A 121896-nucleotide genomic window follows, 5' to 3' on the forward strand; every position below is an offset into this window, starting at 1 on the left:
GAGCAAACACAGAGCAAATTTCACTCAGATCAGGCAGTTCATTTAGAGGTGGTAATGATGGCTATAATTCTCCACCTGAGCATCCATGTCCATATCTTCAGCCCGTGTTAGAGGTTTTTGAAATGAAGAATGATACGTATCGTTTGAAATGTTCTCCCTGTTTCCCACTCTGCACAAACATACAAAAATTCACTGTCCAACCTGAGAAAGCGTGTTGAGCTACATTACATTTGTTTCATTCCAGATGAACATTTCAAACTAAGTTGTCTGTGCTTGGAGTAACTTAGTTTATGTTTTTATTCCATGGTATAGTTTTTAGAGATTTAAAGTAATGGTTTCTAAATAAGCATAATGTAACGAAATGTACTCCTATGTATTCTTTACTGCCATCATGCTTTGTGAAAATACAATGTTTGGAGATTTTTTAAGAAGTACTTTGAATACTTAAGTATTTTTAAAAGCAAGTACTTCAGTATTTTAACTCAAGTAATAATTTGACTGAACAACTTTCACTTGTATTGGAGTAATATTTAACCAGGAGTATCTATACTTTGAATTAAGTAACGAAGCTGTGTACTTTGTCCACCACTGTAAACAATACCACAGCAGAATTGGTAAATGCAGTGAATTTATCAATAGTTATATAAACAAATAATTCAGCAACGTTAGCAAACATCAAAGAGCATCATGTTGTAATGAATAAACATAATAATAGCTAGCTTACACTGAAAGCACAGTGCACAGTTATCAATAAACGTCCTGTTCTGTTCGTCATCTCAACGTTGACGTTTTATTCAGCAGTAATAACACTGATATTGTAAACATAAACCCATAAAACGTTTTGTTATGACTCCTTTCAGCTTCAGGCTAATATTAGCTGTTTTGCTGATATAGCTGAGGGCCAGCTGAGAGCCATTAGAGCTAAGTGTCCATCGTTTTAACTGAAGCCGGTGTATAAATTAACATTAGCTGCTGCTAGTGATGGCTAGCCGGGCGCCCTGCCTCGTTAGCTGGTTACACACCGACGGATGCTCAAGATGCGTTCGTGTTCCATAGCAACGCGCTGCAACGATGGCAGCACTCTGTTAGCTTACCTGTTGTTGTTGTTCACCAAATATCAGGAGTCCAGAGCAGCATAAACCGACTGTTCGCTTCAGTATCCCGGATATGCCACAGTGAATCGGCCCTCTTCTTCTCCACTGAACAACTGTAACGTTACTACAGATGCTCGCCTGGACGGAGCTGATGCTGCCTTCGCGGGCTGTCGGAAATGTCACGATCAGGCAGTGACAGGTTGATTCTCATGCACCTTAATCTGTTACGTTTAAAGAGGCGGAGAAGTATGGAAGCTTGGGTTAATATACCGTGGTGGACAGTAACAGAGTACATTTACTTACTATAACAATACTCTCTGTAAATATACATGTAAATATACACTGCAACAATTCTCCAAGCAGAATTCCATATTTCTATTTTGTGTATTATTTAACTACTATTTTTTAATGTAAAAACTACCTCTGCAACTCACCACTGCACTTTTATCATATTATTTTAGCCTGTACATATTAGTCATGCCTATTTGTTGTTCTTTTGTATTTATAGCTGATGTTATTGTTATTATTTTTTATTTGTATGCCTTATTCTTATGCCTTTTACAAAGAGAGCACAGTTTACCTAAGTCAAATCCCTTGTGTTCAAGCATACCTGGCCAATAAAGCTGATTCTGATTCTGATTCTTACTTGAGTACATCACTTACAGTTTTTTACGACTGAACAAACAATAAAATCAAAAGTATTACACAATTACACTTGAGGAGCAAAACATCGGCCCAGATCTCCACCACTGTAAGCACAATGTCAGCCTCACACTTTTTGCAAAACAATACACACAGTGATTTGCAAAACACTAAACACACTTGTATACATTAGACACAGAAGTATATCATGATGTCAATTCCTTCAATTCCAAAGCACTGACTGTCATATTACCACACCTATGAGCCAATTGGTTAAACACAGCCATCAGGTGCGAAAACACGATTGCTTAATTGTAGACACACCAATCAGGTTTAAGCATTATAGCAATGCAGCAGGTGAGTTCCCCTGCAACTGGATACAGTATTTTACAGTTTTTTGCGACTGAATAAACACTAAAATCAAAAGTAGTACACAATTATCAAAACCTTACACTCAAGGAGCAAAACATCAGCCCAGATCTGCACCACTATAAGCACAATGTCAGCCTCAGACTTTTTGCTAAACAATATACACAGTGATTTGAAAAACAGGTTTAGGGACTATAAAAATGTAGCAGGTGAGTTCACCTGCAACTGGATAAAGTATTTCAAGTTTGTCTGATATTCGCTGAGCTTAAAGTGTTATGCATGTGTAGTAGCATGAAAACTGGGACATGGTTTGTTGTGATTCTCCATGTTGACATGTTGACTGATTTGAGTATTTAAAGAGAAATAAATGATATTTGTGGTTGTGTGAACTCTGTGTAGTGTTTTGACAAAATGTGCCCTGTTTTCAAAAATGTGTATCAGCAATCAAAAAAACTGTAAGTACATTTTTTGAGTATCTGTAATTTGGGGGGGACGACGACAATTAAGACAATTATTGTACTTTTTACTCCACTACATTTCTATCAGTGCTCTAGTTACTCAGTACTTTTGCTTTGAAGTCAGCTCGTGAATTTCCTTCTCTTTTCTGAAATCTGATCCCTAAGACAGTAAAATGTGTTCTGTTTGTCTGAGTGGTTTAGTCATACCTGTGTATCGTGCGTCTCCACGGTTGAACATGGAGCAAACACAGAGCATGTTTCACTCAGATCAGGCAGTTCATTTAGAGGTGGTAATGTTGGCTATAATTCTCCACCTGAGCATCCATGGTCATATCTTCAGCCCGTGTTAGAGGTTTTTGAAATGAAGAATGATACGTATCGTTTAAAATGTTCTCCCTGTTTCCCAATCTGCTCAAACATACAAAAATTCACTGTCCAACCTGAGAAAGTGTGTTGAGCTTCATAACATTTTTTTCATTCCAGATGAACATTTCAAACTAAGTTGTCTGTGCTTGGAGTAACTCAGTTTCTGTTTTTATTCCATGGTATAGTTTTTAGAGATTTCAAGTAATGGTTTCTAAATAAACATAATGTAACCAAATGTACTCCTATGTATTCTTGACTGTCATCATGCTTTGTGAAAATACAACATTTTGAGATATTTTTAAAAAGTACTTTGAGTACTACTTAAGTATTTTTAAAAGCAAGTACTTCAGTACTTTCACTCAAGTAATAATTTGACAGAGCAACTTTTACTTGTATTGGAGTAATATTTGACCAGGAGGATCTATACATTGACTAATGAAGCTGTGTACTTTGTCCACCACTGGTGTCAACATACAGTACATGTGATTGTACGGTGAACTACAGCGTTTGCAGGTTGCATGTGGTAGTCTTATGTTTTGAATAATTCTGTTTGCAGATCGGGATAACGTTACTACTTTTTCAAAATAGGATTTTCCGATCTTATTTCTAAGTCCACTTACCAGATTTTGAGGAGCTGTCAACCACTTTCATTACATTTCTCAACTCAGATTTTATGGCGCGACATTTTCTTTAAAGATTAAAAACAGGTACACGACTATACTGAGGAATACTATGACTTTGATTAAAAGGTCAGGGGAAAAGCAAGGTCGACCATGAAAGAATTTAAAAGTTACTAAGTTTCTGTTGTTACAAAATTGTAGTTACTGAGGTCAAGAATAAACGTTCACTGAATTCTTCATATTATTTCTTGTATAATCTTTGAGATTGAATATTCATGATTAGAGAATTGCGTTACAGAAAAAAAAAGCATCCAGATAACTCATCTCAGGCTGTAGCTATTTTTGCTTTAGTGCAAAATAAAATTATAACCCATGTGAAATAAACAGACACCATTTTTACCCAGAAACTAAATAGACACACACATGAATTTAGGGTTAATTATTGTAACCATAACAATAAGGTGGATCTCTCTTTATTTTGACCATCACTTCAATCATAATTGTTCTTTTTATCACAGGCAATAGTTATAATAGTGCACTTTTTATATTTAAATCATGATACAGACATTTCTTTTTTAAACACCTTATTCTACTGACCCTTATGAATGGAGAATAGTTTACAATCTTAGCCAGAGTTGGGTCAATGAAAGTGATGTGGTGATGAGAAAGATGAGAAGTGACAGTGATGGTGAGCAATCATAAAGTGTGTACGGATGGTGAGGCAAACAACTTTGTACAGTTTCTCTCGTGATGATGGGCCACACGACAGGTGAAGAGGCAGACAGACAGGTCAAAGGGACAAGGCATTTAAAGCAAGAGATGGAGCGAAATTAGCAAGCATTCAGTGTGTTGTGAGAGAAATCACGTGCCTGTTAGGGTTTGAATATGTTAATTTAAGTAGATATTTCCTGGGTCAGCTGAAATCTCCCTATGTAGTCAGCTCAAATGCAGGTGCTGCAAAGTTTTCTGCTCAGTCACACTCGACTGTCATCACACACGCACTCCAGTTATCAGAGATAAACATCACAAAAAGATGTGAGATAAACAAAGAGCACTGGAGCAACTAGTCAGAACTGCTATCAAAGTTTAGTATGGAAAAAAAAGTGTTAACTAACGGTGCTAATGAGAAATTAAATCTAACTTTTTTTTTTTAAATTAGCTCTGGATATATATTTTTGGCATAAAATATAATTCATAAAAATGTACATAACAAAATAAAGTGACCAAAAAAATACATAAATAAATCCATTTACAAATAAAGTAAATAAATAACATAAACTGTCAATAAATAAACAAATATAAATACATAAATTAAATAAATAGATGGATAGATTTATGGACAAATAAATAGAAAAGGTATAAATGAACAGAACAGTAGCATAAATCTCACTTAACACATTCTGCACTTTTGTTGCATATTGTGCTGTATGGAAGACTGGTGATGAACATTGACTAGTATGACAGAGTGCTGGAGTATTACAACATGACCGTCCCAAGCTGCTACGTCCGCTTGCAGAATGGTGCGACTCTCTGTGGTGAGCGAGGGTGCAGCGATGGACTACTTGGCTCGTTTGGGAACACTGACGTGAGGAGCACAGGGCAGGGGGGGGGTAAGGAGACTCTTTTGCTTGCTTCCCATTTATGAAGTCCTGTTTAACAAGGAATTGACATCGCACACCGGTATAGATGAAGTCCAGCGTTGTGAGTAGTCCATAGATGAACTTCCTTTTCTTTTTTTTGTTCCGAGTCAGTTTGTGAATACTATGGCATTAGGAGACAAGAGATAGGTGGCTTCTATTTGATCACTCTTCTCATTCAATCAGGGCACAAACAGCTGTGATGAGGTTCATGGAACTATTCATAGTGTTTTTTTTTTCATATAGTAATGTTCATATTTCTGTTCAAACCAAAAATACTTTTCTTCAGAGCAACAGAGGTCCAATGCAAAAATCATATGTGCATGGTTCCATATCGTCTCTGATTGAAAAGAAAATACAAAAAGAATCAAAACTAGAGCGATCGGTCAGCTTCCCCCTCCTCCTCAACACTGGCAGAGTGTTTTCAGTCTGTCTTCACTGCTATCTCTGTGCTACTGACACCCTCCAAAGAAACATGTAAACACAAACAAAAATGAAATAAAAAAATATTTTTTTCACATTCACTTACTTAGCTTACTTTGTTGGTTTTCTTTACCTCAGGAGAAGACACTGCCGGAGTTCCAGGACGCAGTTTCCCCTCCCTCTTGTTCTGCTCCTCCCTAACAAGGGAGCTAACTCTTATGGTGCATCTATATTTCTCTCAGTATGGACTCGTATTTGCATGTTGCTTGATAATGATATGAGCGCACTGGTTAATTTTAAGAGACTCTTTTTGGTGTTGGATACTGTATTATGATGATATGGTAGACTAGCCTATCTGATCATGTCAGCATCCTGTAGCAGGCTGATTTGCTAACTGGCATGCACATTAGCACTTCAAAATTCCTAGTTTGTTTTATCTTTGAAGCTGTATCTATGACGGATACCAAACTGCTCATTCACATATTATTGTTTTCATTAAAGGGTGATTCCCTAACACTTCCTTCTCATTCAAGGGTAGGAATCCTGGTGATCCGAAAGATCAAAAGTATGTGGAGTTGGGGGGAAAAAAAGCATGAGAGGGGGAAAAGGCTCAACCCTTGCTGTGGTCAAGCACCTTCACAACTTAGCCAAGGAAGAAAAGGAGTAGCTCATGGCTTGCAGGGATACTTGGAGATGGAGTTACACTGTCGTCTGTCTGGTGTAGTTCAGGCATCCTACTGCGTAGTCTCACTCTCTATCCTAAGGTTGGGACTGGGTTCCGTTTGAAGACAGCAGTCGGGTTCTCTCTTTCGCTGAGCCTCTGCGTTGCAGAACTCCCCCGCTGCCTCCGATTCCTCCGCCATCTGCGCGGTCTCCCCACTCACACCTGTCGCCCCCACCCTCGGAACGCCTCGAGTTTTGGCGGGTAGGGGTCCCATGGGGCCGGCCGTTCTTCTCATCTGGAAAGGGATCTGGAGACGGGACAGGAAAGTCACTTTTAACGTAAACATGCAGCAATTTTTAAGGCACTCTTCTTTTTTTGTCCACAAGTGAGGTGTTTAATTTACAAGACATTGTTCTCCTTAAGCTCGAGCAGCTATCAGTATTCTGATCCTTTTATCTTTAAGGGGCATTCTTAGAAAAGAAAAATAAGCTTTATACAGAAAACAACCGCAACAAACCAGATGTTAGTTATGTACAGCTGAAATATGCAACATATACAAATAGTAGAAGTTTCCAGCACTAGGAAAGGAGTAGGAGTCACAAGGTTTAGAAGATATGATAAATCAAAGACATTGGTAGAAAAATAAAAACATGATGAACACCAAGGAACACTCTAAAGAAAAAGGAAGTACATACCTAAAGGACGAGTCAAAGTGAGAGAAAAAACATTTTTCTGTCTGTTGTGTGTACAAGTATGAGGAAGCAATCTCACCAGACAGGGCTTGCACCATGGGTTGATCATGAGAGCTGAGAAGCTGAGCTTGAATCGTTTCCACCACTCGTCTGAACCTGCGACTTGGACCTGGAGACATGTCATTTGATAAGTATTGTCCCACTAAAATGATGCCCATGCCAAATGTTACTTGTGTTTAATGCTACATTGTTCATTAAGTGAGGCGACACATTTGGAGCTCCCCCTACTGACTGGCTGCAGTGGTTGCCATACAGCCCTTCTTCTCCATGTTAACAGATGAAAAAACAAAACAACTTCAAAATCAAAATACATGACAATCATTTTTGTTTGATTTATTCCATGCTACAAAAAGGAGTTTAACATCATGGCTGACAACTCTGTTGACAGATGAGGCTTCTATAGTGCTCCTTGCACCAAATCAGCGAAGCAGAGAAAGCACTTCAAGAGAAAACGTAGCGAACAACAAACAAAAGTCAATGAACTTTGCATAACTGTGAGTGTCTACTTTAAATCTATACAAGAAGCTGTGCTTCTGTGGAATGTACCAACATGAGGGATCTTCCCTGTTTTATCAGTATGCTAAATGTGAGTTTGATTAGAAGGGGCAAGTCAGTCTTGACATAAAACAGGGTTCCCACTCTTTTCCAGAGATCATTTTCCAGGGCATTTTCAGTGAAGTTTTGAACTCTCTCAGCGATTTCATAAAGTTTAAACTGTCTTCCTGCGTGGCGATGTCTATTGTGATCAGAGATGTCTACAGCGTGCAGTTTCTGTGCAGCTGTGTTGCTCTTTTTTTTACGTTTGTATTCACTATCATAAGTTTGCACTCCTACTAGCTATTCAGACTATTTTTTGTCCTATTTTTCTGTGTTTTGATTAAGCACTCTCTCTTTTCATTACATATGCTGAACCTCTCATATGTATCAATGTTCTGCATCTAAACAGAATACGCTTTTAAATGACAGACTTGTGTTTCAATCAAGAAAGGTTTGATAAACAAACAAACAAACAAACAAACAAACAAGTAAACAGATCGACTCTCTTATTGGTCAATGAAGTAGAAGACTATAGCTTACCTCAGTTTTAAGATTGAAAGCATGGTGAAATGGCTACCCTAGCTCTGTCCAATGGTCTGTGCTTTGGGAAAGTTCCTATCCCCTAGTATTTGACTTTCATTTAGGTAAACTTGTATCTATGTTTAAATTCATGAAGCTTCATTCCAGTCCCAGTTGCAGGGGTTGAATGTGGTCTTCACTTGCCTGATATGAGAGTGAACGTCACGCTGTAGATCCCTGTCTCCCTCCTGCCCTCCCTCTCGCTCCTCTCCCTGTCCCGCTCCCTCTCGCCTTCGGAAAAAGCAATGTCCACCTGGAACTTGACGGGCTTCTGGAAGACGGAGGGACCGCCTGAGGACTTGTACTCTGCTCGAAAGCTGGTCTGGGAGAGGACGCTGTGACTGAGCGACGGGATCTGCGTGGTAGGGAGAAAGAGAAGAAGCAGAGAGACCGACAGACTTACGAGGCGGGAGAGGTTCAGGGGCAAACGTGAGTATAGGGAGACAAAGGGTGAGGGTGAGGAGAAGAGAGAAAGAGTGAGCCATTGGTGAAAGCAAAAGTGATCCATCACTCGTGCCACAAGTGAGCAAGATTTGAAACGAAGAAAAAACAGAAATAATGAGAGTAATGAAGTGCGTAAAGTATGAAAGTGTGTGACAGTATTACAGCGTTTTCAGAGAGAGCCATGCTTTTCACAAACAAGGTTTGACAGAGAGAGACGTGAAGGACAGATCGCATCAGATACTCACAGACAGGAAGGCGTGGACTATGTCAGCTTTGACAGAACTCAGAGGTTTGTCTCTGATCACCACAAAGATCTGCTCCTCTTTCTCCAAGCCGATGAAGTTCCCAAACCACGACTTCTTAGCCAGCCTATTAGCCCGACATAAAACATCACACAGAATCAACAGAGAGCTTCCCCGTTGTGAAAACAAGTGACGCCAAAAAAAAACTGGTCTCAAGGACTTACTCAGGGCTGGACTCTGGTGTTAGACTGGACATGTCTTCTGAAGTAGGAACTGAAAAAGATAAGTCACTCTTAACAAAAATTAAGATTGTGAAAAGTTTATTCAAAGGCTAGGGGGAAAGTCTGGTCATCAAATTCACATGGCAGAAAATTCTCTCCAATGTCACACTAAGGCTGGAAGCTTAAATGTCACACTGTCAAACATCTGACAGAACGTGAACATTTTCCTGCTTTTCATTTGATCAAAGCTAGCATTTGGAAAGGTGTTAAACCACATTTCAAGGGTTAAACATGTTTGATAAACAATTTACTCTTAGATACAGCTAACGTTAGCATTTCACAAATGCCTAGCTAACCATTTAATGTACCAGACTTTCGTTATGAATTGTGTTTTCAGTTGCTAATCAATCACAAAATGATGAAATGACAACAAATTATGTTATAATGGTAAACTTATAATGCAGCATTGTATTATTATTAGTAAGGCTGTCAACGGTAATGCGTCAATTGCAATGCAATTAAGGTTCATCATTAACTCATTTAAAAAAATGTCCTGCTATTTTGTCCCTTTCAGCCACCGTAGTTAATCTGCTGCAGTGTCTTCCTGCTTCTGCTTGCTGCCACGATGGAAAACGATGACTCCACTTCACTTTTGAATCAGCACATTTCACTTAAAGTCTCAGACGGCTCAGTTAACAAGTCAAAAGTAGTATGCAGCTTGTTCTTTCTGGATTAAAATATCAATGAAGTGCTTTGTGTTTGAGCTACCACCTACAAGCTCGGCATAAATGTATGGTTAATCAGACTGCTGTCAGCAAGCAACATCGTCACAATCTCTACAGACCTGTGGATGAAACCAAATCTAAAAAGATCACCACAGTGCTTGCTAAATGAGTGGCAGCTGACAACAGGCCCATCAACACTGTGGGAGACTCACGTCCATTGGGCCTCCTCAGGTTGGCAGGTATTGCTTTACTTCTTATATGGACGTGAAAGCTCTTTTGAAATGCAAAATACTGGTATTTTAAGTGTGATCCAAAAAGCAGTTAATAACAATCAACTATTGAAATTCAGTGATTCATCAAAGTTTTAAAAAGGATTAGTCGGACAGCCCTAATTGTCATCATTATTATTTCAACAGCATTCAATCAAACAACTCACACTTGACGTGTTTATTGGAGCAGATGCAGGTGGATGCTGAGGAGATGGTTGAACTGAGTACTGAGCGTTGTACTGGTGCAGTGCAGCGATGGCAAAATTGGGAGGACATGTTTGTGTAGGGATTGAGGGGACTGACGCATATTAAGTGAGTTAATAATGCAGCTCAATTTGCCTCCCTGAACTAACTTGCTTCCTTAGACCGGACAAATCTTCATTAACTAAGGCAGAACCTTTGGCCAATTAACTTGAAGCACTTTGTTGCACTGTCGAACTAAGTTGTTCCATACCTGTGCAGAGTCTGGTGCATCTAAGGCTCCTACATTTGAGTCAAATCTCACCTTGCAGTTTGCGGCGATGGAAACGCGGCGATCCCAGCAGGTTGTTTTTGAAAGAATTGAGCCGAGTCCTCCAGTGGGCGGAGCTGCTGGCTGCCATGCCGCTTCCCCCTCCTGGGCTTGAAGGCGGGGTCAGCGACAGCGAGCCCACCCCTCCCCCTCCCTCCGCCCGCGAAGAGGATGAGGACGAGGAAGAGGAGGGCGGGGTGGAGGAAGGGTGGTGAGGGTGGTGAACAGGGGTGCCCAAGGGCGTGGGCAATGGAGAGCCCTGGGGGGTGACCTGTGGCACAGAGTGGGCAGAGTTTGGGTAGAAGCTCTTAGTCACTGACTTTAGGACAGAGGACGAGGGGAAGAAAAAACGGGGGATGGGTGACAGGAGCGGAGAAGGGGAGGGTGAGCGGGAGGATGGGTTGTGCAGAGGCAGGGATTTGATGGGCTGCAGGTGGGGTCGCTCGGTGGGTCCCTTGGTGGGCAGGGTCTGGGTCTTTGGGTTGGGAGGAGCTTTGGGCTTGTCGTGAGCCCGTGCAGAGCGAGGAGTGGTGGTGCTTCCCTGTTTGGGCTCCTTTGTGAGGGGGGTAGCGGTGGCAGAGGTGACGTCTGATTGGCTGAAAGTGAAGACTGGGCTCTGATAGGACTGTGGGGGGGGGGGGGGGGGGGGAGTGGGTTTGTGGGGTGGGAGAGATGGATAACAAGAAAGAGAGGGGATGGAACATGGAGAAAGGATGGAAATGAATATCATGCTTCATGACAAGAAAGAGTGCATCCTGTGAGAAGTGAAAGTGTCAAATGCAAACATATATAGAAGCTTCATTCAGGCCTTTGAGTCTTTTAATTCCGCTCATATGTGAGTGAGGGTTTAGTGACAGTGTGGCAGTGAGAGGGTTAAAAATGCAGTAACAAACAACAGTGGAAGTGACAGAGTTACTGTGCAAAACTAATAACAGAGAAGGTGAATTAATTTCTTCTTTTACAGTATTAGAAGAGTTTTAATTTAAATGTCCTAGGTCTAGTAATGTTTGTGCACACAACTAGCTCATGCAAGGTGAGGAGGAGACAGGGCATGAAGACAGAAGAAGAATCCTGGCTTGTTGGGAGATTTAATCTGAGGTGCAGCGATGATGTGTAAAAATGACTGAGGACTTGATAAATGGAGTATTCAGGGGTTTGTGAGGTGTGGCAGAGAATCTCTTACAGCAGTTTGACGCAGGAGTGGGCAAAAAAATTGTAGCAACAACCAGAACCATGTACCACATTATGTTGATATGAAAATACTGTCATTAAAAAGAGATTATAAACAACAGACTTCTTGTAGAGAATTATTTAAAATCAAACATGTCTCAAATATGAGCTGCTGTCACAAAGCCTTCAGAAGATACATGGCTTCAATACACACACACAATCTACATTCTGTATCACCAGGGTCTTAAGAGTGCCATGGTTCGTAATTTTTCAAGTCTTTTTTTTGGTGAAAGAACTTGCATAAAAGATAAACATGCACCATTCATGCACAGAGGGATTTGTGCCTGGTGCTCTTTCAACTTAAGGAAGGTGGCTACAAAAAGTTATCGTAAGACAACAAGAGGCTTTCCAATTGGTGTTTAACAAATTAAGAAGATCTTCCAAAGTTAAAGACACTTTCAGAGGACAGTGCGTCGTGCTGAGCTGCATTAGACAGATTGTTAAACACAGAGAAAATGAAAGACTGACATCTACTTTAGTTTCAGCGATGCATTAGAAGGAGGTTAAAATAAACTAAAGGGGTGATTATAGTCAATCAAAGCGTGCCTAGAGGGTTCATATGACCAACTACCTACCGTTAGCGAACCTATCCTTCTACAGTGGCACTCCTGGTTTACAAGGGAGTTCAACAATACAATACATTGTTTTAAAAAATGTATTTAAAAATGCAGGCTTTCATAATGTTCAAAGGTAGTAAAGAATCTATAGCAGCAACACCTAATGCCTGTACGATTGGTTTAAGACTGGCCAACAGGCCCTTACCCTAGGACTGCTGAGAGGACTGGAGGAGAGACCAGTTGATGCTCCACTGACAGAGCGAGACCTTAGGGAAAAAGAGGCATATAAAGTGAGTGAATGTAGTACTGGTGGACTCTGTATAACAAATAACAGCACGTATTAAATACAGTACCTCTGGCTGTGTGCAGCTGTGTCCAGGGCCCTGCGAGGCGGGGTAGGAGACCCCTGTTCAGTAACACTCAGCACCTCAAGACTTTTCCTCTCGGGGCGACAGCGGCCGTGACGTGTCAGCATTGGAGAGTCGACTCGCTTTCGAGGAGGGTCTGCTGAAGGGCAAATTGGAACAGTTAAAACAACAAGCAATTTTATCCTTTTCATAGAAAAACATCATAATATTTACTTTTTTTTTCATTTTTTAAATTTATATTCTGCTATTGTTATTATTATTACTATTATAACATACATATACATGTTTGTTTGTTCTTTGTTTTTCTTGTTTTTTACCTTTATTTGTCTTTTTCCTGTCTGTTTTATAACCTTTCGGGTGTCGGGTGGTTTGGGGGATGTTGGGGATGTACATATTTGTGTTTGTACGTGTACATATCTGTTCAAAACTAAGAAAAAACTATAAATAAATGTATTAAAAAAAGAAAAAAAAGAAAAACATAATTTGTGCAACTGCCACACGGATGTCAGACTGCTATGAACCAGATGGTTGTTTTAGTTAACATGTTCACTATCACCAGCCCACTCTCTGATCTCACTCTGTCAATGTGCATTCAGTTTCTCTTCTGCTGTTCTGAAAAGTACGATGATGTTGAAAAGGCTTTTTCCACAGGCTCTACACTCTCTGCACCATCTGTGATTGTGGTAAGTGTGTCTTCATAAGCACAGGCAGAATCAATGCCCCTCAACGTTTTATCCCAGGGACAATTCTTGTAACAATGTTTGTGTTTAACATCTTAGAAGACATAAAATATGTCTTCCATACTGAATCATCTTTTGCTACTGATTGTGGCGATCACAGCAGCTGCTTTTTAAGCTATGGGCTATCAGTGGGAGATAATTTGAAAACCTGGAGAACATTCAAAACGTCACATCAAATGATCCTGCATTCATCAGCAAAGGGAACGAGTACCTGTCTGTTTGGCACCAGGCTCACAGACCATTTTACAACTGCCTCTTGGGTACTGAGTAAAGCAGCTCCCTCCCCTGTGTGGGTCCCTCCTGCCCCCTAATGACTGACCTACGTCATTGCGCGGAGGCAAGTCCTCATCCTCATAGCTTGGGTATCGCTCTTTTCTGTCCAGCAGAAGGTAGTAGATCATCTTCTCCTGGTTTTCTCTGAAACAAACAAGAAAGAAAGAGACTCTTGAAAAGAATGAAATTTAACAGTCCCACCCGAAAAAACACAAAACCGGCTAAACCAGCACTAACATAGATTCAAAGCACAAAAAAGTCTTTAATGTGAACTCCAAAAGCTTGTTTTTTTTTTTACTTTTCAGCAGACAAAAAGTGCCTAACTCCTCCATCTCTTTGATATTTTTGTGGTAAGATAATTTTCTTGTGGGAAGATAAAAGCCCATCATCATAGGCATTTTCCTTTGGAAGATGTAGTCCCAGAATTTTTGACAGCTTCAGTCTATCTACTATCTTGGGTGGTTTAACCCTGGAGATGCAGGTTTTACATGTGGGGTTCAGTTTCTTGTATTTGTCCAGTGCACTGTACCATAGTTCTGTCGGGTAGAAGTGTGTATAATGCATATTGCTGCACTGCCTTACAGTATGTTGCACAACTGTTTCCATTTTCCAAGTCAATCAGCATGCAGTCAGGCACAGAGAAACATCATTATGTTTAGGGTTAGGAAAAAAAAAACATCAACCTACTCTTCACATTGCAGATCACGTGTGAGCTTGCCGCGGTCTCGGAAACATCCCAGGGAGTGCATGCTGTCCAACACATCTGGGTCCAGCTCAGTCAGGGACGAGATTCGCCTCACACACACTCGCCTGGGAGGAGGCTGCTCAGGACACGGCTCATTACGGCCACCCCTGGGAGACATACACACACACACACACACACACACACACACACACACACACACACACAAAACACACAGGTATAATAACACAAAATGAAACATGTAATACTTATGATCAAATATGAAGCAATAACATTGTGAATGAGTTTTTAATCCAGTAGTCATGTTTGTAAGAATGGATGTATACTCACTGATACCAGGCATGTTTCTGGATGGCCTCCAGCTGTAAGGAAGGGACAGGGCAGATGGGGCCATTAGTTTCTACAGTCTGTTAACAGCCAGATGGCCACAGAGCTACACTGTGCAAACACCACATACTTCTTTACATACACAAGACACCTCACCGCTTCTCATTAATGTATATTAGAATTATAATCTGAAGCTGTGTATGTTTTTGGTTTGGAGGAAATCACAGAAAATGTTGCTGAACCACTCAGAGGAAAAAAAACCTAGAACCAGATTTTAAGGAAGAAACACTTGACACCTGGCAAACACGCCTTCTGATTGTTCTTAGAACAAAAAACTAACATCCTCCAGCATGATGTCACCTCAAGACCAACAATGGATGACTCAAAGTATCATCAAAACTCTATATTTTTTCAACCACTATCCATTTTCAGAACATAATCCAGTTCAAGAAGAAGTATAAAGCAATTATTTTCATGAGGTACAAGGAGGAAGACAAGTGTTCATAATCACGAGGGGTTTCATTTTAATTGTCGGTGTCAATATGAAGATTTGACTTGTTGGAGTGCACTAGTATAATGCCAGATAATAGTGAATGAAGGGGTAGGATTAGATAAGCTTTAACTTCTTCCTACTCTTTTTCGCACATGTAAAGTAAAATGTTTCAGTGCTTGCTAATATTGATTTTGTTTCATTTGTATAACTATTTCTTTTTTTTCTTGTATGTTTGTATAACTATTTCTTCTTTTCTACTGGTATGCTTTTTTTTTCTATTTTACTTTTACATGTTCGAAATAAATAAATCAAATCAAATCAAATCAAATCAAATCAAACACTATCAAAGACACACATTTTAATTAATTATTTAAAATAGCATATTTGATACATAATTGTAAAAAAAAATATCTAAAAATAAAAGTTACATTTCTATTGACACCATGTAAATGTTTTTCTCCGATGTCACATGACCCCTGAGGTGATTGTGATCGGTTAACAAAAAGCATCAGCTGCAGCAGGTTGAATCACAGCAGCACATGAGACACAGCAAAATGTGCATACAGGTAGGCTCATTTTCTGCAGACCAGCTCAGGCTCTGAGCCAGTAGGAAACTCACGGATGCACACAGACTCACCTGTGCATCTGATTCTTAACTAGCCCCATCACTGCTACTGTCTTTACATGGAGATTACTTGTATAGATAATAATAAAATCATATCACGGTTGTTTCCCTGCTGGGTTCTTTTGTGTTTGTTTGTTTATGTGTGCTCTAATGTCCAATTTGGTTTGGTCTATTAGTGTGTGCACACATCATTTAACCACCTTTGGGAGTGGTGGGGGTCGCAAGTCTCTGACTTAGTTATTTTTTGGAGTCCCAGGCTTAAAAGTTTGGGAAACCCTGTTTTATGGTTGGACAAGCTACTACTGTTCAGTGGCAAGGAAGAACCATTATCACGTAAAATAACATGACAATACAATAATAACGGTTTGGAGGTAGTGGAGAGTTTAATGTCAAATGTCAAAGCTTAATAAATGTTATCAACCAGAGTTTTTTAGTGACACGTTTTGAAGCTGTTTGTTTTTATATTTGAAGTTTTGATAATAAGAATACATAAAAGCTCAAAATAAACAATTAAACAATTCAAATTAAATTTGGATATCATTCACATTCTTCAGCAAGCAATGCATGTCAGGAGAAGAGACCACTAACTTCTGTGTGTTTTAAGGTTAGGATTTCTTAAGTGAACTGAGCAAGAAGCCACATTATTGACAGAAGTTACACTACATTTATGGAGTTCTTTACGCAGCTGTTTAGAAACAGATTCATGTTGTTTTGTATCGCAGTGGTACTAAGTTGTAGTTGTTTTTGACTAACAATCAAGAATAGCAATAGGTATTGTGAAAAACTTTCCAAATGTGAGTCTGTATGACATGACGTGACACGATACAACACCACGACATGCTACAACATGACAATACACCTCCTTCTCCCCTGAGGGGAATTTGTCTTGGGCTGTACGCATTTAACAAACAATAATCCACATGAACATCTAAAGGAAAATAAGGTGAGCTGATCCTGATTTGGTATGGATTTTAGGACGGCTGCCAACATAAGGAGCCATTTAAACCCCCCTGTGTATGAGCCAAGAGTAAGCACAGTCTCGTACCGAGAGCCTTTTTTCAGGGTCAACTTCAATCATGCCCTTGAGCAGGGACTGGCAGTCCGGGGGTATGAAGTGTGGCATGTGGAATACACCGCTTTTCACCTTCTCCAGGAGCTGGCGCAAGTTATCATGGTCAAAAGGTAGGGCCCCCTGTAGGTAAAAGAGAGAGACATGGGAGAAAGTGGGAAAAGGAAAACAGATGATATCAAATAAACTTGTCACATAGGGAGAGGAGCGAGTAAGAAGTGGAGAAGACTTTCGGAGGAGAGGTGAAACGTCTTCCAGATATTCCACAGAGTCCAGTTGCCTTTTCTGGTCAAGCTTCAAATAACAATGACCTGGATGACTGAGAACCTTCACAGACAAACTGTAGAGGACTTACCACAAGTAAAGCAAAAAGGATGACCCCACAGCTCCACACATCTGCTCTCCGCCCATCATATTTCTCCCCCTGCACAAAAATCACAATCAGTTAACCCAGCATCTCATTGAATTTTTCTCGATGACTATAAACTTTCTCTCAGGAGACTGTAATGAATTACAAAGCATTGAAACCATCTTTTTAGTAGTATAGCTGGATCATCTTCTTTCTGTATGCAGTGAAGAATCACTCTTTCAAAATATCAACCTTGTCAAAGACAATCCAAATGACAGGCTTCATATTTCATTAGACTTTTTTACGACGTTGTAACAATTAGCTTGTAGGTTTATAACTATGTATTAGCCACTCAATGAATAATTGATTAAAATCATTTGTTCATTTATTTTATAGGTACTGTGCACAAGCAGAAGACTCACCCGTATGACTTCAGGGCAAGCGTAATGTGGTGATCTAAAAAGAGAGCGACATTAATTTTCTTAAAAATCCAGAAAAATAAGCAGTAATATTTGTTACTTTTCATATATACACATATATGAATGCTGATGTGGTGAGTTAGGTTTTCTTTGCATCTCCTGTAATATGTTCAGTAATGTGCATTAACTTACATTGCAAGTCTCTGAAATAAAAAATATGAGCCATTTTTATGTTTTCATAATTCATGAAAGCTGATACTCACCCACAGCTGGTCTCTAACAGACTGTCTCCCACCTGTAGGGAGGCCATGCCAAAGTCAGCAATACGGATGTTGTTTTTTTCATCCAGGAGCAAGTTCTCTGGCTTCAGGTCTCTGTGACTGAGCAAAAAAACAACAAATACAATTACTCTTTTGCTAGTAAAGCAGCTTAACTGTGTCTGCAAGTGTATAAAAGAGGCTCTGATATTGGTTCGTGCATCAGAATTATACACTGACAAAAGCAACAGGAACGTCTGCCTCAGATTGGGATTGATGCTTTATTGTTCAAAGGAAAAGGCAGTGAATTAATAATGGAGCCAAAGTCCTACAGAGAGCTCAAGTTAGCAGATAAACCCAAAACTTTGACCTATACCTGACCCACATTCAAATTTAAAACTGCTGCTCTCTGCAAAATACCAACCAGATGGAATGACTGTGGCAGAAATCCAAAGCAGAGATGATCTGCCTGAAGAACTTTCTGGCCTCTTTCGGGGTCAACCGGCCTTTCTTTACCAGGTAGTCAAACAACTCTCCTCCTGACACATGCTCCAACACCAGGTACCTGTCCGCAAAAGGGGACAACAGTGTGATTTTAAAACCAGAGAGCTTGTGGAGAGAAATACAAAAAACAATAAATCTCACCCCAGAAACACTCAAACTGTTAGAAATAATCAATGTATGATGTAGGTTTCAATGTATCATTTTTATGTACTCTCTTCCTGTCTGTCAACTCCCACAGCTGCTTTATAACAGCCTGAAAGCATTTTGGGGAGTATTCTTTCCTCAAGGTAGATCAAAAACTTTTCAGAATAATTGCAGTAGATGAAAGTAAAGTAAGAATTAAGAGTGATGAGAGTAGTTTAATATAGTTCACAGAGTAGTATTTATACCCATCCCACTCCAGAGTTGAGTACAAAAGGCATGCAGCCTTCACTGGGAACATTTCTGAGGCTCTTTTGATTGCAGAAGGAACTTACAGATATTTGTTATTCTCGTAAACATCATGCAGCTTCAACACATGCGGATGCTCGATCAGTTTGAGAATAGCAATCTCCCTCTCAACCTAGTTAGAAAAAAACAGGAAGAAAGGAAAAGAGACAGAAAGAGATGAAGATACTACAGCAAAGCACAAAAGCCAATGCCTAATGCACGTGTTACATATAGACAATATGGAGCAGTTTTAAGATAGCAGAAGACACCTTGCTATTGACAAAATTAGCATCAGTATAGTCATTATTTGCAACAATTCACAGTGTCACACTGATACTGTACCTTCATCAGGACTGACTCAGACAGCTTCTCTCTGTTGACTATTTTAATCGCTACCTTCTGACCCGTAATGCAGTGGACCCCGAGCTTGACCAGTCCTGCAAGGCATAGTTCATCAGATAGACATTAGACATAAAAAAAGGCATCAACAGAAAAAAACTTAGGGGAACATTGAAAGCGAAAAAAACATTTTAGACTCAAAAACAGTTCAAAATACTCACCCGTCTGACCCTTCCCCAGTGTTTTCTCCAGTCGGTAGGGCCCAACATACTGAGCTGACTGACTTAGAGACAGTTCCTTACTCATACTGCTCTTACTGGAGGCTAAGACACTACAACTACTACTACTGCACTGTTTATTGCAATAACTGTAATATTCTACAGCTTATACAGAAGTTACGGAGGCATACAGGACGGTGATGAACACAGACGAGGAGATATTTTTAATTTCTTTCAGTGATGACACTGCTACTCTGGAGAGATGTCAAACTGGTGTGGGTACAAAACATCTGGATGATAAATGGACATTTTTCATCTACACATGGCTAAATATTTTGTTCTAAAGCACATTAAACATGTTTATACTTAACAAAACAGCTTGCTAGTGGGAGATTAAAGCAGAAACACAGATATGACAGTAATTTAATAGGCTGTTTTAAGCGTTAAATACTGACAACTACCATTTAGATATAAACATGGCAAGGTGGTCAACCCTTACTTTTGTACATGAGCTTATTTGCTTAACTTGCACGACGTTAACTGTATATGACGGTTATTATGAGAATTATCGCATACTAACGTTGACGTTGTGAATATTCGCCTTTAAAAACGAGTTTATTCACGAAATATATGTCATTGCCGGTTGAGTATAGCTACAAAAACGTTGTATACGTCAAGTGGGCGTTAGGAATGAAAATAAAATCAATGTATTTCTCTCTGTCAGGCCTGTTTTACAGGTGCAACAACATGCTATTGTAGCCTCGCCGCCGCTCTCCCACACAGCAGCGAGGCTAGCTGTAGCTTCAACGCCTGGACCAACGGCCGCGCTCGCGCCGCCTGTCAAAAGAACCGACACCTCCTGAAGTTTCCGGACATCACCAAACGGTAAGATTTATTATCACACTGCCGCCGCATTCTCACAATATCTCCTTGCAAAACAACCATCCTTTGGTGTAGCGTAGTCCTCCCCCTCCCTGCCTCTCCCCGTCGCTCCCTCTCTACATCCCTGCTGCTGCAAGTAGCGGATCACAGCATCTTCTCCTCTCTCCTTTGGCGTGTCCTCCTCCCTCACTCAGGTAAAAAAAACACACACACACAGAAGCCCGCAGATTAACCCGCACTATTATCGACTGCCTTATTCCCCTCCTCAATTCTGATTATAGTTCACGCAGGGTTAAGGCCCCCTGTATTATACTCCCTTCGGTTTTTCTTGCCGTAAATCGATATTTTCTCTCTCCTCTTCCTTCCTTCGTCTCACTCGCATCAGCATCCGGGTCCCACTCTCTCCCTATCCTCTCCCCTTTCCTCCTCCCCCTCCCTCCCTCCCTCCTCTGCCTCCTCCTCCCCCCGAGCATCTTCTTCAAAATAAGCTTATCTCTGCATTCACCTCAGTTCCGGACACAGTGCTGGTCCCTCCGTGATCTGCTGCGGACACACCTCCATCACTGTTGACCTTACTGTGGCAGCAGACCAGGGGCGATTCTAGGATCAGATGTTAAGGGGTGCTAAGCCGGGCAAGATAAATTTCACTGTTTTGGACATTTTAATGCAATTTCATTCCCACATTTGTGAAAGAAAAGTACAACACTTTTTGGGGAAAGTCTGTGACTAAACCATCAAATCTGATAAAGATGATTTAAATGCTGAGCCACAGCAAAAGAGAAATGGATTGGAATCATAAAAGATATATATGGTAACCCTAATTTCTGGGGAAAGCCAACTCATTTTGATACAGAAGCTCCTCAATATATACATAAACAGTATGTATGTTTCTGGAGTAAACCAGCCCCCCTATAGTGAGTACCAAAAATACCAAAAATTGATATTTGAGTAAATTTTTGGACTTTCATTTGAAATTCAATGCACAACATGTAAAACACATGAACATAAATTGACTTTTTCGATGTTTTTCTCTGCTTTTTCCCTACTTGTCTGTATTATATTATTTGCTGCTGTATTTTTGTTGTTAAAATATTAAGTTTCAACCAAGTTCTGTATGGTTTTGAAACTTTTCTAGCTTGTTAAAAGGGACATACAGTAAAAAATAATGTATATATATATATCTTGAATTTTAGAGGTGCTGGGATTCAATTTAGGGGTGCTTCATCACCCCAAAAAATGGTCTAGAAACGCCTCGGCAGCAGACATTGGTAAACATGGCTGGGGGCAGCGACATTCCTGTGATGGAATGTTAAGGTGCTTGGTCTCCCATCAGACCCTTAGATAAACACTATTGGTGGTGCCATACAGGTGGTGTTTTTTATTTGATATGATATGCGATATTTAACTTGAAGTGCCTTGTAGTTGTACCTGGTGGGACAAAGCCTTCTCAGTAGCCACCCCCACCCTCTGGAACTCACTCCCCTCCCATATCCAAAACTGCTCTGACCCTCCAACATTCCAATCTCTTTTAAAAACTCACCTTTTTAAGTTAGCTTTTAATTTGTGATTGTACTGTTGTTTTGTTTGATCTGTGTTATTTGTTTTTTTTGCTTGTATAGATTTTAACAATTGTACAGTGTCTTTTAGTTTTTGAAAAGCGCTATGTAAATAAAATGTATTATTATTATTATTATTATTATTATTATTAAAAGTTGTATTAAACTAATTAATGTGCAGGTAGCCAGTGGTGGACAGTAACAGAGTACATTTACTTGAGTACTGTACTTAAGTTAAGTACAGTTTTTCAGTATCTGTACTTTACTTGAGTATTATTTTTGGGGGGAACTTATTACTTTTATTCCACTACATTTGAAAGACAAATATTATACTTTTTACTCCACTACATTTCTATCAGTGCTCTAGTTACTCACTACTTTTGCTTTGAAGTCAGCTCATGAATTTCCTTCTCTTTTCTGAAATCTGTACAGTAAAATGTGTTTGTGTAGTTCTGTTTGTCTCAGTGGTGTAGCCGTACCTGTATATACGGAGAGAAGTCAGACGAAATTTCATTGTACTTGTACAACAACAATAAAGCTGATTCTGATTCTGATTCTGATATCTGAGCAAACACAGAGCAAATTTCACTCAGATCAGGCAGTTCATTTAGAGGTGGTAATGATGGCTGAAATTCTCCATCTGAGCACCCATGGCCATATCTTCAGCCCGTGTTAGAGGTTTTTGAAATGAAGAATGATACGTAATGTTTGAAATGTTCTCCCTGTTTCCCACTCTGCCCAAACATACAAACATTCACTGTCCAACCTGAGAAAGCGTGTTGAGCTATACGTAACATTTGTTTCATTCCAGATGAACATTTCAAACTAAGTTGTCTGTGCTTGGAGTAACTTAGTTTCTGTTTTTATTCCATGGTATAGTTTTTAGAAATGTCAAGTAATGTTTTCTAAATAAACATAATGTAACAGAATGTACTCCTATGTATTCTTGACTGCACTTGTGTATTTTGAAAATACGTTTTGACATATTTTAAAAAGAACTTTGAATACTTAGGTCTTTTTAAAAGCAAGTACTCCAGTACTTTAACTCAAGTAATAATCTGACAGAGCAACTTTCAATTGTATTGGAGTAACATTTGACATGATGTATCTATACTTTGACTTAAGTAATGAAGCTGTGTACTTTGTCCACCGCTGCAGGTAGCACATCGTTTCCTCAATGAGAAAAAAACTCCTCACCTGTGTTAAAAAGTGTGCCTATTTCTTCAAAAATTCACTTGTGTACAAATTTTAAAAACTCAAACTTAACTTTACTAACTAAAAATATTCATCATTCTACTATTATTTTACACAGAAAACCTGTATCTATGGTATAAAATAAGCCTTGAACCTGATGTCCCAAATTCTAAAACTATATGCCTGGTCATGGACGGGATTTCTGTAAAAATCAACTACTTGACAGTGAGTGCAACAGATTCCAGTTTTCTATGCATTAAACATGCAATGTGTTGTATTTATTTGAACTACGTAGAAAACCCTTTCTAACTGTCAAAAATACATTTAATTATTCACTTTTTATAACTTCTTTCAATTTATCATTTTATATTTATTTTAATATTCTATTGTTTTATTGATTTTTAACTATTTCATTTTTATTATCTTATTACAAATTTTTCTTGCACTTATAGTGCTTATATTTATCTTAGACTTTTATCTTTACCTTTTTTATGATTAAGTCATGATTTATCTTTTATTTACTTATTTCTTAACTATTTCTGTGTTGTTAATTTATACATTTTATTGCAATTGGTGTGCATTCGTCTATACTTAGTCTTAACTTCTATATCCATTTCTGCTGTTATGTTTAGTCATGATATATATATATATATTTTTTGTTTGTTTGTTTTTCTCTTCAATCGCTGTAAAGTGCTTTGAATTTGCATTTGATTTGTATACAACACCACCAGTATTTGTATAAATGACAGTTTGAAGGAGCCTCGCTATTTTTTAGGTGCTTAGAATTCTATCTTTGGACGTAAATTTTCTTTTGGAGTCCTTGAAGATTTATAAGTTGCTTCTGCCTTGCAGTTGGGTAACTTATTTAAGTCCTAATTTTAAATACAGGCATAAAACATCTAGATTATACTTTAATGTTAGTCGGTATAATAGATATTGTTAGTGGAGAGAGATAGAGTAGATACATGCTATTTGTTTGTGTACTTGTGTGCACTTATACTTCATGCCACCCCTGCATAAGACAGTGCCCTAGCTCGGCCACCCCAGTCAAAATAGTCAAGACACACCCCTGAGAACAAGATGCATTCACAGACTTAATACATGCAACATGTTATGTATTGACATACAAAAATGTATAGATATTGGAGAGAAAAAAAAAGAACAAGGGACAAATTAAATTTGGTGTCTATTGTATAATTCAAAGGAGCTCTACTGTGGTTATAGCTGGAACAGGAAAAGACACCTTAATCCATTAACATCATACTATATAAGGTTTGTGCTTTAATAAGTACTTCTTTAATGTATTATGTATACTTTTTCATTATTACTCTAATATTCTTTAATAGTGGAGTATAAAACAGATTGTGTTGTGCCCATGCATATTAAGAAACTTACTTCTTAGCTATACTTCACTGAATGCTGCAATAGCTGATATTAAACAGCTTCTTCATTAAAGTAAAATCACTTCTTCTGAATGTTTGTAAGGTAGTTTAACTGAAGTACTCTTACAGAAACTCACAGATGTAATTAATTAATTAATTAACAATTGATGGCTTGATTCTAATTGGCTCCTTCCATTCCAAGGTTCTGATATCACGTAAACTGGCTGTCATATTTTCTTGATTCACAGTGATGCTCACTGACTGCGTCAGTACTGAAATCCTTCTTATGTATTGTATTGCATTACAACTTTATGTTTTTTTGTGGTCTACAAAAGTCTTATAAGACACAATGTCCCAAGAGGTGACAAGTCACAGCCTTCTTTTATTTTGTTATTAATTAGAAAATCATGAGAAGGGGGGTAAAGCACATAATTCCTCAACCGCCGTAGAGATAAAGACACTTGCGCTAAAAATATATTTTTTGATGGGCACACCTCTTGAGTGACCCATCACACCTCCTTATCTGGAGAGAGAACTGAAAAGAAAAGTGTTGGCTGCTGATTTACATGAATCATGCAGAGATGATAATTTTATTTTTAAAGTAGGACATTTGAATGTATCATCTGTAAAGTGCCTTAAAAAATCTCTAAAATCTCAATTTGAAATGTTGTGTGTGGGTGGATAATTCCCCAAAGCCCATCTTCATCTGCGCCTAGCTGGCTGATTTGCACGCAGCCAGAAGGATTTGTCTCCAAACACAGAGCAGAAATAGAACGGGAGTACTCATCCCACTGTTTTCTGGTTCAATCTGATGGGGCAGACGTGGTCTTTTTGAGACATAAGAAAGTAGCCATTAATCAGAATGATACAACCTGCAGCAGAAAATCGATACAGCCTATCTTCCTTGATGAAAGACATCTCACAGTTTAAAATATTTAAACAGACACACTAAAAGACTTGTGTTTTTTTTGTTTCCCTACACACAGCATTTGAAACAAAGAAATTAAGAAACAAATGAGTCACTCAGGGGGAAGAAAAGTGGGACAAAACTTCTCAGACTAGAGCTTTGAGGTTTTAAGGAAACAACTATGTTTTCTTGTTATTATAAGCATGCAAAGGTTCTGTACACCAAATATTTTCTGCCACAATTAGAACTAACTTTAGTCATATTCCTGTCTCTGCAGAGCCCCCTGGACTACCTTCTCAGCTCATAACGCCAGGATGCAATCAGGAGGTTAATCTGAACAGGTGCTTTATTCACTCCAGTTCCTGCGTCCACACTCAGACTTCAGAAAGTGAAAGTGACATTAGACTGCTGTGTGCAGGAACTAATGTGCGGATTAAGCAAAGATTAACAAGCTCTTCTTAAATCCATTAAGAGTAACTTTTCCTCGTTGAAGCGTACGCTAGGCCAGATGACACGTCCATGTAATTACATAAGATCACAAACAAACGATCCTGATACTGTAACAAACATACAAAGCTGTTTATCATGTGTGGTTACTGTCTTCTGTTTATTTTGTGATGTTTTTTGTAAATACAACTTTTTACAGTCTAAAAAGTGAATAAAGAAGTTACACATTCAGACAGTATCAGAAGCTTGGTGTCATCAACCCTCTTCAGTCTTTCACATGGTTCAATCTGAAGCAATAAAGGAGGGAGGGAATGCTGAGAAATTGGAGGACTTTGATAGAGTAGGCTGAAATAAAATAAACAAAAAAAGAAAGAAAAAGTTAGAAAAATGTACAGGAAAAAATCAAACAGAGAAAATGTGATCTGATTCAGATATATGAAGTAAAACAAAACCCAATTAAGGCATCAGAGGACTATTAAGCAAACGAAAGATCATTTTAACAGAATTATTTAAGATAACAGATAGAATATAACATACAAAACGTATATAACTTTAGTTTTTTTTTACTTTATAACTTAAAAATCTCTATTTAATTTGTTACTTTGTATTTCAGGCACTGTGTGAATAATACTGCCTCAAATATTTTTTAGATCAAATATTTTCTGCTTGCAATGTTGATATTTTTTCATAAACCAGTAAAGAATGTGCAAAAAAGAAATATCTCATGAAAGAGAGATAAAAAAAAATTCTGTGTGTGACTACAGGGCTTGTATTATATGATGTTGGATTCTGAAAACAGTAAAAAAAATGTATTATAATCTTTGCGGACTTACATTTTACTTGGATGTGTTTTCTTGTGTATTATGACCCCTCTGACAGAGTTTTTACACAGGCCTGGAAGGCATCTATCAGATCTCTGCAGCCCTCCTCTCCTTTTTCTCTGACACTTAAACACAGAAACCAGATGTTAAAAAAAGAAACACGTTCTTGTAGTTATAGCTAGTTTATGCATACAACAGGGTTTCAAATAAACATTTCAAAATGTAATCTAAATATAGCAAACTGTAAATAGATGAACACATTGGACTTTGTATCACCTGAAAGGCAGGACAGACAAAGTATCTCTACACTCAGTCTGCGTTTGCATCAAAGGGATTATAACAGTGTCTCCTTGTAATAATGTGTTTGGTTTCATCTCAAAGCCTTGCAGCTGCTTCTATCTCCATTTGGTGAAGAAGAGTGTGTAATCTGCACAGCGGGTCCACTCACACTAATCACAGCTGCACGTGGACACACACACCAAATGTCTGAACGTAACATGAAGCAGGAAAATGCTGCCCCTCTCTCACTGCAATAGGTCATACATGTGGATGCCTATTTTAAACCTCAGGTCTATTTGTGCTCCTCAAAACATAAGAAGCCCAATGTAAATGTCACACCACTGTGAACAAGTTTTCTGACTCAATGATTGTCCCACAGGCGCTTCAAAGTTAATATGCATGCAGAGGACTTAATATTGGATAGATAATGTAAAGTGAATTACTGAAGCTATCTCCAGGGTTACACAATGGGACTTTTTACAGGCAGTTAGACTCACCAGAGCCTTGTCACTGCCTAGAGAACCTATCATGTTACATGTAAATCTTTTAAGTATGTGTTATTGTACTAATCAGCATTGTATTACATTCCATCAGGACTCACCACTTGTCGACGTCCTCCTTGATGACCTGGCACGGTGCTGGCACAGCTTCATTAGAGTCTGGCATTTTGACAGAGCAGAGCTGAGTTTGTGGAGAGGAGCTGCTGCACTGGCTTAAGTCAAGTACAGTTACAGATTAGTTACAGAGATGGAGGGACAGACAGTAAAGGAGGGAAGGAGAGAAGGTGGGGAGGCATGACGCTGGCTGAGTGTCATGAGCTGGAAGGTAAAATGTATGTAGATTAATAAGGAAGAGTTTGTTTGAAATTCATACTTTGTGAGTTTTGTGTTTCAATCCTTCCCGTACTTGAACCTTTCATATCTGTTGTTCTTACTCATTAATTAAAAACCACCCTTATTGGGTATTCTTAGATTCTTTCACTCCTTTCCTTTGTTTTACAGACTTTTCAATGAATATGCAGTTAGCTGACCTTTTGAGTCACACACTCTGCATTACAAAGGCCTCATAATACATCTAAATGGTCACTACAGGGGAGAGCATTTTCCTGAGAGGAGACTATGGAGCCTGACTTTGTTTTTCACTGCTGGATTAAAAGGTTGAGCTGAGAGATGAAGCATTTGTTGTACCCTAAAACATTTGTGTTTGCATTTTGTGCAAGTAATACTTACTGATACTAATACCGAAAATGAATAAAGCCCAGAAACACAGAATGAATGACTCTGAACTCTACAGAAACACATATTTGTTGTATAGTGTCTAAACATGAACTCAGCCTGTAAAAATGGTTTAGAAAATATTTTTCTTCACCTAAGTTTACACCAATGACAGACTACAGTTATAATTAATACAAAGTAGTGCATGCTTAAGGAAATGGAATTGATAGAAAGCTTAAATATAAAGTGTTGTGTTCACTTGAGGCTTAAATAATGCTAATTTAAAGAAAGTCATGAGAGCAAATCAGACATATAATGTTTGTTCTGATTTTGCCCTAAATTCTGTGAAAATTGCAGAAAAAAACATTAGTAAATGTTTTAAACTATATTACTATACTTTTCATTCACTCTAATCCCATCTAATGACAATTTCCTAGTTTTGCAACCTGATTAATATTTAAAGAACAATTATTTTTCAAAACTTTTAATTAAGGCAGCAATTAAATGATTTATTGCATTTTTAAACAATTAGGTTATTTTAAGTGAACTTAAGAGTTGGATAGTACGGAAGCCCTAAAAGGACATGATTAAATACATTTTATTTTTTCGAGATCACAACTTATTTTTCTCATTATCTCAAGATTACAAACTTTGTTTTCTCTAGATAACGAGAAGAATAAGATGAGCAAACAGAAAATAAAATGTATTTAATCATGTTATTTTAGGGCATCCGTAGTAAACATAAAAGGAGCACATTTATACATATGGTAACCAAGTGACATCCGGAAGTAGGAAAGGCCTGTTACCAGTTTCCTTTAATTTTTTTACAAACATTGTTTGGAAAATTTTGCCCCAGTAAAGAATTAAAAGACATTTTGTTATTAATGATAGAGACTTAATGTCCTTACTAAGAATTCTGCTTTTAAAAGCCAAAAAAACAATTACAACGTCCTGGTTGAATCCGCTTCCTCCCAGCATTTTGCAATGGAGAGGCAGAGTTAAAGCTGTCCTTATAATGGAGAAGAAAGGTTACAGCTGAAGACAAACAGATTTCTGAGTACATGGTTACCAGTGATACAGGCGATGCCTGAGCTCGAGTCATCTCTTGAATTTTATTTATTTATTTAATTTGATTTATTGATTTCAGTTCAGTTTTACCCTAAATACACTTGTGCAATTGTGTACATTATAACCAATGAATGTATATTGTGAAATAAGATATGAATGTAGTGACAACGATTTTAGTTATAGGAAATTGTCTCATTAATGATATGTAATGATTAAGTGTAAAAGGAATACATCTCCTGTATGTTAGCTTGTTGTGCGTCAATTGTAAAAAAATATAAATAAAAAGTTCTAAAAAAAAAAAGACATTTTGTTATGAGACATTTAACTTACAGGTTGAAGATCAAAAACACAAAAGAATAGCTTTATTCTCTGGATAAAATCAGATAAATTATCCCATTATCACGAGAGAAATAAGTTGAGATCTCAAGCTTTGTTTTCTCGAATTAACGATTCAATTTTGTCGTGACCTCGAGAAAACTGAGAAAATAAAATGTATCTAATCGTGTCATTTTAGGGCTTCTGTAGGATAGATATCAAATGTCTACATTTGAGTACGGAATATTAAGTACAAGCAAATTAAATATTGAATTCTTTGTCAACTTGTGCATTAGTCTTGATGAGACCTTAAGGTTCTAAAGATAAAATGTTATGGTCATTGCTGAAGAATTCTCACAGAATGTATCTTCACCACTAGAGGGCAACAGACGATCATTCACACACAATGATGAATTACTGGACAAATTGTTCATCTAAAGGGTGCATCATGGTTGCCTATAAATAAAAGGAGGAATCACGTAATTTCAGCAAATTCAGCAAAATAAATAGCTGAGATTCAAGTTCCCCGGTTGCAAAAACGGTATACACAGTACATTAATACATTGTCTTTGATTATGTTTTTAATTTCAGATCGTGAATGGTTAATACGGTGGTAAACCAAATTACAGTATGTCTTAAAATTGAGGTCAGGTCCAGTGTCAAACCAAAGATGTGAATAAGACGAAGAGAAGAGCATCTCCCTGATTCCTCCTCTTTTATAAAGAGCATAAAATCCAGTGTGCCATCTGCTGGTACACAGACTAAGTGCATACAGAATCCCTAAGACATGTTCTCGAAATACTATAACTGTACCAAAAAAGTGTCCAACAGCTGTTGGTATATTTAATAAATTTGCATATTTAAAGGGAGAAAATTCTCCATATTGGTATGACCTGTAAAGGCAAACCTCTAGTATGTCTGAGGCAGGAAATGGCACTGCCTTTCACACTGCCTTGCACACTGATATGCATTTGCAAAGCGCTTACAGTGGCCTGTATGTATCTGGTCATTACTGGAAATAATTTTGCACTCGAATGCATCTCAGCCAATCACAGCGCTCAGTACAAACAGCTGACTTCTTTTTTTGTTCGTGTAAAATGTAGCTTAAATTAATAAGAAGCCTATCAATGAGGGGAAAAAATCTGGGAAAGCTTGCAGGGCCGGTGAATGGAGGTCACCGCAAACACTAAGTGAGTCTCGGTGGTGAGACAGAGAGGGGGAGAGGGAGGACGGACAGCGGCCAGCCGCCTTCAAAAATGGCGTCTCCGGAGGAAAATGAGAAAAAATATTAAAACGCGGCCTGCTTTCTTTACACTTCCTACATCGGTTGTTATCCTTTTTTTACCTTCTCTCACAGCAATTTCGTATGCAGGCAAACCCGTCGTCGCTTTAACTTGAATAGCTAAAGAAAGAGGATAAATTCGGAGCATATAGGGAAATAAAAGCATCACTGTTTTATTTTTGATGCGACGTTACTGACAGCTAGCATCTGCTGCTAGCCCACAGCTCTGCTCCGGAGGGGGGTGGGAACGATTTGCATGCAAAGGGAGGAAGAAAAAACAGATTTCGGAATTGGGGATTTCTTTGCTCGTCCAAGGAGAATGGTTGTTACCAACGTGGCCCGTCGTTTGCAATCTTTTCTGTTGCTAGCAGCGTATAGCAAAGACTAGCCCGAAGAAAGGGGAGGAGAGACGGTGAAAAGGACGCATTCAAATCAAATGTTATCAGCAATTCGTCCATCAGCGGCCAAATCCGAGGCATCTTCATCATGACCGGGACTGATTGTGGACTAAATCGGCATTCGGGGGAATGATAAACGTGAAAGGAACAGGAAAAGGAGAAAGACTGGCTTTTTTTGGAGGTGGTTGGATTATAACCCCGTAGACCCCCCTCTTTTTTCATCCAGCTTTCTCCTCCTCCCCTCCATTTCTCTTTCAATATGCTGTTTTCCACTCCTGAGGACTTGCTTATGAAACCGGGGAAAATAGCCTGAAACCGAGAACTGGAAAGACTGGGTTTTTTTTTTACCCATAATCTGCCCGTTGCTTTCGTCCTCATCGCACACATTGTACTGCACCTAAATGGATAGGAATTACCCGGGAACAGGGTTTGGTGATTTGGGCGCAGGAGCAGGATGGAGTTACGAGAGATCGGCAAAAGCAAGGTATGCATTGGATTCAGACAATGTGCATGCATCACTGGCACTTTGCAGGACACGATGTGGCCCATGTAAACAAATTGTCGCCAGTGGGTTCATTTATAGTGCCATGCCTTGCCATTATGTGTAGTGCATTGTCATCCAAACAGTTGCATAGTAATAATATTATAAACAGGAATGGAGCAGTGTGTGTGCGTGTCGTGGGGGTGGGCGGGGTGGAGAAAGGAAAGGTTGGGGATATGAATTGTGTGATTGACAGACGTGGGGTTTAGGTGGACATGGCGGGTTGGAGGTGGGGGTATGTCTGGAGCATCCATAGGAATTATTGTTCCCTGAGTGCAGGCCTGGACACAGACCCCGATAGATAAATCCACTGAATTGAAAGGAGCTGCAAAGAGTGCAGACGCAGCAAACCCCTCACAGCAGCCCCCCTGACAGACATCAACAAGAAGGACTGACAAACACTAACCTGGATGATGCATATAATGACACATTTAGTTTAAAGGAAAAAAAGAAAAAAAAATCTTCATCATGCCATCCTCTTCCAATAGAAGTTTCTTGTGTATTTCGCCAAAGCGTGATCTAGATTAGTTGAAGAGTGATTTTGAGGATAATTTGCATAATGAAATGTAATTATTACCACTCAATATTGCAATACACAATTTGCCTGAGAGTATAAATGTATGCTCAGGTGAAATCACAGCATGATGAAATTGAAGGACCTAACAAGAACAAGAAAGCCCTGTGTATTAGCTTCAGCTTAGCATGCAAGCTAGCGCTGTGTTGCATGGAAGTGAGTCACGGCCTGTGCACTAAAGCATCAATGCCTACAATTAGCCGCAAATGTTTCATTTATTACCACCTAGACCAACCAGAATGGACCCTTGAAAGACATAATGTTCATTTGGGAAGTCATATTTAGCTAAACAACCCTGATATTAGATGCTGGTGGTTGCACGCAGCCTTAGCATGCATTTGCGTCGACTTGCACCATCCAGCTGTTAGCTACATCAGTATAATCACTGTTAGCAGACTATTTGACTCGTTTTTCTTTGGTATAACTTGGAAAACTTGTCTGTTTTTCATTTAGTATTAATATGTACATTGGTTTCACGTGGTGTGGACACACTTCTAGAAACAACTGGGCTCGGAGTTCAGGCCTAGTCTCTGCATTTCTCCCATAGCTGGCGTGCATTGCTGCTAAGCGGTACTAGCAGCAGCAGCAGCTATGGAGAAGTGCTCCCATGTTATCTGGCCAGCCACGCATTTCATCTGTCTTTGGTATTGTAAAGTTCTACCGCTGAAAAATACTACGAGATGGATTATGAGCAAATTTAGTTAGAAAATATTTACTAGTAAAGGTTGGACTCTAATTGGTATTCCACAATTTTGCTTGACACTTTTCCTGCTTTGACAGATTTGCATTCATTGTAATCAACATCAATTTAGTGTGGTGACAGTACAGTAAATCTGTCACTGACACTTGCTCTGACTCATCTTCCTTCTTATCAGTTTCAGATAAAACCAGACTCACTAGGGATTTTGATTTTGACATGAGGAAGTTTTGCAAACAAATTAGCACACCTGTGTATTTTTAATTAAAATAAAGTTTTCTTTGGGGGTGGGGGCAGGGGGGTGTATTTCAAGTAACTCAAGCCGAGACAGATTTTTTATTCCCAAGGGTCACAGATTAAGTATATGCTAATGGACTCTGAAATTAATGACACTTCACAGTTCCCTTCTCCCCTTTTTCCTCTGTAGTCTTGTATACGGCAGTTCCAGATCATCCCACCCGGAGTCTGAGCTCCTTCACAGACAAGCCTACGCCACCCCACACCCTCTGCAGGGCTATGCCACCAATCACCACCCAGGGAGCTCTGGCCAAGGCGGGGCTTGGGGAGCAGCTGGACGAGGTTTGGGTGAGATAAATGTCATACCTTACGTGTCATCGCCAAAAGGGGCCCTTAAATGAATTATTGTGTCTTTCCTTGCAGGCCCTGGTAGATTTTTGTCAATGAAAAGTTGCACATTGTAGCTGAATTGAGATGGAGCCTTAGATATTATCGCAGAATACACCATTATTTGTCACCTAGCTTTAACTAAGGTTGTTTTCAAACAGGTTTGGGTAGGCTCTAGTTAAACTTAGAACTACTGACACTTCCTCATTGATGACAGAAGAGAGTGTTGGGATTTAAATGTTTTTTCAGTTGAAAGTTTTTGATTCTGAATGAAATTTCATTTCCAAATCTGCATCAAACAGTAACTATTTTCATTCTTTGTCAGTTAATCAATACTTGTGTTTCTGTCTTTTCCCTGTTCGTAGGTTTGTCGGGGCTCTTTGACACTGGCCTGCACCATGCCAGCCCCTCTGCCCCAGATGCCTCCGTTATGAATCTGATCTCAGCCCTAGAGTCCCGGGGTCCCCAGCCTCCGCCCTCTGCTTCCTCCCTGCTCTCCCAGTTCCGCACACCATCCTGGCAGACAGGTGGGGCTGTGTTAGATCTTCCCTCATATGTTGACATTCAAACAGGCCCCACAGTCAATATGACATTTAAAGACCCTGCCAATGTTTGGCTGGATTATAATTTTGACAGAGTTGCTGTTCAGGCATTACACATTTCAGCATTAAAACAAAATAAAATGTATGTTCAATCTTTTATTTTTAGTTATATGGTTAGTAAAATCGTTTTTGAATGTTGAGTAACTTTGCAATTTGTTTTCCTTTTCCTCACAGCGATGCACACGCCTGCTCCACCTGAGCTATTCATCTCCGGGGCCCTTCCTGGCTCTGGCTCCTTCCCCTCATCCTCAGCTCTCTCAGCCTATCAGCATCCGGCATCCTTCTCCAGCCGCTCTTTTCCCTGCCACCTCCCTTACCCTCCAGGACACCCCCACATTTAGCCCAACATCCAATGGCCTACTCTCCCCACATGATCCTTTACTTCACATTAAGGCCCCTCCCAGTCGAGCCTTGGTTTTGATAGACTCCTGTCCCTCGCAGGGTGCTGCCGCAGCTGCCTATAGGGGTAGCCAGGATCCAACGAGTGCCACATCAGCCCAGGCCTCCTCTGCCAGGCACCTGCAGTCGCACCAGTTCAACCTGCTATCGTCGCAGCTCCAGGACCAGTCATCACAGCTGTACAATGCATCAGTTTTTTCTTCAGCACAGACCCAACCACAGTCCCAGTCCCAGTCCAATTCGGCTCAGGAAAGGGCGGTACCTCGGCAGGACAGCGTCATCAAGCACTACCAGCGGCCCACGCCTGCTCAATCTCAGCTCTCGTCCTCTGCTGCCCACCTCCCTTCAGCACTACCTCAGCTGTGGAGGAGCCGGGGTACCACAGATTGCCACCCACCACAGGCACGCTGGTCTTTCTTGCAGCCCACTGGGGGACCAGAGCCCCTCATCTGACCACACACCCTCATCTCGACTGAACATTATCGGCCAATCATCCAGCCTCCCTATTCTTCCTCCTCCTCCTCCTCCTCTTCTTCCTCAGCTGGGAAAGGTACCAAAAGCAGCTCCAGCAGTGGCTATTCTTCTGCCAGCTCAGCTTCATCCTCAAGAACTCCTCACACCCCCCCTTCTGCTTCCTCTACCTCTTCCTCCTCCTCCTCCTCATCCGCCGCTTCTGGGGCTCATCCCTCCAACTCAATTCCAACTTCCAGCTCCAGCTCAGCCCCCTCCAGACAGCAGCCCCCTACTCAGCCTGCACCTCCTCCAGCCCCTCAGCAGCAGCAGCCCCCTGCGACCTCCTCCTCAGCTCCCCAGCGCTCCCCAAATCCTGTCCTCTCAGGCTACGGTTCTCCTGTGCCTCCTGTAAAGACTCCCACTTCTGCTCTTACTGGTCAAACCCCTCCCCAGCAACAGACACAGTCATTATTCCCCCAACCAGCCCACCTCCCATCTGGCTCAGTCCTACGGAGGCTTCAGCTCACCACAAGCCCAGGATCTGAGCTCTGGTACTGGAGGGAAAGGCTATGGAAGTCTAGGCAGGAGTCAGTCTTACTCCACTGATATCTATGGTTCTGACTCTGCTTATGGATCACTTCCATCTTCTCTGGGAGGGAGCAGGAAGCCCATCACTTGGCTATGGAGCCCCTGGCCACTCCCCTGCCCTTTTAAGGTCAAGTGGTTCATCAGGAAGTGGAGCATCAGGGGGTGGAAGCAGTGGCGGCACAGGAAGTGGAAACTCTGGCTCAGGAGGAACAGGAAATAGCATGACCAATGAGAGAGGTGGAGGTGGTAGTGGTGGAGGGTCTTATCATATCCCTGACTCTAGCCCCTCTCCATCTGGCAACTCAGGCATCATCCGTCCAGGGTTGCACTCCCCAGTGCCCACCTGTCCCACACAATCTCCAGGCGGTGCAGGCTCTAATAAATACATCTCATCAGTCCTGTCCCCAACGTTGCCTCCCCGCAAGGTTACCCAGATACCCGGAACCCCAGCTCCCAAACTCAGCCGTATCACTCCTCTTCCTCCAAATCAAAGGCAGACACTTCCATGCTCGGAGTGGGTTCCCAGAGATCACAAGAGGAAGTAGATGATGACGATGAATTCTTGATTCAGCATCTGCTGCAGGCCCAAGCAAGTCCTGGACCCCAAGCTGCTCATCACCATCCTCAGCAACAACAACCCCAACAGGCATCTCAACAATCCCAGCCTCAGCCCCAGTCAGTGCCTCCTACCACTGATTCAAGTAAAGGGCTGGCCTATGACATGGGTAAGACCTCCGAGGAGAGATACCCCCAGAGTGTCATACGTACCCACAGTGCCACGTCGTCTGCTGGAGTTGGCAATGCAGGGTCTGGAGGGTCGATTTCAGGGCTCGAGAACCAGCTGGAGATGTCGCTAAAGAAACAGCAACAACATCAACACCATCACCAACAACAGCAGCAGCAGCAACAGCAGCAGCAAAGGAATGAGCGGTCTGTTGGAAGCAGCAGGAGCAGTGGAGGGAGAGGCAGTGCCGAGCAAGTGCACCCTCACCTCCATCACCATGACAACCTAGGATCGGTAGTCCATTATGGGCGGGGTGACCCGTACAGCCAACACTCTCTTGCTGCCCAGCACTCGTCACACAGTCAGCTCGTGTCCTCACACTCACAGTTACCGTCCGTCAGCCAAATGGAGCTCCAGAAGAAGCAACAGGAACGCGCTGAAATTCCTTATCCAAGGAAAACCCCAGAAGTACAGCAACAACATTCTCAGTCTCAAGCTGCTGCCTCCCTCATGGACTCACCCACTGATCAATCGCGTCAGCCCCCGCACCTGCTCCAATCGGTGTTGTCCCACACCACCCGGAACAAGCTGGATCCCCATCAACAGCATCAACAACAGCACCACAAGATGGACTCCCATCGGCAACACCAACCCCATCTCAAAATGGACTCCCACCAACCACTTCAGCAGCACCAGAAGATGGATTCTCATCAGCATCAGCAGCATCACAAGATCGATTCTCATTCTCAACACCAACAGCACCATAAAATGGACTCGCATCCCCAGCAACAGCACTCCATTAGCCAACAAGCTGTGATGGAGAGTGCTGGTGGGACACTTGGCTCGAGTAAACATCAGGCTCCGTCACAGTCCCAAACAACCCAACTCCAGCTCCAACTCCAATCCCAGGCCTTGGAGGTCGCAGCAGCCCACTACAACCATGGCCCACCTCCACATCAGCATGAGCAGAGCCAGGTCAAACAAAGCTCAGTGGTGTCTTCTTTGGATATGCTGGAGCGCTCCCTTTCTCAGACATCCAGTACTGACGTATCTGTTTCAGAAGATCGACGCGGTGGTGCAGGCAGTGGGGGGAGGAGCGGTGGTAGTGGGGAACGGCATCGGCAGCAGGAGCAGCAGCAGCAGCAGAGGCAGCACCCGTCTCACCACCACTCGCAGCACTCTGCCTCTGAACTCCACTCCTTCCTCTCTGAGCCAGACATCGGCTTATCCACTCCATCTCACATGCACCATCTTTCTCAGCACCACTCGCAGCAGCAACAGCATCCTAACTCTCAACACCAACAAAGCCACTCCCACCACCCTCACACACAACCCCACCCTCACCACATACCCCCACAATCTGCCCAATCAGCCCACTCTCAGCCTCAGCCTGACCCACAGCAGCCCCTCCCCAGCCAGCTCACCCCCCAACAGAGCCAGATGGACCAGCAGCGCTCAGAGCAGCACCAGTTTGACACTGTCAGCCCAGTTGAGAAGGCGGACCAGAGTCAGCAAAGTAATCGCTTTGTGCCCCTTACTTCCATCTGCTTCCCAGACTCCCTCCTGCAGGATGAGGATCGCTCTTTTTTCCCAGGAATGGAGGACATGTTTTGTGCTGAGGATTACAAGTCAAGCTGTGCAGGAGGTGCAGGACCAGGGCAGGAGGAGATGAATGAAAGCCACACTGGGCAAGAGGGAATGGATTCAATGAAAGCTGGACAGAATGCAGGTGGAGCAGGGGGAAGTAGCGGGGCCAGCTACGATATGATGGGTCACCATGGTGGAGATCAGGGGTATGAACCATACTGTCATGGTTTGGAAGAACCCAGCAACAACACCATGACTCTGGATCTGGACTCCCTTAAAACCCATGAGCTCCCTTCCACCGTAAACACTGAGCAACTGGGATTGATACAGTCCCAGGGCCCAGCCATGGGAATGGGCCCCAATGCCGCTGGTCCCAACAACCCTGGAGCCAAGCTTTCCTCTGGGCCTGGAGGACCTAGCGCAGGAGCAGGTTCTGGAGGCCTCCAGTCTCCCATTTTCTGCTCATCTCGTCCCAAAAAGCTCCTCAAGTCTAGCTCTTTCCACCTTTTGAAGGAGCGCCGGGACCCCAACACACTGCCTAAAAAAAGTTATGCTCAAGAATATGAGTTTGAAGACGATGAGGATAAAGCTGACCAGCCAGCAGACATCCGTTTGAATAGCCGGAGACTCCCAGACCTGTTGCCGGACTTGGTTTCCAGCTGCAGAAAGGGTGGAGCAGGAACAGGGTCACTCAGTCCTTTAATGGGTGACATTGACTTCTACCACTCCTCTGGATACTCCTCTATGGGTTCACACTCTCTTATGCCTCAGGAAGCACCCAAGAAGAGGGGTCGAAAGCCCACTAGGCCCAAGAGAGATGGTCCCCCAAGGCCAAGAGGTAGGCCACGCATCCGCCCAATGCCAGAGCCCTTCACACCCAGAGGCATGATGGGAGAGATGGGCGGAACGGCAGTAGGAGGAGGGTTCAATGTGGAGGGACGTGGCAGGGGAAGGGGCCGCGGAAGCCGAGGAAGAGGAGGAGGAAGGAGAGAGGATATGTACATGGAAATGAGCGGGAAAGAGCAGGAGCAGATGCACCACCACCAACTCCAGCAGCAGCAGCAGCAGCAGCAGCAGCTTCATCACCAGCCCCAGCAGCAACTGCACGAGCCGATACCACCTCTGAAGGTCAGTCGCTTTCAAACTAGAAAGGCTTGACCGTGGCACCGGTCTGTTGTTGGAAAATATAAGCTCAAGCACTAGTTATTGAAGCTAATGTTGTGATTTGGAAAGACTTTGGTGTAACATTCAACATGGTTAACATATTTCCTCTTGTCTTAAAAAAATGATATTTTACATTCTTCAGCTAATCAGACATATGTGTTATTGTGTGATTGTCTTAATTTGAGTTAGTTTGTTTAATTGCTCTATTTAGAAATTGCCAATAATTTAAAATCAGTTTCCTCTCCTGGTCTCCCTAAGTTAGTGATGCAGAGTTTCTCTACATTCAGGTCCTTAAATCTAACTTTTTTCTTCATTCTTATTCAGATCAAGTTACCGATCGGTACCCTGTCCTCCTCCGATGCACTGCTGAGGACGGACTCTTTGTCTGGCACAGACCCTGCTTTGTCAGACGGTTCAGTGGGCTCTGCTCCCTCACTTGGTTTAAGTCCTGGACCCCCATGCAGCACTGAAGGCTCCAGAAACCAGGACAAGAACAAGCATAAGAGCCACATGATGAGTGAGGGTGTGGATGAAGAGGGACTAGAGGAAAGGGTAAGAGATCCAGGATTATTTCTCTGCTATATTTAGCATAGAGCAAAAAAAAAATCCAATCAAGCTGAATGCTGTAGTGGTTGTAACTGAGCAGAGTTGAAGTCTCTTCCTCTTTTGTACCTTCCAGGGTGATGAGAAGGATTCTGAATCAAAGGCTGGCTTTGTTGCGTCATTCCTGGACTTCCTCAAGACAGGGAAGAGACCTCCAGGTTTGGACATCTCGCCTGGAATGGAACATGACAACGGTGAAACATCACCTTGTAAATCAGGTGGTCTTCGCCCTCTTTCTCCTGCACCCGCTCCTCCACCACCTCCACCTCCATTTGGCGAAAGCGAAGGAAACGGGGGTCTGGCTCTGGGTAACTGCCCCAGCCCCAAACGCCTGGAAGACGAGCTTAAGAGGAACCTGGAGACGCTGCCCTCGTTCTCCTCTGACGAGGAGGACTCAGTCGGGAAGAACCAGGACCTCCAGAAGAGCATCTCCTCCGCCATTTCTGCTCTTTACGACACTCCTCAGCTCCCCTCTAACATCCAGCCCACACTTCCTCCTCCTCAACCTCCCCAAAATCAGCCCAACCAGTCCCCACTTACTCCTACAATGCCTCCTACCCTTAGCCCGCAGCCTACATTGCACACGCCACACGCCCTGCCCCTATCCAACGAGCCTGATGTGCTCCAGCCGGAAGATGGGGACATGGAGGGCAATAAAGAGGAGGAGAATGAGGAGGAGCATAGCAGGGGATGGAGAGAGTGATATGCCTGAGGAGAGAGAGCCACAGCTGGAAACACTGGGTGCCCATGATATTGATGGTAAGACTGCTAGCTAAATTCTTATTCAACTCATGTCCCATTTTCTTGCATATTGATTTTTTTCTGCCACTCTTCTTAAGGATATTTATATTTTTCCCCTTTGGTAGAGCTTTTACTGGACATTTTCAGCCCAATAAATGTTAGAGATTATGTTAATAGATTAATTTCATTAAATTATTTTGGGTATTTTACATCGCAGTAAACCAATCTCAAAATAACTCTGATCTTCTTCCCTCTCCTTCCAGCTTCCCTTCCAGAGATTCCCCCAGCACCAGAAACTCCTGAACCTCCCTCCGCCCCTCCATCACCTTCCTCATCCTCGTCTCCTTCCCACTCTCCCCTCCCTCCCCTCTCCCTCCCCTCACCCCCGCCTCCACCAGAAGAACAACAAGAAATCTCCCAGCCTCCGAGCCCTGTTGCTCCGACACCTCCCTCCCCTCCACCTCCCCAACCCACTACTCTCCCTCAGCCTGCCCCTGCTTCTCCCCCCCATCCACATCCTCCCTCTGCTCCTGCTCCAACCTCTCCTCCGCCCCCATCTTCGGTTCAGAAGGAGTCCCCGACGCCGTCTCCGGAGTCGCCAGCCTCTCCGGAAGAGCCCCCGCCTCCCAAGATCACCTCCCTGCACCTCGCCCAGAAGCAGGAAGACGCCGCTATTGTTGGGGAGAGTGAGGAAGACGAGAGCGAGAGCGGAGGGGAGGGCATCTTCAGAGAGAGGGATGAGTTTGTGGTGCGGGTGGAGGACATTCGAACTCTCAAGGTATTTGTGATAGTGTTTTGTGTGTACAATTTGCACCTGAAGAATCCCACAGTACTTTACAAGGCCAACATTTGAAACAAGTTTCTTGCTTCCTGTTTAATTTAACATTCCACGTCATGTGATGATGGGTAGGTGTTGCAACCATCTAAAAATAGAGCAATCTAAGTTTTTTAAAGCCAAGGACAAAATCATTAATGGCTACTTTCCATTAGACAAACTGAGCTGGAGGTTGAATCTTTCAGTGCCTGCAAATGTACAGACATTTTAATCTCTTCTGTGTGTTTGTGCACAGCTGGCCCTGCAGACGGGCCGTGAGCCTCCGCCCATCTGGAGGGTGCAGAAAGCCCTCCTGCAGAAGTTCAGCCCAGAGATCAAAGATGGACAGAGACAGTTCTGCGCCACGAGCAATGTGAGTTCACCCTCACGCCTGGTGTGCTCTAACCACACCTGCATCCTGTCATGTTGAACTGGACACTTTAAAAAAACAGAACAATAAAGAACTGAAGTACATTTGGACCTGATAGTCACAAGTATCAATACCTAAAGTTTAGCTGTTTTAAAATTCAGTCCTTTCTGTTTCTTTCTCAGTATCTTGGCTACTTTGGAGATGCTAAGAGGCGGTACCAGCGAATCTACGTCAAGTTTCTGGAGAATGTGAACAAGAAGGACTATGTCAGAGTCTGCTCTCGGAGACCATGGCGCAGAGCCACACCTGCTCTCAGGTAAGATAAATACATAAGAAAGGATGAATTAAGCTGTAAGTGAGAGATTAGCAGATTCACTTTCCAACCCATACATTTCTGTTGATGAGCGGCGTCCCATATACAGAGGCTGTAGTCCTCGTTGCAGAGGTCACTGGTTTGAATCCCGAGCACAACCCTTTGCTGCATTTCTTCCCCCACTCCCTCCTCCACGTCTCTACAGCTGTCTAATAAATAAAGGGAAAGAAGCCCTAAAATTAGCTTAAAACATTGTTTTTTTTAATTATGAAGAGCCTTATGATTCTACAATTTCATTTAGCAGACGCTTTTGTCCAAAGCAACGTACAACACAAGCAAGAATTTAGACTGGAGGGAAAAACCTTAGTAAGTGAGACAAAGTGCTTCAAGTTGATTGGCCACAGGTTCTTCCATCTAGTGCCAGAAGAAGTGCCAGGTTTAAATAATTATTTTTTTTAAAGATAATGTAGCCACAGTTAATCACAACAAATAATTAAAGTCAACAATATCGTTCAACATTCAACAGCATTCAATATTCAGTGCTAAATATTCAATAAGAGCTGGGTTTTAGACCTTCTGATTCATTCTACCCCTGAGGAAAAAGAGGAGAAGGGTAAGGTTAAGTGTTCCCTGAACAGTTGAGTCTTCAGACATCTCTTAAAAGTAGAAAGGGACTCTGCGGATCGTAAAGAGTTAGGTAATTCATTCCACCAGTTGGGAACAACAGAGGAGAAGAGTGTAAAGATTTGGAAGGAAATTTATTCTGTATAAAATCTGAGGACTTTTTTCTTATGATACAATTTCTCCAGTGTACAGATTATATAACCTGAAACAATTCCTTCATGTGTCGTAGCGCCAGTCCCTCCCAAGAATGGCATCCCCTCCTTCCAGCCAGGCACCTGCCAAAGTAGTTGAGAAAGAGGAGAGAGTGGCTCCACCAGTCCAGCGTGAACAGAGGGAGAAAACAAGAACATCCACCGCAGCAGCAACAAAAGAACAACGGGAGAAGAAGGAGGCTCCGGCTGCTGTTCCCAAAACTAAGGACCGGGAGAAAGATAGGGAGCACGAGAAGGAGAGGGAGAAGAGAGTGCAGCCACAACAGGAGAAGGTGGAGAAACGTTCTGCAGCTGCAGAGCGAGGGAGAGCGAAGGAGGAGAAGAGGCGGTGGAGAGGAAGGAGAAGGAGAAGGCTGAGCGCCCGCCTAAGTCAAAGCCGACTAAAGTAAAGGCGGAGCCTCCACCCAAGAAGAGGAAGAAGTGGCTAAAGGAAATACCTTCATCGTCGGACTCTGACTCATCTGAAGAGGCAGCCAGTGAGAATGAAAGTAAGACACGGTTTGGATTCTTTCTGTTGGCGGTTTTAGACATCAATTTTCTGACCTCATTGAAAGATCACTTTTCAAAACTCATAGTGATTCACAAGGCAGGAAATAAAAAGACAGGTTATAAATAAACTTGGCTTAGTAGAAAATCAATAGTAATTCATTTAGAGCACAGAAGAATGATCAGTATACGCTATAAACAAGAAATAGAGTACACTAGAAGAGTCAAGTTTAAAGAAAACACTGGAAAGAGGGGATTTCAAAGAGGGTTTATTTTTCTTTTTTATTAGACTCAGCCAACACAACACAAAACAACAAGGCAGCCATTAGATTCAGAAGCAGATCTCATGCATAATTATTTCATAAGAAAAAAGTCCATAATCCGAAAGAGACAATGAATACATGAAAATGAATGAAATAAAAAAGGGACTATAAATAAAATAATATTTTGAAAATGAATAAATGAATAAATACATGCAAAATGAATAAGATTTAGATAGATAACAAATAGATACAATAAACTTTGAACAAAAATAAATACATAGAATAAAATAATAATGTTCTGCTCACATTAAGTAATATAAAACTTATTTATGTCATCTTTTATGCCTTGAGTTAATCTTTTTTTATAGTTGTGAACTCTAAATAGATAATTTGAATGTCAACAAGCCTTTTACTGCTAGTATGGAGGTTGTATAAGAACCTTGGATCAATGAAAAAACTCTGGTGTTCTTCCACTCAGTGCCAGTGAAAGGCGGAGTGAATAACCGTGCCATGAGGGAGATGTTCAGGAGCTACGTGGAGATGCTAGTCAGCACAGCACTGGACCCTGACATGATCCAAGCTCTGGAGGACACAGATGGTGAGATCTACACACGTCTCCTTATTTACATCCTCACTGTTTCATACAAAACTTCAAAAACTGCTGACATGTTGACTGTCCTGTTAGCATGCTGACTGCAGCTCTAATGTTCACTATGTGTTTTCTTAGGGAGGTTAAATAAAAAAATAAACATCAGCATCACAGACACAAGAAACAGCTGCCAAATGTCAAGCCATCTAGCTTGACAAACTGCCCTAAACAGTAGCAGGGAGAATTCTGCAGCATGCACATTCTGATGAATCTCTGAGTGCTTTCTGAAATCTGAATAAACAAGGTGTGACAGGTTGAAGGAAAGCACCTGGAATGCTTATAAATGAGCAGAGAGCATGAGCTGCTTTGAAACTGCCCTTGGTATTAAAATGATTGGCATCCACATGAGTGATGACTAATGAAGTTCCTTTACCTTGATTGGCCACCAGATGAGCTTTACCTCCCGCCGATGAGGAAGATTGACAGCATCCTCAGCGAACAGAAGAGGAGGCTGTTGAGGAGAGTTGGCATGAGCTCCCAGCAGGTAATCTGTCCCTGATATACTGTTTCTTTCTCTCTGCATCAGGACTGAAGGAACACCCTGGATTCTAGTTTCTGTTTGACATTTCTGTTTGTTTTGAGGTGTATTTGAGATGCAGGAAACAATTGTAGACCTCTGCTCATTGACTCAGTGGTTCTCTATGAGATGAGTCAAATATAATGTACGGAATGCTTGAGCTAGGGAGTAGACTCAGTAGAGTAATTGGATAGACTGTATACAGACATTAAATTAAATAGCAGTTTTTCATCATAACAGATTTCTGATATTGCCTATTTTAGATTTTTTTTCAAAATGTTCTGCCTCTCTCATTGTTTTCTTTTTTTACAGGAGGTCCTGCATGCATACCCTCAGATTATTGTGGACCCCCTTGACTCAGGAGTGGTGAGGGTGCGGTTAAGCGGGGACGCTTACAACCGAAAGACCCTCAACAGAGTGAAAAAGACCCTGCCTAAACCACAGGTACGTTTTAAGCAAGCTGCAACCTCCAGTCAAAAAATAGTGGGCCCATGTGGAAGTGTTATAAACTGCAATTCATCGCACGTCCGCTTGAGGCTGGCTGCAGAAACACCGGAAAACCACATACACACCCATTCAAAAAAGACGATCTTTGCAACATAAATAAACATGTTTACAGCCTGGTTCAAAAAACGGCTTTGGTCTGAATAGCTTATTTCTCTATCGGCCCACACTGTAGGAGGGTGAATATTTTTTTAACGCTACAGTTCAGAAGATATTTAGATTTCGAGTATTGCCCAAATGAGGACATGACTGACTTGACTGACAGACGAGTACACATAACTGTTGGCTAGGAGGCTCAAACTCCGCCTCACACTAGCTCCACAGAAGTTATGTTGTGTTCAGCATTTCCACTATGGCTCCCGCCGACAATTGGCTTCAAAACAGCGCTCAGGAACAGATGGATGATGTCACAGATACTACGTCCATTATTTAAACAGTCTATGGTTTAGAGAAGCTCAGGGGGGATTTGATTGGCAGGACCTTACCTACTCAGGAATACACTTTTTACATCATACTCTTTAATTGATTCACCATAAAGATGCAATGAGACTTCAGTGGATCAACCATTCTGGCCTGTTAGTTGATCTCGTGGTTTTATAATATCCAGAAGGAATCACCTAAGTCAGTCATTTCTTAAGAATCTTCACATTGAAGGCTGGGTGGGACTGATCACTGACATACTGGGTGGCAACGATATTAAAACAGTGCCAGCATCCCGTCTTTGCACCTGCTGAATTTCACTTTCACTTTTTTACTTGGAAGTGAAAGAGTAATTTCCACGGTCGCTTTGTTTTTTTCTTTTTTTTCTTTTTTTTTTTTTGATTGAAGTGAAAAAATTCAATGGAACTTAATCTGGTTTCTTGTAATCAGCTACACCTGACTTCAGTCCAACTTGCAGTACTGGAGTTGTTTATTGATGTTTAGCCTTTTGTTGTTTCTATCATTGTTTTCCTTCAGCACCATCAAGCATACTTAATCTAATATATTCCATGAATACTTAATTTAGATTTTCAAAAGCTTTTGAAGGCTTGGTACATAGCATTGATATAGTGTTTTCCATGATGAAGGAAACATTCAATCTTACATTATGTATTTTGGATGCAGCTTCTAGCACCATAATCCAGTGAACATGTACTAAATCAATAAATACAGAGGGAATAAATGGCAAGACAAATTCAGATTTTTTTTTTTTTTTGTTTTAGGACCTTAAACTGTCAGCTGATTCATATCGGATCTACAGCCTGTACCACTCCCTGCATCACTATAAGTACCACACCTTCCTACAGTGCAAAAAGGAGGTAAGACAACATTTCTAATTAAGCCTAATGTGACACTAATTTTTTTGTCAGTTTTGAGCTGCTGTTATTGCGTTTGATAACTGTCCAGTCAAGGAAACTTTGACAATGAGTTACATTGAGTAAGTGTAAGATTCAGAGGCTTCTAAAGAGTGACAAAATGTTAAAAAATATGTAAAATGTGGAGCCGGAATAAACACTCTGCAGCTTTGGTTTAGTAAAGCAGGGTTTCTTACCAGATACAGCCAGCTTGTATACTCTGTCTTTTGGCTAAGAACCTGCTTTGGATCTTCTTCTTCACAATCATCTTGTGTTTCCGTCCCTCTCTTCCAGACCAACACCATCGAGCAGGCGGCCGAGGATCCGGGCCAGGAGGAAGTGGTGCAGCAGTGCATGGCCAACCAGAGCTGGCTGGACACACTCTTCGGCTCCTTCATCGAGCTGCTCACGCTCAGCACCAAAGTCTGAGCCGGATGGGAAAAAAAAAAAAGAGAGACAACAAATTTAAAGCAAGAGGATTTAAAAAAGAAAAAGAAAATCCAAAAATGGAAAAAGATGGATCCCTCTGTACAGCCCCCCTACCTGATCTTCAGATCTCTGAGATCTGAGGATGAATTTTTAAGGCCCTTGACGAACACAAAGGGGTCTGTTCATGTGACCTCGGACACTGGCCTCTGTTCTTTTTCTTGTTGTTGATCAATGACTAAAGAGTCGTCGTACTTTGTGAGGAGGGGGGACCCCACCCTACTGGATCAGGGGTCGCTGGCGGGTCAAGAGGGAATAGAAAAAAGTTGTCGAAAAGGGAGCGAAGGACAAAGATGAGGAGCCGAAAATGCCAAGTCAACAGAGGATACATCTTGTTAACCGTGTGTCATAAAGACGGTAGTTCAAAGAGAAACTATTACCACTTAGTTTTTACATAAATTATTTTTTGAAGACTAACATCAGCTGTCGGCTTTTGAAAAGAGTGGAAGAGGGTGAGAATGCTTTTTAAACTGCGTGTAGAGTGTGCCGTGAGCAGCGTGAACATGGACTTGTCCAGGATAGAAATGTGATAATAAACGCTCTCTCTCTCTCTCTCTCTCTCTCTCTCATCCTGTGCTATGTGAAGGGCAGCTCCAGTCCGCTGTGTGATAATATATAAACACATTTTTATTATTTATATGAGGAGGTTTTTAACTTAACTCTCACAAGCGCTGGGATTGCTGCCCAAACATTTGAAATACCTTTAATTTTCTACAGCTTCAGTATACCGTCGTAACCCACATATCCAAGCCGTCTTCCCCTCTATACAAAACAGAACACATGCTGAGACAGAAATACTGGGTGTAGTACAGTGGGTGTAAATAATAAAAATAGGAAGAAAAGAAAAAAAGAAGAGGAGGAGCAGATCTATTTGAAACTTAACATTGTCGTGCTTCAGTTCAATCATCAGTCATGCAGGTGCAAAGAAAAGAAGTAAACTATCCATTTCCCATGTGGGAAGAAGGAGTATAAATAAGTAATATTTAAAGAGGAAATAGTTCATTTCATTTTTATCATTTTGATGTTGTGATACTATGACTTATTTTGAAAACAATCTAATTTTCCATAAAAGGAAAAAAAAGGCGTGTAAATATTGTACAGTTCTTGATGAAATTCTTTGTCCTTCTGTACATTAACTCTCCTGTATTTGAGAAACAAATAAAATCTGCAACGAACAAATGCTGTTTCATTTCCCTACAGTGTGTTTGTGAGAACATTCTTACTTTCAGACCCTTTCTGTGGAGGTGTTTGTTTTAGAGGTAAATCTAGAATTGAAGTCATCCTCCAAACCAAATGTGTTTGATAATTGAATTCAACTCACTGCATTGTTGTAGCATCAGAGATGTTATGTGTTAAGATAGTTGTACTGACAAGCATGCTTTGTGACAGAACTGTGATCAATTATGCAAGATAGATACTTTGGATGTGCAAACTTCAGACCTCTAAACTTTACACACTAAAAATGACTTCTGTACGCTGGCCCTGAAGGACAAATACATTTACAAAAGATGAAACACTTTTACAAAGTTGGAGACAAATTTACATTTTGGAAAACATTTATACATTTATAAACAAAATTACATCAGCAAAACACTTACCAAGAACAAAACAAATTTACATTTAATAAACAAATTTACAAAAAAAGATGAACCACTTTTACAAAGTTGGAGACAATTTTACAAACAACGGAACACTTACCATTTCTGAAACAAATTAACATTTCATTTTTAAGGGAAAGGACTGTACCAAATATCGGAAGTGATTGAGTGAGAGGTCATTTAGTTTGTTTTGATGGAGAGGAATCCAAACAGAGCAACATGGTTTACATATTAGGATATCCTCGGGTCTCAGAGAGAGGTGTCAGACACTCAGATGAAAAAGCATCATGTCTCTGTAAAAGCTCCATCATATCTCCGCAAAACCTTCATCATGTGTCAGAATCCAGATGAATGTTAATTTGTTTCAGAAATGTTAAGTGTTCGTCGTTTGTAAAATGTCTCCAACTTATTAAGTGTTTCATCTTTTGTAAATTTGTTTTCTTAAACTGTAAATTTGTTTTGTTCTTGGTAAAAATGTTTTGCTGATGTAATTTTGTTTTATAAATGTATAAATGTTATCCAAAATGTAAATTTGTCTCCAACTATATAGAAGTGTTTCATCTTTTGTAAATTTGTTTTTGTCCTTCAGGGCCACCATACAGAAGTCCATTTTTAGTGTGTAAAGTTTAGAGGTCTGAAGTTTGCACATCTAAAGTATCTATCTTACATACTTGATCATGGTTCTGTCACAAAGCATGCTTGCCAGTACACTGTCTAAAACTCCAATAACATCTCTGATGCTACAACAATGCAATGGGTTGAATTCAATTATCAAAACACATTTGGTTTGGAGGATGACTTCAATTCTAGATTTACCTCTAAAACGAACCACGTCTCCACAGAAAGGGTCTGAAATGTTTTCCAAAATGTAAATTGTCTTCAACTTTGTAAAGTATTTCATCTTTTGTAAATTTGTTTTGTCCTTCAGGGCCACCTTACTTTTGCCATCAAGTAGTGGATAACTTAATTTAAAAAAATAGAAAATTTAAAAACAAATGACAAAAATTCTATTTCACTGTTACAAACTAAAAATAATGGGGTTTTTTTTACGTACTGGATCAATTTCGGCTAATTGTTTTGAGAAAACATCAATTAAAAAACATAACCACGCTTGTGTGTGTGCAGTGGCGGAGCCAGACAGTTTTGACCTGGGTGGCCAAACTGGGGCACTGACTGTTAAGGGGTGGCCAGGTGTGGAAAACATTAGGGGCTTACCCCAAACCTAGGAGGGTTACTTCCAATAATCATATCAACTTTAACTTATTTTTATAAAATTATTGAAAAATTTTACATTTTTGTAGATTTCTAATGTTAAGATTAGAAATGTAACTTGACAGAGTGTCAACATTTAAATCTGCTGAACTGAACTCTTTAAGGACTCAAATGAAGATGATTGTCCAAAATCAAAGCGTCAACAAAAACAATATTTAAATGCACAGAAACTACTGTCTCTGCAGCTTGTTGAAACACAACACAATAGCTGATTTCGATATAAGTAATGCCTCTGACATGTCAAATAACCAATCATGTTTAAAAATTTCAGGGTGGCCACTGGGGTAGCCAATCAGTTTTTGGATGTGGCCCTGGCCACCCCCTGGCTCCGCCCCTGTGTGTGTGACCCCCTCCTCGCGGGCCCGGCCCGTATGAAACTCGCTGACGTCAAATCTGGAAACGAAACTGAGACTCGGAGTTTCCCGAGAACACCTCTCCAGTTTGATAGTATCCGGACTTTGACGGTATTTAAGGAATTGGCAGCACGATACAAGTGACATATTGTTACACAGCTGGTCAGCTTTCTAGGCACATCTTTCCCCCCAGCATTGATCTCGTCTTATTTGGAACTGTTGAACCTTTTAAAAACGACAGTGCGTGAACTCAACATCGGCTGCACCGGCTGATAGCTTCTTACAGGTAAGAGACTGTTTTTGCAGGAAATTGTCGGCACAATTTTCGCAAATTTGAATGTATTGCGAAACTATTAAGCCCGTCAACAAATATTCATGAGGCCCGTATATTTAACACACAGACATGGTGTGTGTTGCGCTTTTGTTGTTCTTCTTCAATGAATTATAATTCAATGGAAACGCATTAACACAACGCAACAGTTCAGACAGACATTACATTTATGCAATGAATATAAAATACCTGGCATTTTGCACCGAAGGTATTATTCTGATAGAGTACTCTCCCATTCATTCTTTCCTACACCCCCCTTTATCAGTGCAAGTCCTTTAAGGTCGTGTTGTTTTCTGTGCGCTCATATTAGAATGGTTTTGGTAATAACATCTGCGACCCGGACTTCATACTCGCCAGCTTCCTCTGTGATGAAATTCAGAAATTGAATATTAAAAATAAGAAAGATTGATCCTCTCATGTAAAATGAATGGCTACATTACAGTCTAAGAACAGTATGTAAATAAATGAAATACATGTTAACACAACCAACTACTGTTATTTCTATCAATAAAAAATGTTATATTTGTGAGAGACTTGAATATAATGGACATTTGGAAGAAAGTGTGCTCATTCATTTATAGGCTAAATATAAATTGCTATTTTTTCATATCGGTCTTTAATCCAGCTCCATTATAGCAGGTAAAAACTGACAGCTTGGAATATTACTGTCAGATACTGTTCCCCCTCTGTTCCGTAGGAAAGGAGGCTCTCACATCATTCAAATTCATAATACTGACTTCTTTTCCCACAACAGATAAGTCCTGTGATTTTCAGGCTGATGTTACTAAATTTGACCATTTAAAACAGGGCTGTCAGGATGTGCTTTACCTGCTATAATGGAGCTGGCTTTAAGACAGATATGATAAAATAGCAATTTATATTTAGCCTATAAATGAAGGAGCACACTTTCTTCCAAATGTCCATTATATTCAAAATGAAAAGTCTCTCACAAATATAACATTTTTTATTGATAGAAATAACAGTAGTTGGTTGTGTTAATAAATACATAGAAACACAAACATATGTGCTGGTGTCCCAGTTTAAAAATATAACTAGACAGTCATGAAACTTGGATTTCCCTTCTACAATACAACATCTTCAGATAAAACTCCTGACTTCATACTCGCCAGCTTCCTCTGTGATGAAATTCAGAAATTGAATATTAAAAATAAGACAGAGTGATGCCCTCATGTAAAATTAATGGCTACATTACAGTCTAAGAACAGTATGTAAATACATTAAATACATGTTAATGGACGGTTCACATAAGCACTCAAAGGTTGAGTTTTGGTCTCTGATTTTTTGCTGATATAAACATGTTAACAATTTCTAAACACATGTGGTTGTAAAGTAACTAAATGGTGCCCCCTACTGGAGACCTGGAAACCATAACAGTTATAGAAAACCCATACACATGAGTCTGGTGCAGGTATTTAAATGAAAAGTCCTTGTCATAATGATGTAGGCCTGCTCCCTCTCCCTTGGATTATTGCTGTTTTTTTTATACTTCTGAGTTTATTTCAGTGTTCTCTGGGTAATGAAAGCTACATTATTACAATTACAAATGTCATCCTAAATATAAAAAGAGAAACAAGATAAGCACCCTGGTCAATGAAAGGGCTGAGTTCAGAATAAAACAGCAAATGTGACATTTTCTTTTGTCCTGCAGAAATGTCTTACTCTAAACCTCTGCTCATCCCATGGCTGCGGGAGAGGATCAACAGTGAAAGGTATCCCGGTGTCCAATGGACTAACCCGGAGCAAACAGAGTTCTCTATCCCCTGGAAACATGCGTTGAGACAGGACTCCTCTGACACTGATATTCTTATCTTTAAGGTAATAGTGGATATTAAAGTAGAGTGGAAAGTATGTCTCATGAGAGGTGTCTGCACACTTAAGATACAATAAAGAATCATTTGATCTGCTCACTGTGTTTGTCTTTCACCGTTTCTTCCCTGCAGGCCTGGGCAGAGGTGAGTGGAAACGGCCGAGCTCAGGGAGACGCCTCAGTGTGGAAGAGGAACTTCCGCAGCGCCCTTCGAGCCAAGAAATTCAAACTGGTTTCTGACAACAAGAATGACGCAGCGCACCCCCATAAAGTTTTTGGCTGGCCGAACAAGTCAGCACCAGGAGGTGAGGATCATCCAGGGCGACCATAGACACACATCTTTTGGTCTTTAAGTGTAATGAACAACAGGTAGGTAAAGACAGGCAGTGCGATGAAACGCACAAAAACAAAATAAACTAAGAGATTGGATATGTGTGATTCTCTGGTGCCTAGCATAAGTGCGCAAAAGCTACACATCAGATTGTTTTCTGGATTCTTCTCTTGCACTTCACTGCAAATTCGCCTGTTTGTCTTTGCAATTGTCGCAAGCTTCGGAGAGGCTTTAATTGTTGTTCATGTAGTCGTGCTGTTGAGGGTTACAAATGAAAGAAATACAGGAATCAGTTAGTACAGTAAATGCACCATGATAAGTGCTGATTAATGCTCACATACACATGATGTGTACTTTACATATCTGATCAACTTCTTACCTGAGGAGACTCATCACATCTCTGTATTTTTCTAACTTTCTATGGTTAAGATTTGTGAAGCTTCTATGCTAATGTAGAGCGTGTCTGTCAGAACTAGTTTTTAAGAAGATTATCAGATTAAAGAAATGTTTCTGATGAGAGTCTTAATGATGAAAAGAGGGTAAGCAGCAGATTGTAAGTGAGCACTTTTTTTTCTTCTGTGTCAAAGGTAACTCTTCTGCTGGATCCCAGGAACAGGATGACCCTGATTTACTTGAGGAGTGCCCCCTTCCCATACAAGAAGTAAGCTCAAAAAGCTTAAAAATAAATTGTGATAGACCTTTTTTTTTGTAAGAATATGAACTCATAGAGATATGTGTCTGTAATATTTCAGAGCCAGGTTGTCCCATGCTTAGATGACTTTATCTTTCGTCAAAACGAAAATGCGCTTTCTGGTAAGAAGCCCTGCATCGCTGTGAATTTATACATTTGATAGAAGAGAATTGTATTTGTTCTTTTTTTTCTGATCAAATATTTGCCAGCAGACTCCGCTGGGCACAACGATATTCTCCAGGAGTGTCTACAGGCATTGAAAATTGACCCTGAAACAGGTAGACTAATTTCTTCTTCCTCAGTGCTGCAATACGAGCAGAAAACAAGAACCTACTTTCTCAAAACACTTCCTCCAACTTTTCCACAGAGGGCTTTGAGCCTCCTCCCGAGCAACAGCAGCTACAGATCCCGGCTGTGATTGGTGCACAAGCGTTTCCTGGGCAACAGCAGTATCCAGTAACGTTTGAGGGTGCAGTAGTGGAAGCTGGGTTTCCAGAGCAACCAGCATGTCCAATGGAGGGAGCCGTGGGAGGGTCATCTGACAGGGCGGAGCAGTTTCTGCAGACTATTATCCAGACCACGGATGGAAACAGTTTCAGTAAGTTGATGAATGACACTGAAAACACGAATGTTGAACAAAGAATCAAAAATCATATCAAAATGTTGAATGGAGTCTGTTTTATATGGGCTGTACAACATGTAAGAATAAATCAAAGCAGGATTAAAGAGGTATATCGTTAAAAGAAGATTTTCACACTTTTCCTCTTTCTGAATCCTCAGGGACACAGTTCAGGATATTGGTGTACTACAGAGGAGTGAAAGTGTCTGAACAGCTGGTTAACAATGAAGCTGGATTTCGCCTCGTCTACAGGTGATGTTAGATTATAGGTACCATGCAAGAAAACCTGCCTGAGAAATGTTTATTACATCTGTGATTTAGCAATGTATGCTTCAGCATTCATGTGAAAGAATGGATACAAAGATTTATACTTCTCAAATGTCTGAACTGAAATGAATTAGATAATTACTAATTCATTGTTATTAACCAAATGGCCTAGCTTAGTGTAAAGGTCGGAAACATGGGGAAATTAGTAAACCCACCTTTTGTGTTCTAACATAGGCTTCCAAGTCCCTCAAAAGCAGGGGTTCCCAAAGTGGTGGTAGGGACCCCCTGGAGGGTCGCAAAACACAAATGGGGGGTCGTGAGATGTATTTCAGAATATTTATTTTTTGAATGATCTAAAAATAGTACATTTTACCCATGATTGTAAAAAAATATAGACAAAAATAGTAGCTAAACTTGTAATAAAACCACAAAAATAGAAAATGTAATGAGTTTTCTGCCTTTCTTTGTTGCCAGACGACTCCTAAGTTTAGGGTTAGTGAACAGTTAATTATCAAAAGCATCAGTAGCAGTAGGTTAATTCATAATGGCACAGGAAACACAATCACATGCTCATATAGGTAGACTAATTTTCTGCAGACCAGCTAAATGAAGCCACATTAAATCACTTTGAGGGGACATTGGGGGTCGCGAGTCTTTGGCACCTATATTTTGGGGGTCTTGGGCTGACATGTTTGGGAATTCCTGCTCTAAAGCTCCTACTACCAAGTTTAGTGTTAAATATCTCATCATTTGTAGCTAAACTTTATGCTAAGCATAGATATTAAAGTAGTGTCAAGTCTCATCAGAAAGTCAATTATGTGAGCTAGGAGATGGTTAGCTTGGCTCATCATTAAAACTTGAAATAGAAAAGGCAGTGTTAAAAGTGTTAAATATATTAGAGTATACTTGTTAGCCCTTGCTAACCTTTCTGAAAACATGGAATGTTTTGTTTCTTTAATCTTTGTTTTTTTTCTGAAAGAAGTGCTTAGCTAAGCTAACCATCTCCTGGCTTTGTCCAGATATTTACTGTATAGATGTGAGAGTACTATCAATATCCTCATTAACACTAAGCCAGAAGGTCATTTGTATTTGTTTCTTTATTTAGAAGCATGTAGCTTGAGGTAGTTTATCCCTCCTGTTATGTTGTGGGTCAAAATGACCCTTTTTAAAGTCTATTTTAGGTAATATATGCCTTCCAAACCAGCTAAATGCAGCATAAAAACCTGGGCAGCATGTGACAGAAGAGGTGTCTCGTGTTAATTTATCAACTTCACTTCATAAAAAAGAATAAAATTCAAAATGTGAAATAAAATAAACAAAATGTCATGTAAAACTATTCTATTTATATTTATATTTAGGGCTTTCCAATGTATATTAAAAAAAAGTTTTAACATTAATTTTAATGAAAAACGAGTGAGTTATCCTCATTGAACCATGATCTGTTAGAATTAAAGAACACCAATGGACCAAATCTCGATTTAAATGGTTAGTAATGGAGATAACAATTAGATTAAAAACAAATGTGCATTGGGATTTTTTGGGGTTCTGACACTTTTGGATAATTGAATATGCCCCGGGTAAAGTTGGCCCAGGAACATTATAGCTGCTCCAGAGAAACGAACATAACAGCAGGGTTAAAGATAAGATAAGTTATGAGCTAGAAACAGCTTCCCTTACTCTTTTTAAAGGTATCAATATCTACTTACTAGCCATCTTAAGGCGCATTGATTAATACATTCTCTATTGTTTGTTTAATCCTGTATTTATAGCTTAGCACTGTACTTAGCCAAGCAAACATCTCCTTGCTGGAACCACATGCTAACCACAGAGATGAGATTGGTATAAATATTAATGAGATTCACTTCTTTAATTTTCTAAATTTGAAATGATTTTTTCCATATTACTTTAAATCTAATGAATGAAATGTCATCACATCAGGCCTGAACTCAACGGGACAGTTTTTGATCCAGAGACAGGCCTCTCCATCGTCTCTCTGCCAAGTCCTGGAGCCATGCTTGACCAAACCCAAACCAGACTGACCCAGCAAATCCTGAACAAACTGGGCGATGGTCTGGATGTGGGGGTGTCAGGCCCTGTGGTTTACAGCCAGAGACAAGGGGAAATCAAAGCTTTTTGGAGCCTCTCCAAGCATGACAGCAGCAGACAGATCCAAGAGATTTCTAAACTGCAACCTGTTCCGCTGTTTCAGTTCAAGGACTTTGTGCAAGGTGGGTGAGAGAAAAATCATTTAGCATATTATATAGCATACCTTAGCATACATGTGCTGTTGGGTTGATGTCGTGATAAATCATCCTTTCTCCCCAGGTATATTGGACTTCATTGAACGTAGTGACTCTCCTCCCTGCTCCCTCTTCTTCTGCCTTGGGGAGAAGTGGCCTGACCCAGAAGGCAGGCCTTGGGTGAAGAAACTCATTACAGTGGAGGTGAAAAACCTTGAAATTATTTAAATGCTGCCAGTGGTGTATTCCCTGATAACTTTAAGCAGTATTTCACTTTGGCAGAGGTTTATTTTTTTGCTGCACCTACCCCCATCAAATGTCATGACTATTCAAACCCCCGAAACAGCCCACTCAAGAGAGCCGTAGACAGAAGCACATTTCAAGAGGAAATTTTCTCTCTGTATTGATTCATTTAACTGACAGAGAAGGCAGGAATACCAGTGATGACAGCTGATCCCTGTGGCATTGAAGGTCTTGAAACAGGAGTTCATGCTGCAAAGTAAAAGCTTGCACAAAAAGTTGCAGTAGATAGTCTGACATGTCTCATTTCCTGCAGCTTGAATTGTACGGCTGCTATTAAATTCTGTCATCATGCTTTTGTCACAGCACCTCATTTTTTTTTTTCTTTCTTCTTAGGTTGTCCTAACCTCGATGGAGTTGCTGAAGAACCTGGCTGTTGAGGGCGGCTCCTCCTCCTTGCGGTCTGTGGAGCTGCAGATGTCGCTCGAAGAGATGATGGAACTGTCGTAACACACTGGGTCATCGTTTACCCATTCCGCATCCTCAAACTATAACCACAAGATAAGACTATCATTATGGTTCTGGGTTTGCTGGTTCTGCAAACACAGGAATCATACTTAAGTTGCAACTTGCACCATGTTTTTAACATAATTATGGGCTCTTAAATTTAATGAAACAGTTATTTTTCTACAAAATAATGGGACCAACCAGGGTGATGTAACACACATTTTATGCCATTAGAGGCTTTATTAGTGCCAACGTACCATGCTGCCTACTGCAGCAGAGACAAGCAGCTACATAAAAGAAGAGCTGTCACTCAACTCAAGAGGTAAACAGAAAAACAGCATTACCTTGAAACTGCAGACAAATGCTATTCAGAGGTTGTCAGTCATCATGGCCATCGTTTTATTGTATGTTTCCTTACAGCTATCATGCAGTGTGAAGAAATAAAGTTGGTACTAAGTTATTCAAATTTCTCTTTGTGTTTACATTTATTATCTGATAAACTAACTGCTAAAAATATACTCTTCAAAATTGAAAGCAGGGTGTCTACAGTGAGATGCAGATCTTGCAAATGTTTATTGAAAGCCGTCCTCTGTGTTTGTTCATATATAACCGGTGAGTGTGTATCAGATGCAGCCTGTACAAAGTTTACAATGAAGCAGCGCTACCGAAGACATCATGGTACACATAATACCCCTACAAACAACACAGTTTCAAGACATGATTAAAATAATAAAAGATATTTTGCTGACAGCTGACTTAACTCTCAATTCAAACTAGTGACTGAAACACTGCTGTTTAAGTATTGTCTGAATTTGAAAAATCGAGTCAAATGCAGATCTCTTTTTTTACATCATAAGTGTTTTGTTTTTTTTAGCTTTCACATGACTGACTGAGTTTAGGATCTCTGTTCTAACATCATAACATTTTCAACTCTACACATCAGATACGAGGGGAAATCAGTGAGCATTTGCCACGTTTGAGCTCTTCTCTCCTTCCTTTTCTTCTCCATCATTGTCTGACCCAGGCTCCCCATCCTCAGTGATGGAGTTTTCTCTGAGCCCCAACATTGGGACCAGCTTCCCTTCTGAGTTCACTCCCATTGGCTGGATTATCTGCTCCCTGCAGATTAAGTAAAACACATGGACAACATATTTTTCAGTAATTGCATTGCTCTTTTTAAGCGTATTTGATCTTTTTATGCCCTACTGGACCCTCTGAGATAACACAGATGAAAAAATGTTCTGGTTCAATGATCATTCCATAAACATGTTTCTTAAAGTGCTGTATCATGAAGCACTATGCCATATCATGCTAGCGGGGAACTACTCAGTGTTTGGCAAGAGATGTGGATGACTATGATATTAAATACAAGTGTAGTGCAAACACACAAAAGAACAGAGCCAGCAGCCTTTTTGTTGCTTCATTTAAATGAGAACAAGTTTGAGGAATAGGGTCAATCAGAACCTAATTTATTTCCACAGCATGTCTGGAAATCTGTCTTTAATATTTTCCTCAAGGAATATATTTTCTTAGACCAGCTGAGAAAGAAGTTAAATGCCTTTTCAGAGTTCTATTTTAAACACGATCGGGGAAAGGTCATTAAGAGACTGTTCCACTCACCTGGACAGTTTATTAAAAAGTATGATCAGCCTCTTTGCCTCCTCCTCCTTCTCCTCCTCCGTCATGCCCTCTATGGGGTCTGGCTGCTGTGCCTCCACCCGCCCTGTCACCGGGTTCACACGATCTTTGACCTGAAGATACTCCTCTGTGTCCGAGTCCGAGTCGCTTGAGTACTGGGCGTCAGAACGGAGGGTCATGGATGTCTGGCCTCCCAACAAACCCCTAGTAGCCAGCAGGCCTGCTGCATTACCATAGCCTGTGTACTTCACAAACCGTCTCACTGAGAGAAGACGCAAGGAGGGGAGAGAGATAAACGCCACGTTAGATGTATACCTTTTAAATGTATACCTTCTTATCTTTATGCCTAAAAGTTGTGATGATGTGAAGTGTTACCATTTTCCTTGCAAAGGACAAAAATGAGGTCAGCAGCACAATGTTTGAGGTCTGTGTCCAGATGAGTCATGAGGCGGATCAGGCGACTCTTCACGGTGGAGCCTTCCTCTGGCCTGTGCGATACGTCTCTCAGAGGAGGCAAGATCTAAAAAATAATGCAGCAAACATTTGATGTCATCCAACACGGAGGGAAATTTAACAAGAGTTCTGTCAGGATTTTACGTATTGGGGGTTATTACATGTCTCCTGACGTAATGCCGTGTTTCTCTGTGGGCCCTGCAGCTCTCTGTCAGCAGGTTGAGGACTGGTGTTAGCTTCTCCTTCATCTTATCACGCTGAAAATATTGGAAAATAAAAAGACTCTCTTAGAGTTTTTCACTAAAAGAAAACAGTCTGTTATTTAGTGGTTTCTCTGCAGGGTAAGCTCTCTTTTACCGACTCCAGGCGTCTCTCCATGAACAGCAGCAGGATGTGAACACAGTCCATGTTGACGCCCTTACTCTGCTGGGAGTCCGCCTGCAGAGGAGCCCCCAGCAGCACATCCAGACACTGCAGAGGTAGCGCTGACAGCAGGTTGACTGTGTGACTAAGAGGCAAACAGATCAGAGAAGAAGCGTATTCTCACTTCATATGTTCATAAAAAAATGCTTTTAATTTTCTGTTTTACAAATATAACTACAAAAAGCTACAAATCTCTATTTAAAGTTCACTAAAATGAACTTTTTTGCCATCATTTAGAAGACTTTTTGAATAAAACTTTCTTTTATAATCAAGAGCAGGCAGTAAAGAATCCTTTTATTTAGCTTATTTATACCCTGGCAGCACATGCCACATAATCAAAAGCAGTACCATAGTATTCAGATCATTTTCTATGGGGCTGTTCATGTCTATTTGAAATCATTATTGCCGCTTTGATATTTTTTCCATCCATCCTCGCTCTGTACATGCTCACCCCTGCAGTTCATCTGTGTCATCGGACAGCGTGCACTTCCTCATCAGGCATAGACGCAGGATCGCCACCAGGTGACGGTAGAGAGCTGCATCTTCCTGAGGGGGAAAAGACACCAACACATCTCATGTCATTTTATACAGTGCAGGCTGAACTGGTCTGACACAAGAGAAACATCTTCAAAGTACAGCTAAGCAACAAAAGAAGTTAAGGATGTATTTTTTATTTCCTCAATCATCACACCTAAAGGCTGACAGCTTCATTCACCAACCCGTGGTCACTCACCTCACTCGGCTCCTGCCTGTGCGTGCTGTAGGTGATGTTGAAGAGGATTTTAAGGATCTCTATGACACGCTGAGAAGCCTCCAGTGAGATGGGTGCTGCTGCAGCTGCTACCTCTGGACCCACCACACACTCATACTGGTCCTTCCACTGAGCCTCCAAGCTGCTCTCCAGGGCTGCAGTGAGGATGGACACACCTCCCTCCTGTTAGAACACAACATGCGTGAGAGCAAGAATGAAGCCAGTTCAAAGGTGTGGAGAAGGAACCTTGGTTGATAATTATCTAATAATCAAGAGGAAACACAGCTGATCAGAAATGTCTACACATCAGTAATTTGCATTTACTGCAGGAGCTTCATAGTGAGTGAGGCTGAGTGACCTGTTGAAGTTGAGTCCTGAGCTCTGGCCGAAGAGCAGTTGTGAGGAACATGAGACGTAGCTCATAAAACTGAACACTGGAGGGAGATGAAGAGCTTGCACTGGAGGACACACGCTCTGTGAGGCCACACATGAGCCTGATGGAAAACAAAAACATGTTAGCAGATATAAAAGTGTGTTGATTTGTGTAAAAACTAGAGAAAGGTTATGATAAATCAGAACAACTGAATTTCCACTGAAATGAGCCTGTCACAATTTCTCAACTTCAATTCACTTTTTTCATAACTACCTTCTACCTTATTCTAAAAAGAGGAAGCCTTAACTTGACCAACATAATCTTGTATCTGTGTGCATGTTTCTGTCTCCACTGTGGGGAATCCCACCTGAGGGCACTGAACCTCTCCTGAGCCCAGGTGCTGTTGTACACGACGTTACACAACACCTTCATGGCCTCTTTCCTCTCCATCTCCTCTCCTGACCCCTCCCCCTCCTCCTCCTCATCTTCGTCTCCGTCCATCTTGCTCTCCCTGCGGTCCTTCTTCCCACGCTCAAGCACTTTGTTGTGGTCGCTGGCTTGGTGCAATTCATTAATGCTGGGCCTGTGACTCCCACACCAGCTGATGGTGTCCAGGTCTCCGCTGTTAGCAATGCTGATGTCGCTCTTGGCGTCGTCATCAAAGGCAGAGCACTCTTCGGCTTCATTGTCTTCTCCGTCCTCGGCAGTGCGACTCTGCAGCACTCTGGCCTTAGCGAGAGAAGTGATGATGTTATCATAGAAATCAGAGTCAGGGTCGCTGCTTTCGTCACTTGCATCATTCGAGGTCAGCCCGGCTACTCTAGCCAAAGTGATGAGGGCACCATCGGTCACCAGGGGGCCAAGAACCTTTTTGTCCCTGGAGAGGATCCTCAGGGAGCGAAGACATAATCTCAACACATGACATTTCATTTGTGATCTTATGAACCTCACAAGGACAACAGCTAAATTCTAGAGGAGAAAAGAGAAAAAGATTTAGCTTATGATACTCTTCTAAAGAAGCAACCTCAGGGCAAGCAGAGTGTGACAGCGTTGGTACCTGTCTGAGGACAAGGTCTCCATTCTCCTGTTTGTACTCGTCACAGTCTGAGTCAGAATCAAAGGTGTCCCTCACTTTATTCTTCCTGAACTGAGAAGAGCAAAGAAGAAATAAGATCACATGTTTTATACTGAAATGCAGTTTTAGAGTGCAAGCATTTAAAACCAACAGTTCTACTTGAGTCTCATTTGAATATTATCATATCAACTGTAGCAGCACAGTACCTCTTCTAGTTTTCTTTTCTGTTCAAGATGGACAGCATGATTTCGGTGAACAGGGCAGAAGAAGAAAAAGAAAGTCAAATCAGGATCTTTTTCTATCTCTATGGTGATTGAGGAGACATATTACACAATGTTCATCGAGTTTTCACAAAGCTGCTTAGAGCAGAGTTACTGAGGGACTGAGAACAGAGGCTGGGTCAACCTTGTCAAAGTGATATCATGTTCCTGAGTTAGAGGTGTGATATTTAACAACAGAGAAAAGTATGGAAGAAGACTGAGCAGGACCAAAGTTTTTGTAAATAAACTAAAACTAACAGTCTTGAACTTACATTAACATTCATAAATGGAATTTTGGATCAAAAGAAAAAAAAAAAAATCACAAAAAATCACAAAAAAATCACAAAAAATAACAAAAAATTAACCAAATTATTAAATGTAAATACAAATATTAGATTTAACAATCAATGTAGGTTGCACTTCAGCAGGTGAGTACTTATTTATCAAGTGTACTTGTTCAAGTGTGCACTTCAAGTGTGTCCTTGTCAGTGTAGTATACCTTTGTTAAAGTGTGCACCGAATCAGTTTTTCAATGAAGTATGTCCTTGTTTAAGTTTGCACTTCATCAAGTGTGTACTTGTTCGAGTGTGAAGCCAGCCAGTGGAGTATGTACATATTCAAAAGGGTAATTAATCAAGTATGTATTTGTCCAAGAGAACACCTTCGAGTGTGTACTTGTCAATCAAGTATGCAATTATTCCCGTATGAACTTCATCAAGTGTGTACTTCTTCAGTGTTCCTCTCAGAAAGTGTGTACTCGTCAATCAAGTATGTACCTGTTGAAGTGTGAACTAAATAACATGATATTTCACAATGTAAGTTAGAAACATATCAATGAAGGGAAATTCTGATTAGGGAGGCATATCTCCATGCAGGTAGGTAGGCAGATAGCCTTAGGTCAAAACACGTTTTAAGGTTTGTTTGTGTTCAATGTCTTTCCAACATTACTGGCAGTATTGAACTCACTATGAGCTTTCAGGTGTCCTTAAGAGTGCCTGAAACTTCTTCAACACAAAAACTCAAGTTTAGGCTCCCATGTTTAAGCTACTTTTCAGCCATGGGATGCTTGTGAATAAGACCCCAGATCTGCTGTGCAATGACAGCGATAACAGAGCTATGTGTTGAAAGGATTATTATGCAGTGTGTTACAGTGTCTCAATAACCCTGCTCAATCTGTCTGAGCATGCAAGAAGAGAGATTACTAATCACAGACACTCTGTGTTGCAGAGGTGAGGAGGGGGGGAGAGAACATGGATGAGTGGAGTTAATGGATAAGATGAGGTTAGGTACAAGAAACCCAGGTAACAGGTGTAGCATTGACCGACTTACTTTCCTCCGCTCCCTCTCCTCGGCATCAAAGAAGAAGCACTGTGCGTACTGAGAGAGAGAGAGGAAGACAAAGTGAGGGGCTGAAATTGTCATAAACAGCATGACACAGCATGTGTGAGCTTCAGTATTGTGTTACCTCTTTGTTGAACTCCTGCAGCTGTGACTGAACACCATTCTCATCCCCCTGCTTGATACAGTGGATAATCCCCTCCAGGTCCACCACCATGCTTACTGCACACAGACACACAGGGAGGGGAATAATCATACAGGCCCGTAATAAAATAGTTGTTATACAACGATAATGATAGGGATGGTGATGACACCAGTTTAAATATATAAAGACAAAAAATACAGTAAGTACAGTAAATGCTTGGAATATGGGAATAAAAGCCCATTAATAAATGCGTCAATGACTTTTAGTATTTTTCTGCCTCTTTGTCTACCTCACGACCACGTCAGTTTCTACTATGAGGGCTTAATCTGCAGCTTTGCACGATGACTCAGTTCTGAGATGAATTATAAACGCACACACTGAAAAGATTGCACACATATTTAAAGAGTTGAACTGCATGTATATGTGTAAACTTACCTGGTTGTAAACTGCAGGTGTATAAAAAGATCAAACCTCCCAAACCTGAGTGCTTCAATTGAGTTGGTCCTCCAGTGTTTTAGTCCAAATTTGCACAATAACCTCTGCTCTGTCTTTAAATATGATGAACTCACTTGCTTCCTAGTTACTTTTAATGCACTCAGCGTATCTCCCTGTTGCACTCTTCATCTGTCTCTCCCGCTCTGTCGCTCCCTTTCTCTATTTAATCCCAAAGAGGTGCAGGACTCATGGAGTGGTTATGGTTATAATCCACTAATGGACTCAAAGCTTATATCTCTGTGCTGACCCTTTAACCTACAGGTTTTCTAGACATGTGCAACACATCTCTATCTCACTCTCTCTCTCTTCCTCTTCGCTTGAATCTGACACACTCTCTTCATGAAATCTGTTAATGGCTTGAGAATCACTGACTGATGTAACAGCCATTAAAATTTTAGTTCTTTCACAAATCTCAGGCTGTTGCATAACCACGCTGGAGCTTTGGATGGCTAAGATGAACTTAAAAACACAGCAGAAAGAGGCATGTGCACGGTCATCTTAGATGTATTTCTGTTCCAGCTGTTAGTTTACAACAACATGTGTTATAAAAATACAACAGCACAGGAATGTGATGTTCTGCAGGCAGATTTTTGATGTGGCATGTGAGTAGCACCACATGATGGAGCTATTTCACAGTTGAGTCAATCTCATTAAATTAAAAACCCTCAAGGTTATTCATGTATTGCACAATATGTGTCGGAAAAGTTTCCATTGAATGATGATATTAAATTGAAATCTATTCCTAAACTACAGATGCTTCTAAATGCATCAAATCAGTTGTAGCTGAAATCAATGTGGATTTAAAGAATGCAGCAAATGTATAAATCAGGTTTTCTTCAGTACAACTGATGTTTTTGTTTTCAACTTAGCCAGCCTACTTTTAACTGTTGTACACACTGTGCTATAAAGATAAGGCCGGAGTTTACACACTTGTTGCAAAGTGTCTTGAGTGCCCCACAAGACGTAAAGTGTGAGAAGATGATGTGCGAGTGAATGGCAGGCTTTCCTGGCAGGATGCTCACTCTTGTGCCCAGTGGGTAGAGGAAACACGGCCGGGAGGCTGAAGCGGCCGGCTGGTGGTCGAAGGCTTACAACAACAGGATGCACACTGCGTCAGGGATAGTGGGAGAAAAAGTCTTCTCATGGAAGTGAACCTGTAAGCCTTCAAGATAAATTAAGACACTTGAGATGGAGGATATCAACAAGTCAGAACTACAAGACACTAATGACCCACAGTGACCTTTAAAAGCAGCGGAAAAAAACAAGTAACATCCCTGATGAATCAATCCAGGACTATCCGCTTTAATCATCCTGATATAGACACGTCATGACTTGCTGTCGTAAAATCTAGGATGCAACATATAACACGCAGCCTAATCTCAACTGGCCTCTGTGTGATTTTAAGTGCAACTAGGAAGAATTGATTTTGGACAAGGTAACAAGAAGAATGAATCTCTGTGTTTCTGTAACAGCAGTAAAAGTGGAATAATAGTTTGATTATTCCATGTTAGGATTAAAATCTGTATTTTATGACTTTGTGCTCAACACGTATCATTAACTTACAAAGAAGCAGTGAGGATAGGATGCTCTGACCCGGTCATCTAGGCAGCACAATTTGGCCCTTGTCAAAGTCGCTCACATCCCTTGTGCGTGCCAATTTTTCCTGCTTCTAACACAAAGTGTTCACTCGCTGCCAAACGTATCCCCCCCGCCCCTCGCCAAACCCCACTGACAGGTGCTGTGGAGTTGTTTTCACAGTTAGCAAACAAAAAAAATTGTTATTATTATTAATTATTAGTTTCCATTATGAAATCAAATCTTATGAAGACATTACTTTGGAAACAAGGAATGGTGTCTCAGAAAAGCAAGATATATTCATTCATTAAGAACAACTCCTCCAATTACAAAGTTTTCTATGCTCTTTGCTCTACTGTTATTTATGATATTGTTCTATCATAGCTTCCACTATGTGAATGTGCACTGAATGGTTTAGGCCCAAAATACATTGCTGATCTGCTGCTACTTTATGAACCACCTTGGTCTCTGAGGTCATCAAGTACTGATCTGCTTTCAGTCCCTAGAGTCAGAACGAAACATGGTGAAGCAGAGTTCAGTCATTATGCACCACATATCTGGAACAAACTCCCTGAAAGCTGCAGGTCTGCTCCAACTCTCACCTCTTTTAAATCAAAGATTAAGACTTTTTTAATTGCCACTGCCTTCCTAATTTTATTTTTAACATATTTCTAATTTTCCTTTTCTTTTCTGTTTTATTATATTTGTCATTTTAATTGTGTTCTTTTATGCTTTTCTGAATGTCTCCAATGCTTTTAATGTTTTAATGTAAAGAACATTGAGTTGCCCTCGTGTATGAAATGTGCTATACAAATAAAGTTGCCTTGCCTTGCCTAAAGTTGCAGTTGCTATCAAGGGTAAATCAATATATTTCATGCAGCACATTTGGATATGCTTTACGCAGGCTAAATCAATAAGCAATATGGCAATAAATAAATGAGAGATAAAACCACAGTGAAATCAATAAGGATAAATCTCAACAGAATACAGTTAATAATACAGTGAGGGTACACATGACAGTGTGAAGCTGTAAGAAACTGAGAGATTGAGAGAAACAATCACATTGACCCATCATGATGTAATTCTACACACAACTTAAAAGTGTGTCATAGATACATGATAAATGTTTGAATGCTTGTGAGTATTGAATAGGGGTATAAGTTAATTGAATTTAATGTACTTAGAAATGTTTTTTTATGCACCACTGATTCTAATTCTGTAACACTTCTGTCTGTTTCTTCTATGTGAAGCTCTTTGGGCTGCAAGCTTTTATGCATGAAAAGTGCTTTACAATAAAAGCTGGATTGGATGGAGTGAAATGCATGTCATTTGCAGTAACAACAAAAAATCAAAGACATAACACAAAAAAATTATTTGAAAGTGAGTACTCCTCCGTGTCTGAATTTAGTTATTATGTGTATTCTCCCTTTAAAATTACTTCAGAAACTTAACTGATTGGGGCGCCATTTGCCTAGCTGTCTTAGTGCGTGCCCCATATACAGAGGCTACAGCCCTCCTCGCAGAGGTTGGTGGTTTGATTCCAGCCTCGACTATTTGCTGCATGTCCTCCCCCACTCTCTGCTCCCCACATGTCCTGTCTCTCTTCAGCTGTCCTGTCCATTAACCCTCCTGTTATGTTCGTTTCTCAGGAACAGCAATAATGTTCATGGGTCAATTTGACCGGGGCCATGATCAATTATCCAAAAGTGTCAGAACCCTAAAAAAAATTCCAAAACACATTTTTTTAAATCCAATTTTTAACTCCATTACTAACCATTTAAATCGAGATTTAGTCTATTGGTGTTTTTTTTAAATTCTCACAGTTCAATGAGGATAACTCACTAATTTTTCATTAAAATCCATGTTAAAACTTTTTAATGTACATTGGAAAGCCCTAAATATAAATACAATAGTTTTATATGACAAAGATTTTTTTTTCTTTTATTCTTTTATTTTTATGAAGTAATGTTGATAAATTAACAAGACACCTCGTCTGTCACATGCTGTCCAGATTTTTATGCTGCATTTAGCTGGTTTTGAAGGCATATATTGCCTAAAATAGACTTTTAAAAGGGTCATTTTGACCCGCAACATAACAGGACGGTTAAGCTTGAGCTTTATACATGTTTTTTATAAAAGAAAACTTAACCAATGAATTCACTATCAAACTATTAAAGGGTTATTTCCCCTTGATTTCCATACCCATTGACTGGTCTTCTCTGTTTACCAGGAGGCGTTTTTTTCCTGTTGTAGTAATGACGAAAGCTGGCTTTGTTTCACCAAGTGGCTGCATCTTCTTGGCACCTAATATTTGGCTGCTGTCATGTGAGTTGTAAGATTTTGGTAGGAGATTACTCATATAACACTCTTCGGCTTTATGAGAAATCGTGAGATTGCTTTCTCATTCCTCTGAAAACGCTCTCCTGTGCACGCGCGCTTGTCGTGACTCAGTGCACTATAGTCTGACTACACCACCTGCCCAGATGGTTCACAGGAAAAGTAAACAATAGACTCCAGAGGGGAAGCTGTGATTCAGAGAGCAGGAGAGAGGCTGGGAGAATATAAATGCAAGGGTTAAAAACATTAAATGTTACACTTTCTCCCCAGGGAATTCCTGTATGTCTTAAAGATTAAACATTATGATACTTTCCTCGGCATGTTTTTATTTGGAATGTTTCAAACCTAAACAGTTTAAAGTTTTTTTGATACAAAGAACGCAACTTCCTGAATGCAACTCTTTAAACTAAGTTTTCTAATTTTGGTTTACTATCTTTCAGGGAATCTGTCCACTATCTTTTGGAACACTGTATGTGGGAGGGGGGGGTTGCGTGAAGGACACTTCAGGAATAAACACGCTGATGGCCAAAGTGACTCAAGGGAAAAAGGCACAGGAAAAATGAGGCGATAAAGAAAAGCCTGAAGGAGAATCGGGGTTATTTTGGGCTCTGTGAACTTCCTGCAGGTGATAGGGATGAAAGAATGATTTCTGGAACAATTGCTCAGCAGCGAGTGGAGTGAGGGAGCTGAGGGATGGAGGAGGATGTGGACGAGGGGGGGTTTGAGGGGTGTGCAAAAAGTTAACTTAACAATCAACGTAAACTTTGCAAAGGGTATGAGGTCACTTTGAGTGAACGTACAATGCTGTTAAAAGGTTGTTTATGCTGGAATCATAGCTTCAGTAAATAAACAATAAAACTGCCAACTTAACTGATTAATCACGAGCGTGGGAGTTGGCTCTGCCAGTATGACTATGTTACGGACACACCCCTTCACACTGCCACTACACTATAAAGGACCAGAGGTGGAGAGGGATGTCAGACTTGAGCATCCAACCATCAACAAGAGACTACGAATGGTCCACTCAAAAAGCCACAGCACATTTTCTGGTTTTCTTTGCGGTAAGTTACATCCTGGATTCATGTTTATGATGTTTTGACACATCTTTTAACAATATTTGTCATTTTTAATTGACCTTCCTTGTCTGTTATTGGGTGCTAAAGGCTTGTATACTCGTGTGAAGACTTTTATAGGCGATTTATACGGAGTGGTTCTGGTTAGGAGTGTACATTTTCCTCAGCATCACTAATGGGTTTTTCTGCCACAGGCCTGTGCGGTATGGAGATAGCTGTTCTGCTGCTGCTGACTGTGCCTTTGACTGCTGGCTCACCACTTAGACTACTTCACAGGTCAGTGATAACATCTGTAAATGTGCAGCTAATGATGGATGTGAAACGCTTATCTAACTATAAAATGTGTCATTCATGCTATTCGCACAGATAATATAAAAAATAATCCATCTCAAAAGAGATGAAAAAATACATTTACAACACAGATTCTAAAGAGTATTTATGAGTTTGATCTTTCTGTCTTTGCTTTGTAATCTTTACAATAAAATTAATAATTCAAAAGATTCAGGAACGTATCAAACTCTATTCTTATTCTACTTTATTAAGGTTATCACAGAATCCTTAACTTTTTGGAAACTATTGGAAATTGACTGAAACAAAAAAAAACTTAATACAAGTTCATCTGTATGAATTAAATATACATATTAAAGTTCCTAATTTCTCTCTCATAGGGCAGACGCAAATATTGTCCTTGAAGCGGACACTGTCCAGGCTTCAGCAGTTGAAATCTCAGAGACAACACAGGAGCACTTCGCTCAGGCACTGAAGATCATCCCATTTCATTCAGAGGACAAACATGTGGACCTGGAAGCACTGAAACACAGGTGAGAGCAACCACATTAACAACCAGTTAGTGCTTCAAATGTTTAAAACAGTACCCTGCTTGTAAGATGTCACATTACAAAGTGAAGTCAATGTGTTTGTTATCTTTCAAAACTCAACATTTCTCATTTTGTTATCTCCTCTTTCTCCATTTTACCTCAACAGAATGGCAGTAAAACTGCGTCCAAGGCGGGCACCTCAGCGTGGCTGCCAGTTTGGGACGTGCCAGCTTCACAACCTGGCCAACACTTTGTACAACATCAGCAAGACAAAAGATAAAGATGAGTCGAAGAGGGCCAACGACCCGCAGGGATTCGGCAGATAGGGACATGAGGAAAGAAAACAGTTGTGGACTAAAGAGGAGGACGGTTCTCAAAAAAAAAAATATATATACAAGCAAAAATCTCTTTATGTTCTGACTGACTGGTACTTATCATGGATTTACGCTCTGTAAGCACCAGAATGTGGATTCCATATTTATTCATATTACTTTTTTATAATATTAAATCCTCAATATTTATATGCATTGTTAAATAAATATTTTATACCAACAAGTGTATGGCGTTGCAGTTTATGCATAAATGTGTCAAAGCCTGGGGGGAAACCATGAAAACAGATTCCTATTGGTTGAATATGTGGCCATTGTGGATCATTAACTTTGTTTTTTAAGGGCATTTATTCCTTTCTCCATTTAAACTAGATTAAATAGTTAATATTTTTGCATGGAAATAATAAGGTTTTAATTGTCCTTGATGGTGTTCCAACACTTGCACTGGATTCCAGGTCTTAAAGTGGGATATTTTTAGCCAATGGGGCACGTGCAAATTACTCCATGTACAAGCTTGTGTGTCTTCAGTTGTCTGTCTGCTACAGTGGTGTCAAAATAAGTGTACCATCAGTGGCTGAGCATTTCTCTCCATAAAAGGGGGGTCATTACATGGCTGTAGGAAGTAGGGGTGCTGAGGGTGCTGCAGCACCCACTGTTGGAAAAGGCATCACACAATTTTTTCTGGATGCATAAATAAGTTGAACAAATACATTAATTAACACAATAAATCATTTTTTTTATTGTATTATTTTCTGAAAATGTAATGCCTAAGGAAGATTTGAGAAATAATTATAGCAATTTTAAATAATTATTCCTTTTAAAATAACCTGATGCATGGGCCCTGTGTGTGTGCATGCTTAAAAACTAAACATATTTGGATAAGTTCTGTTCCATGCGCTTTACTGCCCTTTGGGTCTGTTTTACCAGGTTTGGCTTGTATGCTCTGTGCTGTACAACGGGGTATGGAAGTTGCAATTCGTTAATTTATAATGAAAAGTTCTCTTGAAAGCTTGTATTCAAACCAGATAAATAAAAATAAAATTAATGTGTGTTATAGCCTATCAGTTGCATAAGTAACCTAAATGCAAAAAGAAAAAAAAATTGCACCTCTTACTACAGCACCCCCAACTTAAAGCCACTTCCCACGGCTCTGGGTCATTATGTGAGAGGGGTATAGTCAGTGGCTCAGCTCCCACACCAGGTATGCAGTCTTTGTGGTTTTTACCTGGCCCCTCCTTTATTTCCATGCTCTGCAGGTTGTCTCTCTCCTGTACAAACCACACCCTCACCTGTTTAGCGTGTCTGCTCTGCACCCACTGTCCTGAAATGGCATTTCCCTATTATTTTTTGGGCACATTCTGTTACACCAATCTTAGGAAATGAGCTTCATCCGTGGAAAATGGTAAGGAAGAAACCCTGAAGCCTTTCCCTCCGTTATCTGTGACTGAGGCGAACAGAGAGGAAGACAACAATGAGAGACCCAGGAGGAGAAGGAGGAGGCAGCGGAGACAAAATCAGTAAATCTGAGAAGGACCAAGTAAGTAAGGTTTCTATTTCTATTACATCACTTCTTGTATTGTTGGAGAATCCTAGATGGGAGGACCACAGTGGGGGAAATGTAAAAAAAAAGGGAGTCTGTGAAGGGGAAAGTTGAGATGAAAGTTCAGTGAAGAGCTGCAGGACAAACATTTCCTTCTCTTTGGACTGCAGCTCGTATCATGTGTTCGTGAGGTAATATGATACTTACAGTTTAGGGTCTGTTCGGGAAAACCAAAGGCTCAGGAGCTTGACAGCTGTGTGTGTAAACAGCAACGCATGTCGACCCTCTTGAAGCTTTGGTCCGGTTGCTTTCAGTGCATGTTTGTGATCACTCTTCAAAGCGGCGGAAGTGAAGCTAGCTTGACACATTCAACAGTTGTACAACTAGCTAACAACCTGCTGCTTATTAATTACCCGTTAATGTCATCACCTTGAGACATATTTATACAATAAACGCTTCCTTTGACGTAACTTAGCGGGAAATATCAAAACAAAGACGAGAGTAGAGCACGCCCAATGTTGTGTATGATGTAAAGCGGTTCAATAACGTTAGCTAGCTTAACTACATAGTATTTAACGTTAGCATTCAATAGCTCCTTCAAATGCTTAAAATCAAAGCTGTATGCTAGAGATGGGATTTATGGCTCCTTGAAGGGATCCGGATCTTGAGGAGCCGTTTCTCTCAAAGAGCCGTTCAAAAGACTGGCTCTTTGACTCATTTATATATATATATATATATATATATATATATATATATATATATATATATATATATATTTTTAGAAGTCAACTCATTTTTTATCAAAGAAAAATCACTGGTAGAAGTTACAAGATACGATTTGGATCAGAATAATTCAAATTAACACATCCCACCAATATACAGTTGTGCTCATAAGTTTACATACCCTGGCAGAATTTGTGAATTTTTTTTGTGCCATTTTTCAGAGAATATAAATGATAAGAGAAACACTTTTTTTCCACTCATGGTTAGTGGTTGGGTGAAGCAACTGTGTTTACTCTTTTTATATCATAATGACAACAGAAACTACCCAAGAAATCATAAATTCTGCCAGGGTATGTAAACTTATGAGCACAACATTTTTTTCCTGTAAATGTTCGTTTAGCTATCTCTGTTGTCGCCTTTAAAAAACTTGTGAAGACACATTTATTTAAAAAGGCCTTCGACTCACTGTGTTCAAACTAATGTTCTATTTATGCTATGGTCTGTTTCTTTTAATGTGTTGGATATCTTCCTGTGAAGTACTTTGTGATTTTATTCTGTGAAAGGGGCTATACTAAATAAAATTTACTTACTTGCTTACTTACTTACAACTGAATATACTCTGTTGGTGGGATTTATTCCGAAATATTGATTATAATTTCATTTGGCATTGTAAACATTTCATAAGATGGTGACATATCTCTGTGCTTCGACTGTGAGATCACTATTCGGAATTTTCCCTCACCTAAAAAACTTTGTGGCACTATAAAAACTATGCAGGCTACAGATAACTTCCATGCAAAACAACTTTACTGTAACATTTTCCACACAAGAACAGTTATACAATACAGAATAATAATAAAAATAATAAATAAGAATAAATATATATGTATATAAAAACTATAAGTACAACTAGAATAAAAATTAGGTCTTCATAAAAATGTGAATGCAAAATTGTACTACCCCACCTGGGGCCTCATGTACAAAGACTTGCGTGGATTTCCTACTGAAACATGGCGTATGCTCAAATCCAGAAAGCGTCATACGCACCAAAATATCCAGATGTATTTCTGTGCGCATGGATCAAAAGCTGTAAAAACTTGTGTACGCCAGTCAAGAAGTTGGCGTGAGGCACTGGACATTTCCACGCTCATTTCACTCTAGATACATCTGAACTTTGCCGTGAAAAAGAGCCTACGCCATGTTTTTGTGCGTAGGCATCCTTTGTACTGTACATGAGGCCCCTGGTGTTTCTACACCTGAACTACTTTACAAACAGGAGCTCAGCTCCTTGACTCGAATCCTCATCAAAACAATGTAAACAATAACAAAGTGTAGACAATAAGTGTGAACCATAGACTGTATAAAATATGGACGTAGTATCCGTGACATCACCCATGTGTTCCTGAGCGCTGTTTTGAAGCCAATTGCAGCGGCAGCCATATTGGAAATGCGGAACTCAACCAGGCATAGTGTGACGTAAAGAGACAGAGTTTGAGCCTCCTCGCCAACAGCTATGTGTTCCCGTCTGGGAGTCAAGTCAGTCATGTCCTTATTTGGGCAAAAACTCGTAATCTTAATATCTTCTGAACCGTCGCGTTTGAAAAAATTCACCCCCCGTACAATGTATGCCGATAGAGAAATTAGCTACGTAGAGCCAAGCCGTTTTTTGAACCAGGCTGTAAACATGTTTATTAATGCTGCAAAGATCGTCTTTTTGAATTGGTGTCTATGTGATTTCTGGTGTTTCTGCAGCCAACCTCAAGCGGATTCTTGATGAATTGCAGTTTATAACACTTCCGCATGGGCTTCACAGTTTGAGACCGGAGGTTGCCGGTTGTTGTGAACAAAAGACTTATGGGGCATGCAGGTGACACGTGAAGGCAGCGTGGGCAATCTGCATTATAAAAACGGCTCCCAAATGAATGGTTCGCAACTGCGAATCGGTTCTCATCGTTCACTTAAAAGAGCCGTTCAAAAGACCGACTCGTTCGCGAACGTCACATCTCTACTGTATGCTAACACCCCACAGTTAATCCATATCTAACGGCCTTGAAAAATAGTTGAATGTTGCCCCTACAGCCAATAACCACAATAGATAAGCACATGTGTCAATAATTGCATTAATAATAGCTGTATTCCTGAAGGTGTGCCAGCCTGAGAGCTCTGGTATTGTGCCCCTAGCTCACAACAAGCAGAGTTGGCACAGCTAACTGGAATGGAGCCATAATTAAATCAGTTACGCATTCACTTTTCCTGATAACTACCAATCAAAACTGATTTATTCACTGGGATTAAAATACATTCTATATTAAATTATATAAATTACAGTAACCCTTGCTGTAAGTCTTATTTTTGAGACTGCATGAGACTCCATTCAATTTTTAAAAATAGTCTAGCAGGGTTCTTTTGGTTGCTTTTATACTACAGAATGTACTACACACACTAAAAATACCTGTGTTGAATGGGAGCATACGTGCACACATACAAGCATGTCAACACACACTCATGCTCCTTTCCATAAACTGGAGGTGAAATTGCAGCACCTACTCAGAAGTCACAGTCAGGTGTGAAAGCACAGAATACCTCACCAAAGTATCACCAGGTTTTTCTTAGAGCCAATGTCAACTTCACTTACTGGAGCAGGTTTACTACACCGTGCAGCCAAATGATTTCCAGGCGTAAAAGGGTAGGGAATTAAACTTCTTAAAACTGAATCTGTTGTCTTATATATTCTGTTTAATGACCTTTTAAACATTTTCAGAGCTGGATCCCAAAAATCATCAAGAAGAGATTATGCACCACCTTTGTAGAGGATTCTTTCAGGTACTGTGTGATCTGTGTGGCACATTCCTCAGTGATAGCAATGTCTCTTTGTCTGCTATGGGGATGCAATATGATCTTGTTTTCACATGTCATGTGTTATCCTGTCACCTCTCTCAGCAATGGTGCTCTGTGTCAGTGTGGTGGTGCGAGAGACACTCATGCCTCCGTGGCTTTGGGTGACTTCTTCAGCTCAGCCATTGTCAACCACTGGGACACCGCCCAGCACTCCTCTGAATACCCGACTGATGCCTTTGGAGAGTTGCAGTTTGCAGGAGCCAGCAAGAGGCACAGCTATGTGGGTGCTCTATGTGGTTGGCATGACACATTTTCTCAAATTAAATGTTTGAATTCCATAGCCTGAAAATGTATTATCAAATAGGTAAGGAAAAAAGACATATTCTTTTAAAGGTGGGCTAAATGATAATTGAAAAGCTGTCATAGTCAGTGATTTTGCTTGTTCTTACTTTTATGTTATACTGCTGCACATGGGTAAACAAACAAAATGCACCGATAATTATGTCAGATATCTGATCTGAGACACGTAGTATAATCTGACTCTTGTTTTGATACAAAATGTACCATGTGTCTTTGGCTTTATGTCATAGTTTGTCAACTTCTTCAAAAGATTGTATTCAATCAAATGTCCATTTTGTCTCTCTTTGCAAAAACAGTTCCTGCGTCTGTCATGGGACACGCCCCCATCGATGGTGTACACCCTGATGACAGCTCACTGGGGTCTTCCTTCCCCAAACTTGGTGGTTTCTGTGGTGGGTGGAGAAGGCAGGACAAAGGTGAAGACGTGGGTGCGGGAGGTGCTCAGGCAGGGGCTGGTGAAAGCCTCACAAAGCACAGGTAAACATGTCATGAAGCAAAAGGTCAGAGGTTACATGCCAGTGAACGGCATTGTGAAATCCAAACACAGTGTTTACAGTATCACTGTGGTATCAGTTGGCTCAAAGTTGTGCACCAAGTTGTCCATTTAAGCGTATAATGTTAAACATGATGCTTTGATATCTGCTGGTCCTCAAGAAACTTAAAAAAAAAAAATCAGCAAAATGCCTCAAAACCTTTTGAAATTTTTACAATGTCTGGGAGATGTGTGCTAAGAGTGTTAATATGAGGTATTTATCAGTCTGTTTATTTGAATCACCATCATCAATACTTAGGTAGAATTAGTCTTCCCTTGGTCCACACATGAAAACATCGCCCCAAAATGTACACAATGAATAACATCAAATATTAAACGAAGAATTTTACAAAAACAGATAATAATAGTTTTAGAAATCCCCATGACAGACCAAATACAAAAACAAGAATGACTACAAATGTTGTTTTAATCAAATATAATCAAAGTATTAATAACAGCTACAAGTACACAGTAGTAGTCATAGAGTAATACAGTATTCAGAATATTTGCATGACTGTGTGTCTGGTTGCAGGCCATCTCGACATTATATGACACATTTGTGAATTGGTTGATAAGTAAATGTTGCATTGCTTTGTCTGGATTGTAGGTGCAGGATGCTGTGTCATACTTTTGTAGTTGTATGAGTCAGTGCCTTCAGACCTGCAGTTCAGCATGTAGCATCTCTACTGCTGGCAACAGTGGCTAGAAAGTTAATGGTCTCAAGGAGTGAATTATTGAAATGGAGCAATCCTGTTTTTTTTCTTTATATGACTACCTATGACTTAGTTTTAGTTTAGTTTATTTATTATTCATCGTGTCGTGCACCATATAGGTGCCCAGCCCATATGGACTTACAAGACTACAAAAAACAAAACAAACTAGGCGAAACAACAAAAGAAGAAAAAGAAAAAAGAAGAAAGAAGAGCAGTTACAATACTGCACATGTCCAACAATGACCTAAAGTAATTAAAAAGCACAGTGGTACACTTCAGACATTTGACAGTGACAACAACTAAATCAGATATGGAGTGTGCTCCACTAATTATTGGTGATGCCCATATATTGTATTTACTTCTGGAAAAAAATATGTAAATATTTATATTTCTTGGCTGTTTTGTCCCATCTGATTTTCCTCTTACTTCATAACTGGTAATACTGAGAAACAGGCATCAAATGATGGTGTTACAAACCCCATGATAGGTTTTTAATTTTGTTTTTCACTTGATAAATCCTGCAGGAACCACAACTTTAATCATGAATGCATAAATGTTTCTAAAGTTACAGTAGCTGCCTTGTATTTCTTTGCTCACTTTTCTCAATTTTTTCAAAATACAAATGTCAAAAACGCATATCTTGCCTTTTCTTAAAACGGCATGTCTGTGTGTAAATCCCATCAGATTCAGTTCTGCTTTTTTCTTTTTAGATGATATTTGCCTTCTTTTGATTTAATTCGTTTTCTTATTCCTCGTATTTCATAGACTTTCCTAAGAAACCAAGTGAAAGTGTTAAATTATGAATCAACCCTTACTTACTTGGAAGACACAAACTGAGTCATTGTGTTTTTTTTCGGAAAAATACAGATGTTACAAAATGTATTATCGTAATGACTCTGTATGGCCCCCGCGGGGTCCGACCCTAATTCAGTATTACAATGGACAGTTCCGCCCGACTACTGTGCCAAGAACAGGTGGCATATGGTGATACTGATCTCCCGCCATCTGAGGTCAGTTGTTCCTGTCTGCTCTCGCAGTGGACTTGGATCAAAGAAAAGATAGTGAGATGCATGTGAAAACATTCAGCTGACAGGTTGCTACTGCTGTGCCTCAGTACACACATGGTTCTTAGGAAAGCACACAGGGCGGTGTTGGAACAGATTTGTTGTTTTTAAAAGCTATGTTTAGTTACATATCAGGACCCAAGTGTATTCCTGTGTTGTTCACACATTTTTTATACTAGTGTTTTCTACTTCTGCTAACTGTATTTCTGTCCATCACTATAGCAAAATTTTGCAATGATGCAACAGTCATGTTCCCCTTTTCAAGGAAAGAGGCAGTTAATACTTTGTGTTTTTTTACCTTTGGTTCCCTTTTAATGCGTCCTGTTCAAACCCTTTTATAAACACAGGTTTAAATGTTTTTAACACCAGAAACATCTTTAAAAAAACTGCTAAAAACAAATCTTAAGTAATTTTGAATAACAATGAATCCTTCATTGGTCTCAGGATTATCCCTAAAATGCATCAACACCAGATAAAATGAATAAAACTGATATCATTTTTACTTTTTAACAGCCAATGTTTGTCTTAAAGCTCATGTGAGGATTCTTTTAAACTGATTATGAAACAGACTGAAATCAAAGACAGTTTTATGAGCTACAAAATCAAACAAGATAACGAGCCGTAAGATTGAACATTTCGACATGGATAATTTTTACTCTTAGAACCACTGAAGTCTATGGGGCGCCGTTTGTAAAGTTGTGCAAACTGAAAAAACAGCAAGATTTCTCCACATTTAACTCCAAAACATCATAAAAAATGTAGAGTGAATTTTTCAATGTCACTTTTATATAACATTCAGAGCAATATCTGTGATCTTTTTCACATTTATTTTTGTTGTGACAAATTTATTTAACAATAACTGTAAAATCTAAATGCTGAATCTAAATCAAAACGTTAAATGTTAAATCTAAAAGTTAAATGTTGCTCTGCGAACCTAAGTATTTAGCTAATATGCAAATTCACACTGCAGCCAAGCGTAAGAACCAAAGTTAAAGATTTAACATTTATATTTAACATTTAACATTTAGAATTAGATTTAGCAGTGATTTTAACTTAAATAAATTTGTCTAGACAAAAATAAATGTGAAAAGATCACAAATTTTGCTCTAAATGATAAGAAAGTGACTTCTGAAAAATCTCACTACATTTTTATGACATTTTGGAGCTAAATGTGGAGAAATGTTGCTGTTTTTTTTGTGAGCACAACTTTACAAATGGCGCCCCATAGTAGTCTGTGTAAGATTGAGTTAACAGCACACTGCAGCAACAGACGTTTTAAAATTTCTAGCTCCAAAGACTTACAGTGAGTGATACATCTAAGCAGGATACAATATTTTGTAAATAGGCTCTACTTAAACATGTGTTGGACAAAATCTGCAATGCGATAAAACGTTCAAAAGAACACAACAAATCTTAAATTCCACTCATGAGTCAGGTGAACCCAACAGTTCTCTTATCTGTGGTACAACTGTACTTGTCTTTTCTACCCAGGAGCGTGGATCCTGACAGCCGGCCTGCGCGAAGGTGTTGGCAGGTGTGTAGGAGAGGCGGTGAGGGATCATGCCACCGCAGCCTCATCCGTCTCCCTCAACAAGGTGGTGGCGCTGGGCATTGCTCCCTGGGGCCTGGTGCACAACCGACAGCAGCTGGTCAACGCTCAGGTTGGACAGGCATTCACTTACTGTAATCACACATGTATTCAGCCTTGACCCATTAAAAAACATAAAGGGATATACAAAAGGCACTGCAGGTGTTGACATTTATTCAAAGAAACCCTGCTTTATCACATTTTTAAATTCTTCTTCTTACAGGGAAGCTTTCCTGCTAAATACTACGTCCAAAACACAACCCGGGATTCCTGTTGCCTCGACAACAACTACCAGGCCTTCCTGCTTGTAGACGATGGGAGTGTGGGGCGCAGAGGAGGAGAGACGGGGTTGAGGGCCAAACTGGAGGACTACATTTCCCACCAGCGCACAGGCATCTGGGGTGAGAGATGGAACAATGGAATAAAAGAACACTAGACTTGATTTTTATGACACGTACAAATAAGAAAGTGGACCCTGAGGTAATATTACAAGAATGTATCTTTGTGTGTAAACTGAACGCAGATTTATGCTTTTATAAACAGGCGCATGTTCTTACTTGTTCAGCCTTGTTTTGAAGCTCTTTGTCTTTCTTGAGGTGATCTTTTATTAATGCATGTAATGATAAGATGTATCCACCGGAGGAAAACCTCTGCATGCCGTTGCATGTGTGTGATTCCTGTCTCCTCAACATGTATAATCAAGCTGAGATTTGTCTGAAATGCAGCCTAGTGCTTTTCCAGCATCTGTAAGCTCTTGAGTTACAATAAAACTATGCAGCTGATTGTGCACAGTTTGCAAGAATCATCAAAAAGAGGAGCCGGTCTGAAAGAAGAAGTGTCAAATTAAATAAGAATGTTTGTTTGTTTGTTTGTTCCAATAGGCAGTGGCAGCATTGACATCCCTGTCCTCTGTATGCTGGTGTCAGGAGACATAAGCATGCTGGAGGTAGAGATTAGATTTTCTTAAATAAATGATTAAGTTTTTATGCCCTTGCACATATAAAAGTCTCTCTCTCTTTCTTTTCCTAACTCCTGCCAGAGAGTGGATCTGTCTCTGAAGACCTCTATGCCCTGGCTGGTGCTGGCTGGCTCAGGAGGCCTGGCCGACTTCTTGAGCGACGTCTTGGAAAATCTGTCGTCGGCCCCCGTGGTGCAGTCGTCAGGCGAGGGAGAGGGCGAAGCAGGACCCAGCGTGGATCTGAAGGACAGAGTGGCCGAACGAGTTAAGAAGCACTTCCCTGCTGAAACGGAGCCGGACAAACAAGTTGAACGAGTCAGTATGGATGAAATGTTTTTCTTTGTTGTTGTTGTTGTTAGGCGAACCGGAAGAAGCTAAGGGTTGATCTTTGGGAACGATTAAGATCTTTTCAGACGTGTTCATTCGCTCTTTCTAGTATTCTTCTTGTTCATGCCATCCAACAGTTTTTAACTGCTGCGTGTGATATGAATTTATTTAGCTCTTTTGTTTCTGGAAACCTCAGGACTTTTTTTTCAAACTTCTTCCTGTTGTAGTTTGACCCAGATTTCTGGAAACCGCAAACTAGATGGTTTCAGTTTTCATTCAGCATGATGCTGAAAAAGGGAAACCATCTCATTTAGCAGAAAACTTCAATTTCAGAAATGCCTTGATTTCTTTGGAACAGACTCTCAAGATTTCCTGACTATCTGTAACATTCCTAAAAAATGTGATGTGAAACCTGGCGAGTTTCTTTGCTGAGCTCTACATTTTAAACAGAATTGACTTCAACACAACAGTAAGGCTGCTCATTGTTCGTTTATTTATCTGATTATTGACTCTCTTATTCATTCTACTAATCAGGGTTCAATCAGTGTTAGCTGTGCTGTGATTGGCTGGTCTGTTGAACTAGAGACTGATTACATACAACCGTTATCTCTTTAACTTGCTGGTCTTTAATGCTGCTGCAGCTCACTCAGCATGACGAGGCTGTGAATTGATCGTATCATGATTATGACAATACCCTTTGTCTTCAAATCCATCAGCACTCTAGTCTGTTCTCTTAGAAATCAACACGTAAGGGATGATGTATAGTTAGGCGGTGGTTATGCTAAATAGAATCTCGGGTCTTGTCTCACCTTGTCAGGATTCTGATTCGGAACCAACTTACCATACATGATCCTGCTTATTACCTGGCTACCAACTAAAGATACAAAGAAGTTGACTCTAAGTGAAAGTTTGATAAGTCCGATTGATAGACGACCGACTCAACCCACTGAGCCACAGCCGTCCCTTTACATATAATGCTTAAATCCTTGGGATTGTTACAATTTCTTTGCATGACCAATTATTGTGCTTATAGTTTAAGCATTCCTATATTCTTCTGTCTCCTTGTTCTGTGTATGCAGGTTCTGAGCATCTACCAAAACAGAGACTTCATCACAATCTATCACGGAGAGCAGGAGGGTCCAAATGAGTTTGATACAGTCCTGCTTAAAGCCTTGGTGGGAGGTAATTAAAAAAAAGAATCATAAAGCACCTTTAATAACAGATTTTATAGAGGTCTGAAAAAAAAGGTGGGATACCCAGGGGACAACGTAATAACAGAAACTGTAAGAACTCCAAACACGGTGATGCTTCATCTGCAACCGGACTAAACATTTCTATGTTGTAATTTCAACGCCTGTAACCACTTCAAGTTGTTTGGTGTCAGACCAGATGTAATAAAAAACTGTCATATTTTTGGCATTGCAGAGATTCGGATTCGTTTATTGTCATTCGCTATGTTCAAAACACGACAGAACCACAACTGTTTCCCAGATCTAGCATTTAACTAGATAATAAATAGATGAAAAATAACTTAAAAGCCAATAATAAAAACCTAAGATGATGCAATATAAAACATTCATAATTAAAGAATACATTCAGGTAAAAGCGAGCAGCAGAGGACAGCTTAGAGGGCAGAGCTCATGAGCCTCAGCCTCAGAGGACAGCTTAGAGGGCAGAGCTCATGAGCCTCAGCCTCAGCCTCAGGGAAGAAGATTCATTGTGGATAATAAGCAGGATGAGATGATTCATCCTAAAACACGACTCAAGCATGCACAGGATAAAATTAGCAAAGATGCTGACTAGATAAGACGTATCACTTTGATCCAAGAGGACACAAAAATAGACAAAAACACAAAGTTCCTCACGGGAGCTTTAAGTAATGAAACTGTGAACGAAAATTAATTCAATTTGATTCAAATTCAATCATCCAGAAAGCTGCGTGTCCTTTTTTTAACGGTTTTGGTTTGTGCTTTTGTGGTTTTCAGCAAGCAAGCATCGTGCGTCAGTGGATGCCAGCCCTTACAATGAAGAGCTGAAGCTAGCGGTCACATGGAACAGGGTTGACATCGCTAAGAGCGAACTCTTCAACGGAGACATCCAGTGGAGGGTGAGGATGGAAAACATCCTTTTAGATGTTACATTCAGAAATAAACACATGAAGCGTTCTGAGGAGTGCACATCTAGATCTTTTGGTATGAATAATGTGAACTCCTCAGAATGTAGCTCATATTTAAAGCTGAATGATAAACATTTTTTAAACCAAACAGTATGAAGATTTGGAGGACTCTATGACGGACGCTCTGATCAACGACAAGCCTCAATTTGTGCGTCTCTTCACCGAGAACGGCCTCAACATCCTGGACTACCTGACGTACGGCAGGCTGGAGAGCCTCTACCGCTCTGTGGCTGACGGCACAGTGCTTTATCAACTGCTTCAGCGCCGCCTGGTGGAGCGACTGGGAACTACAGCAAGCTCATCAAACCCGCCGGAGTCTCCATCCAAAGTGGCAGCAGAGAACGTACAGAGCGGACCTGGGACTGAGATTAGCCTGTTTGAGGTTGGTTTTTATACCTCAGATAATTTTCATCCAGAAGAAAAGAAATCAACGCGGATGTTTGTTGATATTCTTCCTTTTTTTCTCTCTTTTTCTCCCTTCAGGTTTCAGGGGTCCTGGAGCTGTTAATGGGGGATGTCTGCCAGCCATTTTACTACACTGCTATTGGCTTAGAACAGATCTCATCCAAGAGAAGAGCTCTCAGGGTACTATTCATAATACTGAGATGTACACACCACCTGTTACTGTAACTCTCTCAACAGCCTTATTTCTTATTTGTATCCATCTTAGAGGGCCAGTAAGCTGCTGCGTGAAAACAGTCCCTATAGAATGAATCGCTGCCTCTATCCCTGGGCTTCTCTCTTCATCTGGGCCGTGCTGCAGAACCGCAGCGAGATGGCCACCTTCTTCTGGGAGATGGTAAAACTCCTGAGTCACAGATAAATGTAGAATTGAAATACTTGCAAGAACTAAAATTTTGAATCTGGTATTAGCAATGACGCTCTAAAATGTAATATTACGATACTACATTGTGTTTGCAATTGAAATATCAAGAATTTTAAAGGAATTCAATTCTTTCATGTCCCTTAAAAAGAGTAGTGAACACAGCAAGTCATACTGTGCCACCCTGTGGATTTTTTAATGGTTTCCAATGGCAGCGAAGTATTCTGAGCAGCAAGTTTCAGGAAATGTATCATGTCAGGATAGCAAACAACAACAGTATGGTGCTTGAAAGGTATAACATTTCTTAGGGAAAGCACAATGTCAGCAATTTGGCAATATGTTACAGAAGAAATCCCTCTAAAATAGGTCAATGCATACAGTATGCAAGGCTTCAGCTTCAATGAGGGCATCAGTTTTACAAGGCTCAGACAGTAGAGTCAAATATGAACTCAGTTTCAGCCGAGGCACTAATTTTAAGCATCGTCAGGCAGGAAAAAATGACATCTATCCGTCTCTTTCCTTCAGCTTCAGTGTGAATCGCTGTCTCACCTCTCACCAAAAAGTTTGAATGCCCTGACTCTTCTTGCATACCTCTCAGGCAGGCGAGTCAGTGCTGAGTGCTCTGAGCGGCTGTAAGATACTGAGGGAACTGTCCAAGCTGGAGGTCGAGACTGAGACCAAACTGTCCATGAAGGAGCTTGCTCAGAGGTTTGAGAACCTGGCACACGGTGAGACCACGGACACACTATGCATTCACAAAAACACATTTTTGAATAGTGAAAACATGATGATCAGACAATACATTTCACTTCCTAAACTTTGTAGTCGGTGTTGTCTTTGGCTCCTCTCAGACGTCTTCAGCTCGTGCTATCGCAGCAACGAGAGTCGCTCTTTCACTCTGCTGATCAGGAAATCTCCTGTTTGGGGTGGCACCACCTGCCTCCAGATGGGCATGGGTGCTGACGCACGGCTATTCTTTAGCCATGACGGAGTACAGGTGTGTCACCACTTTTATTACACTTGTGAGACTTATATAAGGAAGAAAGCAATGGAAAAAGTCCCTGACTTCAATTGAACTATTTTGAGCTGTAAGTAAGCATGTCAAGCTTTTGTGCCAGGGTGTTGACTTCCTTTTTTTATCTCTTGACAAGAAATGATAAATTCCTTCTTTGCCCCTACATCTTCATCCATCCTACACTGCTAGCTTCATAGTCAGAGCTCAAAGTTGCATTTTTCCTTTCCTTTGGTCGTTACACCTTTTATTAGATGTTCTTCATGAATACATTAGGGTTGAGTTGGACAATATATTGTTACAGTATCCATCCTGTGCAGTGAGGGATACTCAACTCAACTCAACTCAATTCAACTTTATCTATATAGCACCTTTGATACATAAAAACATGCAGTCCAAAGTGCTTCACAGAATAACAGAGAGACAGAAAACAAACAGCAATGCTAAAATTATAAAGGGCATGATTATAAATAAAATACTTCAAACTAAAATAAAATAAAATCAATACCGTAAAATTAATAAAATAAGTAATAGTGGAAAGAAAAGTTAAAATAAGTTAGCGTTAACAAGATCAGATGAATACAAGAAATAAATAGATAAATAAGTAATTAAATAAGATAAATAAATGTTAAAGCAATGATTAAAATAATAATGATTAAAATAATAATTATAATAATAAAAATAATAATGCAGTCCAGGACTAAAAATAAATTACTCCAAATAAAAAGCTAGATTAAAAAGGTAAGTCTTAAGTTAAGTTTTGTAAACATCCAGAGAGCTCACTGTTTTGATGTCCAGAGGCAGAGAGTTCCAAAGCTTAGGGCCGTAGAAACAGAAAGCTCTATGGCTGGTGCTTGTGTGAGACACACGAGGAACATTTAAAAGTAGTGTATGGTTAGCAGGTAGTTATGGGAAATAGAATCCTTTCACTACAGGGTCTTGTCTCACCCTGAAAGCTTATTACCCGGCTACTAACTTAAAGTACAAAAACGGTGTCACAAAAAACTTGATTAAAATATAATTTTGTTGATTTTAAATTGATTTATGTATACAGTTTTTGAAAAACTAGTCAGTAATTCCACGGCAATTTGCAGTTCATCCCGATGGAGTCTTATCTGCCTGTTTTGGTTGATTTAACATTAAACTGTTCTCATTCAGCTCCCCTCCTCTGAGCTCTGTGGTTCACACACCTTTAGAAATAAAAGGGTTAAATGTCACAACTTTGAACACTATCATCACCACCGCTCATGATTTAAGTTTCTTTATAGAGGCCGGAAACGTAAAGTTGCTCTCACCTGCTCCGCTTGTTGCTATGAATGCTGGACATCCAAGATGTAAATATCCATGTTGTTTAGCCAGCCGCATTAGCATGCTAACTGAAAATAGTGTTTTAGCCACATTGTTTGGATGTGAATGGAAAGTTACGGTTTCAGCTCACAGTACGGTCTATGGAGTCAACAAGCAGAATCAAAATGTCCCAGTACTCTTTCCAGGGATTGATTTGACATGACCTGTGATCAGTTTGCCTCTGGTGTTACTTATATTAGTGAAACTGTTGTCAAGGGGTCTTGACCAATCACAATCAAGCATCTTACACAATCAGAAGATCATAATGAACAACTAAAATGCAGTTAGTGATTTTCTTTTTCCTTCCAGTCTCTGTTGTCACAGATCTGGTGGGGCGACATGAAGAGGAACACAGAAGTGTGGAAGCTCCTGCTTGCCTTTTTCGTCCCCGTTCTCTGTTACACCAACCTCATCTCCTTCAGGTAAAAATCCACATCATCATTAGAATTATTTCTCCTTTGTAGCCTTTAAAGGATTCAGATCACAAAACTGATGTTGTTCAACTTTCTCCACTTTGCAGGGAAGAGGAAGAGCATCAACAAGAGGAGCAGGGGAAGCCCAATGAGGACGGTCAGGGCAGGGACAGTGACAGCCTCTACGGCACGACAATCTTCTCTTTCTCAGATATTAAGCATATGTAAGGGTCAAAAATCACAACAGCTTTGGTTTGTCAAAAGGAGAGGTTCATCCGTATATCTTAGATGCACTAGTCTATTAGTTTCAAAAATAAAATTGACTGGGGATTAAAGATACACAGAATGCACTTTCCAGTGTTTTGATACATAAAAAATGTGCCACTGTTGTTCCAGTGAAGCTGATGCTCAAGGGTTCCAGTCTCCCAGGTCGGCAACCATCAAAGGTAAGTCCTCTTCAAACTTCCAGACGCTTTTTCCCCTCTGTCCAGCTACTAACCCATGCCACATGATCTTTGTTTCAGGCATACCTCATTCTCACAAAAGACCGAAGCGTCCGTTCATCGTGTCAAGATGGCGCCAGTTCTGGTTCGCACCCGTAACCTCATTTTTGGGTAACGTCCTGATGTACTTCCTCTTCTTGCTGCTGTTTGCATATGTGCTTTTGGTGGATTTCGAGCCTCCGCCGCCTGCAGGCCCGTCCTATACTGAGTATGTGCTGTACTTCTGGGTGTTCACCATCGTGTGTGAGGAGATCAGGGAGGTGAGTGTGGAAGAGCATTTTCCATAACAGATTACTAACTTTGTAGAAAATGCAAATATGATTTAAGCTTTTATTCTGTTATTCCATCTTCTCCTAGACGTTCTTTTTGGGTACGAAGACTTGGCGTCAGAGGATCAGAGTGTACATTCAGGACGTGTGGAACAAGTGTGACCTCATTGCTGTCACGCTGTTCGTCATTGGGTTAATCTGCAGGTATAGACAACAGTTCTCCAGCATATAACTCTACAAAATCCCTCAAAAAACACTCTTTCTTTGAATTACAAAATAACACAATGTATTTGAATCCCTATTATTTCAAAGATTTTGTGTTGAGGCTCTATTTTCACCAGCTTCGGTTCTTGACCCCTTAAATCAAAGCTTTCATATTGCATTTACAATTCAGCTTTATCAGTAAAAGACTTTTCAGAAGTAGGATCCCATAAAAGAGCTCACTTTTGTCCTTACTTTTCAAAGAAAGCTTGATAGGATCAACCTGATCTGAATGTAGACTATTAAGGATTACTGAATCTGGTTTCCACTACTCTAAATGGGACTACATACAACAAATTTCACCCACAGGGGGGTGCCACAGTCTATAAAAATGGAAAGATCTTGACAGGTTTTTTTTTAATTTATTGTTTAATATTGACAATTATGTGGTTTTTATGAATTATAGTACTTTCAATTATTTTACGGGGACAATCCTCACTTTTTTACAACCCTAATGTCTACCTCATCTACTTTATGACCACAGGAATTCAGAAATTCATGACCAAACTATAGGATGACCTCGAGGCGTTTGAACACAAAGACACAATAAAACCGTTCTTACAGAGATATTTTCAGAGTTCCCTTTGTCATGTTTACATCCTGTGTCTTGCCACTTGTGTACACACTCCAGTTGTATTCTCTCAATGAGTTGAGAATCTTCAATAGCTTATCAAGTTGACCACTAGGTGTTGCTCTCACCTCATTCTGTGTTTCAGGATGTTTAAGTGGTCGTATGGATTCGGCAGAGACGTCCTGTGTGTTGACTACATGGTGTTTACCATCCGTCTCATTCACATCTTTGCCATTCACAAACAGCTGGGACCAAAAATCATCATCGTCGGCAAGATGGTGAGAAGGATTGCCCTGAGTGATGAGCCATTCATCTTTTTATATTACAATTTGTCCTTGTATGTATGTTTATTTTCCCCTTTTCCAGCTTTTAAATATGTGGTGTGATGCAAAACATAGATGTGTTTGACATATCTTGATCATGGCAGTTCATCATCTAGGAAATAAAACAACTCTTTATTTTAAGCATTTTCTCAAGTGGACATTAATGTTACGCAGCAGGATAATAGAATTATAATGACAGTAAGTCAACTTTTTTCTCTTGTTTAGATGAAGGATATCTTCTTCTTCCTTTTCTTCCTGGGGGTGTGGCTCATGGCATATGGAGTAGCCAATCAGGCTTTGCTATACTCCTATGACCCTCGATTTGATCGCATCCTCAGGCGGGTTTTCTACCGGCCATATTTGCACATCTTTGGACAGATTCCTGTAGAAGAGATGGATGGTAAGATTTTGTCCGATTGAAATCCCAGAAGATAAAATAGAAAGCTAGGAAATAATTTAACTTTTCCCGTATTTTTTTTTCTCCCCAGTTGGGAAGCAGTGGGACATGCCATGCACGGACAACGTGACACTGATTCAGAACGGTGATGAACCATGCAGAACTATGTACAGTAACTGGCTGGTGGTGATTCTGCTCGTTGTTTACCTGCTGGTCACCAATATTCTACTCATTAACCTGCTCATTGCCATGTTCAGGTAAATAACAAGAAAACCAGTGTCTTTCAAATGGTTCTTTTTGGCTGCAGGCTGATCTTCACTGTACTCTTTTCTTTGCTCATTAGCAACACTTTCGCTGAGGTGCAGGGGAACAGCGACATCTACTGGAAGTTCCAGCGCTACAACCTGATTGTTCAATACCACTCTCGGCCTTCCCTCGCTCCTCCTTTCATCATACTCTCTCATATCAATCTCTTTATCAAGAGGAACATCCGCAAGGTGCCATCCATCAAGATCCACCACTTTGGTCAGTATTTGAACACAAGTCTATTTAAGTTATTGGGTACTGCTAAGCTCAATGAGACAAATGTGGCGTTGCATCTTGCTTGGTTCAGGAAACTTAAGCTAATCTATAATGATCTTTGCCTTCTCCACTAGTTCTGCAGTTAACAGGGAAAGCTGCTAACAGGCTAATGACGTGGGAAACCATCCAGAAGGAGGATTTTCTGACTGCGCAAAACAAGGTCCAGAAAAGCAGTGACTCAGAGAGGCTCAAACGGATGTCTGGAAAGTGAGCATACCTCTTCACACTGACACTGGCTTACTGAAATGACCTATTCCTTAAAATCGATCATGCTGAGTTAAATGTCTCTTTCTTTTTTAGAGTGGATGGTGTCCTGAAACATCTGACACAGAGCAGAGACTTTGACCACAGACTGAGGGCTCTAGAGAATGAGGTACAAACTAAAGCATTGTACTTACTGCACTCATAAATCTGTTCTTCTGTGCTTTAAGTGTCTTTCTTTATACATTCGTGTCATAGCTTTAAGAGTGCATGTATGCTGAGTAGTCCTATCCTATGGAGAGGTTGAATAAATGTCACGCCTCCACATATAACATGGTAACTTATATCATGACATCTAGGACTCAGTGTTCTGATATTGATATCAGTTAGAGATTTGAGGGGTGTATTCTATCCTCCTTATTGGCAAAAGGACTAAAAGCAAACCCTCTGTTTGCCTGCAATAGGCACCAGCTGTGTATGTATAGAAAAACACACTTTTTTAACTTGCACTAAATGATGAAAATAAGATTGCTACCACTCTCCTCACCATAAGTTAAAAGCTTTAATATAACCCACAACTAGTTAGCTTATCGTGAAGATGGTGGGGATATGGAAGCAACAGCTAATGTAAAAGTTAACTCTAACACCTCCTACATAAAAAGATTTTGCTGCCATGAAGGAGCAAAGCTAACTGGTGACAAATAGTACCAGTGTTCAATCTAAGCTAACTGGCTGGCTTTTATTGTTCTCTGTATAGTTATAGAGAGCTCCCGTATAGCTCAGCATTTTAAGTGTGGAACAAGGTGGACAACAGTTGATGTTAAAGTCCTTTACCTTCCATCATTAGTTAGATTTTGAAGGAGCAAAGCAAAGTGTTCACAAATGGTCACTTTTTTATATTAGGCCAGGGGTTGGCAACCTTTAACACTCAAGGAGACATTTGGACTCGGTTTCCACATAAAAGAAAACACCAGGAGCCAAAATGAAGATAACAGTGTATATATTGTTTTTGCTTATGAAATCAATGAAGTGCTACAGAGAAAATGAAAATGTATGTCTGTATGCAAAGAAAACATTTTGAACATTTTAAACTCTAGGGGAAAAAAACACGCTGGGAAGGTTTATGTCTTAAAAAGCCGAACTTAAATTATCCATCTGCAAAACAAAAATGCTGTGCGCCTTCGTGTACCAGAGCGTGTACCAGAGCGTGTACCAGAGCGTGTACCAGAGCGTGTACCAGAGCGTGTACCAGAGCGTGTACCAGAGCGTGTACCAGAGCGTGTACCAGAGCGTGTACCAGAGTGTCGATCTAAATTTGTATTTTTTTTTTTTTTAAGCGTACTATTTCACTGAAAAATATAAAATACATATTTGCAAAATATAAGTGCCGATGTGTGACACCAGCCGGCGGTAATTTTGAAGATTATGATGCATATTTCGAGCGACAAACATTTAAACAAATTAAAGCTGCTTTTTATTTTGATATTACAAGTTCACAATAATCTCCAAATTTAGAATTACAATTTCAAAAGAACTAACAAACAAAAATAAAATACACTTAAATTGATTGCTCATCATTTATTTTCCAAAGCCACAGGGAGCCCCAGCATAAGGATGAAAGAGCAGCATGCTGCTCCAGAGCCACGGGTTGCTAACCCCTGTACTAGGCTAACTAAATAGCTTTTGTGAGCCACATGTTAAAATAGCAAATATCAGTCTTCCTTTCTAAGGCTTTTTCAGAATTTGATTGAATCCTTGATCAAACTTAACTTAATATGTTTTCAATTAAGACCATAAAATCCCACAGTATGACTGTGGAGATGTACAATGAATGGAAAAGTAAACATACTGCATAGACTAACAACACTGTATTGGTAAAGTAGGGATAGTGACCCTTCCTTGTGTCTTTGAGTCACAACACATTGATAAAAAAAAAAGGTTCTGACTCTTTTTGATCCCCTCTCAGATGGAGTATTGCTCCAATGCTCTCAGCTGGATCGTTGAGACTTTGGCACAAGGCAGCACGTTTAAACCTCCTCGGCCTCCACCTACGTTGAGAGGTAATTAAGTACATGTATCTTCACATTCTGCATGTTGGAGTGTCACATGCTTAGAGTATTCACTGAGCTTGTTTGACTTGACTTGCTGATCTGTAGTGTCTCTGTATGCATTCATACCTTGCATGTCACTAACTGTCTCTTTTCTATGCACAGATGCTTTCCCCTCCTCTTCCAGTTCTTCCTGATTCAGCCTTCGTGATGCATTCGCTTACCCAGGGTTGGTTAAAAACAGCCACCCACTGGTCTTATTGTTTTCTAGTCATCACTAGAATCTGTCACCAAAAAGGTGAAATAGCTTTGAACTGAAAAAGAGTGAAAGAAAACAATCTGTCCTTTTTACAGTATTAAATAATGTAAAGAGTCAAGTTTATGGATTTATGATGTGGCATGATATATTTCATGCTATATTGTTTTTATTGCTGTAGTTTTAATATGATGGCTGTCAATCATTTGTTGTGTTTTATATTTTATTGTTACAGTGAAACCAGATCATATTACAAAGACATCTGTCGTTGCACATTTTAATACTTTTGTACTGTTACTTCTAGCCAAATAAGTGCTATAAATCTTTTATTTGTGCTGTAACATTATTCTTTTTTCCTCAATAAATTGTATATACAGTGAATTGAATTAATTTCTTTTGTAAATGTCAATAAAAAAACAACACAGATTTCTTTACAAGACAGCATTTAGCTAATCTTTGTGGAAATCAGTTTTATCTGATTTATTTGTACCACATGTAATTAATTAGAGATAACTCAGCATTTATTTGAATCTGTCAATATTATTTTCTTGTTTTTTTGTCAGAAATGCGATGAAAAGACAAATACCTATCAGATCTTTCTGCTAAAGGTTACGCTAGGTCAAGTGTCCTGTTAGCTCAGCTAAATACAAATATTTGAAAACTATCAGAGATAGTTAGCCTGACTAAAGCAACAATATAGCATGTTAATTATTGTACAGTTTAGTCAAAAACACCTGTTGGGGATTTTGTTTCCCCTGGATATAGACAAGCTTGCAGTTTCCCTATGCTAATAGTCTTTATGCTAGCCAAGCTAGTGGTATGCTGTTTCTAGCTAAATCTCAGGCACTCTGCAGTATTTGTTATTTTATGCATTTTTTTAGCTAGAAACCAAGAACATAATTATTATAAACGCTAAATTGTTTAGCTACATCTTTGAATAGTGATATGGTAAAATTAAATTAAAATTAAACTGATCTGAATTTAACACGAGAATTCCTGTGACAAAGTGAGTGAGCAAGACACACTGGAGAGAAGGGGATACGGATAGTGTGAAAAGCGCACCATGGTGCTGAGTTTCACTGTACCAGAGCTCTATTGAAGGTCAAATAGTGGAGCCTGGCTATTGAAGGAGCCTTCACTGTAAATAGCCGACTGAGCCACCTGTCAATGCACCAGCGGCTCAAACTGAGCCGGGCGGTGTCATCACTTTCTGCCTGTAGCTGCCTCATGGCTGCATGTGTAGATATGTTCCCATGTAAGTGAGCATGTGTGTCTCACTCCTCATGTGTCGTTGAAAGTATGAGTTTGATTTCAGGGCTTCTTATTCCACACAATCTGCAATGCTGCTGAGTCTACATCTCCTTCTTGTTTCCATAATCAAAACCCCTGCAGTAGAAACGTTCAGTACTTCAAAAGTGGGCCTCAAAGCATTTTTGTGGAATGTCAGCTGCAGACGAACACACTGCACGTGTGCAGACCGCCATCATCTCCGTTTCCTTCTATTTACATCCATCACATCCATCACGCTGACATGTTCTCTGCATTGAGGTGCATGGGCAAGCATATTCTTCCTTTGCTGATTAGACTGTGTGAAGAGGTGTTGGTTTAACTCTGTGGGAGTTTTACTACACACGATTTATAACTTCTAATTATCTTGCAAGTCCTTTTCATTTTTTCAAAAGTTACATTTACATTACAGAAGTATGAGTCTATTGGGCCCTTCAGTGCAAACAGCAAAAGTTTTACTTGAGAGGTGTGATAATCTCTTTAAGGAGTTTTTTAACCCTCCTGTTATGATGTGGGTCAAATTGACCCTTTTTAAAGTCCATTTTGGCAATGCCTTCTAAACCAGCGAAATGCAAAAAAATGAGATTTTAAAAAATGTGTAGCCTATTGGGATTTTTTGGGGTTCTGACACTTTTGGATAATTGAGTATGCCCCGGGTCAAATTGACCCAGGAACATTATTGCTGTTCCAGAGATTCCAACATTCCAACAAGAGGGTTAAATAATTTCAATCACTGTAGAATCCCCCATTTGATTGTCTCAAGTTGATTTTATTTTGATTTACATAATTTCTGTTTTAGTGGATTTTCAAATATGAAAACATTTCATGTGCTGCATGACAAAAAATTAGAAAGGATCAATAAAAAACATAAATAAACTAACTGAAAAATGAGAAACGGATATTAACTTTCACAGACTTTCAAATGTGAACATAGCGTGTATATATTCGCTTTCTCCTGCATGAAAGACTTTAAACATCAAGGATATATATATGTAAAAAATAAATTTAGAATTAATTCAATGAAATGAGGCCCATTTTATGATGAGTATTCAACAGATCCACTTTATTTCCATATGTTCCTTTACTTCTTCTTCCCCCTCCCTTCTGTACTTCAACCCACAGCCCCCCTCCTGTCTGCCATATGCACACACCCACCTTCCTAACACACTGGGTTAAGGGCATCAGGAGCATTCTTTCTGCACATGTGCCTCTGTCACTCATGCCAAGCCGACACACAACTACACCACACACCCAGCTGTGTTTCCACTGTGTCCTCTGTGTTCCCAGCACAAGCCCGGTCGGTCAGTGCGTCACTCCTGTCCAGTGCTCCGTAGCTTGGCACAGCACCTAAACAAAATCTCTGAATAAGCAGCACCATAGTTACTTTTTTTGAGGATTTTATTGTTTTCTGAGGGTTAAAAACGAATCAATTTTTTGTCTGTTGTGAAAGAAACAGGGGGACTTTCTTCCAGTGTGGATTTGTTTGTTAAGAAAAGTCCTTGGCTGTGTGACTTTACCAAAATGGCTCCTTTAAGAGGCTGGATGGTGGGGCTCCTGCTGGTTCTACTGAGCCCCCCTCAGCTCCAGCTCTCCGGAGTTGTGAGTGCCCAAGACATTGCCGAGGCAGAGGAGGATCTCTATGCCAGGAATGGAGACGTTGTGGCCGAAGAGGGCGCAACTGCTGAGAGTGATGATGGTGCTGGGGAGGAAGAGGAAGAGGTAGCAGGGGAGGAAGATGAAGGAGAAGAAGAAGAAGAAGAAGAAGAAGAAGAAGAAGAAGAAGAAGAGGAAGAGGAAGAGGAAGCAGAGGAGGAAGAAGCTGAAACTGCTGAGGAGGAGGAAGAGGAGAAGGAGGAGGTCGCTGAGGAGGATGAGGAAGAGGAGGAGGAGGTGGAGGAGGTCGCTGAGGAGGAAGAAGAGGAGGAAGAAGTTGAAACTGCTGAGGAGGAGGAGGAGGAGGAGGAGGAAGAGGAGGAAGAGGACAGTGCTGAGGAAGAGGAGACTGTTGAGGAGGAGGAGGAGGAGGAGGAAGAAGAGGAGGAAGAGGAGACTGCTGAGGAAGAGGAAGAAGAGGAGGAAGAGGAGACTGCTGAGGAGGAAGCAGTAGAGGAGGAAGAGGAAGAAGAGGAGGAGGAGGAGGAGGAGGAAGAGGAGGAAGAAGCAGAGGAGGAGGAAGAAGAGGAAGAAGCAGAAGCAGAAGAGGAGGGCGATGAGGAGGAAGCAGCTGAGGATGATGAAGCAGAGGAGGAGACTGCAGAGGAGGATGATGAAGAGGAGGAAGATTCTGAGGAAGAAGAGGATGATGTAGAGGAGGAGGAGGAGGAGGAAGACGAGGAGGAAGACGAGGAGGAGGAGGAGGAGGAGGAGGAGGAGGAGGAGGAGGAGGAGGAAGCAACTGAAGAAGATGAGGAGGCTGGTGATGCTGAAGATGAAGATGATATTGCTGAGGATGATGTTGTGCTGAATGCAACTGATGTGGACGATGAAGGTATCCCCACTCTTCAGTTCTATTTTGTTTTATAGTTTTTATTATTATTATGTTAAATATCTCCTGCATCAGTGGAGTGTTATACTCTACAGTAGCCCTCTGACATTGTTATGCTAGCTGCAGCAGCAGTAAGAACACTGACACTCATATCAGTCTTAAAATAGACCAGTTTATCTGTGATAGCTGACACCCAGCACTATCTGAAACATTCAGGCCTTTTGTTGAACTAATGCAGCTATTTTGAGACCCCAAAGCAAGGCAGTGCTAGAGCACGTTGTTTTAAAACAGAACCATAATAATCAGCTGAAACAAAACCAGAATGTTGTTTCTGGACAATTTAGTGACCATGAAGTTACATTAATGAAACTAGGTCTACTCATCTGATCATTTGGCTGCTTAAAAATCAAAAAGTGTCTTTGTTGAACTTTTACAGCCAGATCATTTAACATTATTGTAAAAGTGAAGCAGAATTTAACCTATGCTAAGAGCAATTAACATCCGGAAATAAATTATATGATTCCACAGAGGGAAGAGAATATGTAGACCCACACATGCAATATTTTTGAGTCTAATACTGATATCAATAATTGGACTTTAAAACATAACGATCCCTTATTGGATCCATTATTGATGTTTAACTTGTTTAGTTTGTTACCAACTTACATTTAGTCAAGGGTGTGCTTAGGGGGTGGCGTGGCTAAAATATGAATGGCTGTTTGTCATGTAAGAGGCAGGACTGATGTTAAAACAAACTATTTCATCCCTGTTGTATTTTCATGTAGCACATTTTCATTTTTGGGGTACTTTGAAGTGTGTCCTTGGTCAAACATCTTCTTTTTGTGACTTTAAAAAACTAGTTTAGAAGATTCATATTTCAACACTCTTTTTTTTACTTTGTATGGTAAACAAAAAAATAGACACAGGATCGTAACATCTGTATGATACTTTAATGTTGATTGTTTAAAGTAGATATAATTAGCAGCAACCGAAGGACAGAGTAAATAAATGCTTTTCAGTCCACACATGCTTCATGCCACCTATGTGTAAGTCAGATGGATGACCCCAAATCAGCAAAGTCTGCACATGCCCCTTCACTCAGCGTACCAAGATCAAAAGATGCAGACCTGTTAGAAGCTCTACACTTGAACTACATCTCCATATTGTCTTCCCTTCATGCCTAAGATTACCACAATAGTGTAGCGATGCTTGGCAGGTAAAACATTTTTAATGGGGGCGCTGGTTGCCCCAGTGGTTTAGGCACGTGCCCCATTCAGAGGCTTTAGTCCCCATCGCAGTGGTTGGTAGTTTGACTCCAGCCAATGACTCTTTGCTGCATGTCTTCACTCGCTTTCTACTCGCCACATTTCCTGTCTCTCTTCAGCTGTCCCAATAACATGCTGATATTTGCTAACAAACAAAACAAACAGCTGACATTGGGATTTTTTTCTAGCTTTGCGTGTGCTCTGCCATAAAAAAAGAGAAATAAGACCTTTTAATGTTGTTAAATGAAAGTCCTGTGGATCAAAGCGATTACAAAGAACTATAATAAACAACAATATTTACACTGAGTTAGTGGCTGAGATATTTCTCTCAAAATCACAAATCAAACAGCGTTGCTGGAGGAAGTTGGGTTCATCCTCTGGTGACCATGAGAGTGTGTTTTCATTTGTCATACTTGTTGAGATATTTCAGTCCAGACCAAAACTGTACCACGTCCAACTTGCTGACTGTAGGACAAAATTTGCCATCTCAGCATGCTGCTAGCATGGCTGTCAGCTGGCTGTTAGCATGACTTAAAATTGGCTTGCTTGAGCTCTTTTGAGATCTGCTCTAAAAATATATAAAGTAGATTCTGAATCAGGCATTTAGGCCTTGCAATTCCTTGCCTTTTGAAGACAAACATTTGGCTTCATAAGGATTCATTATATCGGCATATCAGGCTGGTATTGGTCTAGCTCTAGAGGCCCCGTTTGTCTTTAGTTGTTGACCTAATATAGATGTGTCAACAGGTGACGATGCAGCAGAAGTTGAGGATGATGTAACTGAAGAAGACCTGCTGCAGTTCCAGCCCGGCTCATTGTGCAGTGTTTGCTCCATCTGTGTGGTAAAACCAATACTGCACAACTTGGACACTCAATCCATGTAGTTATCAATATCTGTATTCATTTTAAGTATAATAAAAAATAAAATTTCATTCATTCCTCTCATAGCACTGCTCTACTGACTGCGACAAATGCCCGTGTGAAGAGGGAGATGAGTCAGATCTCTGTGACCACTGCCAAGTAAGCATCCCCAATGTCTGAATACTATGAGTAATATACAAAGGCATCTTTTCTTAGTAATTCAACTTTTTTTCTTGGTCTTTCAGGAGTGCTCATCCTGTTATCTCTGCCCTATACTGTGCGACACGATTTGCACGCCAGGTAAATATTGGAGATAATCACTTACACTGTGTATGCACCATGTTTGCTAATGTATTACGTCAACTTTGGAGTTTCTTAACTTTTGCTTGTATTGTTTTTTTCAGGTGGCCTTGTTGATGAGCTAACTGGGTCCCTCTTTCAGTAAGAAATTTTACTTACAACATTTGTAGCTGTCAATACGGGCATTATCCTGCTTTTATAGTGAGAATAGAGAACAGATCGTTTTTAATAAAAGAACTTTAAATGTGTCCAATGTTGGAGGTTGACTGCAGCCAATCAGAATCTAGTTTTCATCTACACCAAGGTTTAAAAATGTTTAATAATATGCTTCTTTTGCATCATTATTTCACACTTCCACAGTGAATACATTCATGAATGATATGCAATTGAGTGTTAAGTGAACTCACGCCCTGGCCTTTGATTTACAGGTCTTTTTCCTCTCTTCTCTGAGCCCCTGATGCCCCCATGTGGTTACATAAGGTACTGTGTTCAGGATTGGAGCTGTCCGGATTTTCATACCTTCAAAGCAACAGCAGGGCTCTCACAAGAGCTACACTTGAATCTGACTGCTGATAGAAAAGTAATGACGTGTTAAGGTTTTACCTTAACATGGTTTTACAGGTTTCAAGTAGCATTTATATGAGCTGAAAATAGCTTAATAGGTTCTTTTACTTTTCTTTCTTTTACTTCTGTGCAATTTTGAAGCAAAAAGATGATAATACATTGCAATGGATATATGTGCGTTTTGTAGAAACACTGTAATATAACACGGGAAATGAAGGTGTATTATGATAGGAATCTGTATTCCTGTACAAGACAAAAAAAACCCTACTTCTTATTTATTAAAGGTACAAGGTAGAGCAGTCCAAAGTTTTCTTCTTATTCTTTCTGTGATGTGCATTTCAAGTTGGATCTTTACTCTCTATTTCACACTGTTAACCAGCAATTAAAAAAAGTCTAGATTTATTTGTGAGCATAAACCTCTTTGGTATACATTTGAAAAGAAACTGAGGTTCAATTTAAAGGCGTACAACTTCTGGAAATCCCTCTTTTAAAACTACGACTTCTCTACCTCGTAACCCACAACACTGTATAAAAAGTGGGCGTACGCAATTCTAAGGTATTTCATTCAAAAGGATTCATAACAATAAACTTTGTTGAGAAAAGAAAGTTTGTGAGGTTTCCTTTTTCAGCAAACATTGCAAGCTAACAAGCTAGACAAGGTGAAGATGCCAGTTTAATAGTTAAAACACGGGCTGCTATGTATCAGCTTTCAAAAACACTGCATCCTAACCTTATTGAAGTGCTACTCGATCTTAGTAAGTTCCTTATGACTTTGAAACATTAGATCGTAAGACCTTATACATGTAAAACAGACTTACATGATTAAAAAAAGTATCTGAGCCAAGTTTTTGGACAGCTCTGTTTTCTCAGATATCACAAATGTAACATAAGACATTATAAAGCTGCTTTTAAGCTGAACTGCTCTTACTGTGATAAGTAAACTGAGCTTCATGCGAAAAAATTGTCAAGATTAAAGAAGCCAAGTCAAAGAACAGAACTTTTTTTTTTTAAGTGAACTGTTTTGCTGTCACATGACTGTTTTTAAAAAATCCTTTCACCCTCTAGCAAAACAACTTTTTTTCTGTCATTGACTTTTCCTGGTAGCCCTATGTTCTGACATGTGCTTATTGGACATTAAACTGTAAATATTAATAAAACTGATGATAGTACTTCTTAAACACCGCCTCAAACTCTTGTGACCACCACAACTCAATGGAAGAATAATGAAGACAATTATCCAGCCAATCACATCCTGATTGCTGAAGGACATGCAGCTGGGGGCTCACATGAAGTGTTTATCTAACCACATGTGACCTCCACTTGAGCTTTCCGATTCATTGGCATTCATACCACTGGACGTGTTCCAGGTGAGGTCCTTCCCTCTGTCATAGAAAAAAAACACTCCATACTGTGATTGATTTGTAAACAGTGAGAGGAAAATTCCTTATCAGTGAGTCATTGAATCAACATAGATAGAGCTAAGGCTTTGTATATTTGATGACAACATAAATACAGTGTAGGAGTGTAAGAGCAGGGACAAACTTGAGCTTATTTCTGAGATATTCAATAAGATAATTCTTGTAGTTAACCTTCTATGTTCATTTTGACTGATGTGAGTCCCTTCATGTTAAATCATGCGGTCTAAGCTGGCATACAGTCACATTCCTCATTTGTTTTGTATGAGGTGGGAAGTGTGTTTCTTTATTAGAAGTGTAAACACAGAAAAGTCCTTGAGTAATGAGGTATAGGAATGCGTGTAAGGACATTTTGGAGGGCACTAAACCTGTTGTGTGAGTTCATTTAATATGCTTTGTAGTTAAGATATAAACACAGTAGAAGTTACAATAAACATTACTTGGAACAAAAGCACTTAGCTCTCTGTCAAGAAAAAGTCACACAGCCCACATTGTTTGTCTGTCTCTGTCTTGAAGTTAAAACCAGCAGCTAGATAGTCTTGCTTAGCACAAAGGCTGGAAACATGAGGTAACTATTAAAACAAGTTATATCATTCCCTTTACAGCACTTCTAAACATCACTTATTATCTTTTTGATTCTCATTTTTGTAATTTAAAGTAAGCAGCAGAGATTTCAACAAGGCAATAGCTAGCTGAGAAAAAACCCAGCGACAGAAAAACAGCAAATATCCACATTTCCCTTTTTATTTGGGTTAAACTCACATAATACAAGTTGTTCATCATTTATCTTTTCAAAGTATTTCTTTAGACAAGCTAGCTGGTCCCTAGTTACTATTAATGCTAGGCTAAGCTATCCACATGCTTGATTAACTTTTTACAAAAAAAAAAAAGAGATGGTCCATCTTGTTATCTAACCAACAAAAAGCCAGATGGTATTTTTCATTAAATAGGAGCTAACACCTTCACAATGCAAGATACATTTTAGACACTACTGCCTTTTTATTTATTTTTGTAGCTAGCTAGTACAGAAGCCTTAATTAGACATGCATCCAAACATTTTTATTAACGCTCGTTGTTGCTGGTTTTTCCTTTGATTAGGAGTTTATTTCAGATGTTTTCTCGAGGTCTAGACTTATTATCCCCTTACCTCAACTAAATAAAGCTGGTCTTCTTATGAAAATGTGATGCATTTCTGATGAAAACAAAGCAACAGACTGGTCACTGTGATAGTCTAGACCAGGGGTTCCCAAACTTTTGTGCCAGCGACCCCAAAATATAAGTGCAAAAGACTCGCGACCCCCACTGTCCCTCAAAGTGATGTTGCTGTTGTTGTAAATGTTGCTTCATTTATCTGGTCTGCAGAAAATGACCCTACCTATATGAGCATGTGTCTGTGTTCCCTGTGCTGTTATGAGTTAACCTGCTGCTACTGATGCTTTTGATAATTAACTGTTCACTAACCCTAAACTTAGAAGTCATCTGGCAAAAAGAAAGGCAGAAAACTCATTACATTTTCTATTTTCAAGGTTTTATTTCAAGTTTAGCTACTTTTGTCGATATATTTTAATATAATGGGTAAAATATACTATTCTTTAGATAATTAAGGGAAAAAAAAACTTCTGGAAGACATCTCACGACCCCACATTTGTGTTTCGCGACCCCCCCAAGGGGTCCCGGCCCACACTTTGGGAACCCCTGGTCTAGACCACAACATAGCCTGTTCACGTTGCCCACAATTATGAGGTAAGTTGAGCCTATGTCTGTTTTTTGGAAACAAGACATGATCATCTGACTTTACCATGTAGGTGTAAGTAAATCAAAAATTACTCGTTTGATATTTGTTGACATACATTGTCTCAATTTTACCATTCTGGGGTTACTTTCTTCTTTACATTAGAAATCCCAGTCCTGCTTTTCTGAATTATAAACCAGGACTCATTTAGGACCAGTGAACTCAAAAGATTTCACAAGTTGAGCCGCTGATATTTAATCATATGTATAATGATACAAGTGGTTCTTATACCCAGCCTACACTATGAATATCATGTTACTGTGGTTTATAGTCAACATTCCTACAATGGCCCGTGTACGCTTAAAGCCTGCTGTTTAATCCAGTGTTTAGAAAATAGATCCAGTTTAGCTTCTCAGGTATCAGTTTTCAAGAGCACCTGTCAATTAAAATCTTAGTCTTGCCGTGCTGTATGTTTAAAGAGAGATGTAATCGGCATCTAGAAATTCCAGTGGCATATAATATCCTTTATCTGGATTGTGCTTTTGTACATATGTGTTAAGTCTATTGTTGCTGAATACCCGCAATACAGGTGTTGAATATCACTTCCTCTCTGCAGGGTAAGAATTGAGATTTTAGGTTTAAAGTGTTCTGAATTTCCTGGAGTAGGGGAAGTTTTCAGATGATTTTTTTTCATACGAAAGTTTTTATTTGACGTCCGTGTAAAACATAACATCAATTGAAGTTGATGTAGAATCTTTTTACAGTTTACCTTAACTGTCATCTCTGTTCAAACCTGTTTAAGCATACATTTTCTATAGAATGCATACGGGTGGATGCGCTGGGATGCATCTTCAGTGATGTATCCTGGGGGTCGTCAGGTATTTTGGGTGTTTTCGAACATTTACCCCCTAACCCAGGTGACCCCACTGGGGATGATCAATCCTCTGGCTCACGTCCCAGCAGCAGTTGATCACAGGGCCTCCCTTTTCAGCCAGAGCCACCCAGCAAAAAGCAAAAATTAAATTAGCAAACATTAGAAAGCCAGTAAATATCCTTAAAATAACAAAAGTGTGGCCATATGTATTATGTATTACATTTTACGTAGGGCTTGAACTTGCTTGTGATGAGTGTGTATGGAAACTTGTGTTCTGTGTCATTAAACAGGAACAGGATTTAGCTGGCTAACTTTGCTGTGTAAACCCCCTTTACCAGGTCATTGGCTGGCTCCAAACACCTGTATTTTGATCACAGTATCCTGACAAAAGAGCCCTGTGGTCAGGTTACGTGTCACCCCCATACTGATTTAGTGATGTATACACAAGCCCCCTCCCTCCTATTGTATGTCACCTCCTGCTCTATATCACTGACTAAAAACATACTGGGACACCTTTTCAACTAGTCCTCACTGGTGGAATTACTTGGTAGCTGAGGGTGGGTTTTAAAGCAACGTTTGATATTCTCCAAGCTTACAACACGTCAAGTTTGGACAGTAAGGTATGACTTGATGCTACTACAAAGCACAGATTTCCTAATGATTGTCATATTGGGATATTAGTTGTGCCATACTTTATGGCTTAATTATCATCATTGTGTATACAAGCTTGATATCACTGTGGTAGAATTATTGTTTTATTATTGCGAGGCATCATTGTTTTAAAAGTGGGATACTTTGGCATCAAAATGTTACATTGAAATGGCTGCAAAGCTGATAAATCTGACTTGTGATTGGTAATAGGTCTCTCTTCCTCCTTCAAAGATGCATCTCTTCTCTTTTATGCTGTGCCTGTCTGTGGGAGCTTTGGTAAAATGTGGTGAGTAGAATACTTTTTTCAATAATAAGGCAATGGATGTATTAATGAGCTCTTTTAGCCCCAGACACAAACTTCCACAGTTGGGTACCTTTAGGTGGATTTGATTTGATGTCTTTATTTCGATCATGTAAAGGTGAAATAGAAAATCATACAAGTAAAAAAAAAAAAAGAAATAGTTATACAAACATACAAGAAAAAAAGAAGAAATAGTATATATAATAGATATAACGAGCTATGCCATGAGGTTTCAATCCTACTGAACAAAGCACTCTATATTTGTATTTAATGTTTTACTTTTGAATTTGTAAGCAGCACTTTACTGTTGAAGATATGGTGTTACTTGTTGCTAAATAAGTAAAATTACATCTCTAAATTATTTCAAAGTGAAATATTTTCTAATTTTACTTCTTCGGACCACTCACTCTTCTAAGGATGCTTCCTCCATGACATGCACAGTAAATGAGATTGTGTTGGTTATGTAATTAAAACCAAAGTTTTGCTTTGACAAGACCCAAATCTTTGCAACAGTGGGTGATGGTGCACATGGGACATGCAGTCTTCATCCCAGAAAAACACTACCGACCCTGTCCAAAGGGCTCCCTAGAATAAAATGAAAACTCCTTATGGTGCCTTTAACCAGTTTTTTTGGTTATTAAAGCTATAGTGAGTAAGGTTGAGTTTGTGATGATTTTGGCATCCCATGTGTGGGGATGTCCCAAAAACGACACACTTCCTGGTTGTTTAAATGGATTGATTCCATCAATTCTGAAGGTAAAAAAACAGAACAAATACAACATTATTTACCTACAACAGCTTGGATACACAGGATAACAGTTCACAGAAAAACAATGTCAAACTGGTTTTCTGAGCTTGGCAAACGTTCTACTAGTAGCATCAGCCTTTGGTCCTTCCGACAGGTTAACATCAACACGCCTGTGCTGGTTACACATTACTGGTTATATGCCAGTTTAATCAGACACAGCTGTACAACTTTATCTCCATTCTCGAAGTCCAAACACTGCCAAACTATACTGAGATCCATTCTGTCATCTGTGCTTATTGACATCTTGGTAGTACAGCATGTCAGTGGCCATTAATAGGAGATACAGCCCCCGCTAGTGATGGATGGCCACACTGCAAATTAGACACAATTAACCAGCATTTCAGGCATACAAATAATACCAATATTAATAATTAATATGACCAATTAGTAGTACTTACGTTAACTAGCAACGGCAACATAGTTTCATAGTTTATACGGCTAAACAAGCACGTTCCAACCCCTCAACAAATTGGTATATCTGTTTTCTTTGTTCATTCCAGGGGCAATTCTAGGATCGGATGTTTAGGGGTGCTGAGCCGGGCAAGATACATTTCACTGTTTTGTACATTTTAATTCAATTTAATTCCCACATTTATGAAAAAAAGTACAACACTTTTTGGGAAAGTCTGTGACTAAACCAGCAAATCTGATAAAGGTTATTTAAATGCTGAGCCACAGCAAAAGAGAAATGGATTGGAATCACAAAAGAAATATATGGTAACCCTAATTTCTGGGGAAAGACAACTCATTTTGATACAGCAGCTCCTCAACATATACATAAACAGTATGTATGTTTCTGGAGTAAACCAGCCCCTATAGTGAGTACCAAAAACACCAAAAATTGACATTGGAGTTAGTTTGTGGACTTTCATTTGAAATTGATTTGATTTTGATTTGATTTGATGACTTTATTTCGAACATGTAAAAGTAAAAGTACAATAAAAGAAAAAAGCAGAAAAGAAGAAAGAGTTATACAAACATACAAGAAAAAAGATAAAATAAAAAGAAACAGTTTTACAAAAGAAACAATCAATATTAGCAAGCAGTGAAACAATTTTCTTTACATGTGCGAAATCAATAAATTAAATGCACAAAATGTAAAACGAGGTGAAGCTGCTGTATTTTTTGTTGTTAAAATATTACATTCCAACCCATCACTGTATGGTTTGGTTTTGAAAATGTTCTGGCTTGTTAAAAAGGACATGCATGAATAACAAATTTTAAAATCTCTCTACTTCATCTCGCTTCGGTTCAATTTAAAGGTGCTCCAGCACCCCCCAAAAATGGGCTAGAAAAAACTATGGTTGATCCTAACCTGTGATAAATGTAATTTTTTTTTTAACAATATGTAATGTGAAAAAGTAATCTTCATTTTAATGCATTACCTTCTTGTCACTGAGTCTATGCTATGGAAAATGCAAACAAATGCTCATAACTAGTGTAGAGCTACTTGGTGAATTTAAGCAACAGTAGGAAAGCTAAAGGTCCATTCTTAGATATAACAATGCAATCTATGACAAGAGAACAACTGGTATTGCATTTTGACTTGAACATAAATCTGTGTATAAATGTGTAGTTTGGTTTGCTGAGTCATGTTGTTAGAGTAAACAGTCTTGTTTTATTGTAGCCAAAGATGACAGGTTAAGCAACTCCCATCTGTCTGCTTCAGACAGACAGCTGCTCAAATAAAAGCCTATTATGAGTATTTTTTTAATGCATGGCCAAAGGTAAAAACTAACAGAACAACAAGAGGAAGACAAAAAAAAACAGGCTACAGGATATCTAAACAAACAGCTTATCATGGCACAGGAGAATGACGCTGATGTATGCGTGTGAGTGTTCGACTGTCAGAGAGAATTTAGGTGGGGAACTAATGGAGCATAAAAGAGAGGTGGAAAGAGTGAATAAATCAATAAACAAATGGATCAAAGAACATTAATCAAAGTATGAATTTAGTAATGCTAATACTCATACTAATCCTAGCAGTGTTACTGTTGCTACTACTGGCTCAACTACCACAAACACCACTTACAACAACTATAATTAAAATAAAGGAGTGCAGGCAGTGAAGCAGGATCTGTGAGTTCATCTGCTTTATTGCTGCTTTGGCCTGACAGTTTTAGTTTTTCCTTGTTCGTTTTGCCAATTGATAGATCAAACAGGGTATTAAAGTCATCTTAAAGCAAATTAAAACAGAAGAGATAAAGAAGTTAAGTATATCTGACAGTATTTGCTTAGATCAGTAGCTTCAGTTGTAAAGACACATCTGTGCATGCTGACATAGCACATTGAAATTGGATTAATATTATTGTAATAACATAGGGCTGCATTTTTTTCCGCTTGTTAGACAAAAATGACCTGTTATCAAAACTTTTTCCCCCTTGACTAAAAATATCATATCGTTAGATATCAGGTTTCAGACATTATGTTGTGACTCGACTTGTTTTGGGAAATTAGCACATTTTTCTCAACACAAAAAACATGGTTAGCAGATTTTGGAACCCTGTTCCTACCTTAAGTTCTGTACAGCATTCTACTAAATAATAAATCATGAATGTTATAAATCAACAAATCCAACCTAAACAAACGAGCATTATAAATTCAAATTCAGTCAACACTACTAAAAGCAATGATTGATTTACAGGACCTTTTAAGCTGTGAATAAAAACTGCTGCTGTTTTGCTAGAGTTATTTTATTTTTAGAATAGATTTTAAAATGTTATTGTTTGTTTTTAAAGCTCTTAATGGCCTAGCCCCCCAGTACCTGACAGAGTTTCTCTAGTATCATGTCCCTGCCAGGACATTGAGATCATCTAGTCAGTTGCTATTGGTCATTCCCAAAACAAGGCTTAAAACCAGAGGTGACCAAGCCTTTGTGGCGGCTGCCCCTCGGCTCTGGAACAACCTGCCCCAACATATCCGCTCTGCGGGATCAATTGAGGTTTTTAAATCCTCGCAAGACTTGCCTTTTCTCCCTGAATTAATTTGATTCTATCTTATTTTATTATATATTTGCACTGTGTTTATGTATTTTAGTATTGTATTTTAGTATTGTATTGTATTTTTTATGTTTGACATTTGTGCTGCTTTTGATCTGTACAGCACTTTGGTCAACCCCAGTTGTTTTAAACGTGCTCTATATATAAAGTTTGAGTTGAGTTGAGAGTTGAAAAAGCAACTCCTGCTAGCTAGTTGCTGCCTGTCAGCTGTAGCTGATCTTAGCTTAAGGCACAAAGGTAGCTTCATTTTAACTTACAATGTTAACATACAGTATAAATTCAACTAGTACAGACATCCCTATTCACCACGCTGCCTACAGTCTGTATTATCCTCGATCCTGAGCAAGACTGTGTGTCACGTTAGCATTTAGCATTGCTGGAAATGGATGTCCGGTACCGTTGCCACTAACATCATTCACTTTTCTCCTGTATTATCAATAACAAGTTATGCAGCCCATCATTTGCACATCAAAACAAAGTGTATGAAATGTTTTTTCTATCTTACTGTACTCGCAAAATTCCCCACACAATTTATGATTTTCATTAACTAAAAGAATCATGTGACTGTTGGTGTTTCAGCTGCTGGAAGTGATTGGTGCTACACAGGCTGTGGTAAGTACAGACCATGTTAGACTTTTGAATCTTGAATCTTTGAATAAAACCAACATTAGTCCTCATTAGTTTGTGGCATTAAGAGCATCTCCAACTTTCACAGAACATACCCCAGCGCATTGGAAAGACATTCCTGGAACGTTCTGTGGAAAAAAGAGGCAGTCTCCTATTGATATCGTCACCAGCAATGTAAAGCCCGACCAGAACCTGCTTAACTTTACCTTTGTCAACTTCTCCTCTCAGCATGTCATCAAGTCTATCGTAAACAACGGACACACAGGTTAACAAACTGAAAATTCTCCTTTTTCTTTCATTTTCATGAATTTAACAAAAGCTGTGTTTGTGAAAGATGTCTTGATATGATAAATTACTACTCTCACATGCTTCTCTGCCTTTCTCCTACAAAGTGAAATGCATTTTAGCTAAAGATGAATCTGAAGTGAGTGGAGGGGGACTCAATGGAACATATTCTACCATTCAGTTTCACCTTCATTGGGGTGATACTGAACATCATCCAGGTTCAGAGCACATGGTTGATGGGCACAGATATCCAATGGAGGTACAGCATTGTTTACCAATATTTAGACAATTTGCCACTTCTCTATACAATCTGTGCGCCCTGTGTTAAATTGCTGTTTGTCATTACTCCATGTCATTTCTTGTAGATGCACATAGTCAGCCTGAAGAAAGGTGTGGAGAAGCCCACGGAGGATTCAGAGGGTATCGCTGTTCTGGGGTTTTTCATAAATGTATGTCCACCTCTAAACAAGTACTAATTAAAACAAGATACCATCACTTTTAAATCTTTACAAAAGAGGTTGAAACAAGGGGGAGTTGCATGATGTCTTATTTCTCTAAACCACAAAATTGTTGCAATACACAGCTGCAATTGTTCCATTACCTAAAAATACAAGTGGAAATTTTAATGTTTCTGTTCTTTCTGAAATATCTTTAGAATGACTTTAGGTTGGCCCATATTTTCTACATAAACAAACATAAATATGGGAAATGGGTTTTGCTTTAGACACAGGCTTTGTTCACTTACCCAAACTTTTAGACATTGACATTACATGGAATGAATCAGCTATCTGACCACGTGCAACAGCCTCAAATAAAAATATCTTGACAGAAACATTAACCTAAAAAGAGGGAGAAACGAAGAGAAACATAAAAGGGTAACTCTTTGTGTGTTAATAAAAACTGCTGAATGTTTCCTCCCTAAAGGCAACAGAGGATGGAGACATGTCAGGACCATGGAGCAAGCTCACATCTTACCTGACAAATGTCACAGGTATGCTTGTCTCAACTTCACGTGTGTTATTGCTGAATAGCAAGTTGCAGTGAATCAGATGATCCAGCCGTTTTAATTGTGTTATAAAATGTGTTGCATTTTTTTGTGCATTGTAAGCTATGGGTTAGGACATAATCACTATTTTTAAAAAGTTACGAGCAACTTTTTATTCCACCATTGGTAGGTTTTCTTTTTCTTATTACAAGGAACTTATTACAAACAACAAAGGTATCTATGACCACACCTAAAACATGTACAGTGGCAACATAATTGTTTGAGAAAAATGTGTTGTGGCTTTTTGTTATGCTCAGCTATATTGGTTTGTAAAGCGAGTCACTCTGCTGCTCAGTCAATTTTTCAGTTTGACAGTTGGTGTGTTCCTTTCAAGGTCACGTAATGGTCATTAGTAGTCAGTATGGAAATAGGTTTTAGCAGTTTAGGTTGGGCTTTTGTAAAGATAAACTGTGACCACTTACTGAGCCTCTCTTCTGTTTCTTACATCTTTTATCAGGCACAGAGGTGGATTTTAACCACACCATCTCTCTTGATGACCTGATCGGGAATGTAAACCTCACAAAGTTCTACCGCTACATGGGCTCTCTGACCACACCCAACTGCAATGAAGCAGTTGTGTGGACAGTCTTTCAAGAACCAATCAACATCAACAAAAATCTGGTGAGATTTTCTTTTGCAGGATAAGAATAATAAAGAGCGTGTGTCGTAAAAACATCAATAAGGAAAAAGAGAGAGGTTCTTTAAAATATTTTAGATACTAGTACTCAAAGCATATTTTTCAGAAAAATTCTCTTAAAGGTGGGATTGGTTGTCTGATTTAGATACACTTTTTGTTATACTGGTTAAAGCTATTATTTATGTCACAATGGCAATCAATGCATGATGTGTTTTTTTTTTTTTTTTAAAGAGTGCAAAAAAATCTATCTACAGCCAGAGTAAACTTAGTAAAACAACAACCAATCACTGCCATGAGGTCCTCATGGAAGGATCCAATCAAATGCTGTCCTGCTCACCTCCTGCGCATACATTTCCCCGGTGTGCACTTGACCTGATTCAATGCGCGTAACAGAAACCAGAGGGATTCTAGCTTACTGGAGAATGGCCCAGAAACTACCAATAGCCTGATTCCTGGTAACCGCTCCTCCTGCTAGAAAGGGCCAAAAAAGAAAAACGGAGGAAGAGAAGGCTTTTGTTTTTGTTTGGCTTTTCCCCTGAGATCATGTAACTGATATAACTGGACAATGCTAGCATGACAGTTGTGAGTACTAAACATAGCCATCTTTGTTGGTGTTTTTTGAAACATATATTTATAGCCTACCACCAATAGTATGCCGTCTCAAGCTGTGTAGGAGCCCCTCAGAGGGAGTTCTACTTCATGGGCCATGAAGTAGACCTCCTGATTGACGTTCTCACAGTACGAAACTAAGAAGAAAGCCGCTCACGCAGCAAAAACAGTCAAACATGGATCAGAGATCTCCACGGTCCATCCCGAGCAGTACTCCAAAAGACTTCGCGACTTCATGTGTCCTGATTCTGTGTTAGGGCTACGTGGCCCTTTTTAAATGGAGATTTTTGAGAGGCACAGTCCAAACTGAGAGTTATGTAAATGCCTTGAGGATCATCTGCAAGATCCCTTTTCAAGCAGAAAAACAAATGCTTAAATGTATTTTCTTCTTGAATAAGATATGAAAGTTAAAATAGCTGTTGTATTATTTTGGTGTAATGTTTTAATTTATTATGGTCCTTTTCTTTAGTGCAAGCATTAAAAAAAGTTGTCAGTATGCTAATGTCATGGTTTAACTAAACAAGCTAATGCCACATAACATAAATGCTGTCTATAACTATTGGTGATTTATCACGGTCTTGAAGGGTTGTCACACATTTGACTGTTCCAATAGGCAAAGAGGTACTTAAAAAAACCTTTGAGTCTTTGTGTTTTTCCCTTTCATAGAACTAGAAAGCACATTTATAAATGAAAAGGAAAAAATAAACAACCTATATTAGAAAAAAAGTATTGCGTGAGACTGCGGAGAGCCTTTTAAAACATGGCTTAGGCATTAGTTAGATCAATGCGACATAGATCAATTATAATTGGTGCTCTAAGTGAGCTGAAAAATTTGGCACAATTAAAAGTCACTCCTAAGATCATGTTAAACATGCTTTGACATGCATTTATGACACCTATCGATACTCCTCCCAGTGACAGCAAAATGGAATCTGTAAGGTGATTAAAATTTTAATTAATCTGTCTGTGAATATTTCCTGTTTTTAAAGTAAACCCAGTCAACTGGGTTAGGTTCATTATGATCATTGACTCATTTTGATCACATTACTCACTGTTGACTCTTGTTAGTTTGCTGTATCCATAACCTCCAAATATTTTACCATTTTAATTGTATATGTTCAGCCTTCCTGCAATGTCTGTGCTGTTGTGCACAGACATTGCTGTTTGTGCTATTTGTTCCCATTTTCACTCTCATTTTCATACCACTGCTCTATGGCCTTTAAATGCCCACACTGAGGAATATTGTTTTTTAATTGCATTGTATTAAGGTCAGTTGTCCATATATTATGTTTAATATCACATGAGGACTAAGTGCTTGAGACATTTCAACCGATTTGAACAAGTGAAGGGATTTACTCTTTCAAATACAGGATGAAAAGGACCATTCTAATTAACACTAAGCACATCAAAATTATTTAAAATAAAAGATGACTCTATTTATACTGGCCTTTTTCAAGAGACGGCTGCTGTATGTGAAATAAAATCAAATGTAGGCACGACTTTTAGAAGGATGAGTTACAGTATATTTAACAGGTGTCCTGGTGTTTTACCCTGTTTAAGCAATGCAGTGATAAGTTTTTAAAAGGTAATATTAGCACCACTACAAAACATTTGTTGCGTATATTTGGAAAACTCTGCAAATGGTAAGTCAGATTTACACGGTATGGTCATAACAATAATCACGAGGTATGTTTATACATATATGTGGGCGTGCATCTTTACAGATTGCCACATTCAATATGGCGGCAACGTTGACGTATGACTCAGCCAGTCAATGCGCCGTCTACGTATATATGTTTATGGCCCGAGGGTACCTACCTTTTCCGGATTGGTTAATGGTGTTGTGTTTTCTGATTTGCCGTTGTTTTCTTATTAGCCGTTGTGATTTGTACTTCAGGGCCACCGTAGGTTTCTTACTTTGTCTTTGCCAAAAAACATGATAAATTTCTGATTCACTTTGACAGGTGGTATCATAAACAAGCTGTTACACTTTGCTTGCGTTGGTGTGTGTCACTAGAGACAGCAGAGTGCAGGGCCATACTAGTGCCAGCATCTGGCTTTGACAGCCAATTTTGACGTGTCAGACTTGTTTTTATTTTTCTATTGAATGTAAGCACAAGAGAAACAATGCTGCATGTGACATTTGAAAGAGTTATCAGTCATTTGTGTTGCAGAATGACTCATTTCATCACCTTATCTTTTATGACAGCCATCAACAACCAGCAGATCATAAGATTCACATGCCTCTGCATGTGGCCCCGCAGGTGGATCTGCAGGTGCATGACTCATTGACCTTAGCTTCAAACAAACCAGTCTGTAAAGCATTTCAACCATTCAGAGTTGGGAGTATAAATCCTTGATTTTGGTTATTTGTCGGCAGCAAGAAAATAAAATGCTCTCAATTTTAAGGCTCTGAAGAAGCTTTTTATGAATTAAGTAAAAGTGTGTATATTCTTCATGAAATGAAACTTTCACATATTGGAACAACATATATTTTTTAACTGAGACATCTAGACTTCTGCAGAGTAACTTTATGATCTACATTGGGGAAACATTTTTACATCTTCAGAGTGAGCAATCCACATTTTCACTCACCTTGTTACTCAGGTTTTGAAGTCTCCATTAGTGTCTGGCATTCTTTCAACATGTGGATTAAAAAAACAATCCATAAACTATTTTTCAACAGGTTGGTACAGCTGGATAGTTTAACTTAAGACAAAAAACTACAACCCCATGCATATTTTTTTATTATTGTAAAGATAATAAAATGGAAAAATCTGATTTTCTAACAAAACCGTGATTCTCAGGGTTCAGTTCTGAACATAGACTGTATAAAATATGGACATAGTATCCGTGACGTCACCCATCTGTTTCTGAAGCTCTGTTTTTGAGGCCAATCATCGGCGGGAACCATATTGCTGCAGTCGATCCAGTGTGACGTAAAGAAGCGGGCTTTGAGCCTCCTAGCCAACAGCTACAGTGTTCCCGCCTGTCAATCAAGTCAGCTGTGCCTCTCATTGGAAGACTCGTAATTTCAATATCTTTGAAATCATCGCGTTAGAAAAAAATTCACCCCTATACAGTGTGAGCACATCGAGAAATGAGCTATCCAGACTACAATCGTCTTTTGAACCAGGCTGTAAACGTGTTTATTTCTGCTGTAAAGATCGTCTTTTTCCCATTCGTGTGTATGTGACTTCCGGTACTTCTGGAGCCAGACTCAAGCAGATTTTCGATGAACTTCAGCTTTAAGCACTTCCTCATTAGATTCATATTTTTAGACCAGAAGTTGCCACTTGGTTCTGAATCAAACACTGCAAATTGGATTTCCTGCTTGTTGGCTTGCATTAAATCCAAGGATATTTAATTTTAACAAACATTTCCTCACTGAAAGCTTTTCAATCATGTTCAAAACATTGAAAAAAAGGGAAGGGATATTTGAACTGAATAGTTTAAAATACTCTCACTGCTCCTGTGACTCTACCATCACATTTGTGATGTTCAATTTTCTGTGATTTTAAACCACTTTCATATTCTGTGTTGGAGATATTGCAGCAAAATGAAAGTAAATCCCTTTATCTTCTCACCTGAACAAGAGGTCCCTACTGACTGGGAATTTAAGACACAACTTTGTGCACAGTACTCCTCCCTCTATATTTGTCATTGTGTGAAAAAGGAGGTTAAGGACACACCTACTCCTACCATCAGTTCCAATTTGCTTTGAAAAATGAATTAAGTTTTGGAAGGAGTTCTGTAAAGAAATGTGATCACTTGAGTTGGCAACCAGTGACAGCTGTTACAAGTTGTTAGACAATGCTTCAAAATCTGTGTGTGTGGAATCTTAAAGGACCAGCCCATGATTTTGCTTGAGGCAAGAAGATACAAAGAGTCCAAGGGCTAAAAGCTCAATGGCATTGCAGGGAATGAGCTTCCAAAAACATTTTTTTTAGAGATTTAGGGTTTTTGCCCTGTGCTTTCTCTCAAGTATGACCCTTTTAACTCTGCCTGAAGAAAATAATTCCACAGCTTTACTCTTTCTAAGCCACTCTCAGAGTAGAGACTAACACACCTTATGGCCTGCAGCTTATAATCTGTGCTACTAAAGTATGCTGTGGTAACAGTTGTTTAAATTCTTTTGCATGTTGTTAATGTGTTGGAGGATTGTGTTTTGTATTCAGATTCAGAAGTTTCCTATGGAGACTGGAATCTCCAATGTTTTTCGGCCAGCACAACAACTTTATGGGCGTCAAGTGTTTGCTTCTCCTGCAACACCTTTACCTCCGAGTGAGTTAATAAATCAAACACATTCATACAGTATATTTGCCTGATTTTGAACCCCACATGCCATTTTAATGACTGTTTCTGCTTTTTTTTTTTTTTTTTTTAGGCCATTCCTGGTGCTACGATGAGCACTGTCGTACGTATCTACAGATTTTCACACAAAGATTTTTGAGAGTAGAGTTGCTGAAGAAACTGAATTAAAACTTGACCTGAAAATATTGGTTTTCCTTTTGACCATCCAGATTACACTCCATCTAACTGGCCGACCATCCCTGGCTCCCATTGTGGCGGTGAACGCCAGTCACCCATCAATATAAAGACAGAAGGCACCGTGTTGAACAAGCAACTGAAAGACTTCACCTTTACGAAGTTTGATGAAAAACATGCCATCAAGTACATCATTAACACAGGACACGCAGGTGGGTTTCCTTTATGTTGCATGTGTTATTTCCTGTTTGGTAGACATTTGTGAATGAAGCTGTTGTGTGTTATTATAGTAGAATCGATGATAAGCAAATTTGTAAAATTGAAAATTGAATGTATTGCTTTAAGCCTGTCAAAGTAAAGTTTAAGATGCTATCCTTATCAGCGGTAGACTAAATGGCTTTTCTTGAACTGAATTGAGGTGGTTATATTATATTCCAATATTAAAACCTAATAAGTAAATGAACAAGTGGATAAATGGATGAATGTTTATCTTTTGTATTCTCATAGATTTTTTTTTTGTTCTGAGGTTATAAATGAGGACAAAATAAACCAGTTTAAGTCTGTTGAAGCAACTGACATGTTGTCCACTCCAACTTTTAGTTAAGTGTGTTCTGAAAGACGATATGTTGGAGGTGTCAGGTGGAGGTCTGGGACACACCTACTCCACCCTTCAGTTCCACTTTCACTGGGGCTCCACGTCACATGACTCTGAGGGCTCCGAGCATACTGTGGACTCACACAGATATCCAATGGAGGTACTCATAAGCATTTAAGTACTGTGGTGTTGCAGTATAGCCATACATATATATATATGTTAGTGTAGTATAGATTTTGCGAGTGTTTCTTAAATGTCATTATTTGCCTCTTTGTCCAGATGCACATTGTGAACAAAAGAAAGGATCTAAGTCTTGAGGAGGCCATTACGACTCCTAATGGCTTGGCTGTGTTGGGATTCTTTATCAAGGTAACAAGAAGTGCCACAAAGAAATCAAATAGTGTGCTGTAAGTCAGAAGATGTTATCTGGTGTAGTTCACTGGATTATAAATAAAGTTCAGTATACTATGAAAGTCATCTGAACTAAATAAAAAGTAGAACTAATACACTTATACAAAAAAAAAAGGGCCTGTATCCACTGCGTTTTGTTGTTGTTGCTCTTTTCTGTCTTAAACTAATACAGTCAAGCATGTCAGCTCAATCTCTTTCGTAACCTAGCAACAGTAAGCACTGGTGAAAAGTGCTCTGAAATTAAGCTCATTGTCGCTTCTAGCACAGAATATGCCATTGGTGGACACAGGCCACCAATGGCAGATGACAGATTTAATCGGCTGTAATTTACAAACAGAAAAAAACAGGTGTTCTCAAGATCACTACTCCATACAATTCATGTTGTCTTTACCTTAATCCATTTCTGTACCATAATTAAGGATTACACAGTTTAAGAGGCCAAACAAGTCATCCACATGAGTAGCTAATTACCTGCTTATGGTATATCTATGTTCCTCATCAACACAAAGCATCTGTCACATTCCACCATAATACACCTGACCTACTTTGACATGTCTGACACTCCATGCTGTACAAGAACTTAAATCAGAGCAGTTACACAACCTCAAAGGGGCTGTATAGAAAGCCCTAAGCCAGTCAGTTGCATAACTGAAAAGGTGACATCAGCTACTGTATACCAAGGCTTCATCCAATGAGGAGGGAAGAACGTCACACACTATACACACTCTGATTTAACACTGAACATAGCGTGCAAACCTGCAGAGCCAAGAGATCAATATCTGGACATCAATTGTCAGTCATAGTGCTTGCTAGGAAGTGGCTTCCTGATTTAAAGCAGGATTAATGCCTGTTGTAAAGTTTGCAAAAGGTTGTGGGTTACCAGATGACAGAAGAAACACTAAATTAATTCTAAAGATATGCCAACAAGTCCATTAAAATATTTCAATAATTAAAACCTTTACTCCTGGAGTACTTTTGAAAGACACTTTCCAAAAATGATTTACTACTGAAGCCCAAGGCGTACATTCTTCATTACATCTAAATCCCCATGCTTGCCTGGCATAAGTAAGTTCTTGACTTATCTTTCTAGTAATCTCATAACAAAGCTTGTTATCCAGCAATGATCATTTTTAGGTGATTTGGTAAACTGAAAATTGGCTTGTCGCTGTGATAGGCCAGACCACAACATACCATGTTGCCATTGCCTACACTTATGGGGTCGGTTGAGCTGATTTTTATATTTGTTTGAAGCTTGTGCAACCCTGTGGACATCTCCCCCTCTTTACTAGTGCCTAGTCAGCCATTAACCACCAATCCAAAGTTTTGTGCTCTCCCAATAAATTGAGTGTAATGTAGAAAATTTCCATCACGTTGTGTACCGATGCTACCTTAAGAGTAAAATTGTAATCTGTTTAAAATAATACTGAGTCGGTGTAAATAGGCTAAACAGAATCAATACAGACAGTATGTGTATTCTGTATAAACTCTAAAAGACGTTAAAATTATATGCAAAATTGGTGAATATTTGTAACAAACATCACAGATTCTTGGGTATTGTTTTAGTTTCTAACCTTGAATCAGCAAATGTGATGACTTCATTGAGCAAATGCATTATCTCCCAGGCTTCAGATGGCACCAAAAGCGGCGGCGAATCTGAACATCATGAGGTAAGACAGGAAGTTTTCTTTAAAGCTGAATATTCTTCTGTAAGGTCAATGTTTTGCTTTAGCTCTCACTGTGTTTGTCTCTGCAGCCAAGCCCATCAAAGCCAACATCTGATATGGATGCCTGGAAGAAGTTGACCAGCTACCTTTCACATATTCAGAACATCAGTAAGTGCACACGCTTGCTTGCATAACACAATCAAAGACACTACCTTTCACATATTCAGAACATCAGTAAGTGCACACGCTTGCTTGCATAACACAATCAAAGACACTGTGTGCTGATAGCTCATCTTGTTTTTGTTTTTTTGCTGTCTTTAAGGCTCACAAGCTGATGTCACAGAAGAGATCTCCATTGATGATTTGCTTGGCAATGTTAACAGAGCTTCTTACTATCGCTATAACGGCTCTCTGACCACCCCGTCATGTAATGAAGCCGTGGTCTGGACAATTTTTAAAGAGCCTGTCAAAATAGATGAAAACCTGGTATGTATCTCTTAACTTAGATTAGAGACCTTTATTAATTCCCTGTGGGGAAAACTCATGTGCCACAACTTAGTGCTGAATCAAACAGCTGGTGTTTCTGTGTTTTCATGTGGTACCTGAATAGGATTTAGAATAAATCCAGTGACACTTTGCTTTAGGACAGGTGTCAAATGTGATTTATACAACAGCTGTATCATTACTTTGTGGGGAGGTAATAAGTAATTAAGATTGTTTAGTCCATTATTCCACGCTATCTGACAAACAAAAATCAAATCAGTCACGCAATGATGTCAGAGTTTCTAGCGTTAAGGTTTGTTCGGCATCTCTGTTATTTGCACATATTTGCCAATCACTGATGTATGAAGAGTTTCTGCATGAATTGATTGATGAGATTAATGCCGACACTGCTGTTTAAGGGCATTTACGGTCACACCAGATTAAACAGAACACAACTTCTTGGAGAAGTTACTGGACAGGTTAACTTTTTTTTTTTAGAATAAGTAAGTAGTCCATATGTTTTAATCAAGTATGCCATTTATTCTTTAGTACATCTCTCAAATCTCCCCTGACACTAGAGAAAAAGCTCACAGTTTTTGGGTATAATTTGAAGGTGTCATTAACCCTCCTGTTATGTTGCAGGTCAAAGTGACCCTTTTTAAAGTCTATTCTAGGCAATATATGCCTTCCAAACCAGCTTAATGCAGCATAAAAATCTGGGCAGCATGTGACAGAAGAGGTATCATGTTAATTTATCAACATCACTTCATAAAAAAAAAATAATAATTCAAAATGTAAAATAAAATAAACAAAATGTCATGTAAAACTATTGTATTTATTTTTAGGTCTTTCCAATGTACATTGAAAAAGTTTTAACATTCATTTTAATGAAAAACTTGAACCATGATCTGTGAGAATTAAAGAACACCAATGGACTAAATCTTGATTTAAATGGTTAGTAATGTAGCTAAAAATTTGATTAAAAAGAATGTGTATTGGGATTCTTTGGTGTTCTGACACTTTTGGATAATTGAACATGCCCCAGGTCAATTTGACCCAGGAACATTATTGCTGCTCCAGAGAAACGAACATAACAGGAGGGTTAAACCATTGAAAAGAAACAAGGGTAATTCAGTTTTTTAATGTGCTTGTCAAACTGTATTCTGTAGTGTGGTAACCATCCATTCATTATTTCTTATCCATAACACATATCCCATTCAGGGTTGTATTTACGCATGCATGGGGAGAACATGCAAACTCCACATAGAAAGTCTCCTGTGGTAATCATGATAACGCAAGTTCTCCACTGGGGAAATTCACTGAAACATCCCCTCATGTTAACAATGAGGATACTTATTAGGAAAGTTGCAGAAAATGATGTAAACATTCTGAGTTGGTGTTATTCTTTTTCAAGTACTTTTCATGGGAATTGACTGGAGAGCCTGCACAGATGCGAGGCTATCAACCGCTATAGACGGGGCAAATTGTAAATGAATACTGATTTCTGTTGGTCAGATCTCATTGATAAAAAAAGATGTTTTTTCTTCCCTGTTGATGCAAGCCTGTGGGAGTTCAATATTGTAGTAAGATTTCATTAAAACAATTCTGAAGTCATTACTTTAATCAGTGAATGTTTCAGTTCAGATTCAGTGGTTTAAATCAGTGAAGTATCTGCTGTTTGCTCTTGGATTGACACTTAGGCAGATGCCTTGTGGTGTCCACCCAGTGATTTCATCTATAGTTTGGCTCAGGGTAATTACATGTCTTAAAATAGTAGGATATCCAACTGCTGTCTAAGAAGAGACTACACCCTGTCTTTATGTAAAAAAATGTCTTTCATCAGCTCACACCCCTGTTGACTGGCTAAATGGTGTGAACTCCTTTTGAGCAAATTGTAATGTTCATGATGAAACCCAGTTAATAACTCAACTGTATCCTCCTTTCCAGTTCTGTTTTGTTTCCTGGACAGTCATTACCACAATAAGAAGATACAGCAGGCTAATAGTGCAAGCATGCATTTTCAAATAAGTGAAAACATTTGGTCGTGAACAAAGAATCTAACTTTAGTCTGTATGAATCGCAGAAGTTAACCTTTCTTTTTTTTATATAAATATTTTTATTGAGAAATATGGCAAATTTACAATGACAGATCAACATCGGAAGTCACAAAAGCAAAGACACGTATAGTGAGTGTTCATTACAACGGAATACTGTGCATCCCAAATATTGAAGTACAAAAATGATGATACAACAAGCCATAATTTCCTTTTTTTAAAATTTTCAGTGAGCATAGAGAAAAAACAAAAAACAAAACATGACGAATCGCCCCAAAAATATCTATATATAGTAATAATGGTAATATATTAATAAAATTAAATATAATAAAATGAATTAATAATCAAAAATAAATACAAATTTGTGAAGAAAAAATTTTGAAAAAAAGTAAGAAGGAGACGAACAGACAAAAAGACATTGTTGGGTGAGGGGTCGTTAATCAGGAGGCAAAAAACTTCAGAGTTTTGAAGGATAGAAAGGATTGCCACCTATCATACAACTTTCCAGAGTTGCTGAAGTTAACCTTTCTTTTAATCCCACCAGATGAAGATGTTCCCGACTCATGCAGGGTACCACAACGTGTATCGGCAGGCGCAGTCTCTTCATAACAGGACAATCTTCACCACTGCATCTGCATCTGGTTCCCCTTGTCCAATCATGCTTACTCTGCTGCTAGCATGTCTCTGTGTTCTAATGATTAATCTTTGAGAGGATTTGTGAACTGAAACTTATTTTAAAGATAATGTTTATTGCACTACTTTACTGTGTTGCACTGGTTGATTTATGATTATATTTGTGGGTTTGGCTACATGCAGTCTTAACCACTAATTAAAACTGCTAACTAATGCAAAGAGGCCAACAGAAGTGATTGCTGTGAGTAGTACTGTGCTTGTCAGTGGGGAATTGATTGTTTCCTTTCAAAGGGTAAAAAAAATAAATCATCCTTGTGTCACTTCTGTCCCTCATTAAGTCTGAATCCCTTTACTGAATCACTTCTATGTAATGTGTTACAAGAGGCTGAATGTCTGAATCAATGTACAATTATGTAACTTTTAGCATGCCTGCATAATTGTAGCAGATTGTTAATTTTTTCAACAGAAGACAATTATCACACCTTTAGCACTAGGCAAGGCAAGTTTATTTGTATTGTGCATTTCATACACGAGGGCAACTCAATGTGCTTTACATTAAAACATTAAAAGC

General features: G+C 39.7%; 8 protein-coding genes and 3 long non-coding RNA genes across 26 annotated transcripts in view; 6 read left to right on the plus strand and 5 right to left on the minus strand.

Annotated features, from left to right (window-relative positions):
• The window catches only part of LOC117829959 (carnitine O-palmitoyltransferase 1, liver isoform-like), a 23330-nt gene extending 22035 nt beyond the window's left edge, over positions 1-1295 (minus strand). The window contains exon 1 of the mRNA XM_034707811.1: positions 1095-1295. The gene's annotated coding sequence lies outside the window, so the exon portion shown is untranslated. The remainder of the gene's footprint in view (positions 1-1094) is intronic.
• Positions 1296-3977: 2682 nt separating this feature from the next.
• Positions 3978-20757, minus strand: si:ch211-255p10.4 (serine/threonine-protein kinase BRSK2). 4 transcript variants are annotated; one of them, XM_034708352.1, is made up of 19 exons: positions 19457-20757; positions 19239-19333; positions 18944-19029; positions 18388-18528; positions 17970-18086; positions 17710-17743; positions 17294-17362; positions 16915-17061; positions 14755-14786; positions 14409-14573; positions 13768-13865; positions 12694-12847; positions 12546-12606; positions 10548-10824; positions 9052-9100; positions 8831-8954; positions 8286-8496; positions 7045-7134; positions 3978-6580 (listed from the first exon to the last, which is right to left on the minus strand). In XM_034708352.1, exons 1-19 carry the CDS (start codon positions 19539-19541, stop codon positions 6369-6371), a joined length of 2247 nt encoding a protein of 748 aa, XP_034564243.1. In that variant the 5' UTR covers positions 19542-20757; the 3' UTR covers positions 3978-6368. The 4 variants fall into 4 exon arrangements, with proteins under 4 accessions (XP_034564243.1, XP_034564241.1, XP_034564244.1 ...); XM_034708350.1 differs by having other exon boundaries at positions 10548-11178; positions 19457-20735; XM_034708353.1 differs by having other exon boundaries at positions 12694-12844; positions 19457-20721.
• LOC117830297 lies at positions 20063-28249 on the plus strand. Of its 3 annotated transcripts, none has more exons than XR_004634760.1 (4): positions 20063-20338; positions 25652-25715; positions 27516-27753; positions 27923-28249. It is a non-coding gene; the product is annotated as an uncharacterized LOC117830297 (long non-coding RNA). The 3 variants fall into 3 exon arrangements; XR_004634758.1 differs by having other exon boundaries at positions 20066-20338; positions 27516-27746; positions 27923-28246; XR_004634759.1 differs by lacking the exon at positions 27923-28249 and having other exon boundaries at positions 20070-20338; positions 27516-27891.
• On the minus strand, positions 25968-28331 carry LOC117830298. The gene is made up of 3 exons (XR_004634761.1): positions 27523-28331; positions 26655-26767; positions 25968-26166 (listed from the first exon to the last, which is right to left on the minus strand). It is a non-coding gene; the product is annotated as an uncharacterized LOC117830298 (long non-coding RNA).
• A 2401-nt stretch (positions 28332-30732) lies between these two features.
• Positions 30733-48246, plus strand: LOC117830295 (proline-rich protein 12-like). Its single transcript, XM_034708348.1, is given in 25 exon segments — positions 30733-31682; positions 33438-33595; positions 34000-34161; positions 34411-34532; positions 34534-34627; positions 34630-34670; positions 34672-34974; positions 34976-35102; positions 35105-35556; positions 35558-35743; positions 35745-36084; positions 36087-39115; positions 39476-39703; positions 39831-40432; positions 40434-40513; positions 40759-41273; positions 41566-41682; positions 41862-41995; positions 42845-43149; positions 43152-43316; positions 44056-44175; positions 44616-44710; positions 45053-45187; positions 46450-46545; positions 46876-48246. Coding segments are annotated over 25 exon segments (7824 nt in total). The 5' UTR covers positions 30733-31599; the 3' UTR covers positions 47011-48246.
• Positions 48247-50328: 2082 nt separating this feature from the next.
• irf3 (interferon regulatory factor 3) lies at positions 50329-57810 on the plus strand. Its single transcript, XM_034707507.1, has 11 exons — positions 50329-50576; positions 52291-52457; positions 52583-52754; positions 53368-53441; positions 53533-53593; positions 53684-53749; positions 53839-54069; positions 54252-54342; positions 56296-56585; positions 56683-56801; positions 57234-57810. The coding sequence occupies exons 2-11, from the start codon at positions 52293-52295 to the stop codon at positions 57345-57347; spliced, it is 1383 nt and encodes a 460-aa protein (XP_034563398.1). The 5' UTR covers positions 50329-50576; positions 52291-52292; the 3' UTR covers positions 57348-57810.
• LOC117829813 (synembryn-A) lies at positions 57551-72628 on the minus strand. Of its 8 annotated transcripts, none has more exons than XM_034707498.1 (15): positions 72175-72628; positions 65318-65403; positions 63783-63877; positions 63647-63694; positions 62264-62281; positions 62040-62129; positions 61350-61951; positions 60968-61103; positions 60592-60792; positions 60310-60404; positions 59793-59943; positions 59597-59692; positions 59358-59502; positions 58965-59244; positions 57551-58463 (listed from the first exon to the last, which is right to left on the minus strand). In XM_034707498.1, the coding sequence occupies exons 1-15, from the start codon at positions 72333-72335 to the stop codon at positions 58301-58303; spliced, it is 2367 nt and encodes a 788-aa protein (XP_034563389.1). In that variant the 5' UTR covers positions 72336-72628; the 3' UTR covers positions 57551-58300. The 8 variants fall into 8 exon arrangements, with proteins under 8 accessions (XP_034563389.1, XP_034563394.1, XP_034563393.1 ...); XM_034707503.1 differs by having other exon boundaries at positions 65226-65403; positions 72175-72626; XM_034707502.1 differs by having other exon boundaries at positions 65318-65457; positions 72175-72626.
• LOC117829815 lies at positions 69799-71980 on the minus strand. Its single transcript, XR_004634700.1, has 3 exons — positions 71717-71980; positions 70257-70347; positions 69799-70090 (listed from the first exon to the last, which is right to left on the minus strand). It is a non-coding gene; the product is annotated as an uncharacterized LOC117829815 (long non-coding RNA).
• On the plus strand, positions 71671-92636 carry LOC117829812 (transient receptor potential cation channel subfamily M member 4-like). Its single transcript, XM_034707497.1, has 28 exons — positions 71671-71964; positions 75452-75513; positions 75631-75808; positions 76185-76365; positions 79689-79858; positions 80009-80186; positions 80667-80731; positions 80825-81058; positions 82150-82252; positions 83056-83177; positions 83338-83628; positions 83730-83831; positions 83917-84045; positions 84668-84797; positions 84921-85066; positions 86738-86850; positions 86949-87065; positions 87238-87287; positions 87366-87604; positions 87702-87817; positions 88591-88723; positions 88994-89168; positions 89257-89422; positions 89509-89690; positions 89822-89954; positions 90048-90120; positions 91915-92008; positions 92162-92636. Exons 1-28 carry the CDS (start codon positions 71899-71901, stop codon positions 92191-92193), a joined length of 3780 nt encoding a protein of 1259 aa, XP_034563388.1. The 5' UTR covers positions 71671-71898; the 3' UTR covers positions 92194-92636.
• Positions 92637-95060: 2424 nt separating this feature from the next.
• LOC117830396 (cilia- and flagella-associated protein 251) lies at positions 95061-99620 on the plus strand. 3 transcript variants are annotated; one of them, XM_034708502.1, is made up of 6 exons: positions 95061-95396; positions 95463-95960; positions 98090-98131; positions 98238-98309; positions 98396-98450; positions 98555-98595. In XM_034708502.1, exons 1-6 carry the CDS (start codon positions 95061-95063, stop codon positions 98593-98595), a joined length of 1044 nt encoding a protein of 347 aa, XP_034564393.1. The 3 variants fall into 3 exon arrangements, 1 of the variants encoding a protein (XP_034564393.1); XR_004634775.1 differs by lacking the exon at positions 95061-95396 and adding an exon at positions 98879-99620 and having other exon boundaries at positions 95943-96027; positions 98037-98131; positions 98555-98591; XR_004634776.1 differs by lacking the exons at positions 95061-95396; positions 95463-95960 and adding exons at positions 97571-97681; positions 98879-99620 and having other exon boundaries at positions 98037-98131; positions 98555-98591.
• Positions 99621-100304: 684 nt separating this feature from the next.
• On the plus strand, positions 100305-121658 carry LOC117829968 (carbonic anhydrase 4-like). Of its 2 annotated transcripts, none has more exons than XM_034707824.1 (17): positions 100305-100381; positions 103918-103972; positions 108374-108406; positions 108510-108686; positions 108814-108965; positions 109072-109155; positions 109631-109697; positions 110209-110372; positions 115176-115281; positions 115385-115414; positions 115521-115697; positions 116086-116240; positions 116360-116449; positions 118114-118158; positions 118245-118323; positions 118478-118641; positions 121237-121658. In XM_034707824.1, the coding sequence occupies exons 2-17, from the start codon at positions 103918-103920 to the stop codon at positions 121399-121401; spliced, it is 1743 nt and encodes a 580-aa protein (XP_034563715.1). In that variant the 5' UTR covers positions 100305-100381; the 3' UTR covers positions 121402-121658. The 2 variants fall into 2 exon arrangements, with proteins under 2 accessions (XP_034563715.1, XP_034563716.1); XM_034707825.1 differs by having other exon boundaries at positions 100326-100381; positions 103897-103972.
• The last annotated feature ends 238 nt before the right edge of the window (positions 121659-121896 follow it).

The sequence above is a fragment of the Notolabrus celidotus genome, chromosome 18 (assembly GCF_009762535.1).
Source record: "Notolabrus celidotus isolate fNotCel1 chromosome 18, fNotCel1.pri, whole genome shotgun sequence".
In the NCBI taxonomy this organism is placed as follows: domain Eukaryota; kingdom Metazoa; phylum Chordata; class Actinopteri; order Labriformes; family Labridae; genus Notolabrus; species Notolabrus celidotus.

Bases quoted from the DNA above. Each gene is read 5' to 3' on its own strand.
- LOC117830396 (XM_034708502.1), top strand. From the start codon at position 95,061: ATGGCTCCTTTAAGAGGCTGGATGGTGGGGCTCCTGCTGGTTCTACTG. The intron at 95,397-95,462 runs GTCGCTGAGGAG...GAAGAAGAGGAG, and splicing joins AGGAAGAGGAGAAGGAGGAG to GAAGAAGTTGAAACTGCTGA. The intron at 98,310-98,395 runs GTAAGCATCCCC...TTGGTCTTTCAG, and splicing joins ATCTCTGTGACCACTGCCAA to GAGTGCTCATCCTGTTATCT.
- si:ch211-255p10.4 (XM_034708350.1), bottom strand. From the start codon at position 19,541: ATGAGTAAGGAACTGTCTCTAAGTCAGTCAGCTCAGTATGTTGGGCCC. The intron at 19,030-19,238 runs GTACAGTATCAG...TTTTCTAACTAG, and splicing joins CTGAGTCAGTCCTGATGAAG to GTTGAGAGGGAGATTGCTAT. The intron at 14,574-14,754 runs GTGAGTATACAT...TATGTCTCCCAG, and splicing joins CAGAAACATGCCTGGTATCA to GGGTGGCCGTAATGAGCCGT.
- LOC117829812 (XM_034707497.1), top strand. From the start codon at position 71,899: ATGAGAGACCCAGGAGGAGAAGGAGGAGGCAGCGGAGACAAAATCAGT. The intron at 71,965-75,451 runs GTAAGTAAGGTT...AAACATTTTCAG, and splicing joins GTAAATCTGAGAAGGACCAA to AGCTGGATCCCAAAAATCAT. The intron at 83,629-83,729 runs GTTGGTTTTTAT...TTCTCCCTTCAG, and splicing joins CTGAGATTAGCCTGTTTGAG to GTTTCAGGGGTCCTGGAGCT.
- irf3 (XM_034707507.1), top strand. From the start codon at position 52,293: ATGTCTTACTCTAAACCTCTGCTCATCCCATGGCTGCGGGAGAGGATC. The intron at 53,750-53,838 runs GTAGACTAATTT...ACTTTTCCACAG, and splicing joins GAAAATTGACCCTGAAACAG to AGGGCTTTGAGCCTCCTCCC. The intron at 56,802-57,233 runs GTGAAAAACCTT...CTTTCTTCTTAG, and splicing joins AGAAACTCATTACAGTGGAG to GTTGTCCTAACCTCGATGGA.
- LOC117829813 (XM_034707498.1), bottom strand. From the start codon at position 72,335: ATGTGTCAAGCTAGCTTCACTTCCGCCGCTTTGAAGAGTGATCACAAA. The intron at 61,952-62,039 runs GTACCAACGCTG...TTTCTCCTCTAG, and splicing joins GAGACCTTGTCCTCAGACAG to AATTTAGCTGTTGTCCTTGT. The intron at 60,405-60,591 runs GTGAGTGACCAC...TTTCCCCCTCAG, and splicing joins ACAGGCAGGAGCCGAGTGAG to GAAGATGCAGCTCTCTACCG.
- LOC117829968 (XM_034707824.1), top strand. From the start codon at position 103,918: ATGCATCTCTTCTCTTTTATGCTGTGCCTGTCTGTGGGAGCTTTGGTA. The intron at 109,156-109,630 runs GTATGTCCACCT...TCCTCCCTAAAG, and splicing joins TTCTGGGGTTTTTCATAAAT to GCAACAGAGGATGGAGACAT. The intron at 116,241-116,359 runs GTACTCATAAGC...CTCTTTGTCCAG, and splicing joins CACACAGATATCCAATGGAG to ATGCACATTGTGAACAAAAG.